Below are 144,179 nucleotides of genomic sequence, written 5' to 3' on the forward strand. Positions count from 1 at the left end.
ACCCGAGTTTGAGAATCCAGGCCCAACCCTAGAGGTTGAGAATTCAAGCCCAACATGTACAAAAAGCTAGGGTTTGGCCCACTTAAGTTGCACCCTTTTTTCCAACTGCCATGGTGTTGGTGGGCACATGGAATTTATGGTTGAATGCATCCTTTCTCTCCAAACTTTGTATATTTGTATAGAATACACCATAGATTTTGTTCAATTTAATTAATTAGAATAGTGAATTGGGTTAGAAACTAGAATGATTGGCCTGGGAACTGAACTTTGCTTACTAGGGGATGTTTGGAACTGTGGCCGTTTTTCAAAAAAATGGTGCCATGTCGGATCCACATAGGCGTTTCAACAAATGCCCATGTATCTCATTGTTTGGTTAAGCCGATTATTAAAAAATTGGGACCTCACCAACGGTGAGCCGTTTCCCCCAACGGTTGACTGATATGTATCCTATGTGGTGCTTACCTGTCAGCACATACATGAAAAACGGTGATGAAAATCACCTTACCAAATAGCATAGTGTTGCTCACTGCCTATGTGGCAGAAGCGTTTTTTTGTGAAAAACGGATCTTGAAAACATAGACGTTTTTTCTTGAAAATCGGTTCCAAAAAATGCCCACATTTCCAAACACCATATAAGTTAAGTTAGAAGACAAATGCATCCGTTCATCACTTCATCTATGTCCTTCAATTTCTCCATTTGTACGAATCTTCTTGTAGAAAAACGAAGATATCGTCCTTTTTAAGGACAAAAGGATATCATACTTGATACAGTTACGAACTCTAAGGCATTGTGCCATTGGAACTATTGATTCAATTGTGCAGGTTATAGAGTCTTAATTCCTCTAAAATATTCAATCCTCCACCCAAAGCTGTGTTCTTGGACAGTTGGACCCAGACGGCCGGCCAGACCGACTGTTTGGTCTGACTGGTTGTTCTGCGACCATCGAGACTTATAAACCCGCGGCCGGAAGGAAGAAGAATCACTAATTACTAATAATAAGCAAGGTTCACAATTTTGATACGGGCTTTTGAGGTTTAGATCAATTTCAGGGGATAAGCAGGTCTAAAACAGCTGACCTTTATTAATTACTTTTTGGAAAAAAAAAAGACTAAAAAAAGGAACACATGTAATTAAAACATCAGATGGTCATTATCAATATATTGGAGTGTATGGATATTTTAAACCTTAATAGCAAATATAAGAGAGGGATCCATACCCTTTTCATGATTTGAGCTTCTCAAATTGATTGTCTGGTCTATTGTTTGATACGGATTCTAACGACAATTGACAGGTGATGAGTGGATGGGGGTTAGTTAATTATCTTTTGGGCATTCCTTCGCTCTTCCACCCAACAAGTTTCAGCAATGATCCTATCTCTGCAATTTGTTACACTTAAAATTGAACTTCTCTTTTGCTTTCTTTTTGTTTAGTTGAAAATTAATTCTCAAGAAATTCAAATGTTCTGTTTCTTGGTTAATACATACAAGTACAAACCTCTAAGGGGCTGAGATTGGTGAACCTAGCTGGATTATTTCAATCCAACCCTCATGAGGGTGAATTATTGATGATTCTACCACTAATATAGCTTAAAATCAATACACAAGTTAAACACTTGAAATTTTCAAATACCAAGTTTTTCTTTCTTCATTGTTCATTCCAGCAAACCCTAAGCTTTTGCTATTGCAACTCTCAAATAAGAGACAAGGTTTTCTTTTCTTTTGTAATACATCTCAATTCTCAAGGACTAAGATTAATGGACCCATCTGCCCCCACCCCTCATTTGTCAGAAAAGCCATGTCTGCATCTGCATGGAAGAGGACGTACGTCTTTGTGCAGCCTCACTTCCCCACAAACACAAACACAAACCCAAGAAAGTAACACATTGTACTACACATGTACTGCAATTACATGGTGGAACAAAAATCTTTTTGTACTAGAAAATTAACGATCAAATTAATATATATATATATATATATATATATATTAATCTTCCCTTGTCAAATTTCATTAATTAATCACCATCAAACAAATGGTGACGCTGTTTATTACATGGAATATTGGAAGTAACATCAATAAATATCTTCCAAAGAGATTAAGCTTTGATCATCTGATCAAAGTTCAATTTACTACTACTATACAGTAACATGTTTAACGTATGCAGCATTATAAATGGACTAATTAAATGAGTATACACCAGAGCTTTTCATTTGGTTGAGGTTTAATTTCATCACATTTACATGGTATAACAATTGCTGCTATTAGCAGCTCTAATGGTGATGGCCTTCACCGGCGGTGCAGCAACCCGAGAAAGGTCCACGCTTTCCCACCGGCGCTGAGCCGACGGTCGTGGAAGGTTCTCCGGGACGACTATCTCCAAAGAATTCACTCGCCACGGCGGGCACATCCTTCTGTCGCTCCATCTCACCACACCCCGCTTAGCTGCTTTTGCCACGGCGGCCTGCTGCAAGTCCTCGGCCTTGGCCTTGCAGCACTCACCGTCACCGCCCAAGTGTCCCATCTCGCAGCTTACCATGATGCAAGCCATAGCCAGAACACATTGCTTTCTCCATGATCCCTCCTTCGTCGGCCTGCTTAGGTTGAGAAAATTAAACAAAAAGAAGAGAATCAGAAACCCAACGGAAATTAGTCTCTCTCCCCTCTTACCAACGAAATCAAAGATGATGTAAAACAAGACCCATGTTGGCATAATTAAAAGAACACCCACCAAATTCTACCCTTGATTTCTATGAAAAAAAATTGTCGCATACCATGAAATATGATTAGATTTGGAGGGGTGCAACGCCGGAGCTGAGGGAGTGGCCGGAGGAGGCTTGCTGCCTGGAGTGATCGGAGGGGAGAAGTTGAGAAAGCAAGTGCTAGAAACTGCCATCTCCTTCTTCTTCTGTTCGTTATGCTTCAAAATCGTCAGGGTATAAATAGTGTCAAGAGGGGAAAGAATCAACTATCAAGGCAGGAAAGTTGAGTGAATTGCCTAGAGAGAGAGAGAGAGTAATAAAATCTTGAAAAGGGGAAGTGAATGGTCATCTCACGGTATTGAGACAAGGACCTCGACGGCCCATTGCGTGACCAACACGTGGGCTGGGCCCTACAATCAATTTTGCACTTTTATTGCTTGCCGTCTAACAATATACTTCTCCTGTACAACACGATACAAATACAAGTCACGAGAGAGAAGAGACAGTTTGGACTTTGGACTTTGGAGAGGTCAAGAAAAGAAACCCAATAGCCTACGGCCAGCCGGCCCAGCCCTTTTGCTTTTGGGTTGACCCCTTCATAGTTCATACTGCAGTTTATTTTGACCCAATAAGCCCATTCCGTCGTTCTTCCTGTCCTGCTCTTTTTCTTGGGTCTGGGGGTCATCTAATTTCTGAATTGATTCGGTTCATCTTTGAACCTTCTCAGTTGCATAGTTGCGCATATGCCAGAAAAAAATATGGGCCTGGTTCGGACTCAGATCCAGTCCATTGAAACCTTTAAGAGGTTCACACGCCAACTACTAGTACATACAAGACTACAAGTTGAGGTCTTGGCCGGTGGTCCAGGTCTTGGTTGAGTTGAGGTAGCCCATAAGCTATACCAACCAAGGAACATCCAAAATGCATGCATAATCCAGCCTATGGACCTGGAGCCTGGAGCCTGGAGGCTGAGCTGGAGCAAATTGGGGAAAGGTTAGTAGTAGTCACCCACCTCAGTGGGTCCAGTGAATGTGATTTTTGGCCCAACATCTTACATCTCATGGGCCAGCATCGTGCAGATATTTCAGATCTCTAACTTAGAGCCCACCACGGCACCACTCAGATTCAACATCGGTCTAGCCTGACTCTGCATTCACTTGCCTACTTTGGACCCAGGGTGAGAATCTCTCAGAAACCAATTGCAAATTGGTTTTACTTCTAGAGAAAACTGTTTTTAATTGCGACTCAGAAAGGTCACTGGGTCACCAGTTCAATCATCCGGTCTGGTTCGAGTCTTAGAACACTGATTTTTCTTTTTCTTTTATTTATTTATTTATTTATTTTGTTCAGACTTCAGAGAGAGATTTGGGGGGGGGGGAGACATTCACTCCAACTCTTAAAACAACTCTGATCTGATAACCCATTACTAATCCTAATGAAACTAAGCAAGCCAAAGACAAATCCAAGATAAACCCCCAAAATAAAAACATTTTAATTTTGTTCTGCAGATACAACACCATTTTCTCATGCTGTTGTGTGGGTTGAAATTATCTTTTCTGAGAAAATATTATTTAGAAACGTTGTTGTTAGGTAGGATGTTTCCTAGAGCAACAACAATACTTTTTGTTTGGTACCAGTGCTCTATATTTGTTTTCAGCACTGTACTCATTATAGGAAGTCTGCTTCACTGCCACATTACGTTCTTATTGGCAGCAATGGGCTCCAATCTGAAGAAACATAAAATTCGGCGTTGCTTCAAACCACGCTTTCTCGATTTTCAAGACATAACTTGAATCACCGTTTTTTATGGAAAAATAGTTCCAAACATATTGACATTTCCTGGAGCACCGTTTTTTTTTTTATATGACACTAACGTATCACCATTTTCTGGAGCAACGGCATCGTGCCAAACAGACGCCAGATCTAGGTTTTGTTGAAAAATCTAAATATCCTCTAAGTAAAACTCTTCAAACTATTATTCCTAAGACACTAATAAACCAGCTAATAACGATCAAAAGATCCAAATTGACTAAAATTATAATAATCAAAATTATTACATTGCACTGGTTTAAGAATGGAAAAGTAATTACAAGAATGCAAATGCAATTATAAAACCAATAAAGTTTTTTTTTTTTTTTTTCAAAACAAAAAAAGATTGTAAAGTAATTTGATTTCTTCTTACATAGTTTCCTATACTTTTTCCACATTTGCATCAGACATACCCCTAGTCATTTTATATTCACAATACAGTTAATACATGTACAAACTCAAAGAAAACATCAATGCTAACTTCTACACAGTTTTGTCATTTTGGCTCAGTTTGAAAGGAGTATAAATGCAAATTTGTAAAGTAATGTAAAATCTTGTATTTTGTATGTATTTATATTTCTTCCAAACTGAGCCATGAAAGGAATATAAATATAAATTTGTAGAATACAAAATCTTGAATTTTGTATTATTTTATATATATTTGTACTGAGCCTTTGGAAAAATTCCATGTGGAATTCAAAGGGAAGTATAATTTTTGAAAATCACAGTTCTATTGCAAACCGCAGAGAAGGTTGAATTGAATCATGAATCACATAGTTAAATTATAAGACTATTTCTGACTTTCTGAAAAAATTCAAGAAATTAAAAAGCATATATACCGGAAATTTACGTATATAAATAAATGTGATTTTACCCCATTTACAACTCATAGGTACCAATATAACCCACATACAATGCTTATTTAACCTGCATTTGATGGAAAATAAACGCAATAAGATTTTAAAAGGGTCTGAAATAATCTAAATAAATCTTAGTCAAATTTCTGAAACAAGATTCCCTTGAAGGAAATTAAAACAAACAAAGGAATGATAAAGTAGAAATCTAGGACTAAAATTGAATTGATTCATATTGCACAAATCGTATAAATCATAGATTGAATCAAATCATAATATTCAAATAGTAATTGAATCCAAAACAAATAGAAAATCAAAAGAAAACGGATGCGCCACAAAGGGATCCAGAATCCAAAACAAATAGAAAATCGTTGTGCTGCTCATTCCACAAAATCAATTAAAATCATCCAGTTATCTAGCAATCACAACCAAAAATCCCCATTAAACCAAATAAAAAAAAAAAAAAAATCAACCAAACACCAAGATTCCCAATGAAGATCTGAAACGCATTACAGTGAAGAACCAAAGGAGTGAAATAAGAACACTAAAATCTTCTAAATCATCTAAACATGAGAAATAAACAATTACTACTCTGACCAATCGTACAACAATGTGATGGTGACAAGGGAAGCAACAATGTGACGGATGAAGTTCAGCTTGTTAGTGATAAGGAGAGAGGTTCAGTTGAAGCAACAGCAGCAGCGATGAGTTCACAGTGATCGGAGGGTGGTGGGTTTCTCTGTAAGCCTGTATGGTCTTTTCCTGTTTCCTCTAAAAGAATGAAAATTCGAATAATCTTTTTTCTCCCTTCAAGTTCAACAGCCATTGATTTGGCGCGCTTTTTGGCAGTTTTTGCGGCGAATATCGAGGGTAATTTATCCAACGTTGAAAGGACCCAACTGTATCTCGCACATTGACTCGAACTCTCGACGTCTCGAACACCGACTCTCTCTCTGCCTGAAAAGATGGAGAAGCAATGGGCTTATTTCTGCTGTGCCCCCCGGAAACCCTCAAAGCTGTTCTGCAAATCTTTGCTTACGGGCACACAGTATGCAGCAATAATAACACCAAACACAAGAGTTTCCCTTGGTTGTTCTTAAAGCCATGGAACAACGAAACCCCTAGGGCAGAGAATGCAAATGGTGGACAGCGATGGAGGGAAGTAAAGGTGGGGAGCATAATGGCAGCTCGAGTGAGAGTCGGCCTCCGAATCCTCTTGCTGGAGCATATTCTCAGTGTATCAGCAGTAACCGTGTTGCATTATCCTGTAAAAACTAAAAAGTCACTTGTTCGTCATCCATCTCTTGTAAGTCCCTTGCAAAGTTTCTCTTTTAATAATTTGATGAACTAGATTAGCTCTTTTCCTTTGTTGTTCTCATTTTATCAACTTCCACATTTTAGCATGAAATCCTAGATGTTTTCAAGGTTCTCAGTTCCTGCTTGCACTGCGTATGGTTATGTGGTAGTTATTTGATTTCAGAAGCCTTAAGAGGTTCTTTATGATTGCCAATCATAAGTCATAACATGGAGTTTGGACAACAAAACTGTAGCTGGGTTCTTCCAATTTTTTTCTTGCAATAGTGATTCCATCTCACAACTCAATTCTGATTGGACTATCTTTTGCAAAGGAACAACGGGATTTCTTTGTGGATCCTTGCATTTCTTAATAAGTTTCTGACATCTCCAAATCATCTAACATCTAAATTTTTCCTATTGAAATCTATTTCATGAAAAATTTAACCTGGTTCCTTTCAGGTGGATCAAAAAGACTAGTAATTTCTTGTTGATTGGATTATTAGTTATGAAGCACAAGTTGCTAGGTCTCTCATTTTGTCTACTTGAAGTGAAGATTTTACAGCAGAGACCTATAGGAATAGGAGAAAGAGGAGTGGAGAGGTGTTGGGTTCATTGTGGATTCTTGTTTAGGATCGGAAAGGAATTCAACTAAAGTAGCATTTGGGGGCTAAAGTGTGTAGTTCCAATGAAGCCTTGGGGTCATCACTTCCCCCTGTTTTGAAGAGGGGAGATTGATTTCCTTAGGATTTTGAAATGTAATATATTGGAGCTATGAGTTATGAAAGGATGTCAATTAAAAAAGCTGGAACACAACACATACAAGGTCCACTGGGAGCAAAAAATTGAGAATAAAGAGAGGGTCATCTTCTAGTAGTAGAGGAAGAGGAAGGCGGAGTAGGGGATAGAAATGATATTGCTAGGCGGATTCTGTGTGTGTGAGAGGGTGGATATGTGTTCAAGGATCTGAGAGTGAGATATTGATTGAGAGCGCAAGATGAGGGTGATCTTGCAAAGCTGAGCAAACCTCTCATAAGGATCTTGCCTTACAAATGAGTATCGCAGAGAGTCGGTCTTGCAAAGTTAAATAAGAGTCTTTCGAGGCTTGCAGTATCCTGCCAATGGGAGAGAAAAATGATCTTGTTAAACAACCATAAAAAAAACCATGATCTTGCTAAACCAAGTGAGATCCAATAACAACAAAGCAAAGGATCTTGCGGATTGAGATTAATACGATCTCGCTAAGCCTAGCTAGATCCAAAGTCAAGGAGTAAGTGATCTCGTTAAGAGGAGGAGTCTTGCCATAGCTCATGTTAAAGGGGTCTCATGTGAGACCCATATTGAGGAATCAGTGTTTAAGAGCACGCTTGGAGTGAAATGCGTGACTGTGTCAAGGAAACCATGATCGGTTGTACCTGGCGTCAATAAGGACACACATCATTCCCCAAGTGACTCCCAAGAACATGGTCTAACGACCTCATGGTCCCTGGGACACATGTCTACCAGGAAGAAAAAGATGGGATCTGCTCACCGCACGTTTGTGATGTGGGCAATGGTTAGCAAACTGACATGTGGAGGGAATGAGCAACAAGTGTGGACCGAATTCCATGCAATTGAATCATTATCTCATGCAACAGAAGCATTACGTGTTTAGCTCTCGTTACTTGTTTGTTTAGATTAAATTATTATTTTGTGATTATCCTTGTTAGTTATTGTCCCTGTTTTATCAGTTGTAACCCATCAATAAATTGCATGAGAAAATAAAATGATTTTATCGATTGAATCAATTAAACTTTGAACCACTGGAGGTTAGAGATCCCTCAAAGAATCTCAATTTTTAGTCTCTCTCTTCTCTGGTTTATTCACCATAGGTAAGACCAAGGATCAGGTGCCCATACCGAATGGTATCAAAGCCTATAATATGCCTCCCAGTTGCAATCGTGCGGCGCAGTTGGTGATGTCAGTATTGTAGTGTTCGGCCGGGATTAGGTGGACTAGTGCAAAGTCAGCCTGTGTGGGCACCAGGAACTGTGGAGCATGGTGGGATGTTATGATTCTTTTGTCCCATATTAGTACTTTAATAGTATGGGATGCTAATGTGAGGCATCCCACATCTATACTATGGGATGCTGTTGTGAGATATATATATATATATATATATATATATATATATGTGCTTGGGTTCCCTCCCTCTAATAGTTAGCTTTTAGAGGTGAGTTATCCTAAGGCACATAACAGTTCCTTAAAGAAAGGAAAGTTCTGGAATATTTGAAGCCATGCACATTGCATGGTTCCCCTGTTCTATAAATAGGGGGTGTGATCCTTGGTGAGTGGATCCTTTCTTCAGCCATTTATCACCCTTAATCCCTTCTGTTACTAAGCTTTTCCACAACCTTCTGCCCTTAGCTCTCTTCATCCCTAGGCATTCTTGATCCCAACTCCAGAACCTACAGACCATCCTCATCTAGTCGGCTTACATTGTGAATGGGATGTCTGCTTCTACTGTTTTGAGGGTTTTGGGTGATTGTTGATTTTGTTGTTGTCTCTTTTCTTTTTTCCTAGGTTTTGCTTTGCTGATTTACCACTGTAGGTAGGCTAGGAGGGAATTTTTGTAGATTTGTGTATGGGCACACCGCAAAGAGCTGGGGATGCATAGGGTGTGGCCTTTCTTCTTTCACTCTTTGTTTTCTTCGAGTTTTATTTTATTTTATTTTCTACTTGGACTGCAAAGCCTGCATACATCTTGTATGCCTTTCCTTTCAATGAATTTAATTGTTTGTATAAAATGTCCTATCTTGTTGTGCGACCAGAATATCGATCATGCGTGGGTTTTGATTGATCAAAGCTCTTTTCATATCATATCTTTTCGGCATCATTGATTTTTCCATTAATATATTATACTTTTCGAAATTCAAGAAAATTCGTTTTTCCAATTTGTTAAAAACAAAACAATTTCTAACTCTATTGAGATAAATGTACCATGTGATCCAAGTGGGATCAACCGATCTACAAATTAAACTCTAAATAAAAAAGTTTAAAATAAATAAAATAAAAATTATGAATATGGTAAAAACTGAACAAAATTGTTAAGAGTTTTTTAATCCAAGCACTTATAAGTCATTAAATTTCAATAGTTAAGTTGTGTATGATAATAAGAATATTCACTTAAAAATTATAAATTATTTTTATATTGAAAACAGACTTGAATGTGTACAAATCAAGTGGAAGGATTTTATTCGATGTAAAATAGAAAATAAAATGGAACTTAAAAACATAGGATTCATATTAAAACAAATATCCATATAATAAAGAAATAAATATGTAAATTGGGTATGAAAGAAATAAACTTTATTCTAAAATGCACAAAACTTGAAAAACAATACAAAAGAAACCAAAGAGAATAAGAAAATATTTATAGTGGTCATAAAAGAAGAATTATGTGTCCTAGCAGGGTGATATGAACTGTTCGATTGGTTGGTGACCGAGAAATAAACCCAAGAGTTATGGAGCTTGTCCCTCTTTTTGCTTTTTCATCTTGTTGAAGGATGGGTTGGCCATACAACCTGTACTTTATTCCCGGAAAATACGGTAAAGAAAAAAGAAAAGAAAAGAAAAAACAGTTGTTTGATTTGTTACATGTATAGATGAGCCTTGCTGACAAAGGGATTAGACCTATTCGTGTGGGCTGGGCTAGGGCTCGGCTTTTGTCAAATTTTGAATGGGTCTGGCTCGAGTTCAATACAGTGTAAGTCAGGCCCAAAGCCCGACCTATGAACAAGTCTAAAAGGGATGTATAAGGTAGAATAATTCTTCTAAAGAATGTAATAACTTGTGATTCTTTTACTGCCAGACATATGGTCTGGGTCTATATCCCTTGTTTCTGTTGCAACTTAAATGGTGTTTGGTTCCATTAATTCTCCAAAGCTCCTTTGAACTCAATGGTAATTATTAAAACATTTCTAGGTTTATTATTAATTTCTAAAATGTTCCTAAGTTTTTTCAAATTCATAAAACCCTAGGATTCCATAATCCCATTTTTAAAATATCCCAAATTCCCATAATTTCATTTTAAAATTCTCTCAAATTTTCATAATCTCATTTCTAAAATTCCCTAAATTTTGATATATTTTTAGCTGGCTGCTTTAGGGCAGTGAAAATTTGGGCATTCCTTGTTTCCAATGGGGAATGGGTGTCCCACCTCTAACCCGCCCCATTTTCATTTCTACATTGCTATCAAAAAATCGGTGCTAGCTCAATGCCAATGTCAAAATGACATTTCCCCAATGATAAGGCATTCTTTTACTATTTGGCTTATGTGGCACCTAGCTGTCATAAAATTAGAATAAACGTTTTATTCTGATTTTCAAAAAAAATTATATAAAACTTTATTTTTTTGCTTTTCTATAAAGAGAAAATTCTCGATAGGTACCTGTACTTTATGCCAAGTGCCAATTTACTAACTAAACTTTAAAATGAAATGCAATAATATAATACCCGGACTTTCATAATCTGATACCTATACTTAATGGACCATCAGTTATGTATATCACTTAATCTCATGTACGATTTAAGATTTTTTAAAATGCCAAAATTACCCTTAAAAAATATACTGTTCATCATCTTCTTTTTCAAGAAAATGAAATAGAATCCAAGAGGCTCGCCGTTGGATGCGGCATATCTTCATCCAGTCTTCTCCTGCTTCTTTCTTACAACGTTCTTCTAGTAGATGACAATGATAAATCTCCAACTTCTGTAGCGATGTGAGACGTTGCAACTCGACAGGAATGGACATAATAAAGTAGCAAAAACGGATCCCCAAGGTTTGAAGTGCCGTTAAATTTTCCAGATCACTGGGGAGTGACTCAAAAAGTGAAGACCATATAGTCGATACCTTTATTTTGTTATTTGACGGTAATGATCTTGAAAAACCACCTACGTCACCTTCTAACTCCAACTCTTCAAGCTGTTGTAGAAGACATGGCAATGGCGAAAATGGCGTCCAAGTCAACTGAGGACAGTTCTTGATGTACAGTGTTCTTAGTGCTTCAGCCGAGAAAAACAGAGGGGGCAGCTCTTTTAACTTGGGGGCATTTGTCAAGCCGCAACTAAGTCGGGCATTCCCATCTCCATCTCTCTCTGTATTTCTCTCTCTTGGGGCTCTGTTCATCACTGCTACTAATGTTGGGTGAAGAGACGGGCTTTGCGATGAATGTTGGCTCGTTGTCTCCGGGCATGAGGACGACAACCCTATACTCGGTGTCGGGCGGTGGGCTGGTGGGCTTTGTTGTTTTCTCCTCAGTTTCATCTCCATTCCGTCGGCCAACACCGCCGTTGCTGCATCGGCTGCCTTCCTCCACTGCTCTGTCTGCACCCTCAACTTCTTCTGGTGTTTCTAAATCACAACGGAGATGTACCTACTGATCCACATGTTCCACTTCCCGCTTCAGGTCTGATAGTGTTCCCAGTCCTCTGCCGCATTAAAGTTGTTCAACGATGCTAGACAGGTGGTGGTCAAAACAGATGAAGGTAGCCTAAAGTGGTCAGGTCATCTGGTGTTTCTTCAGAGCGGATTCCTCCTCCATAACTAGACAGGTGGTGGTCAAAACAGATGAAGGTAGCCTAAAGTGGTCAGGTCATCTGGTGTTTCTTCAGAGCGGATTCCTCCTCCATAACTAGAAAAAGAAGCAGGCTTCACCGCTGCTCCTTCACCTTCTTTTTCAAGAGCTCGTTCTCTTCCCGAACCATGTCCAATTGCTTCTCTTTCTCTGTCAACTTCTCTTTAAGCAAGTTGATCTCGTCAATCATCACAGTCGAGTTATCCAATGTTGATTTTCTCATTGGGTTCATAGGTTTCCCCTGGAGGAGGAGAAGAGGTATGGTAGTGAGAATATTCTATCCCCCGAATCCGGTGGCAGTAGATGCAGGCAGATGAGTTTCATGGTTTCGTTCTTATAGAGGAGGAGGAGTTTCACGGTGGCATAGCGGCCACGTTGGGGCGGTGTTCAACGAAGGAGACGATAAACAGTGACGGTGAACAGTAAAAATTAAATAAAATTTAAGGGACATTTGTGTCTTTTTCATGATACTTAACGGTAAATTTACGCCAGATACTAAATTGTCCTAAAATGAAAGTTTGAGTACAAAATTGGCACTTGGCCTAAAGTACAGAATACCTATCAAGAATTTTCCCTTTTATAAATGGCAATGAAAGTAAACAGCCCCTTAACCATCTGAATTTAAGTTCTGTTCCCGGATTAGCTTGGATCACTTTGGGATTAGACCTGTAGCCATGTGCCCATGATAGAGCTACAACATTGTATAGCAGCCTGCCTAATAGCCTATACAACTTATTTTAATTTCTAATGGGTGTGGGGGAGGGGTCAGGGGTAAACTGCACCCTATGATTGACATGTGGGCTGTGCTTATTGTGTTGGGCCTGGTTGGTCCACTAGCAAAAAGCCGAACCTCTTTAATTTGTCTGTCTGAAACAGGTCTAAGAAGTCAGGGCCATTTGATTGATGATGATCCTCCAGTTGTTCACTTGTTTGATTGATAAAGATGATCTTCCATTCCATTCCTCTGCTTCAAAAAGATGGCCCATTCACTGGACGGCCCATTACTATTTCAATGAGCTGGGGGCCTTGCCATGCCAGATTGTGCTGATTGATGAACAAAAAAAGGCTGAGTTGGTCATAATCAGGGGACAAAACCACTTTTGCGTTGAACCAAAAAGCAAAAAAATAACCACTTTTGCATTTATTATTATATAAACCATGTGATATAATTAAGTGGCTAGGCCACGTAATATCAGGATTATCTGGCTTCCTCGCTTTAATGCTGCACCTGCACGGCTCCACCCCACGAGGAGGGCCGTTGCGGCTTGGTAGGCCCCACCTTTCCCATTATCTGGTGCTGCAGTGCTGCGTCTTATATTATTATAATACGGCTTGCCATGGGGTTTTAGTTTTACACTTTTGCCCCAATCCAACCCGACCCGAACCATTTAAGCTCAGTTGCCTTGTCGCTAAAAGGATGAATCGGATTCTGTGTGGCTCTTCTCTGTCTTGTTCTTTTCTTCTCTTTAAAGCAACAACGTAACTTTGCCATCGATGCAAACCCAACCATGATTTGCGAAATGGGGTCCCACCACCTTGTCAGTCAACGATACAACTCCGACGAGCGATCTCAGCCATCCATCCACCGTAGGTTAGATGGGGATTACTCATGCCTTCACATGATTGCTGCTGGGAGGGTAATAAAGCAAGCAAGAGTGCAAGAGGGATTTGCGGCTTGCGGGGACACAGTCACACAGGACAGAGGACACGGCTGAGCTGAGCGATGTTTGTGCAATTGTGCGATTAAATAAGAACACAATCAAACCGGCGAAATGCATCGATATCATTGCTGCCATTTGGCATCGCATCATTACCCGATACCGATACTGTACCGGCCGCTACAATCTCATCTCAACGTAACCCAATTAAACGACCAAGATGAGGACACGTGTAAGATTAAGACATTTGATTGATACAGATACACCGTGGAATTTCAATCCTGAATGGGTCAACTGTGTTAATTACTCTCTTAGCACTAATCTGTACCGACGTACCGTTCGCTTTGCTGGGGTCCACACGGCACTGTTTCAATCTGTTATCTTCTGATGTGGATAATTATAAAACAAATACCAGTTCAATTCAATCACTGAGACCAAAGAAACTGGACTCCAGACTCCAGAGAGAGAGAGAGTAGTATTACTGTTTACGTCTTTTCTTTTTCTCTAATCTCTGTTTTCATGGCTTCTCGTTTCTTTTTGATTATTCTACCAGTGAAACGTTTCTACTGCCAGTGCCAGTGAGGCAGCACGACCCCTTCCCGTTTCCAGCTTTTCGCTTTTTTTCGACCTCGTGACACCTATCACTCTACTATTGCTTTCTCTCTCTCTCTCTGTTTCTCTGTCTCTCGCCTCTTTTCTCTTTCTCCGTTCCAGGCTTCCAGTAAAGCAGCTTCTCTCTCCTTCACATGGCTCGTCGCCGGGATGCCGCTCTGCATCGAACCCAGAACCGCCGTCACGAGCCGCCCCTGCAAGTCATCTAATACAAACAAAATCCTGTGCATCTCTCGCCGGAGACGCCTCCAATGGCATTGTTATCGGATTCTTGTTTCTTTGTCTTTTTCATCTCGTTACTGCTCTTGGGTCGTCGAGTCCATCCCGAGCCGACACAGGACAAGCAAGCGCTCTTAGATTTCATCTCCCTAACCCCTCACGCGAATCGCCCTCAATGGAATTCCTCCGCCTCCGCCTGCTCTTGGGTCGGAGTTGAATGCGACGCCAACCAGTCGCATGTCGTCGTCCTCCGTCTCCCCGGTGTCGGTCTTGTGGGTCCGGTCCCGCCCAACACCCTCGGCCGTCTCTCCCAACTACGCGTTCTTAGTCTCCGGTCCAACCGTCTCTCAGGTGAGATCCCTGCTGATTTCTCTCAGCTGAAGCTTTTGCACAATCTGTATCTCCAGCACAATCTCTTCTCCGGTGAGTTCCCTTCAAGTTTGACTCAGCTGACTCGGCTGACACGTTTGGACCTCTCCTTCAATAACTTCACCGGGAAGATACCGTTTTCTATCAACAATCTTACGCGTTTGACCGGACTGTTCCTCGAGAACAACAACTTCTCCGGCAGTCTCCCCAGCATTAATCCCGCCGGTTTAGTCAACTTCAATGTGTCTAATAACAATCTCAATGGTTCCATCCCCGATACCCTAGCGAAATTCCAGCCGGATTCGTTCTCCGGCAATCCAAACCTATGTGGCGGACCGTTGAGCCCCTGCAACCCATTCTTCGTCTCCCCGGCTCCGTCGCCGACATCAAACGTCTCAGTAGTAGGAAAGCGGTCTAAGAAGCTCTCTACAGGGGCAATTGTCGCGATTGCTGTTGGGGCGGGCATAATTCTCCTTCTTTTGCTTCTGCTTCTTTTACTCTGTTTGCGGAAGCGGCAGCGGAAAGAAAACACCGCGAAGCCTCCAAAGGCGGCACCTCGATCGGTGGTTACAGAAGCGGGCACTTCGTCATCGAAGGACGACGTCGCTGGTGGGCCAGCGGAAGCCGAGAGGAACAAGTTGGTGTTTTTCGAGGGTGGGACTTACAATTTCGACTTGGAGGATCTGTTGAGAGCTTCGGCCGAGGTTTTGGGGAAAGGTAGCTTCGGTACTTCGTACAAGGCGATACTGGAAGAAGGGACGACAGTGGTGGTGAAGAGACTGAAAGATGTAGCAGTGGCGAAGAAGGAATTCGAGATGCAGATGGAGGTATTGGGGAAGATTAAGCACGAAAAAGTGGTTCCTCTCAGGGCTTTCTACTACTCCAAGGATGAGAAGCTACTCGTCTACGATTTCATGCCCTCTGGAAGCTTATCTGCTCTTCTACACGGTATCATTTCAACTCTGATTTTCTCTTCTCTCTCATTCAACAGTAGAAACCTTGAGCTGTTACAGTCATGGAAATTGTTTTTTTTTCCTTAATTTTTCTTTTAAATATTACCAAATATATCAACAAAATCAAAATGCAGCAGACTGGGAATGTGGGTAGTTTAGTATTCCGGAACGGTTCGTTTTTGTCCACCGAGTCACCGACCGACATCCCCTTGGTTCTGTGTTGTATTTTTTTTTAGTTTTCGAAAAATTCCAGAGAATATGAAATGACCGGAAGATTTGGTAAACGGTGATGTTACAGGGAGCAGAGGTTCGGGCCGTACGCCATTGGACTGGGACAACCGGATAAAAATAGCTTTAAGTGCCGGGAGAGGCCTAGCCCACCTACACGTGTCGGAGAAGATCGTGCATGGCAACATCAAGGCGTCCAACATTCTTCTCCGGTCCGACCTGGAAGCATGTCTCGCCGATTTCGGACTGAACCCTTTGTTCGGCTCAGCCGTGCCTCCGAACCGGGTGGCGGGCTACCGTGCGCCGGAAGTGGTAGAAACCAGGAGGGTGACGTTTAAGTCGGACGTGTACAGCTTCGGCGTGCTGTTGCTGGAGCTGCTGACGGGCAAAGCGCCAAATCTGGCGTCGTTGGGAGAGGAAGGGATTGATTTGCCGAGGTGGGTCCAGTCGGTGGTGAGGGAAGAATGGACGGCTGAGGTGTTCGATGTGGAGCTGATGAGATACCATAACATCGAGGAAGAGATGGTGCAGCTTCTCCAGATAGCTATGGCGTGTGTGTCGATAGTACCGGCTGAGAGGCCTCCCATCGAGCAAGTGGTGCGGATGATAGAGGATATGAATCGGACGGAGACTGATGATGGCCTGCGACAGTCGTCTGATGACCCCTCGAAAGGATCAGACGGTCACACGCCTCCCCGGGAGTCACGGACGACGCCTCCAGCCACACCTTAGAAGTTGAAAAAAAAACATGGTAAAAAAATGAAATTGGGTTTTAATTGTTTCTAATTTGTGGGTAAGTTGAGATTATTTTTTTTTACTTTTTATTTATTTGTTTTTTTTTTCAATTTGTGATTTTTATAGAGTTTGAATTGTTTGGGGGGAGTGGGGCGTTCCATTTGATGGGTTCAGTTTGTTTTATATTAAAGATTTTTTTTTTGTTGAGTCTTTGGTCTTTAATTCCTTTTAACAGTCGAGTGCATGCCACGTGGCGAAGTTGGTAACTACGAAGTTGATAAGCTGGCAAATTTATATGTTATAATTTGAGAGAAGGAGATTTTTGAGGATCCAAGTTGGACAGTCTGGGCTGTCAGCAGGGGAACGGGATCTGCTCCTCACGCATGACACGTTAGTTTACATTTTACACAGTTTTTGTGGGAGTGGCGTGTGAGGAGGGAGTTAATGGGAGACAGCTTGGCTCTCTCAGCTTTCGCTTTGAATTCTTTCTTTCTTTTTTTCCTTTGCTGACACCCAAAATGTTACAGGCTCTGCTCTTGAGTTTTGACTGACAGATTGACAGATTTGTCAGCCACGCCAAGCCAAGCCAAGCCAAGTCAAGTCGCCAAACAGCCTCTAGTGTGGGACCCACCCACCAGTTCCTGCCGGGCCCACCACCCACCTTTTCTTGAGTTTTGAGCACGAGACGATTAGACGAACTGCTATTCACTCTTCAGTGTTCAGTGTTCAGTCTTCATTTCATGATTAAACCGAGGAGCGTGATCTTATTGTGTCTGTTGTTTGTTCGGGCATAAAGCCCCACAAAACGCGTCACTGCGAGGCCTGGGCCCATTTAACTTGCCTTGTTTCATGCGATTAGGACCCTGGGCTGACGTAAATTGCTATGTTTCATGCGATTAGGACCCAGTCCAAGGTCGTCTTATTTTGGAGGGTAGTGACTCAGTTAAGGTTAAGGGCCTCAACTTCTTTTTTTCAATTACTCTTCACCAAAATATATATATATTTTTTCAAGTACAACAACCAAGTACATTGAACAACATCCAAGCCCCTTTAACCCACGTTAGTGTGAATGGTAAAATTATCAAATTGTCCATGGTCCGTAAGGTCAGTCTAGTAGAACTGAAAAAGCCCGTTGTGGGTAGATTTGGAATTTTGAAATGTTTCAGGATACATACATGATATCATGCGAATCGGGTAAGAGAGGGAATATACTTACGGTTGGACTTAAGTGTTGATTTTTGTTTGAAAGTTTTGCAGGCCCTTAAGTGTCATTACACTAAAATACAAGATGCCTTACCTATAATTTTCCCAAAACAAAATTGTATCATCATTCAATTAAGGTCTCCAATTTGGAGGCAAGGATTGAGACTGCAAGATGATGACTTTGCCAAATGTCAGTGTTCCGCACACTGAATTTTAAAAGGGCCGCAAATGGAAATTCAATAATCTGAATCCGAATCCAAATTCGATCACATTAGGGAGAAAGAATGTGTTGAGGAAAAAGTTTTAACAAATATTGTAAAATTTCTGAATAACTTTTTTATTTAAAAAAAAAAAAAAAGAACTTCTGTTTCTCTTATTTTCTGTCAAACCAAATACAGCCTTATGTTGATTATTCATGATATATTATATCAAACACATTTCATTTCTAGTTCATTCTGTCAACAGGTTGGATCAGGATTCAAGCCAATTTGGGTCAAAGACCAATAACCAACCCAATTATTAATCAGGACTATTGGGTGTGCCCAATAACACCCCACTTTACAACTCTACTCCCAACTTCTAATTTCAAAACAAACATGCTCATTTATTGAATTGGCACAACCAAAATCGATCCCAACCCAATTAGAATCAGGAGAAATTATGTAGAACTAGACCCCATATGATAGGATTGGTTCAGTCTGACCCATTGCTGCCCTTACTTCTAGTATGTTAACAAATTAAACTTCAATCCCTAGATTTTGGTCAAACAAGATGTGGTTAGAATCAAATTTCAGTGAAATGGTTAGGGCTGCAAATGGCATCTGATTGTCCAAATTCCATTAAGGGTGATTTGAATTCAATCTGTCCATAATTGGATCGAATATGGATCCACCCTATGTGATCTATATGCTCATATATACTTAAAACTTGTATATTATCTATTAGTATAGTTGGTTAGAATGATGTGCTTTTACTAAATTATCATAGGTTCAACTTTTAAGCAAATAATTTTCAATTCATTTTGTTCATGAAGAAGAAGTCAAAGTCATTTCTAGTTCATTTTAACAAAATATATAACATTTTGATAATTCTTTGTTTAATTTATTATATTATTTTTATCCAATTGCAATTCAAATATAAATGAACCAAATTTAGATCTACCTATATCCAATTTAATTCAATCTGTGTGCAGCCTAAAAATGGTGTATGTTGATGCTTTTAGGATTTTCCTATGGAAACCTTGTTGAGTGGCATGTGCAAAATGCACAAGCAAGAGGACAGATAGAGGAAGAGATGAAGAGAGTGCCAAGAGAGGAAAATAAATAGAGAGACAAAATTAAACGGATTAGGTTTTTCGTATGATGACATGGACATGAAGCCAAGGCAAGTATCGGCATTATATAGTAAAGATGATTCGAAATTCCTCCTCATTGCTTGTGGGAACCTTCAATGAAGGATTGGGTCAGATGTGAGGAGCAGGTGCCGAGTAAGCTCAAGTTAAGAGTGTTTTTTGTTCTTTCTTCTTTTGGCTCCTACGTTTGGATGTTTTCTCTTCTCATGTTATGTTTGTTTCTACTTTGTTTTCTCAAAAATTATCAAAAAAGAAGATGGCTAGAATTAATTTCTGATCTTTGAAAAGCAAATTAATTCTAAAAATGTTTATTATATTTATAATTATACCCTTTATTAAAATACTAGTGTAAGAGCATATATTATGTAAATGCATTAACATTAACTATATATGATATATGGTGTTTGAATTTAACTTTCATGATTTGCACAAATGCCAAGGTAAGTATCCGTCTTTATATAGTATTAGATTATATATATGTATATATATATATATATATATATATTCATAATACATTATATATTTGTATAATATAATAATACAAACATAAGTGTCTATGTGTGTGTTATGTGAAACTCTATGGTCAATCACTATGTTGTCAAAGGGCAATATTATTCAAATAACCTCTTGGAGCTGTTTGATACATGGCTAATTTACTTTTAAGAGCCTGTTTGAGAGGGATGAGCTGAAGAGTTGGCTAAGCTGCTTTGCTTTTACACCAAACAAAGCTTATAGACCCATGAAGCAAGCAAAAAAAAATAAAAAAAAGAGCAAGAATCCAGAAGCTTTCAACCTTTCAACCTCTCAAACAGACAATAAAACACAAATTGCAGCCATTCAATTAGAATCTAAGTACTTTTTGTGCATGGATGTTCATGTACAAGCAATTCTGACCATATGCTTAGAAAAGAGAAATATAACCAATTTCAAGAAAATCTTTATTGGGTTTCCATTCATATTACGAAAGAAAAAGTAAAATAAAATAAAATATAAGTTTATTGGGTTTCTAGTTCAAACACAGAAAATAAGTTGGTATAATACTCTCATATGGGTTTTGTAATTCAGACCCACATGTTTTCTTTTCAAAAAGTGCTCTCACTTTTTTTGGACCATGGCCCATCCAAAACACACCCATCAGCAGAGACCACCACCAAAAATTTAAACATCTGCAAAAGAACATTTTCAGAATGTTTAACCAAACAACTATCTGATCTCTGAAGAACAAAATCTGCAGAGGTCAGAGGTCTAGTCTGTGTTTGTTTATTATCCAAATAGAAATAAAACTTTTCCAACTGAAATATTTCAGTTATTATTTATATCAATTTTGCAGTGAAAACTTTGTTTTTCACCCCTAATTTGTTTTGGTGTATTCACTCTAACAGAACAAGTTTACACTCATTTTACATTGAAGCAAATTGAGAAGAAAAAAAAAAGAAAAAAGAAAAAACAATTTGGTGGAAAGTGGAAACCCCCCTCCTCATATGGGGGGCATAACAAGATGAGATGGCTGTATGATTGCAAGAGGTGATTAGCTGGAGGCAATTTTTGCATTCTCCTAAAGTGGGATTTGAGAATTATAGAATCAAAGGGCCCCAACTTAGGGGGAGTGGGAGGGATTCACATTATAATTTTCTCCTTTGCCTTTTGCCCTAATAGATTCCCTTCATTGAATCCTCACTCAAAGCCAAATGGATTTCACCCAAATTCAATTATAAAGTTGGATTGATTAGACTAGCATTATTTATGGGGCTGTAATTAAAATGGAAAGGAATCAAATTGGGTTGGGTCATAGTTCAACCCGATTATAAATAGATACATTTGAAGGATCACCCCATCACATTTTTCTTAATCGGACCATATCCAATCCGGGTCATGATCCGACCCTGGTGACAACCCAATTTCAATTTGTTCTGTGATTACTGTAAGAAGCAATTGATGATGCCGATATCCCAGTAAAACCGTCCCCACTACAATTATTTCCACAAAGAGGGAACAATCCTCTGTGTTCTCTTCTCCATTTATAGTTATTGCTTATTTTGATTTGACGTAAAACCGTTTTCTATCACTATATTCCTCGTCTCTACTCTCTACTTGCCCCTTCTTACATCCTACATGCTACGAAATTCTCTATAGTTCTACTCGTTACTCTGGGCCAATCATGTTATGCCACATCATCTCACAGGTCAAGCTGATGTGCTGTGTCAAGATTGGCCCAGTATCCTCCAGTTCCAGCAGAGGATTAGACTGCTGTCTATATTCATGCATCTAAAATCCTGAAATTACTCCCTACTAAAGAATCCTTTTTGCCGAAATCTCTTTTAGCCCCTGTTTGGGAATGTTTATTGGATAATTAATTGCTTATAAGTGTTTGGTGAAAAGTGCTTCTTTCAGATGAGGTGTTATAGGTACTTTGAAAATTACATGATGGGCCAAGATGGGTCCAAAACAAAATAATAACTTTAAAAGAAAAAAGTCCGTATTTTGAACTTATTCAAAACATGTTTATTTCCGGAGGAAAAGTGTTTATTTCCCAAATGCATATAAGTGCTTATTGGTATAATTCTGGCCTAAAACAGTAAAACAGTGATTTTTCCAATGAATGCTTAAAAATAAGCACTCCTAAATGGGGTTTGACTCGGTGTTCCCATGCCACTACATGAACGTGGCCAGCAATCCAAACTCTGCAATCCACACCTTTATTAATTCGGGATCTCTATTTCCCCTCTTTTGGGTTGAAAAGGACATGACAGCGTGTTTTAGGGGTAGCATGGATGCAGAAACTGAGAGCAATGAGAAAAAGCAAAGGTGGTAGGTAAGGCTTTTGAAGCTGAACCTTCATCGGTCTCTGAGAACTTTGGGAAATTTATGGATGAAAAACCCATCTTCATGTTCATTAAATTGACATTGTTTTCTAAGCCACTGATTCAATGAGCTTTTTCTGAACCAGTTGATTGATGGGCCCACTCTAATATCCCTGCATTGACAAACGTATTGAATAAGAAGCGGAAAGAAATTTCAAATTTAAAGTGATTGATTTGGACATTGTGATGAGAAAGCTAAGGATATCAAATTGCCCCTGTTTGGGCAGTTAACATGAAATATTTTCTGGAGCACCAATCACAGGTTTTTGAATGATCAAATGGAACCCTTTTGTTCTCTCGTTTTAAGCCAAAGTGATAATTCCCTTTCAAGGTTTTCTTAGGTGGGACCCATCCAATGATGTGTCGTGATGTTCTGAATATTTGCCACCTGGTAAGTTATGAGATCCGAGGCTGTGACTATCGGTCCTGTTTCTCTGAGCTGAGCCCGTCCCTTTCTGTTTTGTTTCTTCTAATCATTTCTATATGCTATTAAGGAGTTGTTGGTGAGCTTAGGTATATAGATGCCCACTGCATTATAGGGAATGAAAGCTTCTACTTGAGAACGTCCAATTTGATATGAGAAAGAAGAGTAAATTTCAATCTAGCACGCAAGGAATTACTCCTTTCTCAAACCAAGACAAAACAGGAAAGAAAGAAATGAGGCAAATAGAGGAGTTCTGGTGAGTGAGTACAGAGACAGATAACCTTTGAGTAGAGCTCAAGAAAAGTAGTTCTGGCCCTTTCCTTCAATGTTCAGACTGCAAGCAAGGCTTCTGAGGTTTCAAATCTAATGGTAATCAACCACGCAAGCCCTATGGGTTATACAGTTACATCCATGAATTAGAATTTCGTTATGCCTCATACCTCTTGTTTTTTCTTTCTTTTTTTTCTTTTTAATTTTATAGGTATCATACACTAATGCAGATATAAGTGTATCGTACCAATATTTTAATCCTTAGTTATATGGGTTAAAATATAAAAGTAGGACTTAATAAGAAACATTGAAATTACTCAAAGATTTAGGATCTGATATTTGATAATATTTTCATAAAGCTCGTGTTTGTAGATGTCCATTTGATTTGTTTTGGTTGGAGGCAAGATGCCCATTTGTGGAATATAACTTATTCGAAGAGAAGACAATGATAAATAAAGAATTCATTGCGGTGGTGGATGAAAAGGATAGTGAAAGAGAAGACAATGGCGAGAATCCACAACCAAAAGTTATAGCCAAAGACATGTCTACTGTAGTCCAAATAGTCAGACAAAGAGAAGAAAGGATTAGTAGTTACAATTCCTGGTACTCTTACCCTTCTCAGAAATTTATGAAGTGCAATAATGCACGAGATAGCTCAACAGAATCAAATATCACTACTTCAAAAGGTTAAAAACTTTCAATTTCATAGATTAAGTTGAGATAAAGCCCTGAAAGTTTATTCATTGGTAAGCCAAGTTGAAATGTATTTGTTTGGTGGTTAGATTGAAATGAGGATAGTTTCAATAAGAACAATCATGCTCACACTTCAGATCATCATATCCACCTTCCGATGGAAGCAATAAGATGATTCAACAATTTCACTACAACAAATTTGATTTTTTCTCAAAAATACTGCTGACGTAGGTTACGGCGTTATGCTATGATCAGTAGTTTTTACTGCCGTTAGGGAAAGCTATACCTATGGCCAAGTTACCCACCAGTGCCACCACTATAAGTAGATTCATGAGCACCAGATCGAATTTATGAAATATCATCATCCATGATCATGAGAGTTTGGCACAAGTTTTACCACTGACTGTCAATCTTACACAACCCTTTTCTTTTATCTAGGCTTGAGAGCAGCTGTGTAAGACAAGCTCGGCATGGACGGAATTGATTTATGAAATGGATTTTAGGCCTTGTTCTCTTTTCGGTAAGTTACTTACCCGGATAAGTGCATTTATCCACTTTTTTGGTGAGGTATACTTACCCATAATCAATTTCCCATTTTCCCTCCACATGATTATGATAAGTTTTGGTTGATCTGATGCCCGACATATGAATTTTGGCCATCTGCTTCAGCTTCTTTAAATAGCTTATCCCGAGTGCTTCAAAGCAGTTGAACCAGCTTAGCTAGATCTTCAGCTTAGCCCTCCCAAACGGGTCCTAAATCAACTTATTCAATCTATAGGCCCAGCTAAATAACATGACCTGACATTAGTATAACAAATTACATAGGGGTTTAAATTTGGGTACAGATAAATATTTATGAATTTTTCCTTTTCCTAATCTCAGAGCTTCAAATTGCACTTTATATCACAATGTGCAACCAAGTGTAGCACAAGGACAACGTTATGAAGTACAAATTACAACTTAAAGAGCAATTTTTTTTTTTTTGCAACTATTACGCCATCAGCAACTTTTTCATAGCACAAGGTGAAAGATTTGATGCAGAGTATTCATCCTTCAAAGGTCTCAAGCGCTTTATTTTAACCCAAGCCCAACTCAGATTCACTTCTTCCAATATGAACCACATTTATATCCATTTTTAAGTAGCCAAAGAGGTATAGAATCATTTATATGTGTTTTTAATTTTATTTTTTTCTTCTTTCATTTAATTTTCTATTGCTCTGACATTGATAATACAATATTATTGCTGAATTCTTCTCCAATTGAGATCCCCTCATAAAAGAACTGCATCAGTACAAATAACGGGACACAAAATGAAAGATAATGGGTAAGAATAGTTACTGAGTATGATCTGCAAACTAAACTAAATTTGATCTGCAATTTCTTATGTGGTTTCTCCTTTGGAGTCTAAATACAATAGGGAAGCACCCAATCAGTCAGCACCAATCTTTTTATCTTTTCTCAAATTTAAAGGCTTTTATAGAAAATGCAAAAACAAACACAAAAACCACATTAAACCCAATCATCATAATAGAAACAACCCACAAGTAGTCATGTCTGAACCCAAAATAATCCTTCACAAATTCAGCCACAGTCCCACCGGAGTCGAGCACAGACTGTACATCTCCATACTGTGAAGCAACTAGTCCATACAAAGTCCATGCAACTGGGCACACCCAAGCATACCATCTCAACCACATTGGAAGCCTCTGCAATCATTTAACTTTTTTAAGTCTATGCCCTCTTTTGAGGAAGTTAAAAGTTATATTGAGCTAGAAATTAAAAGAAAAATTACCGTCAAGGGTACTAGAAAGCCTGAAAAGAGACTCCACACTGAATAAAATGATGTGGATAGTACAGCGGCAATGTTTTGATTTGGGGTCATGGCTACTGCCATCATTCCATAAAATGTGAAGTAAAGAAATGTGAAGAACATGAAGAACATATATTGGACAAACTTTGTCAATGTCCATTCAAATCCAATCATGGAATACACTATAAGCCCATATATTAGAGTCTGAATGAAGACGTATGGCATCTCAACAGCAACCTGAAAATGTAACGAAGTAAAGTGAGGAGAATTTAATAAGAAAACTGACAAGCACTAATAAAATTTAGCAACGAAGTTTCAGTACTGGAATGCAAGGCAGCTACCACCTCTAAAAGATCAATCAGTTTGATTACTGTTGTGCTAAGTCCAATATAATTCAGAAGGTGGCTATGAATAATTGGATTAACTCCAATCTTATTGTCAAAAACCATACCAATTAGAAAGAGTTGACATGGTGTACAATACTATATAATATGACTACCTGTGCAAACGCATAAGGCAAAGCTGAGTACATTCCCGTAGCCCTTTCTCTGTAGAATACTGCTCTCTCAACTGCTACTACAGGCTGCACAGATGAAGCATTTTGTGTCCCTATGAAGAGAATCCCGATATACATGGAAGCTATTGCATTAAAGAGATCCTTGTGCCTACTCCTGAAAATTCAGCATCTTATTTATTTTCATGCTTGCTTAAATTTAGAAACAATAAAATCAAAAACTAATTATAGACCACATTAGGTAGACACTGTCATGAACTTGCACCTTTTTGAGCCAAGATCCCAGAAGGTTATCCCAGACATGAGGGCTATTACAGTTGTGAAGAGAAATCGTGTAGCAGTATATGATGGATTGCGCCAGTATGACAAGTGTTGTCTCCATAGGCAAGCCATGCATTGTTTGAGGAAGGACTGTGCATAATGTGTATGGAAGTGATAATCTTGTAAACTAGAAGGATTTGAATTCAGCTCCCTGATCAAAGTTTTGTTTCTCCTGTAATGAATCCATTAAATGTAAATCAGTAGAAATAGAGAATGATTTGTGAGTTATATGAACATGCAATAATAAGTTAACCAACCGATATAGATCTGAGTTCTTATATATATTGGCAAAGTTAATGCCTAGGACCTCTTCTTGTGCTCCGGTAGTCACCTCCAACATCCATGTTGCAGGATTATAGTCATCTTTTATTGAACTTACGCCATTGATTCCCTTCATAAAATTAGAATCAATTCTGATAGTAAGTAACATTTAGGAGAAGAAGGACCCAAGAAGATCATAAGTCATTTGTACTCACCTCAAAGTACTTGATCATATCAAAAGAATGACGCCCCAATGGGCCAACATATATTTCTTCTCCTTGGTTCAATAGAAAGAGCTGTAAAATAACATGAGAATACCAAAATGTCATGCAGAGAAAAGAATTGATAGAATTTGTTAGTTGTTTCATTTCAATTTCCATCTTACCTCATCAAAAGATTCAAATATATCAATGCTTGGCTGGTGAATTGTGCACACTACTGTTCTTCCAGTTTCTGCAGTGTTCTTTACAGTTCTCATAACAATTGCTGCTGCCCTGGCATCAAGCCCAGAAGTTGGCTCATCCATAAATATAATTGAAGGGTTTGCTACAAGCTCAACTGCTATGGTTAACCTCTTCCGCTGATCAATCATGAGTCCATTTAGATTAGGTAACCCAACCAATGCTTCACGCAGTGGTGTCAGCTCCACGAGTTCCATGACAGCCTCAATGAACAACTGCAATTGTTTATTTTAATTGGTTGTTTATGCCTAGAAAGATTTATATCCTATAACAAGATCATAGGTGAGACCACTAACCTTTCTCATTTGAGAATCAACTTCAGAAGGTAACCGAAGCCATGCTGAGTAGAGAAGTGATTCATAGACTGTGACATAAGGAGAGTGAATGTCATTCTGTTCACAGTAACCAGATACTCGGGCAAATGTTTCCTGCTTCTTTGGGTAGCCTGATATGGTAATTTTTCCTTCTATATATCCAGTAGTTTTCCTTCCAGCCAATACATCCATCAGAGTGGTCTTACCAGCACCGCTGACACCCATTACTGCTGTAAGGATTCCTGGCCTGAAAGCTCCACTTACACCATTTAGAATAACTAGGTGATTCCTTAATACACCCCGACCTTTCATTTCCTGTAAAGTTTGAGTTTCCTAAGAGTTTACTTACATTATTGAAATAAATTTGCTGATCTGAGCTCTGTATAACCATCTAGTTGAGGATAGAAATTACCTGTGGCATGTCTATGGAATATGTTATATTTTCAAAGGTGATGGAAAGAGATGGAAATGGGAGAAGCATTCCCTTATTCCGCTGATTATCAACAGGTACAACTTCTGTCCTCCCATGCTTGCATGTCAATGACCCCATTTCTGTCTCTATGCATAATCCCTTTAGATCACAATTATATGTAACAAGAAGAAAATAGAAAGGTCAAGAAGCTTACTGTTTGATTCCCCATGACTATTGATTCTTACTTCTTTCTCTAGTTGTTCATCCTCAGTCTCACCAGTTCTGTTAGCATGCTTCTCCTTCAAAGCTTCTTCAGATAAGACTGCTTGAGCTTTCTTAGGTTCTGCAAGAATTCAATCCAACAACAATAGAAATTCAGTTTACACAAAAGGAGTACAGTATTAGAACTATAGATATGAAAATACTTACGATTAAGATAAGAAAGAGACACAGTATAAAGCCCAGTGAAGAAGCATATGTAGCCAATCAATGCACCCACACCGATCCAATACCAATTTGGATTAGTAAACAACCCATTATTCCTCAATACTGAGACACCTAACGCCTCCACTGATCCAGAAAGAACCTACATACAAGTTCAAATTCAATTTTGAGAGATGATTGTAGTGCCAAGGTAATGAAACTACTTGTCAAGTTGTGCAGGACTAGGATGAATTATCCTGCTTGTATTCACTATATATTGCAATTTTCCAATTCAAGTTGTAGATGACTAGGATGAATTGTTGCTAGTAATGTTCATTACTCTCCCAATTCAATCCACCAACATAATGAGTCATCAGTCATAGGTAATAATAGAAGTTGACTGGTATCCAATTAAAAATATTAATTTGGACTAGTAAATTTGAGTGATTTAAATCTTAATATTAAACACATTACAATTGGTCACACAGTCTTACATGTTTCCATCTCTCCCCAAGGAACTCATTTGTTGCAATTGCATTCTGTGCATACATTATAGGAGAGGCCCAATAAGCCCAATTCCAACATTTATTTAGTGCCTCTGCAATCCAGAAAAAAAAAAGTGATTGTTAGAATCATTAAAAAGTTGGGTTTCAATAGTGTGAATTTGAAGTAAGGATTTTAGTTTGGGATCTACAAGGCACTTTAACATCTATAGTGGTTCATACGTCGTGACAAGGGAAATCCACCAAGCACAATAAGCAAAAGCACCAGGAAACCACCAGATGTGTTTGCGATAATCATATTTCTGCTCAATGCAGCAATGGACTGGAAAAGCCCACAAGACATGTAGCTAGTCATCAAGAGTAGAAGATATTGTTTGAACACCCTGCAGCATGTCGACTTATAAATTATTATAAATATGACAAGAAAAAGGAAGCTGAGAAGGTTAATGGACTAAAGATCAACCTCCCTGAATTTGGGTCAAATCCCATTGCATGGTACGTAATTGCAACCCATAAAGCAGCTTCCAAAGCTGAAATTGGAATCTTGAGGAGATATGTAGGTAGTGAGTATGCCCATGAGGGATAGAAAAGCAGGTCTCTGTGCTTGTAGAAGATGGGAAGCTTAATTATGGTCATTGGAAGCTCAAAGAATCCATTGAACAAAATTGTAGTGAGTCCAAAATGGAGAGCACCTAGGTGAATCCATCCATTTTCTACTTGATGGTTCATCTTTCCATGAGGGAAGACACACATTGTGATTACAGCAACCATTACAATCTGAAATAAGAAACAGTAATTATGAAATTAGTTGTAAATATGGTCAATTCAACTCAACAGAGCCTTACCCCAACTATTTGGGGTCAGAATCCAAAAGAAAAGAAGAGAAAATCCAATATCACTCACCTGAACAACTTTAAAAGTATACACAAATGAGTTCCTCTTCATCAGTAGAAGTTCTCTTGAAACGCAAGCCTTGAGAAGTTCCTTCTTTTCAATTCCATATTTGGAGTTTGATAGAGCTGAAGGATGGCTCTTCAACCTGTCAAATGGGGTGGAGAGTTCACGCCCTAGTTTGCGTCCAACATGAAATGTCTGAAACGCCTCGGAAAATTCCTTGATGGAAATGTAACTATATGGCTTTTCTTTGTTCACCCAGTACTGCTCCTGATCCTTTCTTGATGTGACCTGTTAAATTTTGAACATTTCAGACCTCAAGGCTTGAAACGAAGTCTGGTTTTCTGTAACTTGGAAGAAGAAATTAGATGTACGTGGGATGATTTACTTCTTGTAAGTAATCTGCAACGCTTTTCCTCTGGGGACATTTGAAACCCATAGACTCAAAAAATTCAAGCACAGATTCACGAGGGCCATGGTACACAATCTGTCCCTCTGATATAAGAAGAACATCGTCGAAGAGATTATAAGTCTCTGGGGAGGGCTGGAGGAGAGAGATGACAGCAGTCCTGTTGAGAACATGAACAAATTGCCTGATTGAGTTTACAATCTGAAAAGTTGTGCAACTGTCCAGACCAGTGGATATGTTGTCCATGAAGAAGACTTTTGAAGGTCCCACAAGCAATTCACCTTCATCGATTGAAACACATCTGTGTGAGTGACTGGAATATCAATGAACTAACAGAAACTACACAGATTCTCATTCTTTGTCATCTTTTAGTTATGTTCATGGTTACATGGATGGACATGAATGTGAACATGTCTGGTCTGCCAATCTTAAGTTCTTAAGTAGAAAGCAGAGACTCATGGACGCTAAGGCTATGTTTGGTTTGAAGGAAAATGTAGGAAAAGAAAGAAAAAGATAGGGAAACATATACAAATAGGTAGGGAAATCTATACAAGGTTTGTATAGATTTTCCTAACTTTCCCTTCCTTTCCCTATTTTTTTATTACAACCAAATACAACCTAAAGGTAAAGGTACAATTTAGGCAAGCCCAACGTTTAGCTAGATAGGCCTAACCCACGTTTTTGCTCGGGCTGGGCTTTGATTTTCCGGTCCTCGGATTGGGATTGGGCCCAAAAACTGTCCTTTCATTTTTTTTTTTTACTTAGGCCCAGGTATAGCCTTTAGGTAACCCAAGCCCGCCTTTAGTTTTATGGATTTGCTAAAACCTATCTTATAATTTGCATTTTATTAAAATATCCCCCATTCTTGCATTAGAATAAATTAATCAAAAGAAAATGACAGTTTGATTTTAATGTCCATTCGAATAAATTAATCAAAAGAAAATGACAGTTTGATTTTAATGTCCATTCGAATAAATTAATCAAAACAAAATAATAATAATAATAAAATCATATTTACCCTTAATAAAACATGAGCAACCACTTTATTTGACCTTATTTGATTAAATTTGTTTTCTGTACGAAGAAGTGATAGGGGTGTTGTTGGAATAAACAATCATAGGCCCATGCCCTTGAACAAATTTCATTCAGCTTAGGTGTTCATGTTACTATTTTGAGATGATAGTTCACGGAACTTTTTAGTACATTGGACCTAACTGGCCCATTTAAGCCCAATTGATCGACCCGAGCCCGGACCAGGCCCAAGCCCAACTCCATTATGCCACATTTATTTCAGTTCAAACTGAACCTAGGTTGGAAAGATTGGACTTAGCCCCAATATTTAGGGTTGGGCCAAGGGTAATTACATTTTCCTACCTGTGGTAACACGCTTCCTCTGCCCTCCAGAAATGCCTCTTGTCATTTCGTTTCCTACCATGATATCAGCACAAACATCCAGACCTAAAATCTGAACATTGTGACAGAGAGAGATGGTTATTAACTGCAATCTTTCTAACTTCACTGTTTAAGTACTGTTACAAAAGTTTGCAGATGTACCTTGAGAATGTAATCTGTAATTAAACTTCCTTTCTCCCTTTCCAACAAAGCTGCCTGCATCTGAATCATTAGATTGTGCTCTTTCTGACATAAAATGGTATCAACATGACTGATTGAGAGGAGAGCTAGCTGGTTCTAAGTTCTAACTATAACTATGGAAGATAAGGTTCTTACTTTCAATAATACATCAATATCAGGATCTGGCTTAATATTAGCCTCCTTCTCTCGTTTCAAAAGCTCCATGAAAACGTCTAGATATGAAGTAGGCCCAAAATAGAAGCAAAAACGAGGATTAATTCAAACCTTCAACTGAATTAATTCTCTCTATTTCTCACAATAGATCATGTTTTGCTTACCATAAACAGAACTGACACCCTGACATTTTGCTGAAAAGGCGAGGGTTTCTCTTACAGTCATTTCGCCAATGTGGAGATCATACTGACTGATATAAGCAGAGGTTCTCTGAGGGACAAACTCATGCATTTCATGGCCGTTGTATGTTACTGACCCAGAAACCTGATGCCATAAAGATAGAGTACGAACACATATTGGTTTTTGAAAATGAAAGGAAATAGTTCTAAAAACCTAAACTTCACAAAAAACGACAAGCTGAAGGATGGTGAAGGTGGTGAAACAATTGCAATTTCCTTGCCTTTAGATCTGTATCAAGCTTTCCTGCCAAAGCTAACAGTATTGTGGTCTTTCCAGAACCTGGGGGCCCTAAAAGCAGAGTCATTCTACAAAATACTGAGTTAGTTTAAGTTAAACTTATATATGAAAACTAATGAATCCCAAACCCATATGAAAACTTATATATGAAAACTAAAAGCTATCCTTCTTCCTCTTACCTGCCAGGCTTGATAATTCCATTGGCATCGTGAAGGATAGAGAGTGGTCTCTTTCTACTGGGAAGAACATGGAGAGAGTTCAGTAAACCCTGTCAAATTCAAAAAAATTACTTAGAATGTCAATATAATTCATTTTATAGAGAGAGAGAGAGAGAGAATTTGGTTTATCTCTCTGTTAATTTGGAGAAATGGTACCTCTAGCACATTAAAGAAGAAGTTGGGGAGTGTGGGTAAAGCTCTTTTACCCACATAGACTTCTGCCTCGACATTCAGATGTTCAAATCGTACTTCAACTGTTGGTATATCAAGTCCAACTCTGTTTGTGCAATAAACACAAACACCCAAGTTCAACTTCAATAGTTCATCATCAGTTCATATATTAAATGTAAGCATATAAAGTGAAACTTAAAAAGAAAGCAAGACAAACCTCTCAAGTCGGTTCTTCAACTTAAGCAATAACCTCTCATTATCCTTCGCAGCAACCTTAATCAATTTGTCCAAGAAATCCTTCTTCTGTTGAGACTCAAGACTGCGAAGTTGGGTTTCCTTGTAATCCTCTGCAAGTACAACCCCACTCAGTATTCCTTCACCGACTGGATTATTAGTTGGGAGTCTCTCAGAAGAAGACCATCTGAGATCTTGGCCATCTCCTCCAACTGCAGTGCAACTACGTAAGCTTATTGCGGCTCTACGATTATCTCCAGGTTCCATTGAAATAGCTTAAAATTAAACAATGAAAACAGAACTCAACAGAGACTAGAATTGATCTTCTGGTTTCAGTTCAGGCCGGAGAAGACCAGAATATATGTGAAAAGAATTCGAGATAGCAGTAGAAGCAGCTGGCTCCAGATATATAAAGGAAGTGTGGGAAGGAGAGTCCGAATCTTCGAACACTCACATGCACAAGCATGAAGATATCAACTTTCGTTGACGTTTGAGACTTTGTCGTTTCGAGTGGTGATGACAGTAGCTGAGGGCTGAGGCTGAGGCTGCAAGTGCAACCCGATTGGGCAGGCTTACAATGCGTAGAAGGCTATAAGCCATGAGCCCACGTCTCCATCTCTCTGTGTCGTTTTCGGCAGATCATTGAAATCAGCAACAGACCTGAAAAGAGATCATCAGCTCGATACAAGTAATGTAACGACGACTGTTGCTCCAAGAAAATTATACTGCGACGGTGATCGCAGCAGATACGAGCTCATACGGTTGGAGGCGGGATTCTCAAGCTCTGTAGTCTGAAGATAATGCTCAGATGGTCAAAGCTTCATCTCACGATTCTCACTGTGCTAATCAACTTTTGCGCTTGCGGTGCTCCTCTTTGGTGGGCTCCTTCGTATGGGACGTGGGCTCATCCATGGGCCATCATGACAGGCACCCATTAATTTACGGAAAAATGCGGACAGACCAACCGTAAATTCTGATTTACACTGCAGACCTACAACAAATTTCGAGCTGGCACTTACCCCCAACTGGGCCTGACGCAATTTAAGGGCGGGTAGTTAGTTGTTGGGCCTGATAATTAGAGATGGCAATGTCGGGGGATCCGTCTTCACCTTAAAATCCTATAGGGTTTGGAACAGATTTTAATTTTGACTTTAGGGTATTCGATACTCGATACCTGATATCTGATTTTATTTATAAGGGGCACTCGTTCCCGATACCTGATTAATTGATTATAAAACCCAATTATATATAATTATAAGAAATAAAATATGTTTTAAGGTATAATATAATGTAATATAATATATAGTATAAAATAATTTATTATAAATAAATATATTAAGAGAAATTAATTAAGTAGAAGCCAGGACAAAGGAGTCCTATGGGCTATGACATTCCTAATTGGTTAATTTGCAAGTTTGGGGCATTTGGTTAGGTTCAAGTTCAATCCAAGCAATACTTTTAGGTGAGTTACTTGTTTATGAAATTTAAATTTTTATTAGTTAGTTTCAAAATTTTATTTTCATAACTATTATTACATTTAAATGGATTTTAAATTAATATAATTAGGATTTATCATTTAAGATTACAAAATACAAATGGAATCTATTTATGTAAAGTCAAATTAAGAATCAATTGGTTTGGGCAAGTTTAAGTCCAATCCAAGCAATATTTCGTGGTGAAATATTTGTCTATGAATTTTAAATTTTTATCAATTAATTTTAGAAATTTATCGATGTAATTATTTTTAAATTCAAATGGACTTTAAATTAATGTTATTGGGATTTGGGATTGCAGATGCTATCTATTTGTCTGAATTTAGATCTAGACTTAAATGGTTTAAGTAAATTCAAGTCCAATCTAAGCATTACTTTTAGGTGACATACTTGTCAATGATTTTTAAATATTTATGTTATTTTTAAAATTCTATTATTGTAACTGAGATTGCAAATGGTATCTATTTGTCAAAATTCAAATCCAAAGTTCCAAACTCAATTTGAAATGATAATCTTATTGTAAAATATCTATATATGTAGGCTCTTCTTCAACCGTTGATTTAATGTTTATCTCCTCTGCTGAGGATGATGTTCCAGTGGAGGATTAGAAGGCAACAAGAGTTCTTGAAATAACAATTCTCTTATGTCACTTAGTTTTGTTTATTTTTTGACTTATACTATTTTGTTTGGTTCTTTTATATGGAAGCATTCTATGTAATGTTGTTTTTTGTTAGATGTTATTTGTTGATAATAAACTTTGAACAATTTTTTTTATACTTAATATTGAACTTGAAGAAAAGATTAACTTGATCATATGATAATCGGGTGGGATGGTTTTAGGAAATTGAGAGGAAAAGTTAAACGGGTTTGAAATCAAGGGTACCTAGGTGGATTTGGGAATGAGTAGGGCAATATGCACACTTAACCCCCCTCCCCCCTTGTATTATGGGGTCAGTGATAAATACCCTCTTAACTTACATTTGTGACAAAGACCCCTTTGAACTTTCACTTTGCGATAAATACCCCCTCTCTATTATAATTGGGTGGGACAGTTTTTGTTTAATTATTTTTTCTAAATTCCCAAGTTACTCTTTCTTATATATTTGATTATGATATGGTTGGTTTCTAAATATAACATTGAAGTGCCCTCAGATTCTCCAAATAGATTCTTGGTAGATTTTGGGTGGATTCAATATTCAAATGAAATGGTAGAGGTTTCTTTCTAATGAATATAAATTTATAGTTTCATTTGGTTTTTCTTGATTTATTAGGGAAAGGAGTGGATAATTTTTGTATTTTAAGATGAGAGACATTCATGTTAGTGAAATGAATCAAAAATTTAAAAAAGGATAAATTTCTTAAACTACCCTTTATGGTTTAGCTAATTGACCAAATGTACCCTTACTGTTTGAAAATTGACTAATGCTATCTTTACTATTTCTAATAATTGACTAATACTTCCCTTACTGTTAATATTCCTTCAAAAACCATTCAAATGTGTATCACCTGACCGTTAAACTTCCAAAAATACCCAACTTACCCTTATTATAACTTCCAACAGTCTCCCACCGAGTATCTCATTGTCCCCTCTGGCACCAACACTGGCATCTTCAAAACAGTGTCTCCGACACCGGTATCATGCCAGAGACGCTCTCTCTTCTTGGAAAAACAAAGACTCCTAACCCTCTTCTTCTTTCTTCTCTTTCTCTCTTCTTCTTCTTTCTCTCTTTCCCCTCATCATCGGTGATTTCTCACCATTTTCTTGGAAGTGTTTTGCCATCGCCACTGTATCATGAGTTCTCAAAGCCCACCACTCAGTCCTAGTAAAACCCACTATGGCGCTGCCTAGTCCTAATAATTTTCTCAAACCGAGCCCAGGCAATGAAATAGCTATTAGCTAAGGAGTGAGTGCCAGTATCGAAACCAGCAGTCGCAACTCTTTGGACCCTTCTAACCATCTGATTCCGCTGCTCCATCTCTCTCCAGGCGATGAAGCAGCTATCGACTAAGGAGCAGGTGCCACTACCGAAACCAGCAATCACAAGGTCTTTTGGGCTCCTACAAATTCCGGCGAGGTGGTGTTCCTATTTCCGGCGAAGTGGTGTTCCATGAGTTCTGATGCCGCTGCTGGGGGATCTGATGAAAGGATTGCTTCTAAAGGTTAAAGGTGGATAAGGGCAAGAAAGCTTTCTGCTCGACTTTAGCTCCAACTAGTCAACAACGGGACCGAGCTGCATTTTGTAGATGACAGATAGGCGAACCGACCCTCGATGTTTTTACATTCCATCCCTCTGCTCGCCACCTGATCAATGAACCTCAGCCGTTCATTTGCAAGGCTGGCAACTGTGGGGGCTGAATTCTTCGTCTTTAAATCTCCATCGTTGCAGAGAGAGAGAGAACACTCTAAATCTCCATCTCGACCTCCGAAGTATGCACTGTTTCAAACACAATATTAGGCTTTTTCTACTAAAATGATTCTTGTTATTTTAGTTGGTTTCGTTTGGAGAAAATAGAGGTATTTTTCATCAATTATGATTTAAAAGAAAAGGACTAGGAAAAAAAATAATATAGTTCAGGTGGGCATTTTGGAATTTTATGCTCATTGGACTTAACGCCCAAGGGGTATTAGTTACAAAACAAAAGTTTAGGGAGGTTTTGTTGCAAATTTAGGGGGTATTCATCATTGACCTCATAGTACAAGGGGGTCTTTGTAATTTACACTTAATTTTAAACTATACACGATAATGAATTATGAATTTAGATTTGATCCTCACAGCAACCTCACATAACTTTTTAGTCATGCCAGAATATCTCCTGTACTTGTACATTGTCATTCATGGTGAGAGGTTCCCAATGCATGGCTGCAATGCATTGTCAGGTTGGTTTGAGGAGAAAATCCAATTTCCACATAAACAACTATACAATGTAATATCACCCCTTAGGCTGCATTTGGAAGCGTTGCAAATGGAATGTAAATCCCGGTTCAGGGTAAATTTGCACTCTGGTTCACTTTTGCATGTGTTTGGCAACATTACATTTATGCATTGACAAATGACAAATCAAATCATATTTACATTAATAATAAGATGTAAAAGTACATCAATAAAAAAGAAGTAAATTTGCATTCAAGTGGGCTTTTGATTATTAAAAAAAAAAACATATGCTTTATTGAAATTCATGTTTGCATCCATTACAGCTAAAATTCTGTTTGGTAAAAAGATAAATTTGTCATTACAAAACTAACAAACTTTACAATTTATATGAACCATTTTACACTACATATTTGCTTTGTTTCCAAACGCAACCTTAGGTGCATTTTAAATTCATGCACACTGTGCAATTGAATGTTCATACTTGTAGAGTGTAGGGATTTTGCTTTTAGGAGATCCCACTTGAGATCTGCTGCGAACACAAACATGTGAACCAAGTTACAAACCAATCACTAGTGAACATGCTTAGTGTTCAGTACACATGGGCCCATCACCTACAAAGGCCCATCCTACTTTCTTGAACTCTACATCTATACCTCTATATTAGGGGTGGCAAACAACGCACCCATATTGACCCACTAACTCATTAGCCATGCCACCCATGTTAGTGGGTCAGAATGGGTCACAACCCACTCCGACCCTGACCCACCCTAACCTACACATTTGACCCTCTGATTCAAAGTAAACCTTTTTTTTTTATTTTTTATTATAATTGAATAAAAACAGAGACCCATATATTTCAACTCAAAAGCGTAAAAATTTCATTCAAATTTTCAAATAAAAAAATAAAAACATTAAACATTAAAACACAAAATTGGTAAAGAAATATACATTCTGTGTAAAACATCAGAAATTGCAAAAAAAAAAAAAGAAATAACAAAAAATTAAATAAAAGTATAAAAGAGAAATTGTAAAAAATATATAAAGTTTTACAAATATATAGATAAATTTACAAGAATTTGCAGGAAAAATCAGAATGCAAAAAATACAAAAATTAAAGAAAATGGAAATTGCATAAAAAACAAGAAAAATATAAAAATTGTAGAAAATGCATTAAATGATAAAAATTACAGAAAACACATAAAATTATAAAAAAAATAAAAACATATATTTCAGCCAAAATAAAAAAATGCATAAAATACATAAAATACATAAAATTCAAAAATTATATATTTCAGCTAATGCCAAGAATTACAGAAAATAAAGTAAAAATCGTAGAAATGCATTAAATGATAAAAATGCATAAAACACATAAAATGGTAAATAATTTGAAAAAAAAATATTTCAGTCAAAAATAAGGAATGGAAAATTTTGGGGAAATGTTTAAATACAAAAATTAATAGAATATTGTAGAAAATTCTAGAAAATGCAAAAAAATGCAAAATTACAGAAAAATGAAAAATACAGAATTTTTTGCACGAAAGATTATAGAAAAATGTAGAAAATCCAAAATTGGGAGGAGTAAAAAATTTGGAGCTTGACCTCTTCTGACATAAAGAACAATACGTTGGAGGACAACGGCGATGACGACATAATAGTTGTGGACTGAACTATAAAAACCCCATGATTTTTCAACTTGGAAATATGCAACTTGTTACTGGTAGTAGACAGTAAGGTTCAAAGTATCAGGCAGACAGGCAGTATCAATAGATTTTTTAGTTTTTTTTTTTTCAAATTCGGCTCAGAGGGGCCAATTTAAGGTCCGTCCACTCCTTGAACCGGTCAAAGCCCCAATATACTCTCTATAAGGACATATCAAGAAACTCCGGATACGATACGTATCAATCGATATAGACTGATACGTATCGATATTTTGAACCTTAATAGACAGTGGTGGCTGCTGCGAACTTGATTTGCAACTTGTTAGTGATAGTCGACATTAACAGCCATCAGCAACTTGGCTTGCAACTTGTTAGTGGCAGTCGACATTTACAGAGGTAGAGAGGGTGGAGGCGGAGAGGTTGAGGTAGAGAGTTGCTCGATTCTCTCATTTTCAAATCCTAATCCAACCCTTGGATACCCATCTTGATCCACTATATACTCAAATGGGTGGGCATAGGTGGGTTTAACGTGGATGGATTGGATAGATCAAATGGGTTAGAGTCAAAATTGCCAGTCTTATCTATATATTATTAGTTTCCAAGACGATGGCTCAATTGGTACCTTAGTTGGTTTGTTCCGGTAGAGGCAAGGATTTGATTCCTGCACCCATCGGGGCCGGGGGTTCTTACTTCTTAGTGCATGTCGTGCTGTGCTATTGTAATGGAGTTCAGATCTGCGGGACAGTGTAACTCATTGTAATGGCCCCTATGAGGATTCGTGTGTAACCAAAATATCAAAAAACACTTTTTCAAATCGGACCAGAGTGGACTGTCAGACTGGAAAACTGGGACTGGTCATTTGACTGGTTCTATTTTCCTCCAAAATCGTTGATTTTGGTCAGCAAATTACTGAATCAATCGGTTAATCGTTCGAACGGTTTTGACTATTTTCTAATTTTTTAAATTTTTTTATTTATTTTTATCAGAACAGACCGGACATTCGGATCAAACGATGAGACCGTTCGAACCGATAACCAGACCCTTGATCGGTTCATTTTTAAAAACCATGCCAAAAAATATAGTGGGTAAGTAGCCAATCAGGTGGGTTTTTTTATTATCAAAACTCACCAAATTCAGGAGGGATTTAAACTGAATCATGAATGAAATTGTTGGTATTTGATAATTAAAACCAAAAAATTAATAAAAATTTATGAGATAGAGAAAATCATAAATTTCCTTTTTTCTAATGATACATTTATTCCATGTGTATGACCTGCCATAACTCATAAATGGAACGGTAAGGTCCACTTCGGTGACGGCTGTGGCTACAATCTTTTGGGTACATGTCATTCAACTCCAACCGTTTGCATGGTTCCATAACCAATTGTTTTTGTTTTTTTCTGAATTCTTCTACAACACTCCAATTACTCTGTAAATTCATGGGCCTCCTTGGATAAAAAAAAAAATCATGGACCCTCATTTTTTTATACCATAAAATAAAAAGGGAAAATTCCATATTAGTATCTTATACTTTGGGTATAGTGTTATTTTGGTCCCTAAACTTTAAAATATAATACATGTCATTAACTAGCCCGTTAACGAACTGTTTAATGCTATTTGAAAAGACTCAAATACCCTTCAAATGTCATATAATTCTCTTTATCAACCATCCAAACGTTGACAAAAAATGAACAATCCCAAATCCTGCCTCTTCTGTTCAAGAAAACTAGGGTCACCAGAATGCCCAATAAAATGTAACCCCAACTTTATTGAATAGAAGAGGCGAGGATTTGAAACTGTTCATTTTTTATCAACATGTGAATGATTGATAAAGAAAATTAGATGACACTCAAAGGGCATTTGTGTCTTTTCAAGTGTCACTTAATGGCTGGTCAATGGTTTGATTAAAAACAGGTACTGAATTGACACGTTTTGAAAGTTCGAGTGTTAAATTGTTGCGTCTTAAAGTTCGAGGGTCAAAGTAGCATTAGACCCAAAGTACAGGGTACTAATCGGGAATTTTCCCAAAGTACAGGTCGAAAAGTCTGATCTCACTTCCATTAACCCTCCACATTTATTGTTTTCTTTGCATTTATTTGTCCACATTAATTAATTAGTTAGTAGTTGATAAGGTCATTGTTGATTATAATTGAGACTTGGGATCAGATCCTGTCTTTACCAAGGTTGGGGATGGATTATCCAGCAATGTATAACTCCGTGGATCAAAGAGAGAGATTCCATTTATAACAGTACTTGGATGATGTTGTTGTCACCAATTTACTCAGAAATCAAATTTACAACCCCCTCCTAGTCTATTAGTAACCCCCTATAAACCACATCCTACCCATAAATTCGGCATCAATCCACAGGCAGGATTCCAGTCCATCCCCAAGAATCCTAGTTCCACCTAGGGGTGGACTGAACAGTAAAAACCCCTTATTTTTAATGCCAGATCAAATCAATCGGTCATTTTTTCAGTTTCAACCTTTCACTTTGGGCTGAAGAGAATCCTTGTTATTGGATTAAGATTAATATAGGCCTTCCTTAAATAAACGTTTTTTTTTTATATTTTGAGCTTTGGGTTAAATATAACTATGCACAAATCCTAAGAAATGTATCTTCATCTTCTTCATCTTCATAGAAGAAATCATAAAATTATATCGAATGTTTAATCTCCATCATCTAATATATGACAGGTTTCTAATAGTAAAGCATCAATCTAAATGATTGTTCACTCTCCACATTCCATCTATTAATTATATTACATTTGGGCTACAAACTAGTGACTACAATTCAACACCTAGTGAATGACTTGCCATATTTATGAGTCTATACACTATCATAAATTTTGATAAATTCCATCTGATCGGATAACACGTTTATGATACCAGTTGACTGTTCATAAATTTTTGTTGATCCTTGTAAATGAATATGATTAGTTGTGCAAGGTCTTTTTGACTAATTGGTAATGTCTTTGGCTGGTTGTAACAAAAATATGGTATCAAACCCCTTGTTGGTGTGTTAGGTGGTTTGTTCCAACGTTGTCGTGGAATCAAGTCATGCAACCAGCACTTTGGGAAAAAGGGGGTCAAGGGAAAGTTATTAATGGTGTATAGCACCTAATATATAAAAAAAAACCTACATGCACTAAGATTGGGGGTTTATGGGTTTGGGGGATAGGATACCCCTAGGTTGTGCAGATCCATTGATAGTGGTGAGCAAAAAAAATGAAAAACCGAACTGATCGGTTTGGTGTTTTTAAAAAATTAAAGGTAACGGTTTGATTTCGGTTAACCATTATAGAAAACTAGTAGTTAATCGGACCGACCGATATACATATATTTCTATATATTATATATTTTTATATATTATAAATTAATAAATATGCATTATATATAAATATATATTTATAATTTTTTATTATATATTTATATATTGTAAAAATAAAAAAAAAAACAGAAAAACTAACGATTAGTTGAATTGGTCAACCGGTTAACCAATTGGATTCGATTTGATTTCGGTTACTAGTTTTTTAAAAACCAATAGTACCGGTTCGGTTAACGGAACCATGAGCATCCATTGGACCAAAAAAGGGGTGTTTATTATAGATTTATCCACTTCATAAATTTGTATAGGTTTGTACAATTAAAAACAATGACAAGTAAGGGAATCTATCACAATTCAAAGGAGGGATACAATAAAATAGGTGGGGGTTTAGGGCTGTCAATGGGCTGGGTTGGACTTGACGGACCCAAACCGATTGGGTCAGTTCTGGTTCAAGAACCAGAATTGATATATTATTTCCTTGATTCTTATCGGTTTCACCTAGTCCCGAACCGACTCAGACCCGATCCAAGTTATATATTAATATATATTAATTTGTTTAATAGATATACATATATAAATATATATGTATGTATGTATATTTAATATATATTAAATGTATAATATATTAAACAAATTAATATTATATACATATATTTTTAGTAGGTTTATTAAAACCGAGTCCATTGGGTCAGACCCGACTACTTGGTTTTTAGTCTAAAATTATAGACCCTATTGGGTTCGGTCCGGTTTCAACTCCTTGGTGTTTCTTATCGGGTTAGTTCCGGTTCTATTTGGACCCAACCTACACCCAACCCAACTTGTTTACAGCCCTATGGGGTTTATAACTGTTTGGTCCACTTGCGTGAATGCTATTGCCACCCGTCTGTTCGGTGGGTATATTTTCATTCAAGTAATCACAACTATCCACTCATGCATAAATTCGATCACCATCCAAATTTTCAATGAAGGTTTACCCAAATGAAATCAATTGTTCTGTTTTTTTTTTTCTTTTTCAGTTTCAAGTTTGAGGAGAACAATTCAGCTACCATAGATTTAATCAAATTGAATTACGCAGCTGAAAGTTCAAAAGCGCCTCTAATTTGAAAATATTATTGTCACCATCATGCTAGCTACACCCTTTAGTGTTTCATGATTCACAAATTAGTGGGATATTTTAGAGGGTATGAGATTAAAGTATTGGTATCGGGTATTGTATCGGATTGTTCAAATATAGATACATAGATACACTTTGAAAATGTATAGATATGAAGGAAAAAAAATGTAGACGCTTAGATATGTTGGGAAATACATATGAGTTCCATATATATTTAAGGTTAAAATAGTCATAATAAATTTATAAGTGCATAGAAAATGCATATTCTAATGATCTTTGTGAAGAAATATATTATAATTAATATAATGGAATGCATAGAAATCATACAATTTTACTATTAATGCATCAATCAAGGGTCATAGAACATATTATATATATTTGTACAAATTAATACATGCACAGAGATATTATTTTTTTATTTTCTACTGAAGTTCAAGGCATAAAACAAATGCAACTAGTATATGTGAATATTATATTTTTATTTTCTATTTTACTATTTTTCGTTTTTAACATTAACAAAAATCAACTAAAAAGTAATTCTCAAATGTTTGGTAAACAATATTTTTTTATTTGTCAACAAAAATGTTATTATAAAATGTAATTTAAATATCAATTAATAATTAAAAAAATATAAAATCTTATCTTAAATATATCAAATATAAAGTAAAATTTCTAAGAGACATATCATATGCAAATTCATAATTTTTAATTACTAAAGTAATTAATCCATTATTAATATTTTTATTTCTATAAGTCTTATGAAATAAAAAATCATTTTTGATATAAAAGTAGACTAGTGGATTTGACAAATTCAATTTATATTATATCCTTGAGTATTTTGTAAGTAATGTTTTTAATTTTGTAAATAATAAATATGCTTTATTTAATGAAAATTAAAATAATAATTAATAATTTATAAAAAAATTTAAGATACATGTCATGTTCAAATTTATAAATTTTAAGTACTATAGTAATTATTCTATTATTACTATTTTTATTTGTATAAATTACTTGAAATTAAAAACCAGTTGTTGATATAAATGTGAATTTGAGAAATTATTTATTCCATTAGTTTATAAAATATTGTTTTTTAATCTTTAGTTGGAATTGCTGAACATAAATTTATGTTATTTGTTTGGATTATATGTGGACATTAGAATTGATAAAAAATGTTTTATTTTATTTATTATTATAAGATGAAGGTTGACTTAGTAACTCAAGGGCGCATTTAAAGCTTAGGTGTTGGGAGTTCAGCTTCTGTCAAGGCAACTCAGTGCTCGCACCGTTCGAGCAACCCCTTATAACCTTGCATTGGGAATATCTCCCCTGAAATAAATCACATAATTACAGAGATATTCCCAATGTAAGGATGTAAAGCTTGTTTGAATGGGCTTTGCCCTGACCCAAGCGGGACTCAGGTGTTGGGTGAATTTGGGTTCAAATCACACCAACTACATTTTTCAAATGTAGATGCGCAAGTGAAATGTGTATCATGTGTTTGTATCAGCCAATATTAGCACATATTGACCAATACAATAAAATACGGGCCAATACAGATATGTATCACTCCGTTATGTACAATTCAAGAGATACGGGCTATTGGATTGAGTGGCCTATGGCCCTTGTTGATCTAGCCTTGGTGTATTAGACAAACCTTGGCCACTGGATATAGCCACACACCAATGGACTAATTGCTTACACTTTGTGTACAATGTGATCCACATTATCACTTCTTTTCATCTTATTATATTGTATTTTATTTTCATATAAATAAAATATTTTGCAAACAAGGTTTTTACACTTTTTCACATGTTTCGGCCAAATAAACTCAACCTCTATGAATTAGTAGTAAAAGACTTGGCAAGAGTGATTGAGAAAAGTAAGGCTTTAAGCCCCACTCTATGAGACACTAGTCTCATCCTAATTGGAGCTCAACTAAAAGTGATTACCTATATTCAAGAAGATTCCTAACATACAAATCCTTTTTATAACTATAAATAAGAAGATAGAATTGATGAACATGTACAAGTGAATTGCATTTATTAAGCTCTTGCAAATCTATTATATTGGTGTTCCTTAGGCTGTTGAATGATCGAGCTGATGGGTATCCTATTCCTAACCTTTCATCATCATCATCATCATCAGTTCTATCTTACAAAATGTTTTCAGTGGTATAATAGCCGGATTAACTGGTGGATTACCGTAACTGAAGCGAAGATCTCATATTTGTTTTGATTGATTGCTCTGTCACAAGTATATCTGGTTTTCCCACAAAAACAGAAAGGAGGATATTTGCTTTCACAAATATACATATAACGTGTTGAGAGCTGAAGTTTTTATTTTATTTTATTTCGTTGATGTTTTCGTGCTAGGCCTTTTTGGGGAACTGTGCTACCATTAATCACACTGATTTTATGAGAACACGTGCATGCAAATGGTAATTTTCATTCAATTTTTCACAAACACACATTGAATGAGTTGAGGTCTGAGCTTCTGGGTTTTGTTTTGAAAATCGAAGCTCAAATGTTACCACATAAGGTCTGAGTTTTTTGTTTCATTAGTGCTTGTTATTTGATTGATTAAACTAATTTCTTTTTGAGAATTGTGCTGTTCCTTGTTTTTTTTTCCTAATAGTAATCACACTGATTCACGAAAACTTGTTAATCAAGATTTTTTCTGGATCCGATTAATAAATCCTGTTATCACATAAATTCTTCTAAGCACGTGTAACGTGTTACTATTATTGTTGTTTTTTTCTGTTAATTTCATAAGTGTTTACATGTTCCTTATTTTTGTTAAATCCTGAATTATTGGTATATATTAGTTGGGCTTATTGCCTTTGTTTCTTTTTTTTAATTACAAGGTATAAAGGGTGTTAGCATCATTTGTCTTTTTAAACAAAGCTAAGTCCCTCTAATTTTTTATTTACTTAATTTTAATTATTAATGGTTCTTTTTTATGCTGTTATTGAACTGAACAAAACTGAAAAATTGAAGGGAACGAATTTTTCTATGTGGAATAGGATTGTTAGAATCCTTGAGAGAGAACGTAGAACATATTTTAACTACTGATATTCTTGAAATTCCTAAAAATGATGATGCTGATTTTGTTGATAGTAATTATGTTAAATTTCTTAAAGAAAACAAAATTGCTAGATCTATTATGCTTACATTAATGGAATCTGATATTGAGTTGATTTTTGAAGAATACAAGTATACTAAAACTATGTTCAATGTTATTATCGAAATTTATGGAAAAGTTATTGAAGCTTATGTGCAATTATTGATCGAGAAATACTATGCATGTAAAATGAAAGAAACAGATTATGTAGAAGATCATATTAATAGCATGAATGTGATAATTAAAGATCTTGCTGCATTTAGAAATTCCATTCCTGAAAAAATACAAATCTTTATTATATTGCATACCTTACCTAATTCATGGGAACCTATAGTTATTACCCTGAACTTCTTTATAATTGATTTGAACTTAAAAAGTCTCACTACACTATTAGCATTAAAAACAAAAAGAAATCAGATCAAGCTATGATGGCTAACATTGCTACTTCCACTAAGACAGATAATAACCCAATAGGAATAGGAAAGTATAAAGGAAAATTTAAGGAGAAAAACAAGTGACATAAAAAAATTCAATTTTTAGAAAAGCTTCAAAAAGTAAGTAACTTGTTACAATTGTGGAAAGCTTGGAAATTGTACAAAACCTATTAAAAAAGGAACCAAATTATCCAAAGAAATGATGTCATCTACTCAAAAAAGTATGAGGAAATGAAAAATAAACAATATGCAACAAAACATTATAAATGGACTTACAATAGCGAAATAGAGTTAATGGGCTTTTGTGATTCTGATTTTGCAGGAGACTGTGATAAAAGAAACTTAACAACTGACTATATTTTTCTTCTTGGTGGAGGAGCAGTTTCTTAGGGAAATAAGAAGCAAGGGTGTGTGGCTAGACACACCATGGAAGCTGAATTCATAGCTTGTAGCACTACTGTTACTGAAGCTGTATAGTTAAGAAGATTCTTGGAAGACTTAAAGTTAGAAAGTATGCCAAGCAAGTTAATCACCATCAGAAATAATAACTAAGCTGCAATACAAACTACCAAAAAATGGTGAAGTTAGTCCCAAAGGGAAACATATGAAATTACAATACTATTACATCTTTGATGTGCATTAGAAAAATGAAATACATATTGAATATGTGCTTACTAAAGGAATGATTGCTGACCCTTTGGCAAAACCATGCATTGTTGGTGATTTTAAGAGGCACGTATATGGTCAATGGGTCTAAGAAGCAATCAATAAAAGTATCTCATCTCAGGCCAATACGGCTAAGTGGGAGATGTTGGACTGAGTGGTATATGGCCCTCGTTGATCTAGCCTTGGTGTATTGGACAAACCGTTGCCATTGGATATAGCCACACACCAATGGACTAATTGCTTACACTTTGTGTATAATATGACACACAATATCACTTCTTTTCATCTTATTATATTGTATTTTATTTTCATATAAATAAAATGATTTGCAAACAAGTTATTTATACTCTTTCACATGTACACATATGTTGGGCCAAGTTAATCCAACATCTATGAACGTTAAGAATAGAAGACTTGGCAAAAGTGGTTGAGAAAAGTAAGGCTTTAAACCCCACTCTATGATACACAAGTCTCGTCCTGATTGAAGCCCAATTAAAAATGAGGATAAGTGGCAAGTTTAGAAGCAAAAGTGGTTACCTGTATTCAAGGAGGTTCCCAACATACAAATCCTTTTTACAATTATAAATAAGAAGGTAGATTTGAGGAACATGTACAAGTGAATTGCATTTATTAAGCTCTTGCAAACTCATTATATTGGTGTTCTTTCGGGCTGTTGAATGGTTCAGGGTCTTGTATCTTGAACCGACGGGTGTCATAATCTTAACTCTCCATAATCATCAACTCTATCTTGCAGAGTGTTTTCATGGAGACTGAAGCTGCTCCTCACACCTAGCGCCTCACATGCACATCCTACCATGCATTGGCCCATACTTATTAATTATTATTCAGGGGAGATATTCTCAATATACGGTGGATGTGCATGTGAGGTGCACATTTGTGAGGAACAGATCCTGCCTCGTTTTCATGAGCCTCATTGTAGCATTTCCCTGCATCCCCTTTATTAATACCGATATAATATGCCCTATATCAAAATGTATTATATCAACATTTAAATCCTTAGATATAATGGTATATATGGGCAATAGTGCGGCTTGGGTTAAGCTAAGTTGGGCTATTGGTATTAGAGGCCTAAAGGCCCTAAACCCAAGCCCTTTCCAAGTTGGGGTGAATTTAATGTTTTCAGCTCGAGACTTTATATATTATAATCTACATTATGAATTTAATTATATTTTTTAACTATTAGTTTTTCTTTATCTATAGAGCTTGTTTCGGATTCATTCAGTGATTGATCTGAGTTGAGTGAGCCACTTTTAAAAAGCTACTTACGGCCTTACGGGTTAACGTAGAGAAAGTTGATGTTTGGGTTCATATATAAGCCTATTTTCGTCTCTCCGTTTATTTTACGAGATGGCAATATATGGCATGGAGCTTCACCTTTACGGCTTTCTAGGTTTCATGGCTCATGCAGCTTCAGCAGAAGCTGCTATCTGAAAGCCCTCTCAAACGAGCATATTTTCAACCTATACAGTATACAGAGTACTGGCTTTTTTTCTGCTAAGGCTGTGTTTGGTTGCATTGCAAATAAATTTACACCGATGCAAAAACATAGCAGTGCAAATGATTTGAGTAAAAATTCTGTTCTATTTTTGTTTTAAATTTTATTAATTTATTTTGTTTGACTGTAATATAAATGAAGTAAATTAAGATACAAAGTAGAATAAAGTAAAACCTAAAATAAAATTAAACAAAAATTTATATAATTTTTATTTGCACTCCCATGCATTTGTACTGATATAAATAAAATTGCACACTGCAACCAAACGCAACCTAAATGTCAAATAAAGCTTACAAACCATTTCATCCCTGAACTTCGTTGGAAACGAGCCTTCTTACATAACTACCTTCACTCTGACAGTACCATTGTTTTTGATTCAAAAGAGTTGTTTGTTTCGTGTTATGTCATGTTTGTACTTTCAGTTGATTTGCATTTATTAACATTCACTGTTTGGGGTTTGGCAACTTCTGTGCTTGACACGTTATCTCCATTCAATTTTTTATTTGTCTTTTATCCCATAGTAACGGATCATGATTGTCAAATTCATAGTTAAATTTGAGGGCAATTTACTTATACCATCCTTGGGGCTTTGTTCAAATGCTAAAACCTCCCCATGTTAGGAATTATGCTAAGGCCCAAGCCTAGACTGAGCCCGGGCCTAACTTGCATTGAAATTTGATGTATTTAGGTTGGGTTTAGATATAGGTCGGGCTTGGGTTATTCAAACAGCCCATTCTGAAATTTGACATACATGTGTGTACCACATGTATTGTCGGGTCAGGTTTGGGTCTAATCCAAGAAATAAAAAAGCCCGGCAACTTGGGCCCAAAACCATCCCGAAGACAAAAAAAATCCAAACCAATCCTGTGTAAAATTGAACGTTCGATTAGTCTGACTCGGTTTGGTTCCACCCAAGTTGTACCCTAAATATTTCATCCCTCTATTGACAGGCCATCAAATTTAATGATGGAAAAGTGTTCACATGACACATATTTTTTAGAAGTTACATTTTATCCTTCACCATTTGTTGAAAGGACAAAATGATGTAGGTTAGAATAATGAAAGGTTGAAATAGGTTCAAGAAAAAGAAAATAAAACAAAAACTTGAAAAAGGTAAAACTGTAATTAGGCCATGTTTGGGAGTGCTTAAATTAAAAATAAGTGCTTATTCGAATAGGCACTTATTTACATTTGGCACCCAATTTTTTCAAGTGCTTATTTTTAAAATAAACACTTATTTTATATTGGGCGTCTGGTAGTCTTTTTCTCTAATAAGCACTTAAATAAGCATTTGTGACTATTTTGTCCTTCATCTTCTTTCAAATTTTCAAAATATACCCCAAGGTTTTTAAAATCGACTTAGACAACAAACCGGTCAGGGGTCTGGTTCTTAGGTTGAATGGTTTGGCCATTTGAACCGAATGGATGGCTCGTTCTAACAAAAAATAAAAATAAAAAACAATCAAAATCGTTGAACGGTTCAACCGCTCGAGTCAGCAGTTTGCTGACCAAATCAACGTTTTTTTGGCAAAAGTCCGATTTGGGAGAAAACTGGAACCAGTCTTTCCGATCTGACCGTCCAGTTTGATCCAGTTTTGAAAACCATGATATACCATTTGAAAGCACTTTTATTAAATTACTTTTATAAAAACACTTTTATGAAATTATTTTTAAAAAATACTTTTATGAAAACACTTTTATAAAGTACTTTCATAAAAGCACTTTACAAAAATACTTTATAAAAGTACTTTTATAAAACAACTTTTACGAAAGTACTTTTATAAAATTCAACTAGGGATAGTTTTATAAGTGGCATTTTAAAATTCAATTAGGGATAATTTTGGAAGAAAAAATTAAATAAGTGCTTATTGTATAAACACTTATAAAAAGTTGGAAATTTGGGAAGTAAGCCCTTATTTTTAAAATAAACACTTATTTCAGGCTTATTTCCCAAATACTAATAAGCGCTTAATGGTCTGAATAAGCACTCCCAAACATGGCCTTAGTGTTCATGTATAGTATAATGTTATTTTCCAATTTGAAAATATACATTTTAGAGGCAAAAATGATATTTTATTATTTAGAGCATTTTGATAAAATACTCGTGTCTGTCTTGATTCTATCCCTTCCATTAACAAATCCCTGTAGTTTTGTGGCAAAAGGGGTATAAGTTAATAGTTAAATCTGAGGTCAGGTCTTAGTATTTAACCAAAATCCCGGAGGAGGCATAATTAAATAGTTTATCCTAAATTTTATCCTTGTTGCAGAGTAGTTAATGAATCCAACTACTAAAAAATTTAGCATTCATGCCTTTAATCCTTGCATTGGATTTGATCATGGGTCGGATTCAGATCTTCACTGCAACAATTAGAGCCTTAAGAGGTAATCATAGTTGTACTATTTAATTTATGATAGTGAATAGGGCCTTTCCCGTAGAAGTACATTATTTTTTTTTCCTTGTTTATATCTTGTATTGTGGTTTTATATGTTTCTTCTTGTCTGATTGTTGTTATTAGAGGATAAAAACCTATTCAGGGCCTTCACCTAATAGTTTAATCTTTTAGGTTGAACAGTTCCTTGAGATGATATTAGAGCCAGTTTGACCAAGTGGTAGTGTCCGATTCTCACCCTTTCCCTATTATAATTAATTAAATTTCAGCACAAGGTATGGGTGGGCACGTGCTTGTTCACGCTTCAAGCCCAATAAGCTTTTGTGTGAAAGGGCGTGTTAGAGAATAAAAACCTATTCATGGCCCTCATCTAACTGCATAAGCTTTTAGGTTGAATGGTTCCTTGATGGTTTAATCTATTTTTTCTTTTGGTACATTGCGCACATGGCTAAAAAATGAAATTCCACACAGTAAAAGCATAAAGCACTAAAACTGAATAGATGATATAACCATGGGGTTCTCCTACTCTGATATTTTTATGGAAAGAACTAAATATGGCATTAAAGATGGATAATTGCAATAAAATGAATTATATGAAAGTTTCTTGAATTTTTAGATCTGCTACCAAAGTGGATACGCGACATATAGAAAAACTTGAAGAATTTCTTTTTTTTTTTTCTACTTTGCTGTTAATCAACCATGAAACAGAATACACAATGTACCTAAGATTGACAAACCAATGAATTAAAATAAAACATTAACCCCAACAAGTTCCACAGATATTTCCTTATGTACAACCTGAATCCCTCCAAAAGATGTATACCGAGAATGGGATTGTCAACAACTTTGTCATCATCATCCAATTTTTATCCTGGTTCTACTAGCTGCAATATCTTTCTTATCTCCTCTGGAAGTTGAATGCTCTTATTGAAAAGGCAAAGATGAATACAAAGAGCACTGTGAAGCCAACAATTACAGCAGCAACCACACCCAGAAAGTCATGTTTGAATCCAAAATATTCTCTAAGATAAGATTCGACTGTTTCCCCTGTATCAAGTCTGTCTTCTATATCTCCAAACTGTGAAACAGATAATCCATACAAGGTCCAAGCAACAGGACAAGCCCAATAGTACCATCTCCACCAGACAGGAATCCTCTGGAATCAACCATAAAAGCTTTAGATGTTAGTACCACTACCTTTTAAAGAAAGTTGACATTGTAGGAGCACATAGGGGATCTTTGAAACTTACTGTTCGTGGGACTATAAATCCTGAGAAGAGGTTCCATATTAAATAGAAAGCAGAGGAAACTATGGCAGCAATATTGTGATTTGGAGTGACAGCCACAGCCATCATCCCATAGAATGTGAAGTATAACAATGTGAAGTACATGAAAAATATATGCCAAAAGAACTTTGCAGCTGTCCATTCAAATCCAATCATGGCATAAACTATGACCCCATATACTGAGGCTTGCACAAAGATATGTGGAAGCTCAATCATCACCTGTGAGTAACCGAAAGAAATTCAGTAAGAACATAAAGATGAATAGATTAATTTCCTATTAGAAAACCTGGGCATTTGCTTTGTTTAATATCTCAAGGAAAGATATACAAAGTACCTGTGCATAGGCATATGGTAAAGCCGAATACATTCCAGCTGCTTTCTCTCTGTAAAAGACTGTCCGTTCTACCGCCACAACAGGCTGAACAGCTGAGGAATTTTGGACCCCAAGGAAAAGAACAGCAGCATACATAGAACCTATTGCATTAATAAGATCCTGTTTCCTTCCTCTGAAATTTCCAATTTTGAGATCAAGTTAAACCAACTAAAGAGGATAAATAATAAAGATCATGGAGCTCTCTAGTTTCTTCTAACATGAATTACCTCTTGGAACCAAGATCCCAAAATATTGTCCCAAACATAAGGGCTATGAATGTTGTGAATAGAAATCTCACTGCAGTGTACGATGGGTTGCGCCAATATGACAAGTGTTGTTTCCATAGGCAAGCCATGCATTGGGTGATAAAAGGCTGTGAATACTTTGTAGGGAAGTAAAGGTCTTTAGAACCGGGAGAAGGAGTGCTTAGTTCTTCAATTAAAGATTTGTTCCTCCTGAGACAATGATAAAATATCAATAATAACTACAACAACAAAGCTATCACTGTCTTAGGAAGGAGCATGCTTGTACAAATTAACATACCTATAAAGTTCAGACCTCTTGTACACCTCAGTAAAATCTACCCCTAGAATTTCTTCTTGTGCTGTTGTAGTCACCTCCAACATCCATGTTGCTGGATTATAACCATCTTTTATTTTGCTTACTCCCTCAATTCCCTTGGTCAATACAGCCATTTTCATCAGTATTTATACAGTATAAATTTGATGTTCTAAAGAGAACAATTTCCATTTCACAGTTGAATGTTTGTTAGTCCTCACCTCAAAATACTTGATCAGATGGCAAGAATGATGCCCTAATGGACCCACATAGATTTCCTGTCCTCCTCGCTTCATTAGAAATAACTGTAATCCCATATTAATGGACTTCAGTATCTCGCATAAAAGAAATATCCCACAACAGATTGCTAATTATTTGATCTATAACATTTATTACCTCATCAAATGCTTCAAATATGTCAATACTTGGCTGGTGAATGGTACACACAACTGTTCTTCCTGTGTCCACAGTGTTCCTCACTGTTCTCATCACAATTGCAGCAGCCCTGGCATCAAGTCCTGAAGTTGGCTCATCCATGAATATTATAGAAGGGTTTGCGACAAGCTCAACTGCAATGGTCAATCTTTTGCGTTGTTCGGTTGAGAGACCATTTACACCAGGCAGTCCAACTAGTGCCTCCCTCAAAGAGTTCAGCTCCACAAGCTCCATGACCTCCTCAACGAACATCTGCACGCATTAGTTGTTAGTTTTTCGCCAATCTGTATAACATTATAACTAGATAAAACAACAGAAAAAACAGATCAAAACATCAAACCAATCAACTAACCTACCTTTCTTGTTGAAGAATCAACGTCGGGAGGTAATCGGAGCCAAGCAGAATATAGAAGGGACTCATACACTGTAACATAGGGAGAGTGGATATCGTTCTGCTCACAATATCCTGATATTCGGGCAAATGTCTCCTGCTTCTTGGGGTAACCAGATATGGTGATGTTTCCTTCTATATATCCACCTGTTTTTCTTCCAGCCAATACATCCATTAAGGTGGTCTTACCAGCACCACTGACACCCATTAATGCTGTTAAGACTCCTGGCCTAAAAGCTCCACTCACACCCTTTAAAAGTTCTAACCGGTCTTCAGTAACACCTTGATTTTTCATTTCCTGCAAATTCAGTTTGAAGAATAGGTTATTAGCCATGACTGATGGGATGTTGAAGAAATGAACTCTATTTCACAGGCTAATTTACCACTTATTTTTTGTGAAACTTAAGGAGTACCTGTGGCATATCTACAGAGTATCTAATTTCATCAAATGTGATGGAAAGAGGTTGAAATGGAAGAACCATGCCCCGTCTAGTATTCTCATTAACTTCATCAATGGTTTCTGCCCTTACAGATGAAAACCCAGATGAGACACTTCTTCTAATTTCATCTTGTCTTTCTGCAATCATATCAATCAATTTAATCCATTTTATAAAGTATGACTTTTCAAAACATAATAAAATATGGAGATTTCAATCACCTCCAGATGTGGTACGACCAGTGGAACTCATTCCTTGAGAGGAAGAGCCTTCTACTTCTCTAGTTCTGCTTGTGTCTTTGTTGCTCAGAGTCTCTTCAGATATAACTGCTTGAGGCTTCTCAAATGCTGCAGGAACATTATCCACGTATTAGAACTTGATACCCAACATCTGAAAATTTAGAAATGTAGAGACGATACTCACGATTGAGATAAGTTAGAGCCACAGTAAAAAGGAAATTGAACAGAAAGATGTATCCAATCATTGCCCCTACTCCAATCCAATACCAACGTGCCTCTGCAAAGAATCCACGGGACTTGATCGCGGATACTCCAAGTGTTTCTGTTTTATTAAGAGGTACCTACAATAACATAGTTTATTTACTTTAGTTGATTTTAAATGGGATATTCTCTTCTTTTTAGTTTTTTTCCCCAATCCAAAGACTTACATGTCTCCAACTCTTCCCGAGAAACTCATTTACTGCTAATGCATTTTGTCCATACATCAGAGGTGACACCCAATAACCCCATATCCACCATTTCTTTACATTCTCTGTGGAAATCACAAAGTTATTTTTGCAATAAATAAACATGCCAATACGATAACATTGCAAAGAGGAATGATGAATAAGCTCAATTTAAGTGCAAAAGCATGCTTTGTAGTTTATTTTGAATATACCTCGTGACAAAATAAAGCCACCCAAAACCAGAACTGCAAGCAATGAAAATGACCCAAATGTGTTTGCAACAATCATATTCCTTCCTACTGATCCAATGAATCGGAACAGTGCAGAAGCCACCTGATTGACAAGTAGGAGTAAAAAATACTGTCTAAACAACCTGCAGCAATAAAATTTCCTGGGGTTATTACCTGAAATTGGCAAACATGAAATCTAAATATGAGCAGGTGGTAGATCGAGTAACTACAATTTAATTTATCCAGTATTTACCTCTCAACGTTTGGATCAAAACCAATGACATAATAAGTAATGAATACCCAAACTGCAACTTCCATAAATGAAATTGGTATTTTAAGGATCCATGTGGGGAGAGAATATGCCCATGCAGGAAAGAAGAGGAGATCCCTTTGCTTGTAAAAGACTGGAAGCTTTTGGATTGTCATGGCCATCTCTGAGAATCCATTGAACATAATCATGATAAGAGTGAAAAACAGAGCGCCCATAAAAATCCCAGCATCAGTGTCGTCTCGTCGGTGCATCTTGGTACGTAGGAAGATTGTCATTGTGATCAAAGCTACAATTGTAAGCTGGAAGCAGGAAGAGAAGAATTAGAATCATTAAGTTGGCTTCAACAAAAACACTTCAATAAAATGCTCATACTTGTGTCATCTTGAAGATGTAAACAAATGAGTTTCTCTTCATCAGCAAGAATTCTCTTGAGCTGCAAGCTTTCAACAGTTCCTTTTTGCTAACACCATACTTCTTAGTTGATAAAGCAGCTGGGTGGCTCTTGGTCTTGTCAAAAGGGGTTGCAAGCTCTTCTTCTAGTTTCTTGCCAACGTGGAATGAGTGGAATGCCTCTGCAAATTCCTTGGCGGAAACAAAACTATATGGTACATCTTTCCGTGCCCAGTACTGTTTCTGATCTTTTTTTGATGTCACCTGTCATACCCAGGAAGAACTCAGCTTTCACAACGATCAAATGGATGAGGGAAGAAAAGAGAAAAAGGAGCCTAGATTCAGGGCCTTGCTTACCTCTTGCAGGAAATCAGCAACCCCTTTTCTCTCAGGACATTTGAAGCCCATAGATTCAAAGAACTCAAGCACATTTTCACGGGGCCCCTGATAAACGATCTCCCCATCTGAGAGGAGAATGATGTCATCAAAAAGATCATAGGTCTCTGGTGCAGGCTGGAGGAGGGAGATAACAGCAGTCCCATTGAGGATGTGAATGGACTGCCTCAGTGAATTCACAATCTGAAAAGTTGTGGAGCTGTCCAAACCCGTAGATATTTCATCCATGAACAATGCTTTTGCTGGTCCAACCAGCATCTCCCCTGTAACATATCAGACAAGAGTTTCAAAATGAACAAGACAAATAGATTCTGAGGGAAAAAAGTGATCTGTTAGTTTCTATAGAAATTCATCTGAGTTGTAACACAAAGTAGTGAATTCAAATGAAAATTACAAATGGAAAATGATTCTTTTCTTGGTTATAAAATAAATTGGCATACCAGTTGTCACACGCTTCCTTTGTCCTCCTGAGATACCCCTCAACATTTCATCACCTACCATGGTATCAGCACAGATGTCCAATCCCAAAATCTGATAATTTTAAATGGAATAAAGAGGAAACTTGTTAGATTGTCGTCCTCTGGTGCTTCTTAAATGTTCTCTATAATTATATTATGGATTTTATGTAGAGGGTTGATACCTTTAGAATATAATCTGTAACTACACTGGCCTCCTGCCCTTCTAGTGAGGATGCCTGCAAGTGTGTGCAAACAGAGGAATTCAACCGCCATGGAATTAAATTTCAGGAACTAAGATTCTTTTCTTATAAGCAGAAAATTTGGTAAACAAAGTAAGGGGATAAAAGAGATGGAATTAAACAAAGGGCACAGCCCACTGGATCTAAAACCCTTTCCAGCTCCAAAACACCAAAATTTTGTTTCCCAGGATGGATAAACTACATGTTATCTTGTCTAAAAACCATCCATATCTCTTGAAAGGTCTCCATTGCAAAAGAGTTTCATTTTCTTACCTTCATGTAAACATCTATATCAGGATCAGGTTTGATATTTGCTGCCTTTTCTCTTCTTGCCAACTCCACCAACATCTCTGCAGATTGTGGAAAGGGATAAAAAAGAGATTTAATCTGCGAAGCTCCTCTGACTAAATTAAGTAATTGTACAAAGAAATATCATCTATGACTTACCATAACCTGTGCCAACGCCCTGACACCTAGCAGAGAAAGCCAATGTCTCTCTCACAGTCATTTCTCCAATATGAAGATCATGTTGACTGATATAGGCTGATGTCCTCTGTGGAACAAACTCATCCAGTCCATGGCCATTGTAAGTTACTCTCCCAGAAACCTGATGGTTTGGAAAACAAAAATATGAACATCCATGTTTAGATAAGAAGATGAATGAAAATTTTCCAAAGGACAATTTTTTAATTTATTAAAGAAATTATCCAAAATCTAGATATATCAACACTCCAAGCATGAAACATACACATTCGACATCACCTTGATTTTCCAAGAACATTAATGGTAACAACAAGAAATGGATTGAAAAGCCCCTACCTTTAGATCTGGATCAAGCTTTCCAGCCAAAGCCAAGAGCAAGGTGGTCTTTCCTGAGCTTGGGGGACCTAAGAGCAAGGCCATTCTGCAAGATTGAAGAAGTAAAATAAGAATGATATGAAGATTCTATATTAGAATGTGTGAAAACAAAATCAACTAAAGTTCAGTTCAAAATTTAAACGTTGATCTTCCCACCTAGAAGGCTTGATAATTCCGCTGACATCTTGAAGGATCGAAAATGGTTTCTTTCTACTTGGAAGAAGGTGGAGATGATTCAACAACCCCTTTGAAAAAAGGATAAATTACAAAGTAAGCAAGACATGTAAACAGGATTCAAGACACAGTTTCGTAAAATATGCATAATGGTGTATATCTTCAGTACTGATGTAAAAATGATCTATATCTGCAGTAGCTTACCTCTACTATATTAACAGAGAAGTTGAGGATTGTAGGTAGAGCTCTGCTTCCTACATAAGCATCTGCATTAATGCTAAGATGCTCGAAACGGACTTCGATGGTAGGAATATCAATTCCAACTCTATATAAAACCAGTAAACAGAGTAAACCCAAAACAGAGATATTAGGATAAAACAAAGTTCATAAAAAATACAGACAAGAACCTCAAAAGTCTGATAAATTTAGAAGAATATAAAACATATAAGTTTGTTATTTTTCTTTCCAACAATAATAAAGTGTTTCCAACCTATCAATCCGGTTCTTGAGCTTCGAGAGAAACTTCTCATTATCCTCCTCCGCAACTCGTACCAGTCTATCCAGTAAATCCTTCTTCTCTTGAATTCCAAGACTTCCAATATCAATCTCACTGAGCTCACTTCCTGCACCAATGAGGATACCTTTCCTCAAACGATTATAAGTGGGCAATTTCTCAAGAGCAGCCCATTTCAAGGCTTCTTCATCATCTTCTTCTCGAGAAGATCTCGAGAAAACCTCAACTGCACTGTTCCTCCAGACGGAACTGTTTCTGCGTAAACTGCTGACCTTATAAAGATCAGCACTCTCCATTGAACCACACCAAACAGCAGGACCCACAGATGCCCTGTGAACCCAACAAGAAACCCAGAAACTTTCTTCAAGATTCAGGCATGCAAAGCTGGTTTACATAATCCTAGAGCTGCAGCAACCAAAATCAGAGATGGGGTTCGGCCACCTCGCTATGTTGTTAATATGAAGGAGGATGGCAAGGAATCAGCCATGGCGACACCCAGACTTATATAGTGAGAAAATATGGGTTAGGCGGCTGTTGAAGTTCAATTTCCAAATCAAACGTGACTTAATTTATCGTTTGAAAAAAAAAAAATCCTTCATTCATCAAAATGGCGGGAGAATTTACCAGAGCCCAGATGACAGGCTCTACACCCTTGAATTTTCTTGCTTCTATTCCTTCCATATTAGCACCGTTAATATTTTCCACAACCCCGCCGCCGCCAGGACAAAGAAAATTAACGAACAGTTTGTTTCGTGTTAGGTTGATACTGAGCACCATCGTTTTACGCTACTCCCTGTCATCTCAACCATCCGAAACATGCCCCCGGATTGAGCGGCCAGAAGCCCAGTTGTGATGAAAGCTTGGACAGCTTAAACGCTAGGGATCACCTAATAATGATGCGCTAGAGTTCGCCTTATTATATCCATTAACGGACAAATGAATTTCTTAAATCATAAATTCATAATCATAGACCCTTCTTTTTATACCCAAATTACCCTTCTGCTATAATTCAAAAGAATAGACGGAATCGTGGAAATTACGTGCCTTATTTTGGCAAGTCTTTTCCAAAAGATCTGTAACAAGATACGACAGTTAAAAGACAAATAGATATTGGAAGATCAAAGACTATTTGATTGAATTGGCAAGTCTTGTGTGTGGACCAAGGAACCTCGTGAGATCTATATACATTTTTTAAAGTAGACCAGACATACCATTAGTGGACATGTATGTGGGGTTCACATACATTTTTCAAGGTGGACCCCACATACATTTTACATGGTAGGCCCCACATACCATTGGTGAACATGCATGTGGGTCCATGTGTGGACATGTATATGGAACCCACATACATGTTTCAAGGTGGGTCCCACATACCATTGGTGGACATATATGTGGGGCCTACACATTTTTCAAGGTGAACCCCACATACCATTGGTGGACATGTATGTAGGATCCATCTATCGACATGTATGTGAGGCTAAATGCATTTTTCAAGGTGGGCTCCACATAATACCTAATGTGGTTCCCACATATATTTCCAAGGTGGGCCTTACATACTATTGGTAGGTCCCACTTACACATTCAAATAGTTTTTTCTCAAAAGATGACCCATTTTCTCCCAAACATGTGCATCATGCCACACGTTCGAAAAAGACGAGGAGTGCTAAAAGATTATAAAAGCTTCATTTGAAGCTTCTTGAAAAAGCCTAAATTCGGCATAGGCTAGAGTTTTTTTTTCATCTTTTTATTACCAAACGAAAAAAGTCCATAATTCAGACTTCCGAGCTTCTAAACAGCCCGAAACCCACACAAAAAGACTTGCCAAACACGGCTATATCAAGCTGCCTTTCCAAGAAGCAGCTTGATAGTTGATATGATCCAATTAAGATAATCCAAATTTGTTCGGTTTATAATTGTATCAAATATAAACTTGGGTAGGGTTTAGGAATTAATATGAGACCGAAATCTAACCCGAATATGATGTGATTTGCAGCAATCAAAGATAGCTAGGAATAGCGAAAGGGGCGGGTGGGTTCACGGTGGAAATCATATTCATCGTTTCTAACCTTGACTTTGAAACAAATCTTGTCTCCTAGTGGGGAAATCAGAGTTATGAGGTGGAGTGCAGTACAAAAATCCCTAAAATTAATACCTTTTATTATCAAGGACTTGAATTCCCAAAATTTTTACAAGGTTTTTAAAATTGAGTCGGACAATGAACTGGTTAGGGGTTTGGTTTCTGGGTGAAATGGTTCAATCATTTAAATCGAATGGATGGCCCGTTTTGACAAAAGAATAAAAAATGACCAAAACTACTGAACGGTTTGACTGTCCGGGTCAACGGTTTGCTGACCAAATCAACGTTTTTTGGGTAAAATGGTGATTGGGTCCCAGTTTTTCCAGTCCAGTTTTGAAAATCATGAATTTTTGAATTAAAATTATTATTTTTTAAATATATTTACTTAAAATATTGGATTTTTTTAAATATAAAACCATTTTGATATAAATAATAAAAATAATATATATATATATATATATATATATAATCAGGTTGGGATGGGGCGGGGAATTCACTCTCCATCCCTGGTTGGGCATCACTATCAATTCCCATCTATGCTGACATGTAAAAAGACCATTCAATCTATGTTGACATGGCATAGATTTGAATTTGACAGCTGGCCATTTATGCTGACATGGCATAATAACCAGAAGCTCTTAGAAAAATCTCCCCATGGTTTCCGAACTGTTGTTGACCCAAGCAGTTGAACCATTCAATCTGGTATATTTGCTTGCATGAGCCTCTAAAAATCTCTCTTTTGCACTTAACTATGATTTCCTAAAAAAACTATTGACTTACTCAACAAAATGTTGAGCTAGACGGTTAAACCACTAAAATGTTCGACCCAGAAAATAGTTTTTGGATCAATTTTATCTTTTAATTATTTTTTTTTATTTTTAATATTTAACATTATAATGGACTGATCTGTTCAGACTGGATATATTAACTAACCATTGATCCAAAACGGCCAAAACAGTTTTATTTTTGGATCAATTTTTAAAACCTTAATTTCGAATTTGAAACTGAGGGAAACCCAAACACACGCACACACTCTCCCTCTTGGACCCGAATTCTCTCTACACCGACCTTCCCTCCTTCCCTCCCGCTGGTTCATTTTGGACCTTCGGACTTTCGGAGACTCGACCGTGGTTGCTTTGTCCATGGTTTTACAAAATCCCGGATATTAACGTTTAAAATTGGATCTAAGCCGACTCAATCCGATCCGTTTCCACTTTTCAGTCATGGTGGTGATTTGTCTTGAGTGACGTAGTCTTGACTCTTGAGCTTTGCATCTCCAGCTTCCAGTCAAACCATCTACCATTTATTTGTCGTTGTATGATTTGAAAAAAAAAGTTACCAACGCTCTACGTCTTCCCAATTAATTGGATGGATGTTAATGGGTTACGACCCGTGAAGATGACCCGCTTCTGTCCATAATAAAAGGTCACATTCGAGTGTTGAAAAGTCTATTTCTAGACTTGAGTCGGAAGGAACGAATCGGGTCCATGATGACTCCATGTCCATGTTAAACGGACGTGATTTATTATTCAAAAGTCAAAAAGGCCAAACAGGCAAGTAATATTATTTATGACCCGGCCAATCTGGGTCTTAGGTTGAATAATCAACCTAAGAAATGCTGAACTTCTATGGTTTGAACAATTGAAGTAAGCAAACAGGCAAGAGTTTGAACAATTGAACTTCTAGATGACAGCAGCTAAGAGATGATCTCTGCTGTCCCAATTACATTCTGCCACCTCTATGGTTGAAGTTTACTTTTGACTTTTTTTAAGAATCCCAATTTCCTCCTCTTACAGCATTTATAACCATAAATTTGGAATATCTCCCATGAATGGAAACATATAACTATAAAAGATGTTCTTAATACTGTTTGGTAAAAAAAAAAAAAAAGAAAGAAATTGGGATTTGGAACATCTCTTCGAAAATGGCAGCATAGCATACAAGTAAAAAGACATTTCCCGTGTGTGGTTGTCTTATCCTGTAGGGTTTTGAGTGGGAGATACGAACTATTGCAAATGACAAAAAATGTGGCTCGTACCTGCTTGAGGAATGCAGCCAATGAATTGCCTTTCACATGTTAATTTTAAGATTTATAGGGCTTATAATTTAGGCTTTAATGTTTAAGGGCCACGGTTTAGATCAATGTTTTAAAAATCGATTTGGAGGTTGAATTGTTTTTTCTTTCAAATCGAATGGGTCAATGGTTGAACTGGATAAATTGAATGATTTTTTATTAAGTCAATGAGTTTTGACCACTGATGGGTTTTGATTGAACTGGACCTAGAATCCTGACTGGGTGATAGTTCGAACGGTTCAACTGGCCCGATCAATGACAGACTGAAAACACTAGTTTAGATATAAAAAAAGAAAAGAGGTGGTTTGGATGCATTTGTCCAATCATGAAAGGAGGGAGATAAAGCTCTGCATAAAGATCATACACATTGAGCCATGTATATATATATATATATATATATATATATATATATATAATATTAGTGCTTAGAGAAAACTTTGGTCGTTCATGTTCCATGGCCTATGCTGCCCAATCCAAGTCATTAGTTAGTTCATACAGCTATGCCTCCAACATTGCCACTGTTTCATCAAGTTCATCTATGTATACTATACTAGCAAGTAAACCTATGCATGCTTGAATAAAAATTTGATTAGGTTTGGATCCGCAAATTTCAGTTTTACATTAGTTTGGGTCCAGGTCTAGGTTATGTCTTAGGTTTGGGTTGGCTCTTAACTTGACCCAATCTATATAATTTATTTATATTTAAGAGGAAAGAAGAGATTTAATGGGGGACAGAAAAATGTTACAAACATTTATTTCGGGTGGAGAGGAGTTTTAAGAATTTGTTTTCTTTTTTGTTAAAAATATAAGAATAATCTTATTAGAGAGAGAGAGAGCGCAAATGATGGATTTTATTTAGGAATGGCAATGAGCTGGAGTGGGGTCAGGTTTTATATATCCTATCCCGACCCCAAACACATATACCCCACCCCACACCTTCCCTTACCTTGTGGGGAACAGGGATCCTTGAATTTTCCCTGCTCTGCCCTGACCCTTAGGCTGCATTTGGAAATGATGCAAAAAAGTGTGAATGCAAATATGTAAAGTGTAAAATGTCTCATACAAATTGCAAAATTGGGTTAATTTTGCATTTATTGATGTACTTTTATATCTTCTTATCAATGTAAATTTGCATTGGTCTGTCATTTGTCAATAATAAATATAATGCTGTCAAATACAGGCAAAAGTGAACCTAAGTGCAAATTTACCCTAAACCAGGATTTATACTCCATTTGCATCGTTTCCAAATGCAGCCTTACTGGCTAGCATGGTTTCATTCACATTTGGGTTAGGCTTGACTCCATGTTTTTTTTTTGAAATTCTTCTAAATTGTTAATATCTTTTATGTTTTAATTTTTAAAGGGTATGCCAGTGATTTGATTCATCAATTAACAAATAGCTTTTGACATGTCCATTCTCAAAAAATAATATGTGAATGTGCATGTACTTATGATTGTATGTATGTTAGGCCTCTAATCAGATTGGGTTCATCTAAATTCCATTATCCCAGTTTGATTTGATAAGGAAGTAATGGCATCCGAATCCAATCAGATGCATGAACAGTGCATCCAAGTTTGATTCCAATTGGATTTTTTGGATTTTGGATTTCATCTAACTCCAATGGACTTACTCTAGGCCCAAAATAAAGTTGTCTTGTTCAAAAGCCCAACCATGTACTAAATACACTAAAGATTTTAAAATTTTATTCAAAAGAATACTTAAAACTTCAATGAAAATGAACAAAGGCTTTAATATATTATACTATATATAATATATTAATAAATAATTATACATTGGAGTCGGATTTTTATTGGATCCAATGGGGATATATCCGAATCCAATCAAATTCTACTTGCCCTATCCGAGTCTGGTCCAAAATTGTATATGGCTAGTACAAATCCAAAATAATTGAATCAGATGTCAGATCGGACTGCCATCCCTAATTTTATTGGAGAAAATTAAGACATGAAAGGGTTTTGTTGTGATTTCTTATATTTTTAATAATTAATTTAGAAAAAGATAATCGCATTTATGAGAAATGAGAGGAGGATGTCTATGTGAACTCTGTAGTGAGAGGACCCTTAAAGGATGGATTCAAGCTAGGTTCTATATTTAAGGTTGGGTTGCCTCTTAACCTTGATTTAAACCTATCTAATTAATACTCCTTTATTAAGCGAGTCAAAATGGGTCATTTAAGAGGGAAAGATGGATTTAACAAGGGATGGGGATGTTACAAACATTAACCGTTGGGGGAGGGGAGTTTTAAGAACAATTTTATTAAAGAGTAGCAATGGATTTTATTAGAGAAAATTAAGATTTAAGAAATTTTTTATTGTGATTCTTATATTTTTTATAATTTAGTTTAAAATTAAATAACCACATATGGGAAAAATGAGAGAAGTAGAAGATGCATGTGAGCTCAGTGGTGAGAGGTCCCCCAACTCCCCTCTTTCCTCTTCCTAATACAGATATGAATAATGCTAACATTTGCTTGGTTTTGGTGCAAGTCATAAAAGTTAAATTAGAGTATCATATTAGATAAGGTTGATACTTAGCCCCCCTTAATTTTTCAATAAGTCATTTACCCATGTTCTTTTGATCATGAATTTTACCCAATTAAATTAAAAAATGACCATTTTTACCCATAAGGCTTAGTTTGGGAAGAGTACAAATACAAATATATATCATGCAAAAGCTTTTATTTTGTACTATAAATATTTGTATTTGCACTCTTTCCAAACTGAGCCTTCATTATTAGAAGGGCAATTTTGTTGCTGATATTTTTTGAAAACTCCCCCCTCTCTACCCCGGAAATGGGACCATGTAGAATAGTTGGCCAACTTTCTCCCTCTATTTACCAAAAAGCAATGAAGCTAAGGGGAGAACCTTGTGGATGGCTAAGGAGACAACCACCATATTTTTTTCAATAGTTCTAGAAGCTTGTACATATGAACTAACGTGTTGGTCAGACGGTCGGACCGTTCAGCCTGGAAATTGTCTAGGAAATTGGTTATGTTTCACCCCTGAATAGTTCTTCTGCCAAAAAACATTGACTTGGTTAACGATCCGCTGACCTAGGTGATCAAACCATTGACACATTCAACCTAAACAACGGTTTTTGAAGTATTTTTGTTTCTCACCAATAAATTCTACAAAGTAAATCTACATATGATATTTTTAATAACACATAACCTATGCCAAATCCAAGTCAAAAAATAATTAAACAAACCATCATTTTGTCTAAGTGGTGAGTAAATAGATCAACCATGGATGTTAAATGGGTCAACTAATGTTCTCATAGTTAAATAATAAAAATTCAAAATTAAATATAAATATAAATATTAAAAAAGTTATAAAAAATGTGAAAAAAATTAGGCACTTATCTAATAGTATTTATTTATCATATCAAACAACATCAATCATGCTAAATAAAAGTATTTTTATTCGATGAAAATGAAATACAATATTTAAAACTAACCCAAAAAGTGAAACCATTTTCCTCTTCAAGTAGTGGGCCAATGATTCAACCTTTTAGGTCAGATGGATCAATCCACAATATCATAAATAAATAATAAAAAATTAAAAAAAATTATTAATGATAGGAATAGAATAAAAATTAAACTAACTTAGAAGGAAAACTAGTTTTGCATCTAATTAATGGTCAATGGCCCATAGGGATGCAAATTAGGTGAGCTTAACTCAAACTCGAATAGACCTAGCTCATAATTTTAGACAAGCTAGGTCCACATAGTCATGACACGTTTAGAGGCAAATCAAAGTCAAGAAAAGACATTGCATGCTTCTATTGTAAGAAATATGACCATTACAAAAGTGAGTGTCAAAAAATCAAGAGATAGTATACGAAAGAGAAGAAAGAAAGTGAAAGAATGAAGAAAAATATACCACTACAATTTTAAGTGGAGATATCATTGTTCTTATAAGTTGTGAAGAATCTTGCATCAATTCGGCATGTCATGACCCAAAATGGATTGTTGATATAAGTATTTTTAATCATACCTCACAAGTAATATTTTACTTCTTACAATACAAGTCATTTTGGTATTGTGAGAATGGAAAACAATGGAACTTCCAAAATAATGGAACTTGTAGATCTTTGAATTTGTTTTCAATTTGGAAGTTAGATAAAAAAAGGTTTCAATAAACAATTTGATAATGAAAAATGGAGAATATTCAAGGGGCCTCTTGTGATAGCAAAAGGCAAGAGGTACTACACTCTTTACCCACGAGCAAAAAGGGAATGGAAATTCTTGCTAGGAAAAATCTCTCAAATGGCATGAAAGGCACAAAATTTAATACATATATTCATTGTTTAGTTGATAAATGAAATAGAGTTTCGTTTCAAAGTTCTCATAAAAGAAAGCATGTTTTAGAATTGATTCATTTTGATGTTTGTGGTGTTTTTTACTTTGTTACTTTCATAGATGATATTAGTAGAAAAGTGTAGACTTATGCTTTAAAATCTAAAGATCAAGTGATCAATGTCTTTAAAGATTTTCATTCTATAGTTGAAAGAAAGACACGTTGACCTCTCAAGTGTATCTATATTGAATCTATTGAAAATGGTAGTGAATATAAAAGTCCATTTCAGAATTATTGTAAGAATCATGGTATTGGTATGAACATCAATCCTTAAGACCCACACCAAAATGGTGTATTTGAGAGAATGAACTGCACTATCTTAGAGAGAATCATGTTGTCGTAAGCAAAGTTGTTAAGATTTTATTGGGGAGAAGTTGTGCATATAATAGCGCACTTGATTAATTTGTTTCTTATAATTCACTTGAATGATGATGTTATTGAAAGATAGAAAGAGTATGGACTAAAAGAAACATTTCTTATGATCATATCAAGGTGTTTTGTTGTAGAGCCTTTGTGCATATACCCAATGATGGACAATCCAAATTTGATGATAAAACTAAGCAATGTATTTTCTTGTGCTATACAGATTATAAACATGGTTATGGGATCCAGTGGTTAGGAAGATCATTAGAAGAAGAGATATGGTTTTTGATGAAGGAAGATTTGGCCCGACCTCGTAATCACTCAACACGTGGCAAAGGCGAACAACTCGGCACAACAGCGCGCCCAAGGCGCGAGCATCGAAGGGAGGAACCAACAGTCTGAACTCCCTATTAGGAGCCCGAACTCCCTACAAGGAGCTCGAACTCTCCTTAGGCCCCGAGCCTCACACAAGGCAATGACCCGAATTGGCCCGCCTCATGGCAGTTCGGGACACTCTCCTATCCGAACTCAAGACCACCTTGCTCACCACTCCAACACTTCGCCTCCAGGACGCCGAACTGAACAAACGTGCCATACCTGACACTGAGGTCCGTATCCAAGGGCGGCGCACCTGACTGACTTGGGATCTGACGCTTGACAGCCGCACTTCAACGGCCACCTGCCACCGCCACTTGCCACCATCATCGCCAATCGCAGAGACGGCTCCGACAAAGAGAGCTGTGGCGGTTCTGTCCAGCAGAGGGGATGACACCCGAACTGGTAGGGGCCCAGAGGTAATCATACCCAATCTGATAGAAGCTTAGAAGTGAGTGCACGAGGTGGTTATAAAAGGCTCCCTTCCCCCCAAGAACAAGGTATGTGAACTTTGCGCCATCTGGTTTTATCTTGCCTTTGAGAGAATTCTAACTTGAGCTTCAGAGCATTCATACCGGGTTCCCCCCTGGAGCTTCCTCATCTTCTCCATTTCAGGCTCCCTGTGGCTTCGCTCAGAGGCAAAGTCGTTGACAGCTAGGACCAGCCGGATTGCGCACCATCAATTGGCGTTGTCTGTGGGAATCGCTTCTAAAAGCCTCCCTCTAAACTCTCGTAACCTCTTTTCTCCAAAAACCCCAACACTCATGGCTTCTTCCAGCAACGCCGGACGTGGCATGGAGACAAACACCACCGGGGAACAACTTCAAGTCCTCGTGGTGTGCGTCGGACAGTTCACCATCCCCCTTTCGGTGGATGGGATCCCTATCTTGAATGCGCCAAAAGTAGTGGCGCCCATAAACCTTCCTGCCATGAGCATCCCCTTTCCTCTCCCTATCGAAACAACCTTTACTGAACCAACTACTGTCCCCCTGGCAACCAACCAGAACCAGTTGGACGACCTGATGCAATGCATGCGGGCAATGCAAGCCCAAATGCAACAATTCCAGCAACATCAACTCCAACAGCACAAAGTACTGCACAACATCTCCCAGTATCATTATCAGCAGCAGTTCCCCCAACTGCCTATGAACCAACCGCTACTTCCACCTCGGCACCCTGCTCCGAAGCCGGTTAAGGCCTCCCTTCAGGGTGGACGCCCCCACCAGGGAAAAGCCTCCCGACCCCAGAACCCCCCTAACAGCCAGGCCTCATCCCCAGGCCAAAGGGAAAGAAAAATCACCCCCGCCTCGCAGCTCGTAGGCGGGTCAGGAACCTCGCCCGCAAGGTCAGTACCTCGGCGGTCCAGGCCCGAGTTCCCGCTCACAGAGAACCGATTCAGTGCCCTGGCAGCAGACTACCAACGTTCCGGGCCCATCGAGCTCGGCAACACAAAGGCCAGCAATGCCAGTACCAGGCCCACTCAACAACGAAGGCGCCGGCGAAGTCGCCGAACTACCACCTATGTCTTGCCCGAACTCAGAGGTAAGGAAGAGACGAGCTCGGACGAGGTAAAAGCTGCCCTGATTCTCTCAGTTCCTTCCCCCCTCGCATCAGAACTCCTGGCAGTCCCCATGCCCAGAGACTTCAAGCTCCCACCATTGGACAAGTATGACGGGTCCTTTGACCCCAACGACCACGTCGATGCTTTCCAGTCCCAAATGCACATCGCTAGGGCCAGTGAATCATGCATGTGCGTGGCCTTCACCACCACCTTCAGGGGGGTGGCCCGCACATGGTACAGGAACCTAGCCCCAGGGTCAATAAGAAGTTGGACCCAGTTCGTGCAGGTCTTCACCGCACACTTTGTTACCAGCAAGCAGTGCCCCAGAACTGAGGAAAGCATCTTCGGAGTAGTCAAGAGAGAAGGAAAATCCATCCGGGGCTACATCAAGCGGTTCAATGAAGCGTGCTTGCAGATACCACGATTAGACCCCGCAGTTCAGCTCGCGGCGGCCAAGAGAGGAATCTCAACGAGAGAAATAAAAATCTGTACTGTAGTTTTCATAGAGATCACGGTCATAGTACCGAACAGTGTAATAATCTCCGGGACGAGATAGAGGGACTCATCCGTCGCGGATACTTGAGAAATTTTGTACAGCATAATAATAATAATAACAATAAGGCAGGTCGGCAAGGGGAGCACGGAAAGGACGCCCCCGAATCCAGTAGCAGACCAGCCGAAGCGTTGCAACAACAGTCTCTGAAAGAGAGGCCAGTTCGGGGAACCATCCATGTGATAGTGGGAGGTTCGGTGGTAGCAGGGTGTACTTCGGCAGCAGCCCGAATGCTAGTTCACGAGGCAGCCCGATAAGAACAGAACCCTCCAAAGAGGTCGAAGACAAAAGAACCGATCTTCTTCACAAAAGACGATGCGCGAGGTGTCCACTACCCCCACGATGATGCGCTTGTCATAAAACTAAGGATCAGCGACTTCGAAGTCAGGCGCGTACTTGTGGATTCGGGTAGTTCGGCGGACATCCTCTTCAAGTCAGCATTTGACCAGCTACAGTTGCGGAGAAGCGAGCCGAAGCCCGCAACTGTAGTGGTCGCAACCCTCTCCCCATACAATGCCATAATAGGGTGACCAATTACGCATATCCTGCAGGCAGTGGTCTCCACATACTATTTGGCAATGAAGTTCCCTACAGACTTCGGTGTGGGGGTAGCGCGGGGCGACCAGCTTGAGTCCCGCAAGTGTTATGTTGCTGCCCTGAAGGGAAAAACCAAGGCGGCCGACGACCTTGAACTGGAGCAGCCTACGGAGCAAGGCGAGGAACGAGCTTCACCCACAGAGGAAACGGTCGTAGTCCCGACTTCGGCTATAGACCCAACTCACACACTACAGATCGGTGCTTCTGTCAAGGAACCACTACGAACCGAACTGGTGAGTTTTTTACTTCAAAATTTAGATATTTTTGCCTGGTCCGCGGCCGACATGCCCGGTATTGACCCCAGCCTTATAACTCACAAACTTAATACTGACCCTGTAGTCAGACCCGTTAGACAAAAGAAATGCAACTTAGCCCCAGAACGCTGGAGGGCGGTCGATGAGGAGGTCGAAAAGCTCATCGCAGCAGGCTTTATAAGGGAAGTTCATTACCCGAGCTGGGTAGCCAACCCAGTGCTGGTGAAAAAGGCAAACGGCAAGTGGCGCATGTGCGTCGACTACACCGACCTGAACTGAGCTTGCCCGAAGGATTGCTACCCCCTCCCCAGAATTGACTGTCTTGTAGACGCGACCTCGGGACATGAGTTGCTAAGCTTCCTGGACACCTACTCGGGCTACAACCAAATCAGGATGGACCAGACCGATGAGGAAAAAACCAGCTTCATAACCGAGTTCGGCCTGTACTGCTACAAAGTCATGCCCTTCGGATTAAAAAATGCCGGGGCAACCTTCTAAAGACTTGTAAATAGGCTGTTTCGGCCCTTAATTGGCACGAAAATAGAATGTTATGTAGACGACATGGTCGTCAAGACGCAGTTTTCACAAGAATTAATACAAGACTTAGATTCTGTCTTCCAAATCCTACGTCAATTTAGCATGAAACTGAATCCTAACAAATGTGTCTTCGGTGTCACCTCGAGCAAGTTCCTAGGGTACATTGTCAACCAACGCGGTATTGAGGCCAACCCGAACAAGATAAAGGCCATCCTAGATATGAGACCACCCCGGAAAGTAAAAGAAGTTCAGAGGCTAAACGGCCGTATAGCCGCTCTGAGCCGCTTCATGTCCAAGTCAACAGACCGCTGCCTGCCTTTCTTCAAAGCAATCAAAGGCAAAGGGTTCGAGTGGACCCGAGACTGCTAGCTCGCGTTCGACGAGCTAAAAAGCTACCTCGCTAGTGTGCCAACTTAGCCCGACCCGAGGAGGGCGAGGTCTTGGAACTGTACCTCTCGGCAAGCGATGAGGTGGTCAGTTCGGTACCAATAAAAGAAGTAGATCGGGTCCAGCGACCCATCTATTATGTTAGTGAAATCTTGCAGGGAGCAGAGACAAGGTACCCACGGATAGAAAAGCTAGCATACGCACTGGTGATAGCAGCCCAGAAACTCTGCCCATACTTCCAGGCTCACATTGTCATCATCTTGACTGACAAACCTTTGAGGCAAGTTTTACTCAAGCCCGAGGTTTCCGGTTGACTGACGAAATGGGCCATCGAACTCAGCGAATACGACCTCCAGTACAAGCCACGAACTGCTATTAAGGCCCAAGCCTTAGCAGATTTTGTCGCCGAGTGCACGTTTAGCCTCGAAGCCCCTGGGCCGGCCGAGCCCGAGATCCCCAATTCGGGCGAGCCCGAAGCTCCCAAGCCAATAGAGTCTGAACCCCGTGAAGTAATAACCAGTGTGGCATCTCTCCTGGTTAGGCCAAACGCGAACTGGGATGAGGAGCCCTGGATCCTTCACGTAAATGGCTCCTCGAACCAGCAGGGTAGCGGGGCTGAAATAGTGCTACGCGGCCCGAGTGACACGAAATTGGAATACGCACTACGCTTTGAGTTCGCGGCATCCAACAATGAGGCGGAGTACGAGGCACTGATAGCCGAGCTGAACCTAGCGCACAAGGTAAGAGCAGAACACGTAGTTAACTGTAGTGATTCCCAACTCGTGGTCAACCAGGTTACGGGCGAATACGAAGCACGCGAGCTCACTATGATTGCATACTTGGCAAAAGTAAAGGAGGCTCTGCTCAACTTCCAGTCACACTTCATCAGGCAAATCCCGAGGTCAGAGAACACTAAGGCCGACGCCCTGTTCCGGTTAGCCAGCACGAGTCACAACACCATAGAGGACTTACCTCGGCCTAGCATTCTCAGTGGGGCTGAGGAGGTCGCTCCCGTCCTTGAAGTAGAGCCGAGCTGGATCGACCCACTCACGAGCTTCTTGCTAGACGGAACCCTCCCTGCGGACCGCAATGCAGCCAAGAGGGTGCAGCGCCAGACAGCCAAATACGTCATAATAGACGAACGGTTGTACCGACGGTCCTACACGCTCCCCTACCTGCATTGCTTGCGACCTACCGAAGCCGAGCTCGTACTCCGCGACACTCATGAAGGCCTGTGCGGCGGACACCTGGGGGGCAGAGCCCTCGCCCAAAAGACACTTCGACAAGGATACTACTGGCCAACGATGAAGGCAAAGGCTGTCGAACTCGTCAGAAAATGTGACAAGTGTTAGAAGCATGCCAATATCCACCATCAGCCTGCTGCCGACCTCAAGTACCTCACCAGTCCATGGCCCTTTGTACAATGGGGCATCGACCTCCTGGGGCCATTCCCGCCAGCAACAGGTGGGAGAAAGTTCCTAGTGGTGGCAGTAGATTACTTTACAAAGTGGATAGAAGTTGAACCTCTGGCAACAGTCACAGCCCGAAACATACATAACTTCTTTTGGAAGAACATAGTATGTCGCTTCGGGCTACCTCGGGTACTGATCTCCGACAACGACAAACAGTTCGAGGATATCAAGTTCCAAGAATGGTGCCAAGATATGGGAATTCGTCAGAACTTCACATCGGTCGCACACCCGCAGGCAAACGGTCAGACAGAAGTAATGAACAGAGCCATCCTCTGCGGACTGAAAGCACGACTAGACCGAGCTAAAGGATTGTGGGCGGACGAGCTACCAAGTGTTCTATGGGCTCACCGAACTACGGAGAAAACCGCCATAGGAGAGACCCCCTTTAACCTCACCTATGGCATCGAAGCGGTAATCCCGTCGGAAATCGAAATACCTACACTGCGACTAGAAGCATATGACAATCATACAATCGGAGACGAGTTACGCACCAACCTCGACCTACTGGATGAGGTAAGAGACCTCGCGCACATCCGAACAGCGGCCTACCAGCAAAAAGTAGCTCGGTACTACAACGCCAGAGTAAAGAAGCAGAGCTTCCGCATCGGCGACCTGGTTTTCCATAAGATCATGGTACCCGAACCCGGCATGGGTAAACTCGGACCAAATTGGGAAGGACCCTACAGAATAAAGAAAGCACTCGGGGGGGCATACGAGCTTGAAACCTTAGAGGGTAAGCAAGTACCCCGAGCATGGAACATCGTCAACTTAAGGCGATACTACCTATAGATCACCAAGCGAAGTGGATAAAATCGCCACCAAAGCCTAAGGGCTAGGATGCCGAGCTAACGAAGGAACCTCGGCATAGGCAAGCAAAGAGCCAAAGGCGAAACAGAGACAACGAACTAATAGGGATATCGGCGTCTCAGAGAACACCAAAACAGGCCGCGCGAGTGCGGTAACCCGGGCAGGAAACAGACCGGACGTATGGTCAGTTCGGCAAATACGTTCAGTTCGGGAGAAAGAACAACCAACACTTAGCGAAAAGAAAAGTCATTCCATTTCAAAATAAGGGAGTACATTTCAGAAAAAAAAATTTACAGGCCCGAAGCTACTTTCTTCATTATCGGAAGGCACTTCAACGACACCCGAAGGCCCTGCCTCGCCCTTAGAATCTGGCTCACCGTCAGCAGCATTGGCCATCTCCGGAGTTATGCGCAAAGTGGATATGGCACTGATATCAAGCTTGGGGTACGTATTCCGGATCATCCACCGGCTTAGCTTGAAACCCCTTCGGTACGAGTCCACCATCAGGTCATCAAAGCTCGGCGAGGCGATGTACTCATCGACGGCCTTCTTCTTGGCATCTTCAATACCTTGAGAGAAGATCTGCGTCCTCTCCCTAATGTCCTCCTGAAGATACTCGACTTGATGCTGCAAATCCAGCCTCAAGTCCACCATATGCTTCACTACGACTCCCATGGCCTCGGCATCTCTCTGAGACCTCGCCTGCCTGGTCTGTGCAACGCGAGCAGCCGCCTCAGCAGCTCGGGAAGTCGTCTCGACAGCACGAAGAGCCTCTTCGGCAGCTCGTGCCTGCCTCGAGCTCCTTTCCACCTGGTCCGCCAAGGCATGGATAGAAGAGTTCACCTACCAAAAAGAAAGAACAAGTGATCAAAAGAACGACAACAAGAAGATAAAAGCAAAAGAGCTCGATAAAAAGTCTGACTACCACCATGGCATGAGTAACAGCACGACAGGCCACCTAGTGCAGAGGGAGATCAGTCCACGCCGCGACCTCCTCAGGAAAAATGGCCTCCTTACTCTTCTGAAGAGCGTCGGTCGGCGACAGCACACTCCTGAATTCCCCTGGGGCCCCCGAGCCCGAGGGCCCAACTTGCGTATGAGCAAACCCAGAGTAAGCAGGAGCACCAAAGTAGGTAGGAGCCCCTGTGTAAGTAGTCTCAGCATACGGGCCCCCTGCCGCTTCTTGCATCGGAGGAGCCATCTCGGGCTCCCTGGGCGGATCCTCTGGCGGGTAGTCTGGTACCTCAAGCTCCGCATCCCGGGGCAGCTCGGTGCGAGTTCGCTTGGTGACTCGCTTCCTCCTCTTCATGCCTTGAAACAAGTGCCCACCACGAGTCCTTCCTGAGTCCATCACACCTGCAAAAAAGAGTTTGGCATCAGAAGAAAGCAAGAGACAGAGCAAAATAGAACCTCTAAGTAAGGAACCTACCCGAACTCAGGTCGGCCGCAATGAGCTTGGCCTCCGTCAGATACTATTGGCACTTTAGTCCAAGCCGTGCCCATTGTCGGAGGCCCTTCGCCGTCTCTTTGTCAAGCGTAACACCGGAGTCAGGGGCAGCCATCCCCCACCCAGTCTGAAACGGCCACCCCAACACACTTCGCACCCCAAAGTAGTCCCGCTTCCACGTTGGGACCTTATTACGAAGTTCATGTAAAATCTTAAAACCCGGGTGAGGAGACATGTAGTACGCCCGCCTACGCCCGGGGAGGAGACCTGCCTGCTTCTTAAGCATTAAGATGGAAGAGAAGATCTCCAACTCTAAGGGAAAGCCCTATTCGCAAAATAGGGAGATTGTCCCCACCAAATTACGAATGGAGTTCGGGTGAACCGGCCGACCGTAACGCCGAAGTGATTCAAGACCTTGACAAGGAGGGGATGAAAAGAAAATCGCAGCCCCGCAGCGAGCTGCTCCCGGAATATCACGATCTCATCAGGACCGTGTTCCCAAGGAAAGCTACCCGAAGATATGAAATAAGCGTACTCCCAGGCAAATTGTAATAGGTAATAAGGGATTGGAGCCCCTCAGGCGTCATGGTCGAGGGGCCAAACTTGTCTAACGTCCGATCCCGACAAGAGGTGGACGCCAAAGTACCCGAGGTGACTTGACCTACGGGTTCGAACTCTTCCTCAAGCTCTACCTCCGGCTCGCTAGAACTATCAGGGGATGCAACTCGGTTCGTGGAACCTGCACCTGACCCACTTGAAGAATCGTCTGAGCTATCCGAGCTAGACATTGAGGAGAGAAGGTGGATTCCAGGAAGGTACTCACCCGGAAAAAAGCTTGAACGAGACTACGGGAACTTGAATGAGCAAAAACCTTGAACGCGAACTGAAAGCTTGGACGCGAGCTCAAGAGGCAGCGCAGAAGTGACAAAGCGACTGGGGTCCCCCACTATTTATACCCACAGTGACCGAGAAGCAACAACGCAGATCAAAGCCGATCCAATGGCCCGCAGTCGCACTGACCGCACGTCCTCTGAGACCGAGACGTGATTGGCACACGTCTTTCTGAAACTGACATGCGCCGGTGCACATCTTTTTGAAACAGACAGAACGCCAACGCACGTCTCCTCACATTAAAGGCGACAACGACAGGTTTTCAAATTTGAAAAGACGCCTGCTGTCACGTCTCCCAGCGGCGCGCTTTTTGAATTTTTGAAATAAAAGAGCGCGTTGCCACGTCTGTCAGCATTTGTAGGCAGGTCGGCGCGTTTCCCGCGCTATCAGTCAACCAAGATTCGAAGTACGGGACAAATCCACTGCCAGCTCGCGAACTCCTCGCGCCAGGGCAAGACCCTTAGCACGAGGAGTGGGGGGCAATTGATGAAGGAAGATTTGACCCAACCTCGTAATCACTCAACATGTGGCAAAGGCGAACAGCTCGGCACAACAGTGCACCCAAGGCACGAGCACCGAAGGGAGGAACCAGCAGTCCGAACTCCCTACTAGGAGGCCGAACTCCCTACTAGGAGCCCGAACTCCCTACAAGGAGCCCGAACTCTCCCTTAGGCCCCAAGCCTCACACAAGGCAATGACCCGAACTGGCCCACCTCATGGCAGTTCGGGACACTCCCCTATCCGAACTCAAGACCACCTCGCTCACCACTCTAGCACTTCGCCTCTAGGACGCCGAGCTGAACAAACGTACCATACCTGACACTGAGGTCCGTATCCAAGGGCGGCGCACCTGACTGACTTGGGATCTGACGCTTGACAGCTGCACTTCAACGGCCACCTGCCACCGTCATTGCCAATCACAGAGACGGCTCCAACAAAGAGAGCTGTGGCGGTTCTGTCCAGCAGAGGGGATGACACCCGAACTGGCAGGGGCCCAGAGGTAATCATACCCGACCTGACAGAAGCTTAGAAGTGAGTGCACGAGGTGGTTATAAAAGGCTCCTTACCCCCCAAGAACAAGGTATGTGAACTTTGCGCCATCTGGTTTTATCTTGCCTTTGAGAGAATTCTAACTTGAGCTTCGGAGCATTCATACCGGGTTCCCCCCCGGAGCTTCCTCATCTTCTCCGTTTCAGGCTCCCTGTGGCTCCGCTCAGAGGCAAGGTCGTTGACAGATAGGACCAACCAGATTGCGCACCATCAATTTTCTTGAAAACCAAACAATTAAAGATTTTGAGAAATTTGAGAAGCCTCAAGTAGATGATTGTGAACTTGTAGATTTGGATCTAATTTCTCCTCGCTTGGTGCATAGAAATGATGGGGGAGATGTGCAATAGGAATATATAAATTTAGAGAATGATTAGCATTCTTAATGAAGATGCCAGTGATGATAAACAAGGGAGTAGCTACTTAAGAGCCACTAGTTTCATTAAGAAGATTAACTAGCAAACACCAACTGTTAAGAAAATACCCACCAAATGAGTATATAATGCTTTCAAATGTAGGTGAACCTAAAAGCTACCAAGAAGCCCAAGAAAGTGAACACAAGAAAGAATTATTCAAGGCTATGCAAGAGTAGATGTATTCGTTGCATAAGAATCATACATGTGATTTGGTAGAAGAACTATACAAGGGTAAGAAGGTACTCAAGAACAAATGGGTGTGCATGTTAAAGCGTGAAGAAAAGAGCTCAAAACCAAGGTGTAAGGCAAAATTGGTTGTAAAAGGATTTGGATAGAAAATGGGTGTTGCTTTTAATGAAATCTTTCCTTCTATAATAAAAATGTTATCAATACGTGCTGCACTGGATTTGATTATATGCATGGATTTGGACGTTGAATAATTAGATGTCAAGACAACTTTTCTCCATGGTGATTTGGAAGAAGAGATCTACATGGAACAAAAGGCTTAGTAATCAAAGTGTTTGATTACTATAAATATATTGTTTGCAAGTTAAGGAATAGTTTGTATAGATTGAAACAAGCTCCAAGGCAAGGATGTCAAAAATTTGAATCATTCATGATAGAACATGGGTATGGAAAAACAACTTTAGATCATTGTGTTTTCACTAAGTGTTTTGTTAGTGAAGATTTTATCATTCTTCTACTTTATATGGATGACATGTTGATTGTTAGGTAAAATAAGACAAAAATTGAAAGGTTAAAGTAGTTAAGAAAAATTTTCTCCATGAAGGACTTAGATCCAGTTCAACAAATTTTCCGTATGAAGATCTCATGTGATAGAAAATTTACGAAGTTTTGATTGTCATGAGAAATCTATATTGAAAAGGTTCTTGGGGGATTTTATATGGACATGGCAAAACCAGTTAGTACTCCATTGGCAAGTCACTTCAAATTGTTTAGTGATCAAAGTCCAAAGAGTGAGAAAAAAAAGGAGAAATGAAGAACATTCCCCATGCCCATGCCATAAGAAGTTTTATATATGCTATGGTTTTTATTAGTTTGGATATAACAAATTATTAACACTTGATTTTTGCTCGGTTCATCGCTTGAACCTCCAAATTGCCTCAAATACCTGATCAGACCCTTCCAATCTCTCCGAAACATCCAACAACCCAAAAATCTCAACTTTCAGCCCCAAAGCCCCTAAATCCACCATTAAACCATCCGATACTAATCCGATGACCCCGATCAACCCCCACCTACACTTCAATCCTCTAATCAAAGGCCACCATTAGACTCAAGACTTTCCAAAATACTTACCTAGCAAATATCAACCCAAAGTTTCTCCTTTTATACTTTCATCAAATGAAGATTTCATTTTAACCCCCATCGTTAGCTTAAAACACCCATAACCTACATCCACTAGATCCAAACACATCTAAACCAATCAGACCTTCCCAACCATCTCGGAATGCCAAAAAACCCCTACATATGAATTTTTAACCCAAAATACCTCCATTTACACCTTCATCGTATCAAGATTCTATTTCAAGGCTCCAGATTGATCGGATTTCAAATCCCCTGATTCGGGCCTAGTTGAACCAATCTGACCTTACCAGTCACCTTAAACCGCCTAGAAACTTCACCCTATGAAATTTCAACCATCTTTGTTTGCCCCTTCATCATACCAAGCTTATATTTTGGATCCCCTTATTGACTAAATTAAGGCTTTTCTAGATCTGCCTGATCCGAGCTCATTCGACTCAATCTGAGCCCATCAATCAATTCAGACTACCCAAAAACCCAACCTACCAAATTTTAGTAAAAAATCCCCCAATTTACCCACTCATCCAAAAAAGATTCCATTTTGGCCAATTTCGCTAGCGATGCATACGAAACCCTTCTTCAATGACCAAACCCATTTCAACCCTCCACATTTTGACCCCAACCCCGTCATTGAACCAGAACCCTGGTTTGACCCCCTGAACCCGGTTTTACCTAGTCTTTCAAAAATTGCCAAAACCTACCCTTGGGTTTTCTAAAAATTTTGAAACTACCATTATACCCTAATACTTAAACAGGCCTATTTTTCATTCGAAAGGGAGAATCCACTGTTCATCCTCTTCTCCACTCGAACCGAAACCAGGCGGCGACAAAGAGCTCCCCACTTCCGATCTCCCTCTCTCTTACTCCCTTTCTTTCTATTCTTCTTTTTTTTTTTATCTTGAAATTTTTACAATTCACTGCCACTGTTCATCGTCTCCTTCGTTGAACAGCGGTGGCACTCCTCTTCTCCCAGCAATACTCTTCTAATCCCTTCATCCCTCATCGTTTTCCTGCTTTCTTCTATCGAGCAAGAATCAAGAACTCCATTTTAATTTGCTAATTCGAACCCGAATTCACTGATCACCTTCTTCGATTTGACACAGCGGCGGCAGCTAACACTCAATCAGCTCGCAGCGGTGAAACCCAACTACTGTTTTTAACTACATTCTGGTGGCTCCTGATCATTTATTGGGGGTAAATATTCATAGAAAATGCTTTATCGGTCACCCCTGTCATCGTTGACTCCTCAAACACATCAGAAGCCATTATCCGAAGACAAAAAGTCGAAACAGAGCTAATAGAATCGGTTCTTGCCACATCGTCTGAGTTCAGGTTAGGACATAACCCAGATGCATCTTAATTCATCCTGCAACTATTTTTTTTGGTTCCCGTTATACTAGTTTCTCCTGCTTCTTTATGTTTTGATTTTCCTTTTTTTTTTCCATTGTCATTCTCTGTTTTTCTTGGGTATCTCGGCCACGAGAGATGTCGTTGAATCTCTGTAGTGTCGATCTCTGTAAACCTTGTGGTCAATAACGAATGCATTGACGAAAAAGGTTATCATATGTCCTTTTTTATCGGTTGATAATGCTCAATTTCTTTTTTTATTCTTCAGTTAGGAAAAAACTGCTTTCATGTCTCATGTTCGTAGGTTTTTGTCCTTTGCTATTTAATTGCTTTTTTCTTCTCAATTGTTTAGTTTATTTTATTTTATTTTTTTTTCTCTTAATGCCTCAAATCGATCGAGTGAGTTGATTCATTTTGGAACTTTCGGTAGAGCCGTAGTGGATGAATTCTTATATATTTTATTAATCCTGGCCGGAGAAGACTATCATGGGGATTTTCCTCAATCGATTAGCACTCAGCTCCTGTAGCTAAGAACAAGATGTAAGAAAAAAAATAATAATATAAGAAAACAGAAAATAAGGAAACGAGGACATGGATGAGATATTAGAGATGAGAAATCTCTGTTTGCAGATCCAGGGTCAGAACGGAAGGGGTGGTTAGCCAAAAAAAAAAGACCCAAAAAAAGAATAATAAATAAGCAAATAAAAATAAAAAATGGATACAAAGAAATAGAATAATAAATAAATTGAGAAAAAGTGAAATGGGGGAAATTAGTTCAACAGGCTCGAACATCTTTAGGTGACAAGGGGAAATAATTTTTTGAAAGCAAAGCAATTATAAAAAAATGGAATGAAAAAATATATATAACAATAAAAAATAATAAAATAAATATGAAAATGAAAAATAATAAAAATTATAAAAGATTCAAAAAATAAAAAATATAAAAAAATAATTAAAAATAATAATTTCATAAAATAAATTTGTAAATAGGATTCCATAAGGAAAATATAAAACTGAATAATTGCTAAGATTAAACATAAACAAATACATAAATAAAATATTAAAAACAAAGAAAATAAGAAAAAAGAAAAATACAAAAAAATAAAAAACACAATAAATGAAATAATAAAAGAAAGGTAATACAATAGTTTCCCTTGTTTGTTGGTTTGTTTTAGCGTTTTGTTCTCATTATTGTTTGTCTTTATGCTTGTTTGGGATTTCCATGTGGGCCCCACCTATTGGACCTGGGAGAGGGGTGCCTAACCCTTTCCCTCTCCCATCTGAGTCTTTCCCGAACTGGTTAGTTGGTGCCCTGGGCTTTGGAGTTACTATAGAACAAAATGGTTTTAAAAATCACTCTCAGAGGTTCCATCACCTCCATTTCCATAAGTGATGGGTGGTGACTCCATTTTCAGCCCAAGTGAGCCATTTTTTGACACTCATAGAGTGACGACTCTACTGGGGCCCACATAGGGTACCCAAGTTGTTTACTTCTTTCTTAATAAAATTAGCCTTGTTGTGCTAGTATTTTGTTTTGATATTGCATTTTGATCACTTTTATCTTGTCTTGTTGAAAATAATATAGCTTTTTCATTTCTTTGTTTTTCTATTTTGCTAACATGCATGGCTTTAGGTTAGATATTTTTGGATTGACATTTTAGTTTAGGAATTTTTGTTTGCATCTTCTAATTTGAACATTTTCGTTTCCCCATTTGCATTTATTGGGTTGTTTAGAGTTGTGGGTTTTTTTGGATAATTTCTAGAATGGATGCATGCTTATTTCCCTCATACAATAGTTGTTAGTTTGTTTCTTTTCCTTTCTCCTTTGTATTTCCCCCTTTACTTCTAATAATGGTTTCTTGGAAGAGATCTTGCATAGTAGAATAAATTAGAAAGAGCAAAATAAAGGATTGGGATATTGGTACTTCAAGCATTTCTTTCATGTGAATCAAATCTCACAACCCATCCAAGGGGGCTTCCTTGCACATGCTCTTAGGATATCATGAAAAATTGCAATGTATGAACTAGGAAGTGCTGAAATGCATCTTGAAGACTCCATTTCAGTTTGGTATTCTTGGATTTCTTTATTTAATGCTTATTGGGGGCTATCAAAGGGGTAAATTTCTTTCTCACATTTCATTTTCTTTGTATGCTACAAATTGATAACATGTGAGATTCTCCAAGTTTTGATTTGGCATGAAATGGTTAAGATTTTGGGTGGGTTTACATTCATGAAAGCATGACATGTTGGAAGGATAGTGGAACATTTATTTGTATGATCAAATTCAGATTGTCTGTTGCCTTTGAATCTAGCATGTGATGAGTTAGGATGTTTTGAGCAATGTGTTTATGCTGAAGTGAAATGTCACTTGTTTTCATATGGTTTATGAACTCAACACATAATGGATTTGATGATTTTTTATAAGCATGTCATTGATGAAATTTCTGGACATTGGGTTACTTTTGTTCTTCATATGATGGATTTGATGATTTTTCTTAAGCATGTCATTACTGAAACTTTGGGTTGTCTTGGGTTGTTTTTCTTCTTAACATGTGAGTTTGATGGTTGTTTTTTCCTTTAGAAGCATGTCATTGCTGAAATTTAGGGACTTGGGTTGTTTTCGTTATTAATATGTGGATTTGTTGGTTTTTAGAAGCATGCAATTACTGAAGTTTTTGGGCCTTGGATTGTTTTTAGAATCATATTCATTACTGAAATTTTTGGGTTTTGTTTTTTTTTTTTTTTTTTTTTTTGTTTGAAACATGTGGAAAATGTTGATTTTAAAAGCTTTCTCATTGCTGAATTTTCTAGGGTTTGGAGGTTTCTTTGGCCCCAATATGTGAAGAATGTTGTTTTTAAAAGCCTTTTCTTTGCTGAAAGTTCCAAGTTTTAGATTCTTTTTTATTCTAACATTTGAATAATGCATGATTTTGGAAGCATCCCCTATGCTGAAAATGAAAGTGCTACATGGTTTTTGAATGCATGGTGTGGGGGGATAGTTGACATGCTGAAATGAGGTGCTTCATGATGAGTAGGGACCCAGTTATGATAAACATGATGCTTCTTTGATCAAATGACAATGTTGAAAGGCTGATGTTCATGATAATAGATGATGAAAATATTGTCTTGGAAAGTCATCTATGCTGAAATGTGACTTCTCAAATCTTAAAATCCAAAAAAGATAATAAATAAATGATAAGAATAATAATAAATAAAAATCAAAAATCAAAAAAATCGAAAGAAGATAAAAAGAATGAATGGTAAAAAAAGAAAAAGAAGAAGGAGAAATAAGAAGTGAGATAAAGTTAAAAGTATATATGAGATGTGGGACCCACATAGTGTGACAACATTAAAAGATTAAAATCTCAAAAAAAGTAAAAAAATAAAAAACAAATAAAAAAATAAATCAAATATATATAATAAAAAAATAAAAAGTTAAGTAAATAAATAAATAAAATGATAATAAAAATAGTAAATACATGAAGATTAAAAAACGAAAACAAAAAAAATACAATAATAAATTATAAAATAAAAATAAAAATAAATAAATAAATAAAATCAAATAAAAGTGAAATAAAAAATGGGAGAAAAAGAAAGGATAAGGATAAAAGAGAGGAAATAGGAGAATAAGAGAGGCTCCCCATAATATAACAAACAACAATAATGTTCAAACAAGTTGGAACAAATATCAAGAGAAAATCCCATTCAAGAAATTGAAAGTAAAAACAAATAATAAAAAGTAAAAAGAAGAAGAGTAAAATATAACTAATGAAAAAATATAATAATAAAAAATAAAAAAAAGAAAAGTAAAAGAATAACAAAGAAAGGTAATATAAATGGGTCAAACAAAACAATAAAATGCTCTTTTGTATGCTTTGGTGAAACATGTGTGCTAGTTGTTAATGATTGACTGCATTCTTTCTTAAAGTCAAATTGAAAAGAATAATCTGAGTTTTTCTTTTAAACTTGTGGTAATCCAAATAAACTACTCATTGTAATTGTTTTAATTTGCATCAAGTCTTTTCCTTAGTTTGGTGTCTTTTGAAAGTATTTCCATTTTTTTCTATGCTTTTCATGATAGGATGAGTAATTTAATTTGGATCAAGTCTTTTCCTACTTATTTGCATCGTACTGCATTATACATCCCTTCAACCTAGTTGGTTATAGAGGCACTGACAGCCATTTTCAGCCATAGAACAATCCAGAGTCGCTTTCCTAAAATTGCCTCCCCTTACCACCTCTTGTTAATCCATTTCCTTTCTAGTGCAATTAGGACCTAATAAATAAACATCAATCACACTCAACTCCTTATTTCACCTTTTTTTATCACCGCCCCTTGGATTCAATAATTAGATAGCCAATTCATAATAGCCTACATTCTTCATAGGTGGCCAATCCATCCCTAGATTCATGCATATTTTTTTATTTGTTCGGGTTTTTACCCCATCTAATTTTGAACTAGGGATATGCCCAGTCTTTATCGTTGTTTTCTCGATGTTTTGTCAGTATTGCATGGTTTTCACATACATTTAGCATTTTGCATACCCTACCTTAGTTGCCTCAGGTAAACCCCCACTACATAGCCCTTGGCAATTTTCTCATTCTCTTTGGTTGTCCAAATAATTTAATAAAATAAAAAATAAATAAAACAAATATTACATTAATAAAAGAAATTAAAAAGAAAAAAATAATAAAAAAAGAGAGAAAAGGAAAACTACCAATCACTTTTCTGAACCATAGAAGTTTCTTCAGGACCATGGCATCTAGTTCCAAGAAGGTTAAGACATCGGACTCGGAGAATATCATGTTGTCGAAATCAGAGAATCCTAAAGAACTCTATGCTAAGACTGAAGGTCATCATCAACCTTTAACAAACACTGTAGGGCCACTGAGCATAATACCCATTTGGGAGGATGTAGTCAAATTGAAGAAATATTTAGAAGAGTTGAAGCACATTCAGCCCCCTCTTGCACTAGATTTCAGTGAGTTGTGCATGTACTCGGGGTTAGAATTGCCAAAAGGTGTTAAAATTCTAGAGTTTATGAAATATAACGGGAAAGGTTGTCCTAGAGTGCATCTGAGTACATACTGTAGAGAAACGTTTCAGCTTGGAGCAAATGAGAAGATCCATGTTTAGCTTTTTTAGAGATGTTTGGAGGGTGAAACATTAGCGTGGTTCGCATAACTTGAAATAGATAAGAAGAAGACTTGGAATCAGGTGGCCACAACTTTTTTTTAGAGTGGTTTGATAATGGCATAGCTTTGGCTCCAACAAGAGAGATGATAGAAGGCATGCAAAAGTCGCCCAAAGAAAGTTTTACTAAACACGCATACCAATGGAGATCCGTTGCTGCTTAGTTGAAGACTCTCATCCCTTTGGAAGAAATGATTGAGTTGTTTCTAAACACCCTAGAGCCACCTTTCTCAACGTTCATGAAGTATCGGGATTTCAAGGATTTTAAGGGCATAGTCACTGTTGGTAAGAGAATTAAGCATGACTTTTAATCAGGAAGCCGTGGTCCAATGCACAACCCGATAGAAGTAAATGAAGTACAAGCTGCTTATCAACAAGTTAGACCTTCGAGTCATAAGCGCCCTGCTTCTCCCTCCCAACCTGATAGAAGGGTTAAGAGAAAGCTTACTCCGCTCCCAATGCACAACTGATACAAGAAGGACATTTGGTTCCACTTTATCCAAAATCAGCTCCAAATCCGCTCCCTCGAGAGTTCGAATCAAATGCATTATGCAATTATTATCAGATGCTAGGACATCCTACCAACCAGCTTGTTCCTCTCCAACTTGCAGTACACAATCTTATCGGCGATGGAATCCTTCAGCCTTAGCGGCATATCGCAAGTTTGATCCTTTTAATTTTGTATTCCTGGCTTTGCATTAAACATTGTAAATAGGGTACATTTCTTAAACTACCCTTATGGTTTAGCTAATTGACTAAGTGTACCCTTACTGTTTGAAAATTGACTAATGCTACCTCTACTGTTTCTAACAATTGTCTAAACATTACCAGGGTCACAAACATGGACAAAAAAATGTAAAATGACCATTTTACCCTTAAATTCAATTGGATGGAGCCACTGGAGAGATTGATGGCAGCGGAGATCTGAGAGAAAAAATGATCATCTTGTATTGTTTCTAATCTGAACCTAGATCAGAGATAATCCCGATAAGAGCGATCGAAGAGATCGATGGTAGTAGAGATCTAAGAGAAAAAACTACTTGTTTCTGATCTGAAACCCAGATTAGAAATGATCATTTTGTATTGTTTAGATTTCAGATGCATGTTGTCCGGTGAGGGAGGTTCGATCCAAATCGCCGCTGCTAAGAGTTGCAACGACAATGGTGGGGGAGGAAAAACAAGGGAGGTGAGGTTGAAGAAGAAGGGAGAGAGAGAGAGAGAGAGTTCTTTTGTTGTCTTTTCTTTCTTCATCTTAGTAGTCAATACAACCTCCTCATCTTTTCTTTCACCATAGAAGGAGAAAAATAGAAAATGCAAAACTTTGAAGAATCGCCTCTTGCTAGAAAAATGGATTCCGACTCTGATGATGATGCCCAGTTTGAAAAATTTTTGCAGGTGTATCCGTGCATGCTAATCTCTCGTACCTTCTCCATTTTCAATTTCTCTCAGAAGTCTTTTTCTTTTATTTGCTTTGAAAATTTTCTGCAGGCCTCCTCATCTTATCTCAAATGAAGGATTCCTGATTCGGTCTCTGCATCAGCCATCAGTATATCTCAATTAGCAGCCTCTTCTCTCTCTGTTAGCCATCAAAATCCAGATTTTCTCCTCCGAGCGATTACACTTACACTGCCCTAGGTAAGAGAGAGAAAAATAGAGAAAAGGTAAAAGAGAAGAGACTAGAGGTTTGAGGAGGAAGGGGTTATCGGTTAGAGGAAGGGGATGAGGGAGGGGGTAATATTGGGTTTTAAAATGATTTTAAATATTATGTGGACTTACGTGTATCTGGGTTTTGACGGAATACTAATGGATGTTAACGGTAAGGATAGAGTTAGTCAATTGTCAGAAACAATAGGGGTAGCATCAGTCAATTTTCAAATAGTAAGGGTACACTTAGTCAATTAGCTAAACCATAAGGGTAGTTTAAGAAATTTACCCTTGTAAATAACCCAAACTATGCTCAGTCTGATCCCTCGCGAAGGGTATTTAGGCAAACTGAGCAGTGGTGCTTGGGTTTAACGTGGATAATAAAATAAAAATGAAAGTTTCATAATCTAATCTTTTAGGTCTAAAATTCTTCATACTTTCTAAACAACCCTAGATTGCTTCCTTCATAGGTCTTACCCTACCACAACCATGTCATTCATAGCATGTTTTCTTGGATTTCATTCAATCCACCAATGGCACACACACATATACATGTTTTCCCTTCATATTGTTTTATGCATGTGGTATCTATTTCTTTGAGGTTTGATACTCCTTAGGATGAAAATAAAAAAGGGGAATGTAAGAAAGGAAAGAATCGAATGAGGTTAAGTTGAAGGTTCTGGACATGCTGCCAATGCTCTCTAATGAAAATAGTAGAAGTGACATAATTCTTTGGTCTGGCGTCTTGTTCAAAAAAATGTCCTGCTTATGATCAATTTGTAACTCGCCAAGAGTTTGAGGAGCTCAAGCAAAGAATGGTTGCCTTGGATTCCAAGATGGATTGGTTAATATCTCAAGTTGGGGTAAACCCACTTCACATACTTTCATTAGACGCACCTTTGTCCCTATCAGCCCTCACAACATCTGCACCTGCTCCCATCGTCTTTAGACCACCACATCAATCGGTATCCCCATTCCACTAACCACCAATTCACAGATGCTCATCTGGTGCACTTGCTAAGTAACCTCTTGTCATTTCGACCCCACCCTAAATATTTCAATCTACGCATCATCTTCCTAGTCGGCATCATACGCATTATCCTCTGCTCTAGCCTAAATGTCTCAAAATAGCCAACCATCATAGAAAAAGAAGAAAAGGGTCCTCACTCATTTACCATGCTCTCATGCTCAACTGCTACCCTTCCTTATTTCAAAGGGATACCTTTTGCCATTGAAATGGAAATCACCCTAGAATCAAAGCCGAAGAAGTACAATGAAGATGCATTTTGTGCTTATCACTAGGGGCCTGGGTATACAACCGATCATTGCTGGCCATTGAAATTTGCTATTCAAAATCTCATCAACAGGGGTGTATTCGATCCCACCAGGAAAATTCCAGATATGGCACCACCGGTAACTAAGATGTTGATTCACTAGAAGATCTCATCGCCTTTGTTTTTGCTGTATTAGGACTGCTCTTCAGTTATTCCTTTGTCTTGCTTTTACCATTTTGTAGTTTGGAAGCAAATATGGTCATTGGAGGACTTATCTTTTGAATTAATGAAAGTTTTACTTAGCTATTTCATTTTATTGTTCTGCCTTTTGTGCTTCCAATAAAACAAAAAAGTTTTAATAAGAAGGGGACCCCCCAAATTTGGAAAGAGATAAAGCCGCCACTTACCTTGAGAGGAATGCATGAGTAGGCTTCAAGGACATAATTTTGTGAAAAATGATTGTTAATTGAAGGTTTATCGACAGAAATGTCTAAGGAGAGGGGGGTAATCCTATCAGTTCAAAATAGCAATATCCATTTCCAACCATATCGACAAATAAATCCATCATTGATAGCTCAAACTGGGGCAATCATAAGGTTGAAGCCATTGCGATGGGGTATGCACTCCTTTTGATCTGTTTCTTGAGCCAGCATAGAATGCAGGCATCGTATTTACTTAGTGCTTTGTTGATGAATCTAGGAAAGGACTGAAGGCTATTATTGACCGTTTATTCCCTAGATGTCCCGATCATTGATAATATTGCTAGTTAGCTTGTTGAACTGATTTCATTGGATTTTCTTCTTTGTTAAACCAAGCAAATTCCCAAGATGCTTCTTTCTAGAGGACTAGAAAAAAATTAAAAAGAAAAGGAAAAAAGGGGGAAAAAAGAATCACTCTCATTTGGGTAACCTCAAAATTTCCAACTACGAAATTTGTCAAATAGCATAAATACCCTTGAGTTGGTTAAACTCAAATTGTGCTTGGCATGTAGTTCTTTCCTATAGGTTATGCATTTAATGAAGAAATGACGGAAGGTACTTTTTTGGCTAATTGCTTTATCCCTTTTCGTCAAACCCTCTTTATTATTCATTTCACTAGTTATTCCTTTAAACCTTTGTAGGAACCACTCCTTCAAATAAACCCTCCTCGAAGGCGAACGCCATATGTTTAATTGTGTCTGAATTTCAAAAAGTTTTATCTTTTGTAAAGAAAAAAAAAGGAAAAAAAAGAAGAAGAAAATCTAGGGCAAGTGTGCACAATTAAAAAAAAGGAGAGAAGTAAAAAAAAAGGAAAAAAGGAGGCCTTAAGGAAAAACTAGGGCAACCAATTGTTACAAAGAATAAAAGGAAGAACAAGAAAAAAACCTGGGGCAGATTTTATGATCAAATCGATGAGATATTGTTCCATAGTGACATTCGTTCTTAAAACCTGGGGCAGATTTTATGATCAAATCGATGAGATATTGTTCCATAGTGACATTCGTTCTTAGTTTTTATTTTAACCTTACTCATTTACATTTTGTCCTATAATAAAGTCCTTCTTGATCTCCTGGGTGCATAACACATAGTATTGAAAGACATGAAGAATACAAGAACATAATTTTGAATAAAGCCCTAAATATGCATTTAAGCATATGATATCCATTACAGTTTAAGTTTCTTAAGCCTTTTATCCCTTGTTTTAAAACCCTTATCCTAGGTCGTGTTTTGTCCTAGTTGAAAGTCCTTGATCCTTGAGAAGTTGGTAATTGGAACTAGACAGACCTGAATGGATTGGCAAAAAAAAAAAAAAAAGGAAAAGAGAGAAAAAAAGGAAAGAAGAAATCAAGCCTGATTATTCTTTAAATCTAGGGACGAAATCGTAAAAAAAGAAAAGAGAAAATCTTCTTGTTAAAAGCACAATGCATCAGGGAATTGGATATCAAAGACAATGAAGTGACCAATTATTGGGAGCATGACAAAATTATCTCTTAATCCAATTTGAGCAAATCTATCTTCGTCCATCATTCGAGCGTGCCATCAACACCCGCTTCGTTAAATCATCAACTTTTTAGTGCAAAATTGAGCAGTCATCCTCTTCGTGAGTGATCCTTCTTAATTCATCCGAACTGAGGTAGCCCCCTTTCAATGAGTGTTTCTTGATGTAAATTTTTTATCAACAATTATTGCATATCCAATGTTTATGTCTTCGAGATTTGAAATATGTTGACCATTATTTTCCGAGAAGGAAGTGACTATTTGTATCTCTTTTCTAAGTCTAGTAAAAATCACCAATGGAATTTTATCTTTGAACATCCATTGTTTTAAATCATATGAATATGACATTTTGCAATTGTGTTTTTCTTTATTAATTGATCAATTAAAATTTTCATTTGAAAATCATTCATTATATGATAAATTGTATTTTTTTTCAATTAATCATATCATGCTTTTTAAAATCATCTAGCTTCTAGATAGTCATATTATTTTCCGCCTTATTGCATAGAAATCATTGTTTGATCATAATAATCATATTTGTTTCAATGTCCGTTACGGCATTAAAGTCCTTCATGGCACCAAAGCCCCTTGTGATAGAATATCAATATTTTGTGGATAATTGTATCACAGCATAACGCATCCTAAATATAGAAATCATCACTGTTTCAGTTAAAGATCATTATCTCATCAAATTTTAGTCGAAACCATTCATGTGAGTCAAATCTGTTTCAAAGTCCCCTATAGCATTATAGGCCCTTGAGGTAGCAAAGTCTGTTACGACACTAAAGTCCCTCGCGAAAAAATATCAATGTTTCTTTGGTAATTGCATCATAGCATAACATTTGCTTTGCGGCATAATGCATCATAGATGTAGAAATCAATATTTCAGTTAAAGATCATCACTTTTTCGTCAAGTTTCAATTTAAAATCATTCATATGGATTAAATCTCATCAAAGTCCGTTACGACATTAAAGTTTCTTGTGGCGCCAAAGTCCCTTGTGGCTAAGATTTCAATATTTTATTGCTTATTTCCTAGTATATCATGGAATCTTATTTGCATTGCGGTATAGTGCATATCAAATATAGAAATCACTTGTTTAGTAAAAAAGTGAAAAACCATCATTAATTGCTCACTTGAATTATATCTATCTCAAAGTCTATCATGACATCAAAGTCCCTTGTCACATTAAAGTCCTTCATGGCACTAATGTCCATTGTGGATAAAATATCAATGTTTTGTTGATAGTTGCTTCATGGTATAACATAATTCTTATTGATTATCGATTTGCTTCATAATATAGCATCACTATTTAGTTAAAAAGCATTCATCTTAATTAAATTTGTTTCAAAATCTCTTATGACATCAAAATCCGTTACGTCAGTAAAGTCCTTCATGACATCAATGTTCCTTGTGGCTTTAAAGTTCATTATAGTACAAGTCCTTCATGGCGCTAAAGTACCTCATAGCTAAAATATTAGTGTTTTATTGATAATTGCTTTGTGGCATAACATGGTTATTGTTGGTTTTCTTAATAACATAATGCCATTGTTTAGTTAAAAACCATTCATCTTAATTAAATTTGTTTTAAAATCCCTTGTGGCATCAAATTCCGCTACGATACTAAAGTTTTTTATGGCACCAAAATTCCTTGTGGCATTAAAGTCCGTTACAATATAACTCATTCATGGCACAAAAGTCCCTCATGGCTAAAATATCATTGTTTTGTTGATAATTGTTTCATGACATAACATGGTTCTTGTTAATTTGCTTAATAACATAACATCATTATTTGATAATTGCTTCATGGCATGTCATGGTTCTTATTGATTTGCTTTATAATATAAGCATCACTGTTTAGTTAAAAAATCATTAATCTTAATTAAATTTGTTTCAAAACCCCTTGTGGCATCAAAGTCCGTTACGGCAGTAAAGTCCTTCATGGCATCAAAGTCCCTTATGGCATTAAAGTTCGTTGCAATAACAAAGTCCCCCGTAGCATTAAAGTCTCTTGTGGTGAAAAAATTAGCATCGTTTTGCATAATGGCATAATGTAATCTTTGTGTTTTCCCGGCTTACAATGGATTGTTATTTGTGTTGCGACATAACATACATTTTTTTTATTGCTAGTGTCTTTATTTCAAATTGCAGCATAACATATCGTGATAAATATAAAAAATGAGAGCTTTGTAGTAGGTCCTTCACCACCTTCTAAACGTGTGGCAGGAAGTCTAGAAGCATTACAACCATCTACCATGCTATGAGTGTTGAATTTGTGAATTCCCCACCATGAAAGGATGCCTCTCAATTGACAAAAGAGTAGTTATGCTATATCAACCACAAGTCTTATGTCAAGTTTTCAAAATGTTTTCTAAAGGTTATTTGTATGTGTTTTTTGTGCTTTGTGATAAGCTTAAGTATTCTATTCTTGAATTATTTTCAATGTTGTGTTTTGCTTGGCTTTTAATGCCTTCCTTCTAGAGGTTCTTGATACTTAGAAGAGGCCACTTTGCCAAGAATAAAATGGCCTGAATACGATGAATCAATGTTGTATGGGAACTCCTCTTCTTCGCGTCTCCATTCATTTTAACCTTCATTCCTTACTTTGCCCCTCTTCCAAGCCGACCCTTCGTAAAAATCTCTATATGCTTCCTTTTGGTCTTTGTTGTTTTATAGTTTTATACCTCACAATAAAGAGGGGCAACAGTCAGCACCCGATTTTTGCTCGATCCATCGCTTGAACCTCCAAATTGCCCCAAATACTCGGTTAGACCCTTCCAATCTCTCTGAAACACCCAAAAATCTTAACTTTCATCTCCAAAGCCCCTAAACCCACCGTCAAACCCAACCGATGGCCCTGATCAACCCCCATCTACACTTCAATCCTTCGATCGGATGCCACCATTAGACTCAAGAACTTCCAAAATACCTACCAAGCAAATATCAACCCAAAATTCATCTGTTTACCCTTTCATCAAATGAAGATTCCATTTTAATCACATCGTTAGCTTAAAACACCCATAACCCATATCCACTTGATCCAAACACATCCAAACCAATCAGACCTTCCCAATCATCTTGGAATGCCAAAAAACCCCTACATATGAATTTTTAACCCAAAATACCTTCATTTACACCTTTGTTGTATCAAGATTTCATTTAAAGGCTCCAAATTGACTGAATTTCAAATCCGCCTGATTTGGGCCTAGTTGAACCAATCTGACCTTACTAATCACCTTATACCTCCTAGAAACCTTACCCTATGAAATTTCAACCAAAACATCCTTTGTTTGCCCCTTCATCTTATCAAAATTATATTTTGGACCCTTAAATTGATTGAATCAAGCCCTTTCTAGATCTACCTGATCCGAACTCATTTGACCCAATCTGACCCCGCAAATCAACTCAGACTACCTCAAAACCCTACCATGTCAAATTTTAGTAAAAAATCTCTAATTTACCCACTTATCCAAAAAAGATTCTATTTTGGCCTATCTTGTTGGCCCGTACATACGAAACCCTTCTCAATGATCAAATCCATTTCAACCCTCCACATCGTCATTGAACCAAAACCTCAGTTTTACCTAGTTTTTCAAAAATTGCCAAAAATCACTCTTGGATTTTCCAAAAATTACAAAATTACCATTATACCCCAATACTTAAAAAGACCTATTTTTTCATTTGAAAGTGAGAATCCACTATTCATCCTCTTCTCCACTCAAACCGAAACCAGGCGGCAACAAAGAGCTACCCACTTCCAATCTCCCTTTCTTTCTATTCTTCTTCTTCTCCTTCTTGTCCTTCTTCTAATCTCGAGTTTTCCACTGTTCATTGTCTCCTTCGTTGAACAACGGCGACACTCCTTCTCTTCTCCCAGCAATACTCCTCCTGATCCCTTCATCCCTCATCGTTTTCCCGCTTTCTTCCATCGAGCAAGAATTAGAAACTCCATTTTAATTTGTGAATTCGAACCCAAATTCATTGATCACCTTCTTCGGTTCGACACGGCGGCGACGTTTAACAATCAATCAGCTCGCAGCGGCGAAATCCAACTACTTTTTTTGGCTACATTCTAGTGGCTCTTGATCATTTCTTGGGGGTGAATCTTCATACAAAATGCCTCATCGGTCTCCCCTGCCACCGTCGACTCCTCAAATACATCGGAAGCCATTATCTGAAGACAAAAAAATCAAAACAGAGCTAATAGAATCGTCTCTTGCCGTTTTGTCTGAGTTCAGGTTAGGACATAACCCAGATGCATTTTACTTCAACCTGCAACTTTTTTTTTGGTTCCCGTTATATTAGTTTCTCTTGATTCTTTATGTTTTGATTTTCCTTTTTTCTTTTCATTGTCATTCTCTAATTTTCTTGGGTATGGCATTCGGGTATCGACCATGAGAGATGTCAGTGAATCTCTATAGAGTCGATCTCTGTAAACCTTGTGGTCAATAACGAATGTAGTGACGAGAAGGGTCACCATATGTCCTTGTTTGTCGGTTGGTAATGCTCAATTTTTTTTTTTTTTTTTTATTCTTCAGTTAGGAAAAAACCACTTTCATGTCTCATGTTCTCAGGTTTTTGTCCTTTCCTATTCGATTGCTTTTTTCTTTAATTCTTTTAGGTGAATTACAAAAGACCCTCCTGTACTATCAGGTCAGTGACAAAGTCCTGTCTTTTTGCAACAAAAACCCTCTGAGACAAAGACCCCTTTTGTTAATATTTTGTCGATTAACTTCGAAAAAATTTTCATCCGATTATGAAACTACCTTTTTATACCGTTCATTGTCTTCTCCATTGAAGTTAAGAGTCCGGCTTCCGTTGAAGTTAAGAGTCCGGCTTCAGTCCAGGCAGCTTCAGTTAGGGTACTGTGAGCAATAGGATAATAACACACCATGTGTTATTAAAACGTGTGAAGCAACGAAGGCGAAAGCTTAAATCATAAAACATTTGCAGAAAAATAATAGGAAAAAATAAAGAAACTTTGACTCACCATAGCGTGAAAACAAGCTCCGTAATCGTACGAAGCAACGAAGACATGATCGGACCCACTGTTTCGATTTCAGAACGGCATTTCAGAAGAGATGAGCTGCACCGCTGAAGATGGAAGAGGCCGCGCGTGACCGATCAACGGGAATCCATTAACGGTACTGAAGTTACAAGATACATAAACTAGAACGAAGAAGAAATCGGCTTTCCATGCATTGAGTGTCCGTACATCACTATCCAGCAATGCTTTGTGTATCGCCACCTCCGCTGCAAAGAGATGGTTGCTGCATCTCTCGTTCGATATCCAATCTGTGTTGTATCTTGAAGGGAGCTCATAGATATAAACCTTCAAATCGTTGAATAATCCTACAGAAAATAAAAAAAAAATAAATAAATATGAGTTTAAGTAACCAAAGCAAAGAAACAGAACAAAATACTCCAACCTCGAGATAGGTGTATCTCATTCGTTCTAGGTTGTTGCAAAACAGTCGTATTGCTCTCACAAGGCTCGAGAGACAAAGGTGTCTTTTGAAACAGAGGGTGGTTTTAGGAAGCGAGGTGGTCTTGCTGGAGCTACTGATGAGGTAAGAGTTGAAGAAATCAAGGGACAAAGGAACCTAGAGAACCCATCTGAAATATCCATACCAGAAGCTCTTATGTGCTTGTTCAAGAGCCTCATCTTGACAAAGAACCCCTTGCTCTAGGTGGTTCTTTTGAGGAGAGATGAGTTCAGTTGTTGAGATGGGGCTTTCGTTTTTAGTTGGAGATGAAGTGAGGATGAAGACAGACATGGAAGGGATGGGTTGGTGGTGGTTCGTTTTTACATCATTTTTTTAACAGACGAAATCGTTCTTTTTATTTTCTTTTTTTCCTGTCAATGCTCTTCTTGCGAAAAAAACAAAGAGAGAGGAATCCGGCTTCAGTTATGAGGAAAATATTAAAGGCCATAATCATGGTATGATATGTGAAGTGAAACTTAAAAAGAAGAAAAACAATAGGTTAAATAGATTTTAAGAGAAAAAGTAAAATGAAAAAAAAAATATTAATGGGGTATTTTAATAATTTAACCCTTTCCTTTTCGTCATGACTTAACTGCCATGGCCGTTCAAGGAGTCTGTTAAAAAAAAAAAAAAGTACAGAGGGGATTTTGTCACTGACCCATATTATAAGGGGGGGTCTTTGTCATTTACCATTTTTTTCTCTTAATGCCTCAAATCGATCGAGTGAGTTGATTCATTTTGAAACTTTTGGTTGAGTCGTAGTGTATGAATTCATATATATATATTTTGTTAATCCTGGCCGGAGAAGACTATCATGGGGATTTTCCTCAATTGATGAGCACTCAGCTCCTACAGCTAAAAACAAAAAGTAAGAAAAAAATAATAATATAAGAAAACAAAAAAAAATAAGGAAACGAGGACATGAATGACAATCTCTGTTTGCACTTTGCAGATCCAATGTCAGAACGGAAGGGGTGGTTAGCCAAAAAAAAACCCAAAAAAAGAATAATAAATAAACAAATAAAATAAAAAATGGATACAAAAAATAGAATAATAAATAAATTGAGAAGAAGTGAAATGGGGGGAAATCAGTTCAACAGGCTTGAACAGTAATTTTTTTGAAAGCAAAACAATTATAAAAAAATGGAATGAAAAAATATATAACAATAAAAATATAAGAAAATGAAAAATAATAAAAAATATAAAAGATTAAAAAAATAAAAAATAATAATTTCATAAAATAAATTTGTAAATAGGATTCCATAAGGAAAATATAAAACTGAATAATTTTTAAGATTAAAAAATACACAGAGACATAAATAAAATATTAAAAAACAAAGAAAATACGAAAATACAAAAATATAAAAAAAATAAAACACAGTAAATGAGATAATAAAAAAAGGTAATACAATAGTTTCCCTTATTTGTTGGTCTGTTTTAGCGTTTTGTTCTCATTATTGTTTGTCTTTATGCTTGTTTGGGATTTTTCATGTGGGCCCCACCTATTGGACCTGGGAGAGGGTGCCTAACCCCTTCCCTCTCCCGTACGAGTCTTTCTTGAACTGGTTAGCCAGTGCCTCAGGCTTTGGAGTCACTATTGAACAAAACGGTTTTAAAAATTACTCTTGGAGGTCCCATTACCTCCATATATATAACTGATGGGTGGTGACTCCATTTCCAGTCAAAGTGAACCATTTTTCGTCACTCACACATATGCACTTGGTATGGTTAATAGATTTCTTGCCAATTCAAGTAAAGAGCACTGATTAGTATGAGCTCGTATTTTGGTGGTGGTAAACCTATATGCTTGAAAGGTTTATAGATGCTGATCACATTGACTCCAGAAAGTTTACATCATGCTACTTATTTACTTTCATTTGGAGAGTAGTGTCATGGCAATCCAAGTTGCAAAAATGTATAGCTTTGTCAACTATAGAAACCAAGCATATATCTGTTATAGAGGCTTGTAAGAAGATATGGATGAAGAGGTTCTTCAATGAACCCGATTTGGAGCAAGAAAGATTCACACTTTATTGTGATTGTCAAAGTATCATCCACTTGTGCAAGAATCTAAGTTTTCATTCTAAATCCAAATATATTGATATGATGTATCATTTGACTCAAAATGCTTTTGAAGAAAAAGAAGCACAACTTGAAAATGATGACCAATAAGGGCTTACCAAAAGAGTTCAAATGTTGATGAAGTATTGCAGGTTTGGACATTGTGCAACCTTTCTCATAATTTAGGAGGGGAGAGATGGTTAGGGTTGCATCGTTATGAGGTGGGACCCACTAATAAAGAAAAGGCAAAATGTTTTATATTGTCTTGTCTTGCAACTTGCAAGCCAAGAAAACAAAGTGATTTATTCCCAACGTGGAGAGCATAGTTGAAGAGAGAAGGCCCATACCAAATTAAGAACCCACATGGTCCCGTACAACAATTCCAGCCCCGGCGGCCCGACCCTCATAGCAGAAATATCACCATCAAAATTTACTTTAAGCAAATTGACCGGAGGCCACAGCCAAGAAATCTCCTGGGTATTTCCATCACTACCTTGCTGCCGGCCTTCCAAATAAGCCATATAACTACAGAACAACGAGCCAATGTTGAAAGAAACTGAATAGAAATGGGGTCATCCATTTGAATTAATTGAACCCAGAAGCACCAACTACTTCACAAGCTCTCAATCAAGATGGGCCTCAACGTGAAACTCTCTGCCAACAACATTTCAACAGTAAGGGGTCGTTTGATAACGGCTCAAGTTGGTGATATGAAAGACTTAATTGTTTTTTCTTTTAGTTGTTAAAATAATTAAATAACAAAATTTTCAAGAAATATATATATATATATATATAAAAATTCAAAAATTAAAATAATACAAAAAACTGGTAACCCATTGAAAAGGCCGGACGGGTCGGTTCAACTGTCTTGGTCAATGGGTCACAGACCAAGTCCACGGATTTTTGTAACATATGTAGCTGGTTAGAGGTTAACCCAAACCAGAATTGTGACCGGGTCACCGATCCAACTGGATGAGTCAGCGATGGGTTGAAACATATGTAGCTGGTTAGAGGTTAACCCAAACCAGAATTGTGACCGGGTCACCGATCCAACTGGATGAGTCAGCGATGGATTGAAATGAAACTGGAATTAACTGGTGTTAACAAGTTTCTTTATTGTATAAACAAATAAAGGTGAACCATCTCTTAGAAGCTGTTTTTTCTTTTCTTTAATTTTTTTCTTCTTGACATGGGTTAATCTATTTGGTGGGAATGATTCATTGGGGAGTCTTGATCTCCCAAGTTATTAAAAGGGCACTTACACAACATATCCTGCTAGCTATATAGCTAAAACATGAGCTTGGATCTACCAATCTACCACAGTGGAACACTGAGCGTAGCTTCCTCTGGTGCTTGAAAACCAGATCAAAGATGAAATTGATGCAAGGGTTCACCGTCACCCCCAGTTATTGTGATAGAACCTTATTATAAGATGATCACTAGAGAAGATGCTTGGTATTTATTGCAACCCAACTACTATTCAGAATGCTAATTAAAAAAAAAGATGTCTTTAGTTCGCCTAATATTGGATACATAGGGTATACATACTAAGAAAAGAAAATGCGTGTAATTCTAACAGCTGATTACTCACTTCAATCCTGTTTGTTTCCTCTAACTGTTATTGTAAAACCTCCTATCTTGTTTGGAAATTAAATGCTCTAATTGAAAAGGCAAAGATGAAACCAAAGAGCACAGTAAATCCAACGATCACAACAGCAACAACTCCAATAAAATCATGTCTGAATCCAAAATAACTCCTCAAGAATTCTTCCACTGTCTCTCCTGATTCAAGCTTCTCTTGTACATCTCCAAACTGTGATACAACCAGTCCGTACAAGGTCCAGGAAAATGGGTTTGCCCAATAGTACCATCTCCACCATATAGGAATCCTCTGCAGACAACCAACAACAAAAAATAAAAGAATTAGTCTTTGTTGCCTCAATGCTGTGGCATAAATAAGATTGATCAGAACATACTGTTCGTGGAACTATAAATCCAGAGAAGATGTTCCATATGGATTGGAATGCTGTGCAAACTATTGCAGCAATGTTATGGTTGGGAGTCACGGCCACTGTCATCATCCCATAAAAGGTGAAGTATAACAATGTCACGTACATGAAGAAGAGATACCAAAAGAATTTGTCCACTGTCCATTCAAAGCCAATCATGGAATACACTATAACTCCATATATTAAAGTCTGCAAGAAGATATGTGGAACCTCTACCATAACCTGAACTACAAACCAGGATATTTTGTGAGAAATACAAAAACAACTGTGTTTTCATTTAGGAAATCTTCCTAGTTAATCTCTCAATAAAGTCAAAGATATTACCTGTCCAAATGCATATGGCAAAGCTGAATACATTCCAGCCGCTCGCTCTCTGTAAAAAACTGTTCGTTCAATTGCCACAATTGGTTGCACAGATGTGCAATTTTGTACCCCGAGGAACAAAGCAGCAGAATACATAGACCCCATTGCATTAAAAAGATCTTGTTGTTTCTTCCTGCATTTTTTCAATATTGAAATTAAATTCAGAAGGGATATGGGAATAAAGAGTGTAAGTTTGGGGGTTTCTACAATTTTCCTGAATGACAATTACCTTCTGGATCCAAGATCCCAGAATATAGTCCCATACATAAGAGCTATAAAGGTTGTGAAAAGCAGCCTTACAGCTGTGTATGGTGGGTTTCTCCAATATGAATAATATTGTTTCCACAGACAAGCCACGGATTGGGTGAAGAATGACTGTGAGTATCGAGTAGGGAAGTAAAGATCTCTTGAACCAGGAGAAGGTGTATTTAGTTCATTGATCAGTGCTTTGTTTCTCCTGAAGCATCCACCATGGACTAGTATGATTTAGAATACAGAAATACTTCAAGTGTAAAATAAGGAATGAGGGACAGATAATTAAGAAACGAACCAACCTATAAAGTTCAGAGTTTTTGTATATATCAGTGAAATTGACCCCTAGAGCTGCTTCCTGTTCTGTGGTAGTCACCTCCAGCATCCATGTTGCTGGATTATAGCCTTCTTTTATTTTATTGACTCCTGGGATACCCTTGATACAAGAAAAAAATTGTATGATGTAAGACCGGAAATTCTATGTAGAATAATTACCTACCTACAGCCTTCTTTCTGCTTGTCTCACCTCAAAATATTTGATTAGATGACAAGAATGGCGTCCCAATTGTCCCATATATATTTCTTCTCCTCCTTGCTTCAATAGAAGAAGCTGTTTTTCCAACATTAAAGGCTTTAATTTGTAAATATTAGTTAAATCATTAATAGCCTGATGATTCTTGAATACTAAACATGTATCACCTCATCAAAGGCATCAAAGATGTCAATGCTTGGCTGGTGGATTGTGCAGACTACTGTTCGTCCTGTGTCCACTGTGTTCCTTACTGTTCTCATCACTATAGCTGCCGCCCTTGCATCAAGTCCAGAGGTTGGCTCATCCATGAATATTATAGATGGATTTGCGACGAGCTCAACTGCTATTGTTAGCCTCTTGCGCTGCTCGATTGAGAGACCGTTCACACCAGGCAAGCCAACCAGAGCTTCCCTTAGCGAGGTCAACTCCACAAGCTCCATTACTTCTTCAATAAACATCTAGTTTCATCAGTTAGTTTTACCAATCAGTAAAATCCCAAGTAGGCCTGAACAAACAAACATAAGAGAAGGATTAAGATTTCAAATCCACCAACCTCTCTGGTGGCAGACTTGACCTCAGAAGGTAATCGAAGCCAAGCAGAAAAGAGTAGGGCCTCATAGACTGTAACATGAGGAGAGTGGATGTCATCCTGCTCACAGTATCCAGATATACGGGCAAATGTTTCCTGCTTCTTTGGGTATCCTGATATAGTGATGCATCCCTCAATATATCCACCGGTTTTCCTCCCAGCCAAGACATCCATTAGAGTGGTCTTACCAGCACCACTGATACCCATAAGAGCTGTAAGGACTCCTGGCCTGAAAGCTCCACTCACTCCCTTAAGAAGCTCTAGGCGATCTTCTGGAACACCTTGTGCTTTGAGTTCCTGTGTTTACAGATTTCACAAGTAATCATTGGTATGATCAAATAAACTATATAAAAAGAAAAAACCCTTCCTTCTCATAAACAAAGTTGCCTCTTTTATCATGTTCTCAAATACCTGTGGCATGTCAACAGAATATCTAATTTCATCAAAGATGATGGAAAGAGGTTGAAACGGAAGAACCATTCCCCGTTTTCTGTTCTGATTGCTATTGACAGCATCTGTCCTTCCGGGTGAAATGCTAGATGGCATACTTCTCATTTCATTACCTTCCTCTGCATCTTTGTAAAACCAGTAAATTCAGACCCACAAAGTAGAGCATAGATAGAAAATCAAGAAGTTCAAACACCTGTAGATGAGGTCTGACCAGCAGAGTTCTTTCCTCTTGATGATAGCTTGATAAATTCTCCGGTTCTGTTAGTCCATTTCTCATTCAAGCTCTCCTCAGATATAATTGGCTGAGGTTTTCCAAATGCTGCAGTGATTTGATTCAATTTTTAGCACAATATGTATTATTATTGAAAACAAAACAAGGCAGCAATAGCATACTCACGATTAAGATAAGAGAGAGCCAAAGTGAAGAGAAAATTGAATAGGAACATGTATCCCACCAATACCCCCACTCCAAGCCAATACCAGTATGCCTTAGGGAAGATGCCACGAGACTTCAAGACCATCACTCCTAGTGGCTCTGTAGAATTGGGAGGAACCTGTAGCAATGAAATAAAATTTATACCATAGCTAACCTCAGAGAAGGGTTCTCTTCCTTTTTTTTTTTTTGATTTGTTTTCTTTTTCATGTCATTTCCAAAGAAACCTACTTACATGGCTCCAACTGTTCCCAAGGAACTCATTCACTGCTATTGCATTTTGCCCATACATCAGAGGTGATGTCCAATAACCCCATATCCACCATTTCTTCACATCCTCTGTAGAAAAGATTAGGAAAGAATTGAACCTCAGACCCCGAAGAGAGAATGATGAAATTTATCTATTTGAATTAATGTTGTACCTCGTGATAGGATAAATCCACCCAAAACCATAAGTACAAGTAATGAGAAGGCCCCAAATGTGTTTGCAACAATCATGTTTCTTCCCACTGCCCCAATAAATCGGAAAAGTCCAGAAGCCATCTGGTTAACACAAAGCAGTAGAAGGTACTGTTTGAAAAACCTGCAATAGAAACATTCTTCTGAAGTAATGAACTGTAAAAGACAAAGTAAAAGGCGGCTTTGATGAAAGACACCATAATATGTTTTCAATAGTCTTTACCTTCCCGCATTTGGATCAAAGCCTATGACATAATAAGTCATGAACACCCAAACTGCAACTTCAATAAACGTGTATGGGATCTTGAGGATCCATGTGGGCAGTGCATATGCCCATGAAGGGTAGAAGAGAAGGTCTCTTTGCTTGTAAAACACAGGAAGCTTAACTATTGTCAAGGTAAGCTCTGAGTATCCGTTAAACATAATCATCAGGAGAGTGAAAAAGAGTGCACCAACGTAAATCCCACCATCAATTACTGAATCTCGGTGCATCTTAACACGTAGGAACATTGTCATTGTAATGAATCCCATAATTGTCAGCTGAAACAAGAGGTTAAAAAAAAATTAAATCACAAAAATGAACTAGGCATTCTTAATCAATAGTTCCTAAATCCCATTACCCACTTGTGTCATCTTGAAAATGTAGACGAAGGAGTTCCTCTTCATTAGCAAGAGCTCTCTTGAGATGCAAGCTTTCAATAGTTCCTTCTTGCTAACACCATACTTCTTAGTTGTTAAAGCAGCTGGGTGGCTCTTGGTTTTTTCAAATGGGTTAGCAAGTTCATCTCCTAATTTCAAGCCAACATGGAATGACTGGAATGCCTCTGCAAATTCCTTGACAGGGATGAACCTATAAGGCTCATCTTTACGTGCCCAGTACTGTTCCTGATCCTTCCATGATGTTACCTATCAAATGCAAGCTGTTGTCAGTCCTGGCTTTACTATGGGATGCAGTGGGAGAAGAAACATATGGGATTAAAGAAATGGATTTTGAAGCTATACTGACTTCTTGCAAGAAGTCTGCGACTCCTTTCCTCTCAGGACATTTGAAACCCATTGATTCAAAGAATTCCAGCACATTTTCACAGGGGCCCTGGTACACAATCTGCCCTTCCGAAAGGAGAATAATGTCGTCAAAGAGTTCATAAGCCTCTGGTGCTGGCTGAAGGAGAGAGATTAGAGCAGTCCCATTGAGAATATGGACAGATTGCCTGAGTGAATTCAAAATCTGGAAAGTTGTCGAGCTGTCCAAACCAGTTGATATTTCATCCATGAATAATGCCCTTGCTGGTCCAACTAGCATCTCCCCTATCCATATTAATTGAGAACTTCAATTGGATTAACTCAATTCAAATTCACATGAAAAATGAAAATGGAAAATAATGAACTGGAATGTCCTGCCTGTTGTAACACGTTTCTTTTGTCCTCCAGAGATACCTCTGAACATTTCATCTCCCACAAGGGTATCAGCACAAATCTCAAGTCCCAAAATCTGCAATTTTGAGAGGAATAGGACAGAAGATATTCAATCTCATCTTCTATTCTAGGAACCTTGTTATCCATCACTGGTTTCATTTATACCTTTAGTATATAATCCGTGACTACATTGGCTTCCTGTCCTTCTAGTGCAGCTGCCTGCAAGAGTACCCAAAAAAAAAGTCTCAACTTCAAGGAATAAATGCAGAAAACCTGTTTTGCCTCTGAATCAAAAGCAGCTGCAATCTACATAAAAACCTGTTTTGCTGTCAAACTATCAAGTTTTTCTCTTAAGGATAGACCCCATGACAAACCATCTGAGGGTGCCTGGTTCAAAGTAGCTTCTTTCTTACCTTCATGAATATATCAATGTCAGGATCAGGTTTAATGTTTGCCTCCTTTTCTCTTCTCGAAAGCTCTACCAACATTTCTGAGGATTTATCCAAAAATTAATTAAGGTATTATGGAAGTTCATGGATTGAATTCTCTAAGACAAAACTATTCAACTTACCATATCCGGTTCCAACACCCTGGCATCTTGCAGAAAAAGCCAAGGTTTCTCTCACTGTCATTTCCCCTATATGAAGATCATATTGACTGATGTAGGCTGCTGTCCTCTGTGGGACAAATTCATCCATTTCATGCCCGTTGTAAGTTACTCTCCCTGAAAACTGTAATAAGTAACTTGATTCAAATTTGAGCCAATTGATGAAAACCTTTCACTTTAAAAAGAACCAAAATAAATTTTTAAACCAATGGACTTAACAGGCAAAATTCTACATAGCATGCCACAAGGAGTGAATTCTTCCTTACTTTAAGATCAGGACCAAGCTTTCCTGCCAGGGCCAAAAGCAATGTAGTCTTTCCTGAGCCTGGGGGACCTAAAAGGAGTGTCATTCTGTAATATTCACAGCAAGAAATGAGGAGTGAATACCATAAGGAGTCTAATTAGCTAAATACAACCCAGCTTTAATGTGATCATATTGAAACTGTGCTCTTCTTCTTACCTGCAGGGTTTGATTATTCCGCTAACATCATGAAGGATGGATAGGGGTTTCTTTCTACTTGGAAGAATATGGAGATAGTTCAAGAATTCCTGTGGTTTGAAGGAGATATTACTGTGCAAATATTGTGGCGTGGATACAAAGATTACAGGCCAGAAGAGACTATACATGAATACATGGTGATCAAAATATTGAAAGCAGTTAACTCACCTCAAGCATGTTAACAGAGAAGTTGAAGATTGTTGGCAAAGCTCTGCTTCCAACATAAGTTTCTGCATCAACATTTAAATGCTCAAACCGGACTTCGATTTTGGGAATATCAAGTCCAACTCTGAGCACAACCCAGATTCAGAGAAAGTAACTCGGTAAGTATATTCAAGGGAAAAAAAAATTCAGTTCAGAAAGAAAAGGGAAAGGAAAAGAAGAAAAAAGAAGAATCTCTAATACCTATCAATCCGGTTTTTGAGCTTCAACAAAAACTTCTCATTATCCTCCTCTGCAACTCTCAACAACCTCTCTAATAGAATCTTCTTCTCCTGTAAGCCGAGACTCTCAATATCAACTTGTTTGGTCTCACCCCCAACTCCAGACAGTAGACCTTTCCTTATACGGTTATAAGTGGGCAGTTTCTGAAGAGCAGCCCACTTCAAAGCTTCTTCGTCATCATCATGGCGGGACGACCTCTGGAAGACGTCGTCGATTATACTGTTCCTCCAAATAGAAGAACTATCAATACGTAAATTACTACCAACTCTGTTACAATCACTACTTTCCATTACGCCACCCAAAACTACCCAACTTCCTGAAACCCACCAGGAACCCAATAGAACCCAGAAATATAAATGCTGAAATCTTGAAGTTCTAAGAGTTTGTCCACGTGAGGGAGATCTTTTTTTCAGATGAAACGAAAAAAAAAAAAAAAAGAAGCAAACATAAATCAAGTGGGAGTGTGGGACTCAACAGCTAGTATGCAGAACACTGTTCATTCTGTAACACTGTATGTTCCGGGATGGGCTGGTGACACAACCTCTTTGGCATGCGTGCCACCTTATGACACCTGGTCCCACTGGGTCCCACGAACTTAGAAGATGAGGTTGCTTCCGTCATTCCGTGGCATAAACTCTTGTAGAGTCTAGAGTGTTTTTCGCATACTAGTATATGACATATATGAATTCCATGCAAGACTTCTGTGTCGATAGTTGGAAATGGAATTGACCTGCCACCAAATTCTGTTGGATTGTTTTGTTTGGGTAATTGAACCAGGAAAGGAAAACCCAGGAACCAGTGTATTATTGTTTGAAAATGTGAACCCACAACCCTTCTGATGTTTTCATTATCATCAACAAGACAACATGCATGTATTATTGGAAGGAGAGGAGGATGAATTGCACTCAAAGATGGCAAAAAATTCTTTGCCAACCTCTGAGTCTGATTCAAATACAGGTGAGACTACAGATTTTTTTTTGGAAACTTCCTCTGTCAAACGGTTTAAAGTTGAATACAGATGAAGTTTCTTGAATGATATATGGAAAAGCTGGTTATGGTGCGGTGCTGAGGGATCATGCATCATGGCCGGCTCTGTCATAGCTGCTTCATTTGGACCATCTCTATATATGTCGTTGTGCTAGCAAGTCGATCAATTGAATGCTTCTTTTGGTTTTGTAAATAGATGTGCTAACAGCTAGGGTTGCTCATTATTGCCTAGCGAATTAAGAAGGGTCTCTAGCTAACAGAGTCTGGTGTCTATGCCCCCATGATATCTCTGTGTAGATCATGGATGCTGCATGCAGTGACTTAATTAGAACTTGATCTCTGGTTCTGTTATGCTATTATAATTAGGTGTTTACCAAAAAAACAAAGAATAAGGAGATCTGAGGAAAATGAATTGCATTAAGATCATTGGTTTAACTTGATTAGGATCTTGGGGATTAAGTAAATAGAGATCACTTTTCAGGGATTCTCATTTCTGTTTGCATTTCCACAAGATGATCCCAACACCAAAAACAGAAGGAAAAAGGAGAAAAAAAGGTTTAGTCCACATGGTCCTAGACTCCTTAGCTGTGAGGTTTCTGATGAGAGTGCTGTAGAAGGTTTTTTTTGGTAATCATTTTAGAAGGGTTAATCAAATTTCTTTAATGCTTTTATTGAATTATCTAAAACCTCCTTGACTTCATTAATATTTCTTAATACATATTGCACTATTCAGGCATTTTAGTACATCCAAAATAGTGAAATACCCTTTAAATAACAGATTTTCTATAAATGAACAAAATGCCACTAACCTACGTATAAGAGATCAATTGAAATGGCAAATTTTATGCGCATGACGATGGCATATCAGTGTCAGGTATTGGTGCATCAAACATGACCAATGTTCAGATATCTTTGCAACTACTAGATAAATCAAATTAAAAATTGGGTCTGGACATATACCAATAAACAGACAAATCAATGTGCTTCACTGCTTCCATATTATTATTATAATATGTGAGTGCGATTTTGGATAACACAATGTTCAATCAGGAATACTTTCTCAAGCTTGGGAGACTATCTTCTTCTTGAATCCCCTTTCTACAACAACAAACTCTTCAATTTTTTGCTCCTTGAACTTCCCTTAGTAGTGGGTTTCTTAATACCTAAAAATAACAATTAAAATGAAGCTCCTGCAGCCAATCATAATCCAATAGGATACGAGTTGAGTAGGACTAGCTTGTTCAAATAAGTTATAAATATATAAGAAATATAAACTTGCATAGGAGTCTAAAACATATACATATCATACAACAATTTTATTAATAATACGTCAACCAATGTTTTCAGCTTCTTATTTTTATTGTTTTGTTTTTTTAAGAAAAAAGAGAAAGGAATTTATTGATAAAAAAACCAAGGGGGACATGAACCTTACCCCTTAAAACTAGTACAAAAGAATAGAAAACTTGTATAAAATAAACAAAGAAATGTAAATTTAACAAACATATAAAGGATAATAGCCTTTATTTGGCCTTGAAGATTTAGGCACTGGAGCTAGAGGCTTGTTTAGATCTTGATCCTTTTTGGATTCACAACCCATCTTCTTCCTTTGGACAATATGAAACTTTGATCAACACTATTATCCTCTGCTTCACACTTGTCAGGTCCCTCAACATTCCCAATACCTGAATCCCCATATATATATATATATGAGAACTATTATTCTCATTCATCACTAGATTGGGATTAGAATCTATCAAAATAACGCTCGTACCTAAGGGCATCATTAGTCTTCTCTTTTTTAAAACTTGTTGTTTATCCTTGTTTTATCTACAATCCTGCATGCAGTGGTATGCCCAACCTTGTAGCATTTTAATTTTCACAGTATGGTGGTAGGGCTTCATAGACTATCTACTACTGAAAATTAAACCATCTTTTTTCAGAGCCAATCCAAACTCTACCAGAGTGATGGGACTTTAGAAGATCAAGTTCAATACAAACCCTAGCCTGCATAGACTGAGAAAGAGTAATGGTAGTAGCTTGATCAAACTTGAGGATTGGACCAACCATCTAAGTAATCAATCCCTCCACATAAAAAATTCATAGGAAAATATGGAAAACTAATCCAAACTGGAAATATAGATGATTCTTATCTTGAAGGCTTCTCTCAACCAAATTAAGCTTGAGAAAGTCTTCCTCCTCCACAAAAAACGAATCAAGTTGTGCTTGGTGTCCAACATTAATTGTGACCCAAATCTTATTCTTTAGTAGAATTGAAGGATTTGCAAATAAAATCCTACATCAATTAATTCTAGCAATAAGGGTCAGCCATTGTCCCAATTCCTCTTCTAGGAAATTAAAACGACAACAAGTTCTCTCTGCTTGAGTGTTGCATTAACAACAAGAACATGGAGAGAAGGTTTTTCTAGAGGGATGAGCTTTGAAAGTATGGAGGCAAAAGTGGTTTAATTTCTGTGCCGGATGATCCTCATTGGGATTCTCCTTCACATTAAATTGTTATCATATCAATCCCCATTGGGATTCTCCTTCCCATTAAATTGCTTTCATATCAATGGATTTGATACATCATTGATAAATCCATCTTACATTTCTTCCTTACTATGAAAAACATTTAGAATATATAAAATAAATAAAGGGCTGCCGAGTGCACGAGGCTCCCGCCAATGTAGGGTTTGGGGAGGGATAGATGAGTGCAGCCTTAGCCCTGCACTTTTGTGTTTTCAAATTAGAATATATAAAATAAATTATCTTTTATTTTTCAAAATTTCCCTAATAACTAAGAAAAAAAATCATTTTTGGCACAAGTTTTCATTAGACTAATGAGTATAAAAGATCATTGACAGATACGTTTATAATTCTTTCCTGCAATGAAAATCATTTAAAACATATAAAAATCATTTATAATTTTTTAATAATTTTCCATAAGTTGTTGGGACACCCTATAGAAATTGTCAAAAAATTCAAAAATAAATCAGCATTTTTCCATATGCATGACTACGGTATAAATTGTATTGTTTTCATCAGGTTCCACATATCCACACCATTGGATACCTATATGATGACACTCCCCATATCAGGTGATGGTGTGGATATTTTAAACCTTGAACAAAACATGTGCATTGCATGGGTACTGACTAATAAATGAATAAATACAAGGAAAAAAATGGTAGTGTGTTTTGGTTAAGTTTTCAATCACCCAGCTTTAGCAACTGGAAGACAAGTGGAACCATGATTTAGGTTTTAAAGTTCTCTCTCTCTCTCACTACTCAAAGAAGCTTCTTAATGTTTGAATAAAGCTCTAGGTAGAAGTCTAGAAGACCCATTAATTAATTAAAGCTTGCTTTTGGAGGAAAAGAAAGAAGATTTATCTCAAGAAAGGGTTTTTGAAATATTTAAAAAAGTCATATGACGTCACATCTCACATGCAACCGAAAGTGAACGATAACTAATCGAGGGGTAGTATAGGTTTTAAAACTTTAAGGGTATTTAAGTAATTGTCCATACTTCAGGATGGGGTGCTCTGCTCGCCTTTCATCAACAGCAGAAAGCCCTAGTTTCCTACTTCCTAGTTAGTAAAAGAAAAATAAACACTCCCATTCCCCATCCTCTGTCTCAGACAAGAACCATTAATATAACCATTACAGTACGTATTAAATGCAATAATGCACATATTAATTTCTTTTTTTTTTTGAGGGCCCACTACCATATTACTTATTTTATGTACAATGCACATCCCAAATCCAAATGTGCATGATAGTCTCTCTCTCTCTCTATTGGGATTTGGGAAGGAAGAGTTGATGATGTATTGCAGTGTTTGAGCTGCACGCTTTCATTTTAAAATTTTAAACTAATGGAAGAATTGTTGAACTAGGAAAAAGGTTCTTAAGCTTCTAGAAGGATTGTTGATCAATAAAAATGTTCTAGGACTAGGAGGACTCAACCAAGTATGGAAAAAACGGTGCTTCTACAAGGAAGACAACCCTCCTCTACGTCTTCTTCAACTAGCTCCTAGCTGCTAGCCCCTCCTTTTTCTTGGCAATTAGACACCGTTTAATAACAGCTGAAGCGGCTGAATAATGAATCATTGCTTTGTCTTTTAGTGAATGTGTTGTCGACTCTCAGTTGTTTAACATCTGAAGCTGAAATGTGTTGTTTACTCAATCTTCCAATATTTTATTGTTTTTTTCTGTTAAAAACCGTTATTCAATTCTGTCATTCAGCTTAATTTGCAGTGAAAAAATTCAGTTATTTCAGCCAATGACCCAGTAATTGAGATGATTACTTGATATCACTCAAAAAAAGTAGGCGTCAGTAGACGGCTCAACCTCTTGGCTGGGTTTTAGAACATTGGGTTGAATGGAAAACTTAAGGCGCTTGGACAGAATTCTTTTCATGGGGGACTATGGAACGTGCTCAGTAATGTAATCCCAGTAGAGACATAAATGAAAATTTGTTTGCTTACATTTACAATACTATCTCTTGACTCACACATCTCTCTCTCTCTCTCTCTCTCTCTCTCTCTTTCTCTAGACCTCCTTCCAATAAACCAGGACTTTATTGGAATCTCGTCATGTCCTTACCAAGCTTGGATCAATAGCAGAAATCAATCACTTCATTCCTGTTTTGCTCCTCTTGACTCATGTAAAACCTCCTATCTTTTTTGGAAGTTAAATGCTCTAATTGAAAAGGCAAAGATGAAACCAAAGAGCACAGTAAATCCAACGACCACAACAGCAACAACTCCAATAAAATCATGTCTGAATCCAAAATAACTCCTCAAAAATTCTTCCACCGTCTCCCCTGAATCAAGCTTTTCTTCTACATCTCCGAACTGCGATGCAACCAGTCCATACAAGGTCCAGGAGACTGGGCACACCCAATAGTACCATCTCCACCATATAGGAATCCTCTGCAGTCCAACAGAAAAGAATTAGTCTTTGTTACCTCAATGGTGTGGCATAAATAAGATTAATCAGAACGTACTGGTCGTGGAACTATAAATCCAGAGAAAAGGTTCCATATGGCATAGAATGCTGTGGCAATTATTGCAGCAATGTTATGGTTGGGAGTCACGGCCACTGTCATCATCCCATAACAGGTGAAGTATAACAATGTCATGTACATGAAGAAGAGATGCCAAAAGAATTTGGCCACTGTCCATTCAAAACCAATCATGGAATACACTATAACTCCATATATTAAAGTCTGCAAGAAGATATATGGAACCTCTATCATAACCTGCACAACAAACAAGGATATTCTGTGATAAATACAAAGACAACTATGTTTTCATTTGAGAAATCTTTATTGTTAATCTCTCGATAAAAAAAAAAAAAGAAAAGAAAAGTAATTACTTGTCCGAAAGCGTATGGCAAAGCTGAATACATTCCAGCGGCTCTCTCTCTGTAAAAAACTGTTCGTTCAATGGCCACAACTGGTTGCACAGATGAGGCATTTTGTATCCCAAGGAACAAAACAGCAGCATACATAGACCCCATTGCATTAAAAAGATCTTGTTGTTTGCTCCTGCATTTTTCAACATTCAAAATAAATTCAGAAGGGATATGGAGATGAGAATGTAAGATTGGAGTTTTGGTTTATTTTCTACATTTTCCTTAAAAGAGAATTACCTTCTGGATCCAAGATCCCAGAATATAGTCCCAAACATAAGAGCTGTAAAGGTTGTGAAAAGCAGCCTTACAGCAGTGTATGGTGGGTTCCTCCAATATGAATAATGTTGTTTCCACAGACAAGCCATGCATTGGGTGAAGAAAGACTGTGAGTATCGAGTTGGGAAGTAAAGATCACTTGAACCAGGAGCAGGTGTATTTAGTTCATTGATCAGTGCTTTATTTCTCCTGAAGTATTCTCCATGGATTAGTAAGAATTAATAAGTGCAGCAATGATTTAAGTGTCAAATCAGGCATGAGGGTTAGATAATTTATAAGTGAACAAACCTATAAAGTTCAGAGCTTTTGTATACATCAGTGAAGTTGACCCCTAGAACTGTTTCCTGTGCTCTGGAAGTCACCTCCAGCATCCACGTTGCTGGATTATAGCCATCGTTTATTTTACCGACTCCTTGGATACCCTTGATGAAACAAGATTATATGGTGTAAGACTGGAAATTCTCTATGGAAAATTTATCTATCTACAGCCTTCTTTCTGCTTAATGTCTCACCTCAAAATATTTGATTAGATGACAAGAATGGCGTCCCAATGGTCCCACATATATTTCTTCTCCTCCTTGCTTCAACAGAAGTAGCTGTTTTTTCCAAACATTGAAGGCATTTATTTATAAATATTGGTTAACTCATGTATAGCCTACTGATTTTTTTTTTTTTTTTTTTGAATTAAACATGTATCACCTCATCAAAGGCATCAAATATATCAATGCTTGGCTGGTGGATTGTGCACACTACTGTTCGTCCTGTATCCACTGTATTCCTCACTGTTCTCATCACTATGGCTGCTGCCCTTGCATCAAGCCCAGAGGTTGGCTCATCCATGAATATTATAGATGGATTTGCAACGAGCTCAACTGCTATTGTTAGCCTCTTGCGCTGCTCTGTCGAGAGACCATTCACACTAGGCAAGCCAACCAGAGCTTCTCTTAGTGAGGTCAGCTCCACAAGCTCCATGACTTCCTCAACAAACATCTAGTTTCATCAATTAGATCTACCAATTATTAAAACCCCAAGTAGGCCTGAACAAACAAACATAAGACAAGGATTAATATTTCAAATTCACCAACCTCTCTGGTGGCAGACTTGACCTCAAGGGGTAATCGAAGCCAAGCAGAATAAAGAAGGGCCTCATAGACTGTAACATGAGGAGAGTGGATGTCATTCTGTTCACAGTATCCAGATATACGAGCAAATGTTTCCTGCTTCTTTGGGTATCCTGATATAGTGATGCATCCATCAATGTATCCACAGGTTTTCCTCCCAGCCAAGACATCCATCAGAGTGGTCTTACCAGCACCACTGACACCCATAAGAGCTGTAAGGACTCCTGGCCTGAAAGATCCACTCACTCCCTTAAGAAGCTCTAGCTGATCTTCTGGAACACCTTGTGCTTTGAGTTCCTGGGTGTACAGAATTATCAAGTAATCGTTGGTATTGTCAAATAAACTAGAAAGAAAGAACCCTTCCTGTTCATAAGGCTTGATTTGGAAAGAGTACAAATACAAATATGTACAATGCAAATACAAAGTTTAGAAATGCAATTTACAAGGTTTTGTACTGTACATATTTGTATTTGCTTTCTTCCCAAACTGAGCCTAAACAAAGTTGCCTCTGTTTTGAAGTCCTCAAATACCTGTGGCATGTCAACAGAATATCTAATTTCATCAAAGGTGATGGAAAGAGGTTGAAATGGAAGAACCATTCCCCGTTTTCTGTTCTGATTGCCATTGATAGTTTCTGTACTTGCAGGTGAAATGCCAGACGACATACTTCTCATTTCATTTCCTTCCTCTGCATCTTTATAAAATCAATAAGTTCAGACCAACAAAGTAGAAGGTATATAGAAAATCAGTAGGCTCAATCACCTGTAGATGAGGTCTGACAAACAGAGCTCTTTTCTCTGGATGATAGCTTAATAAATTCTCCGGTTCTGTTAGCCCATTTCTCATTCAAGCTTTCCTCAGATACAACTGGCTGAGGTTTTCCAAATGCTGCAATGATTTGATCCAATTATTAGCACAAGATGTATAAACATTGAAAATAAAACAATGCAACAATAGCATACTCACGATTAAGATAAGAGAGAGCCAAAGTGAAAAGAACATTGAATAGGAACATGTATCCCACCAATGCCCCCACTCCAAGCCAATACCAGTATGCTTTAGGGAAGATCCCACGAGACTTCAAGACAGTCACTCCTAGTGGCTCTGTAGAATTGGGAGGAACCTATAGCATTTATATAGAATTCATACCATAGCTAATGTCAGAGAAGGCTTCTTTTCCTTATTTTTAATTTATTTTTCTTTTTCATTTCAATTCAAGAGCAACCCACTTACATGGCTCCAGCTATTCCCAAGGAACTCATTCACTGCTATTGCATTTTGCCCATACATCATAGGGGAGATCCAATAACCCCATTTCCACCATTTCTTTACATCCTCTGCACCAAAGAATCTTAGACTATAATTGAACCTAAGAAAGTAATCCAGAAGAGAGCATAACAAAATTTCTCTATTTGAATTATCTTGTACCTCGTGATACGACAAATCCTCCCATAACCAGAATTGCAAGTAATGAGAAGGACCCAAATGTGTTTGCAACAATCATGTCCCTTCCCACTGCCCCAATAAATCGGAAAAGCCCAGAAGCCATCTGGTTAACACCAAGCAGTAGAAGATACTGTTTGAAAAGCCTGCAACAGAAACGTTCTTGGAGTTATTTTCTGATGTAATGAACAATGGTAGGTAAAGTAAAAGATGACCTTGATGAAAGGCACCATAATGTGTTTTCAATATTCTTTACCTTCCTACATTTGGATCAAAGCCTATGACGTAATAAGTCATGAACACCCAAACTGCAACTTCAAAAAACGTGTATGGGATCTTCAGGATCCATGTGGGCAGTGAATATGCCCAAGAAGGGTAGAAGAGAAGGTCTCTTTGCTTGTAAAATACAGGAAGCTTCAATATTGTCAAGGCAAGCTCTGAGTATCCGTTAAACATAATCATCATGAGAGTGAAGAAGAGTGCACCTATGTAAATCCCACCATCAATTACTGAATCTCGGTGCATCTTAATCCGTAGGAATAGTGTCATTGCAATGAATCCGAGAATTGTAAGCTGAAACCACAGATTAAAACAATGAAATCACAAATATGAGCTAGGCATTCTCAACCAAAAGTTCCTAAATCCTATTACCCACTTGTGTCATCTTGAAAATGTAGACAAAGTAATTCCTCTTCATTAGCAAGAGCTCTCTTGAGATGCAAGCTTTCAATAGTTCCTTCTTGCTAACACCGTACTTCTTAGTTGTTAAAGAAGCTGGGTGGCTCTTGGTTTTGTCAAATGGATTAGCAAGCTCATCCCCTAATTTTAAGCCAACGTGGAATGACTGGAATGCCTCTGCAAATTCTTTGACAGGGATGAACCTATAAGGCTCATCTTTGCGTGCCCAATACTGTTCCTGATCCTTCCATGATGTTACCTATCAAATGCTTGCTGATGTCAGTCCTGGCTTTTCTAAAGAATGCAATGGGAGAAGAAACATACGGGAGAAAGGTGATGGATTTTGAAGCTATACTGACTTCTTGCAGGAAGTCTGCAACTCCTTTCCTCTCAGGACATTTGAAGCCCATTGATTCAAAGAATTCCAGCACATTTTCACGGGGGCCCTGGTACACAATCTGTCCATCCGAAAGGAGAATAATGTCGTCGAAGAGTTCATAAGTCTCTGGTGCTGGCTGAAGGAGAGAGATTAGAGCAGTCCCATTAAGAATATGGATAGATTGCCTGAGTGAATTCAAAATCTGGAAAGTTGTTGAACTATCCAATCCAGTTGATATTTCATCCATGAACAATGCCCTTGCTGGCCCAACTAGCATCTCCCCTATCCATATTAATTGAGAACTTCAATTGGATTAACTCAAATCAAATTTACATGAAGAATGAAAAATGAAAAGAAATGAAAAACAAAAGGACTGTCTGGAATGTCCTACCTGTTGTAACACGCTTCTTTTGTCCGCCAGAGATTCCTCTAAACATTTCATCTCCCACAAGGGTATCAGCACAAATCTCGAGTCCCAAAATCTGCCATTTTAAGAGGGTTACGAAGGAAGATATTCAGTGTCATCTTCTATTCATGGAACCTTGTTATCCATGGATGGTTTCGTTGATACCTTTAGTATATAATCCGTGACCACACTGGCCTCCTGTCCTTCTAGTGCAGCCGCCTGCGAAAGTAACCAAAAAAGTCTCCACTTCAGGGACATCTAAGTGTAGAAACTAGTGTGCTCCTATTTCATATATTAGATTCAAGCAATTAGTTGGTCACTAATCAAAAGCAGCTCCAGTGTGTGTCAAACTATCAATTCTTGATTTCTTTGTCTTAAACATAGACCCCATGAGGCCATGACAAACCATCTCAAGGTACCTGTTTCCAAGTAGCTTCTCTTACCTTCATGTAAATATCAATGTCAGGATCAGGTTTAATATTTGTTTCCTTTTCTCTTCGTGAAAGCTCTGCCAACATTTCTGCAGATTTATCGAAAAGTTAAATCTCAGGCGCCTTGGAAATCCTTGGGCTGAATTATATAAGCCAAAACAATTCAGCTTACCATAACCGGTTCCAACCCCCTGACATCTTGCAGAAAAAGCCAAGGTTTCTCTCACAGTCATTTCCCCTATATGAAGATCATATTGACTGATGTAGGCCGCTGTCCTCTGTGGGACAAATTCATTCATTTTGTGCCCGTTGTAAGTTACTCTCCCCGAAAACTGTAATCTCAGAAGTAGAGAACCCAAATCAGTTTTTAAACCAGTAGAGTAGATGTTTGACCAAATAAATAAAGAAAAACAGCCAAGATTCAACAAAGCATGCCACAAGGAGTGATTCTTCCTTACTTTAACATCTGAACCAAGCTTTCCCGCCAGGGCCAAAAGCAATGTAGTCTTTCCTGAGCCCGGGGGGCCTAAAAGGAGCGTCATTCTGTAATTTTCACAGCAAGAAATGAGACATGAGTATCATAAGGAGTCTAATTAACTAAACAGAACCAAAGTTCAAACCAATCAAGACTCCTTACCTGCAGGGCTTGATTATTCCGCTAACATCATGAAGGATTGATAGTGGTTTCTTTCTACTTGGAAGAATATGGAGATAGTTCAAGAATTCCTGTGGTTTTATTTTTGAAGGTGACATTACCATGCAAGTATATACACAACAATACATGGTGATCAACATATTGAATGCAGTTACCCACCTCAAACATATTAACAGAGTAGTTGAAGATTGTTGGCAAAGCTCTGCTACCCACATAAGCTTCTGCATCAACATTTAAATGCTCAAAGCGGACTTCGATTTTGGGAATATCAAGTCCAACTCTGAACATAAACCAAGAAGCAGAGGAAGTAACTGGGTAAGTGTATACGAAGGACCCAGTTGGCCAACAAAGGAAAAGGAAAAGAAAAAGAAGAAGAGTCTGTAATACCTATCAATCCTGTTCTTGAGCTTCAACAAGAAATTCTCGTTATCCTCGTCTGCAATTTTCAACAACCTTTCCAATAAAACTTTCTTCTCTTGTAAACTTAGACTCTCAATATCAATTTCTTTGGTCTCACCCCCTACTCCTGACAATAGACCTTTCCTTATACGGTTATAAGTGGGCAGTTTCTCAAGAGCAGCCCATTTCAAAGCTTCTTCGTCATCTTCATGCCGAGACGATCTCTGAAACACGTCGTCGACTATACTGTTCCTCCGTATAGAAGAACTATCTATACGTAAACTACTACCGACTCTGTAAAGCTCACCACTCTCCATTCCGCTACCCAAAACTGCCCAATTCCGTGAAACCCACCAAGATGGCAAGATCCCGATAAAACCCAGAAATACAAATGTTGAAATCTTGAATTTCTGAGAGTTGAAACAACTCAAACTCAGAGAAGGAAAACAGTCATAGATGAATTGTCTGTTAGACGACAGGGAGTTAGAAAGCTATCAATGAATGCATGTGTATATATAGAAATGTCTTTAGACCACTGAGAATTGAGATATTAAAAATTCGGTAAGATGCCCACGTTAATGTCCAATTTGCGGACTTCATTGGCTTAAAAAAAATCAGTTTTGCAGTTGTTTTGTAATAAAATAATAATACGTCCTTGTACTGAAAATCAAAATAAATTTATTTTTTCTAAGACTTTTGTACTTAAAATTGGTAATAAAATTTGGGGTTATAGTTGATAAGGGCAACTTTGAGTCCTAATATCAATAAAAATAGTTTTTCTAATATAATTTTTAAAATAGGTTAACTTTTTTAAAAATATATCAAATAAGGGCAAAAATATTATTCATCTTATTTTCCCTCCAAACCATCTCTCTCAAAATTAATAAATATTGATCATAGATCTCTACTCTGTTTTTCACCCTTGTAAAAAGAAATATTGAACATCCATAAGTTTTGATTCACACTTTCACATGCCTCGTATGCCATACTGGTCCCCCTGATTGGAAAACTCGAACTAACAGCATGCCCATCTTCAACACCTCCTTCAAACAACCAGTTATACACGTCCCAGGACACCTGAATCGGGACCCCATCAACTTCAATCCTCTCATTTTCCCTGAAGTTCCATTTGAATTGCTTAATCTGCAATACCCTTTTCCGATCGACACTTAAACAAAGCCTGGGTTCATCGTCACTCACGTTGCAATCAATCGAGATGTCTCTGGTCTTGCCGGAGGTGGGCGGAGGCAGCGGTAATGGTGCTGGTGGATGGTGGTCATTGAGGTTTGAGGGGCTGGGGCGGAAGCAAGATGGGAAAGAGCTAGAGTAATCAGATTTATTCGATGGTTTGGAGGAGGAAGAAGATAATCAGTGTTTTTGCCTTTATTTGATATATTTTTAAAAAGTTAACCTATTTTAAAAATTATATTAAAATGACTATTTTTATTGATATTAGGGCCCAAAAGTTGCCCTTATCAGCTATAACCCCATAAGATTTAGGGAAAATTCCCGATCAGTACCCTATACTTTGGCTCGAGTGACAATTTGGTCCCCAAACTTTAAAATGTGACAATCCAGTACTAAAACTTTCAAAATGCGACAATCTAGTACCTGAACTTTCAAAAGGTGACAATCCAGTACCAATTGCTAACTAGTCTGTTAATCAGCCATTAAATGACATTTGAAAAGTCAAAATGCCCTAAGAATGCCATCTAATTCTTTTTACCAACCATCCAAATGTTGACAAAAAACTGAATAGTCCCAAATCCTAGCCTCTTTTATTCAAAAAAGTTGGTGATTGTTTAGAAAAATCTAGAATTTGGGAATGTTCATTTTATTGTCAATGTTTGGATGGTTGATAAAGAGAATTAGATGGCATTCGTAGGGCATTTTTGACTTTTCAAAGGTCACTTAACAACTGATTAACAAACTAGTTAACGGCAAGTACTGGATTGTCACTTTTGAAAGTTTGGGGATCAAATTGTCACTCGAGCCAAAGTACAGGGTACTGATCAGGAATTTTCCCTAAAATTTACTTCTTGATAAGTTGGTAAAAAAAAGGGTAAATTTCTTAAACTACACCTACTGTTTAGCTAATTGACTAAGTGTACCCTTATTGTTTGAAAATTGACTAACACTACCCCTACTGTTTCTAACAATTGACTAATACTTTCCTTACCATTAGCTCTCGTTAATAGAAAGATGAAAAGGACTATTTTACCCCTACTATTTCTGAGAACCAACGAATGAACCGCCACACCCTTCATCCTCTTTCTTCTTCAACAACGGAGTGCTCTGTTGAAAAAGCAGAGAATGAGTGAACTGAATAGGGGCAGCGGCGGCAACCCCTTTTGAACCCATCTCTCTTTCTCTATCTTCTTCTTCTGGATGACGGCAACGACAGCGACAACCCCCTATGAAACCCCTCTCTCTTTCTCTCTCTTCTTCCTTTGGGCGACGGCGATGGTAGTGGCAACCCCTTGTGAAACCCCTCTCTCTTTCTCTCTCTCTTCTTCCTCTAGGCGACGGCGATGGCAGCGGCAACCCCCTGTGAAACCCCTCTCTCTTTCTCTCTCTCTTCTTCCTCTAGGCAACGGTGATGGCAGCGGCAACCCCCTTTGAAACCCCTCTCTCTTTCTCTCTCTTCTTCCTTTGGGTAGCGGCACTCCATGTTCAGATCCGCCGCTGTAATGAATTGCATTGATTGCAGCAGTGGCGGCGATGACCCTTCTTCGAACAAAAACAGAGGTGAACCAGCGGTGATGAGCGGCAGTGAACCAGCGGGACCCCTCTGCCCATTCTCTCCCATTTCTCTCTCTCTCTCTCTCTGTCCATTCCTCTTTTTCCTCTTCTTCAGATCCCAATAAATCATCCGAAATATCGTCGATCTTTGCTCAAACCAGAAATAGCAATGGCAATTTTCTCTCTGATCTCTCTTCTTTTGTTACACTTCCTCTTCTTTTTTTTCTTCTCATTCTTCTCTCCTCTACGTCCTCTCTCTCATTTTACTGTTGCATCATCACCGTCGCCGCTGCAACTCATCTGAACACAGGGGAGCATACGAGAAGAGCAGTTTTCATTAGGACATTGAGACCAAAGACAAGGGTAGCGACTGGCAGAGCATGCACATGATAATGATAAGAGTGGTTTTCAGTTGGACACTAAGACCAAAGACGAGCAGTGACTGTTGAGCAGAATGTTGAGCAATTGTAGTACAAATCCGCACTGTTCATCTTTTTAATATGACGAAAACAGGGGCGGCGATTGCAAGTTCTCTCTCTGATCTCTTCTCTCTATTCTCTCTCTTCCTCTCTTTCTCTCATTTCACGTCTTTTTCTTCTTCCAGAGAAAGAAGGGGAGAGAGAGACTAGAGGTGGAGGGGGAGGTTTGAGAGAGAACTAGAGGCGGAAGGGGTGGTCTAAGAATAGAGAGAGAGAGAGGGGTTCATGGGATGAGGGTAATATTGGGTTTTGAAAAAATTTTATAAGTCACGTAGGGTTACATGTGCAGAGATCATAACGGAGCATTAACGAATGTTAACGACATGGGTATAATTAGTCAATTGTCAAAAACAGTAAGGGTAGTGTCAGTCAATTTTCAAACAGTAAAAATACACTTAGTCAATTAACTAAACCATAAATGTAGTTTAAGAAATTTACCTTAAAAAAATTAGTTAAAAACAAAAATAATCTTTTTACACCCAAAGTTGATAAAAAATATAGACTGCATGAATCTAAGCACAGCAAGGCTTCAAGTTGAAACGCACAAAAATGCATCGAACTCCACTACTTTTGCTTCTCAAAATTAATAATCGATTCATGAAGGATCTTTTAATTTTTCTAGTGGGATTCCAACATTTAATACTTAATTTATTCTTGGAGTAACTTTTAGCTTTCCTTTTATCCACGTGAGGGGGGTTTTGCGGATGAAAACAAAAAGCAACAGAAATCAAGTTGAACCCAACTGCCACAAGTAATTAATAACTCCATGCAATTCTTTGCGTTGAATTATTTAGGCTAGCTTATTTGGGTTATTGGGTAACTTAATGAGGAACGGAAAAGACTTCGATTAAAACCCCATGCTCAGATATTCGGATCGGTCATCAACCCAAAAAAATAAAAGGGAAAGGTTAAACGGGTCAGAGGATCAATTTGGGTCGAAACGGATGTAGAACCGTAATGATGCAATATATATAAATTAAATATATTATATTTAGATTATAATATATTTAAAATATATAATTATATTTTATTATAACAAATACTTTTTATTTTAGTTTCAATTTTGTATATTAAAAATTAAGATTTAAGGAAAAAAAAAACATTTTTTGGTAAAAACAGTGGAACAAGGCACCTTCGACACCTTGGGAACATGTAAAAGTTTGCAGTTTTGTGCTAAAAATTTTTCAAAACTAGATTCACCGATTTTCTTGTTTGATCAATCAGGTTGGCGGTTTTGGCCGATTTTTTACCCAATCTGGTTTTGGGGGTATAACCAAACCGGCCAGAGGTCAGTCACGGTTCAACCAGTCCAACCAGTCACTCCGGTCCAGCTTTCTGTTAAAACCGTCTTAAGTATTATGTGTTTGTTTGGTTTATAGGAATAGGGGTTTGGAATCAGAATCAGAATCGGCCGTTCCCCATTTGAAAGAATGGTTATTCTCCCCTCTCTCTCTCGGGAATGACATTCCATTCCAATCAAAAGGATACTAAAGTAGATTAAGATTTAAGAATGCTTTTCAAGGATTTCCATTCCTGTTTATGTTTCTAGAAAAAAACTAAAAAAAGAATTCCAACATGGAAAAAGGTTTATAAATCATATATAATTATGGTACTAAATATTGGATTTCTATGCATTATTGCATTTTAGTTCACATGGTCACAGCTGTAAGGTTTGCGACACCTAATTTTTTTTTAATAAAAAACCTCACACCATCTGGACTAAAATGCAATAATATATGCCTTGAATTATAACATTTATTTCGCATTATTTACTAAGCATGTCCAGTGCTTCTTGGTAAAAGGGACACCCCATTTATTTTATTAAAATGGGAAATTATCTAAAACCTAACTCACTTTATTGATAATGTCTGACTTCTTCAACATCGTTCAAAGTATCATACGTCTTTGTGTTTTAAATCATGTATTTTTTAAATTTCATTTATATATATATATATATATATATATCATTTAATAAATAATATAAATGAGTTCCTGAAAATATTTTTAAATAAGTAAATTGGAATCCTGTCGATATAACATGATATGCCCGATACGAGATGCATCGATCAATATTTTTAACCTTGGTTCTCAATATACAGCTGCAAGGGCTGTGAGGACCAATTTTGTCATTTGAAAATTACATTTATGTATGATATATAAAACGTTCTAATGGGTAGGGCTGTTCATAAGAAGGCCCAACCCAACCAACCCGAACCGACCCAACCCGAGTCGGCTGGGTTTTCATCAGCACTGGTCGGTTTTGGGTTGGGCAAAATCATAAGCCAATCCGAACCAAACCGAACCAATTAGTTTTCTAGTTCGGTAGTTCCTAGTTTCCTACTTAACTAGTCTTCTACTAGAACTAGAACAACCCTATCTTCTAGTTCTTACTTAACTAAATTGTATCTATCCTAATTTCTATAGTCTTTTACACTAAATAGGCAACCCATTAGGCAATTATAATTAGAATTAGGTGTCCTTCTAGTTCTAGGCTTCTCTATCATTTTTATACAGGAGCAAAACCGAAACCGACCCAAACCAACCCGTGAACAGCCCTACTAATGGGAGGTTCCTTTGCTTCTGAGGTAGATATTTTCAATCTAATGAGGGATAGGGTTTACACAATTTCCTTATTAAAAAACAAATTAAAGAATAATGGAGTACTCTAATCAACAGCAAAAAAAAACACCATTAAATATGAGAAAGGGATTATCTGAACTTCATAGTTGTATCGAGTTCAAATCTGCCTCCCACAGAACGCACCCCAATAACGTCCCACAGTACATCCCAACCATGTATTGGGAACGTCTCCTAATAACAAGCACAGGAGATGTTCTCAATGCATACTGAGATGTGCATGTGGGGCATTTTTGGGGCGCATTTTATGGAGAGCAGATGTAAACTCTGTTGTATGACAGTGCGACCAACCATTACGTGCCACACCAGTCATGAAGTGCATATGGCTCACAATTGTTCAATCTTTCATGCAAGGTTCAAAGTATTGACACGTATCGACCAATACGTATCGTTCCGAGACCCCTCCGATACACCCCTAAAGTGGATGTATTGGGGGTCTAACCAATTTAGGGTATAGAGGAGGTCTAAACCGGCTCTCCTGAACCAGTTGTAAAAATAAAAAATAAAAATAAAAACACCAAAAGCTGTATAGATTCGCCCAATACATCTATACGGCATATCAAACGTATCTATATTTTGAACCTTGCTTTGATGTGCATTTATTTTGGATTTGGAGCAAAATTATTGATCCCACAGCCTATAAAACAGCTATATCAGGTTCAATTAATCTGATCCCCTTAAATATCGAGAGGTCCAATTCCAATCAGTTCGAATAAATAAATAAAATAAAACACTCTCATTTCCCATCATCCGTCTGAACATATTAATGTTAATAATGTGATAGTCAAAGCCTCTCTCTCTCTCTTCGCAAGCTAACTTTTTTAAATTTTAAACTTCTAGAAGGATTGTTCATCAAGAAATTAAAAGGTTATGAGTCTTCTGCAAGGATTGCGGATCAAGAAATATATTCTAAGGAGTCAACCAAGTAATGAAAAAATGGTGCTTCTAGAAGGAAGACATTCCCTTCTACTCTAAGCTCTTAGTCTTCTTTTACTTTTTAAGTAATAATAATAATAATAATAAACATGTGGAACTGTAAACTCTCCATGATATGGCCAGTGAGCTAGCTTCATGTACATCTTATTGTGTCAATTGACTCAATTACTGGTTGTTGATACTCCTAGGGCTGCATTTCATGTTGCTTGATTTGAAAATTTTCAATTACATTTTATGCTTGCATTTATACCTATTGAAAATTTAGCAAATTCTCAACCCAACCCTAAATTGCACCCCTATTTCCCCAAAATAATCTAGAACCTGAATGTATAAATGGATCAGACATGAATCCACCTCTACAGAGTTCCACTATCCTTATCTACTTTCTTGAGTACAGGTCTGGACCTGGGTTTGGCTTGATCATGTAAATCCGACCCATTTAATGTCCCGAAAAATACCAACCTATTTCATGACTTAAGAGGTCCAAACTCAGCACATATACTGATGTGAGGCCTTTTATCAAGACGGCCATCCTAAGATTTCAATTCATGTTACTCACCTCTTTTTCTCCACTAATATGTTTGTACATGCTTTGAATATAACAAATTTTGTGATGATGATGATAATAGTATATAATATATTCTCAAAATTTTCAACAATTTTTTATATTTTTGTATCTATAAAAATTATTCTTATTTGCCACACTTATTATGCTTCATTAATATAGAGATATGCCCAAATTTTTCTACATAATTTATATATTTTTGTGTTTTTATCTTTTTCAAATTTTATTATTTAATTATAACTTCATGGGTTGACACATTTGACCTTAAATGTTAAATTGATCTACCGATCTACCACCAAATAGGAAAACAATTTCACTTTTGGGTTAGTTTTGAATTTTGTATTTTATTTATATCATCAATAAAGTTATAAACAATTATTGTTTATCGTGTCTAATTTTTAATATGTTTAATGTAAAATATTAGAGATATGTTCAAATGTTTTCTACATAGTTTTTATCTTTTTATTGTTTTTTGTATTTTTTTTATCTTTTTTTAATTTCTATTATTTAATTATGAAATCAATGGCTTACACATATGACTCGAAATCTTGAACCATTTGACTTGCCACCAGGAAAACAATTTCATATTTTGGTTAGTTTTAAATTTTATATTTTATTTCCAACATCAATAAAGCAATTATTATTTATCACACTTATTTTTCTTTAATATGATTAGTATATATAAAACACTGGAGATGTGCCCATTTTTTCTATAATTGTTATTTATTTATATGTTAAAAGTATTTATTTAATTATCACATCATGGATTACCCCACTTGACCCAAATGGTTGAATTGCTTATTCGCCACCATGATGAAAAACTGTTCCATTTTTGGATAAATTTTAAAAAACATGTATTTTATATTGTTAAAAGTATTGGATGTGGATTTACTTGATAGAATTTATTTGTTTTTATTTTGTAAAAATAATATCTTAAATATAGGATTCAATAAAAGAATAAGAGTTAATACCCTAAGATAAGATTTAATGAGAGGGAATTGAATGAGGAGAAATGTAGTAGTTCAAATTACATTTTGTGCCCTCACAATTAGAGAGGGACCAAATTCAAAAATAAGGGTATTCTAGTCAAGAGAAGGATTCAGTGAATGTTAATGGGAGTTAATACTTCAAATATGAGACTTAATGAGATAGATTTGAATGAGGAGAAAAGTGGTTATTCAAATTACATTTCCATCATAAAAATTAGACAAGAACCAAATTCAAAAATTGGGATAATTTAATCAAACAAAAGTTCAAACCATTATTCACATTTTAATAATAGTATAAATAAGCATGAAATGAAAAATGTAAAATGACATTTTTTCTATAGCTTGCTTTCCAATTATTGAACAAAAGTAATTTTGTCTTTTTATCAAAGAAGTAGTACTAAATGAAGATGTAAAATAACAATTTTGTCTTTGCTTGTTTTCCAATTCAAACTTTAGAGAGTGAGCATTTGTTATCTGATGAAAATTCCAGAAATCAGAACACCTATTCACACTTTTATAGATAGTATAGATTATGGATATGTTCACATCAAACTGGGTGTTTAGCATTGTAGCATTTTACAAGAGTTCTTGATTTATAACTGTTTAGTGTCACCTTTAAAAAAAAAACATAAAAAAAAAATGTATTTAAAAGAGATGTAGGCTAGTTAGCACTTAAAGTGTGCCATGCAATGCATGGGTTTAAATATAAGCTAGATTTTGGTTGGTAAATTTAGGATTTTGGCAACAATATGGGCTTAAGCTAAGGTCCATATTTAAAGTTGGGAAAAAGTTGTGTTTTGGTTGGCAAATTTTGGTTTTTGGTGTCAATTTGGCTTCAAGGCAAGGTCTATATAGAGTTGGGTAGAAGTTAGGTTTTGGTTGGCAAATTTTCAGTCCTTTTTATAGGCCCAGAATTGGAATTGGAATACCCTAGAAACGAAATCAGAATTGCCAATTCCCAATTCCCAAAGCCTATTTGATTCAGACAAGAACTGAATTCCAATTATTGTTGTTTGGTTCATTTGGAGTTGGAATTGGAATCAATCGATAATTTTCAATTGTGTATTAATTTATTTATATTTTTTATTATTGTTTTATTATTTGATTATTACTTTATTATTATTTTTTAGCACTTTATTATTGTTTTTTTAGTATTTAATAATCAACATCTTAGTATTTTATTATTAATTTATTAATATATAATTATTATTTTATTATCAATTTATTATGATATTAATAATTTATTATCTTATGAATGGTTTATTAGTATTTAATAACTAATATCTTAGTATTTATAATTAATTTGTGAATATTTTATTATTTAATTATTAATTTACTATTAACATTATTTTGTTGTTGTTGTTATTGTTGTTTGTTGTTGTTGTTGTTATTATTATTATTATTATTATTATTGATAAACTTTGAAATGGGAATCGAAATCCCATTCCAACCAAACAAATGGTTGGAATTGGAATGGGTCACTCTAATTCTGATTCCAAGCACCTATTCTAGGGAACCAAATGGACTCTTAGGTTTTTTACATCAAATTGGGTTTGAGACAAGGTTCATATTTTTGAGTTAGGCAAAAGTTAGGTTTTGGATGGAATATTTACGTTTTTATCATGAATTTTGGTTTAGGATAAGGTCCATATTTAGAGTTTGGTGCTGGTACAGGTTAGCAAAGACAGAAACCAATTGATGGTGGCTTAGGTGGTGTTCGGTAACATTGAATTGACCGCTGAACACTGAAAAATTTGCTTTTTAGTGTTCATTGATCATTCAGTTGTACCTCTTAACGAAGCCACTAAACACCAAAAAGTGCTCCTAATTTTTTAGATGCTAAGATACCTCTGAGCGGATTTGGAGGTAGCGCATGAAAACTAAATTCCAGTTCTACCCGTTTAAATTTTTTAAAAATCTAAAACTATCTCTTATCTTAATATTTATTTATTTTATATTATCCAAAATTATCCTTGTATCTTTTTTATCTTATTTTTATTATTCCTTATATTTATGATAATTTTTACTATTATATTTATAATGGTTTACTATTTTATCATTTTTACATTATTTTACTATTTGCAAATCTCTTTATTATATTTTATATTTTTTTATTATTAAATGATATTTTTATATATGTAATCTTTATTAACATTATTATTTTCTTCTTATACATTTTTATTACTTTTATAAGAAATTTTACTATTTTAACATTATTTTTTATTTTTTTATTAATATTATTTATTAATTTGTGTATCATATTTTTATTTTCTATTATTTTTGTACTATTTTTTATAATATTATTTTACTTTAACAGTTTTTGTTTACTTTAATTTAAATAATAACTTAAGGGGTAAATTTGTAAAGCACAACTTTTTTAGATGTCAAAGCATTCAGATTATCGAACTTTTTCATAGCTTTTTTAGAATGTCTACAAAAACAGGAAACTAAGGCCATGTTTGGATATACTTTTATAAAGTACTTGTGCACTTTTGAAAGTATAAAAGTACTAAAAACATGACATAGCGTTTGTATTGTGTACTTTATACTTTTTGTTTTCATACTTTTAAAAGTATCAAAAACCCCAAAAGCGCAAAGTCAGCTTTTTATACTCCATGCTTTTGGTGAAAATGTGCTTTGTTTTCGTGCGAACGGATGGTCACATGTGACCACCCTTTGATAAAACTCTTGACCCTACCTCCTCTTGCCACTACAAGAATCAGACTGCCATCACCGATCTCAAACCTCGAAACCACTGGAAACCATCACTAGAAGTACAAATGGATGTGCTTTTGCCATATAGAAAATGGTACTTTTGTTTTGGAATGCCTACTTTTCAAAATTTTTTATCCAAACGGTTTTCAAAGCAAAATTACCAAAATAAAAGTATTTTATGTACTTTATACTTTGATATTTTTAAAAGTACAAAAGTAGAAGTCTATCCAAACAACACCTAAATTTTCCACTGAATGCTTTCAGAGCTTTTTAGAGGTTATTTTGCTTTTCAGACTTGACTTCAGATTTACTGAACACCACCTTAGTTGGTAGGTTCATTAACGTCTTTAGTTAATTGTAGTAAAGACATGTAGTAGAGACCTAGGATCAAATCCTATTGCCACCAAGGTTAGGGAATAAGGGTTTGGGGGGATGCGCTACCCCTCCCCTATTTTGTAGCCTTATAAAGATAAAAAATGTGGTTATCATGAGATCAATAACAAGTTAAAAAACAATTTCAAAATTGAACTTAAGCACTTTCTTAGTACATTTTATTATTGAAGCAAAACAGTCCATAAAATAAAATATACATTAAATTAATAAAAAAAGAGAAAAGACTAATGACCCATGGAAAGGAGCAACTGTTTCATTAAACTTTTATAGAAGAAGAAGATCGGTTCACCCCATGTACTGAGTGGGGAAATTTGGATTTTAACATTAGTTTGGGTCTAAGCGAGGGTTCAAATTTAAAGTTGGCCCTTAACCTAACCCAATCCATCTGATTAACACCCATACTTTATTAGAGAAAACCAAAAGATCAAGAGATTTAAGAAGAAAAGAGAAATTTAACAAAGGGGAAATGAGAGAGAGAGAGAGAGAGAGAGAGAGAGAGAGAGAGAAAATGATCTTATTAGATAATAAATATGGATTTTATGATAGATAATGAAGACCCATGTGGATTTTTTGTTATATTTTTAATAATTTAATTTAAAAATAAATATGCACATGCGTAAGAAAGAGAAGATGAAAAAGTAAATGTGAGCTTTGTGGTGAGAAAGTACATAGATTTATATTACTTTAAAAAGGATGAGTAACCTCAAAAATATTTCTGAAATTTTATGAGGACAAAATTTATCACTCCATATTTAAATTTATTGCTAAAAAATGAGGGCAAATAAGGTAATTTGTTATTAATAGTTATTAATATCAAATGAGTTGAAAATAGGCAATTTTAAGATATTCAATTCCCTCTCATTAAATCCAACATTTAAGATATTAACTTGCATTCACCTTTATTTAATCATATATTTAAGGCATTTTTGTTTCTCCTCATCATTAAATTCTATTAATTAAATTCATACATAATAAACTAATAATTCCAATAACATAAAAACTTATACTTTTAAAATCTATCTGGAAAAAAAATAGTGTTTTCATCTAGGTGGTGGTAAGAAATTAAACCATTTTGGGTCAAATGTGTCAATCCATGTTGTCACAATTAAATAATAAAATTCAATATCAAATAAAATGCAAAAAAAAAATTGTAAACATTTTTAACATCATATATTCGACATATTAAACAATAATAAGTATGAAAAATAATAAACATTTTATTAATGATGCAAATGGAATGTAAAATTTAAAACCAATTGGAAATAAACTAATTTCCTATTCTCTCTAATTAAATCTCATATCTAAGGTATATTCTCTCATTAAATCCTATATTTAAGATGTATTTTTCTTATCACTAAATTCTACTAATTAAATCTACAATATTATTTTTAATAGCATAAAAATAAATATTTTAAAAAGTAATTTCAAAACAAAACCATTTCCCTCTCTTAGTGGTGGGTAAGCAATTCAAGTATTCAAATATTTGAGGTCAAGTGGGTTAATAAATAATGTCATAATTAAATATAAAATATATAAACTATATAATACAAAAAAAGAATTGGCATGTCTCTAATATTGCATATTCATTATACTAAACAACAATAATTATGAAATACAAGAAGTATTATTATTAATTAATGATGAAAGTGGAATGCCAAATTTAAAATCAACTTAGAAATAAAATGGTGTCATAGTCAAATAATAAAATTTTTAAAAATAGGAAATACAAAGAATCACTAAAATAAAAAATAGAGAAAATTTTGGGCACATATCTAATGTTGTATATTTATAAAAAATAAAATACCGCATACATATCTAATATTATGCATTCATTATATTGAACAAAAATAAGTATTATACATAAGAAATAATTTTAATAAATGATGGAAATGTAATACAAAACTTAATGTCAACCTAGAAATCAAACTATTTTTCTTTTTGGATGGTGGATTAGTGGTTTGGGTCAAATTGATTAATTGGTGATATGATAGTTAAATAATAAATCTTTAAAAAATAAAAAAATACAAGTAATCAAAATAATATATTAATTATGCCAAACAAAACTCAAGTGTGATAAGTAATTATTTATATAATACATATGTAATATATAATTTAAAACTAATAAGAAAGCAAAGCTATTTTATTATTTAGATGGTGGGTTAATGATCCAACTTATCAAAGAATCTCATGGTGTCATAATTGAATAATAAATATTAAAAAAAAGAACACAAAAAATGAAAAAATATAGAATTTTGTCAAAAACATTTGGGAACATTTCTAATGTTGTATATTCATCATATTAATTAAAAAATTGTTAAAATAAAAATTATTTTTATTTATGCCAGAAATGGATTACAAAAATTTAATAATAATAATAATAATAATTTTTTTTGTAATTTAAAATTTCCAAGTGCAAATGCACGTGCTTAATTACTAGTATCAAGAAAGAAATTAACTTTTTCAACTCTCAGTATGGGGCATTATCTTAGTAAATCAAATCACCAAGGCAACTCAATAATCATCAATTTTAACGATTGAAGAAACACATCTATTTCCAGAGCTAATCATTGCGACAATGGTTTTCTGAAAAACAATTGTCAAACATGATTAATTTAATGTTTTCGTTTTTTCTGATGTGGCAAACTTGTGAAATGGAACTCTTATGAAACACTCATGTGCCAAATCTCTACAAACACTATCTCAATACAGTTTCAATATACAATGGGATTTGCTCCTCACTAAGCACACCTCACAGTCCCATCCCACCGTGTATTGAAAACATCTCTCCATGAATAAAAGGTGTTCCCAATAATGTACGATTGGGATGTGTTGAAGAACAGATAGGGACTCTCCACTATAATCTGTATCGGCATATCTTACTATAAAACTAGCGGGGACCCGTGCAATGCATGGGATTTATTAAGCGAAAACTAAATAATAGAAAGGTCATTTACTAAAATACCCCTTATAGTTTCATGGATTTACTAAAATCTATCCTATAGTTAAAATTTCACTAAAACACCACTTATAATTTACGATGGATTTAATCAATCTTCCATTAAATGACAGTGTTGACCCTAATGTTCATTTAAATAAATTTAATCAAAAGAAATTAAAAATAAAAATACCATTTTTTTCCCTTTATAAGACACAGATAACCACTCTATTGGCTATATTTGGTTAATTATGTATTCTATACAAAAAAAAAAATTAAGGATATTTTTAGAATAAAAAATCATGGGCCTAATACCAAAACAAACACTCCTTAATGAAGGTTGATTAAGTAAATAAGTTGTAAAATATATGGGATGTTTTAATAAAATGAAAACTATAAGGTAGGTTTAAGTAAATACGTAAAATTGTAAGATGTTTTCTAGTAAATGACCCTAATAGAATCACATAAGAGTATACAATTGTTTTATATTTTCAACTTTTTAAATAATAAATAATTATTCATATTTTATATACTACTTTTAATAAATTTTTTATAATACAAAAATAACAATAATTAATTTTAGTTATGTTTATTCATCAAACTGATGAAACCGACCAACCCGATTAATTCGACCCGAGTTGGTTAATTTTCTAGTATTTTAGGTCGGTTTTGGTTAAAAAATTTCTCAATTCAACCAAGTTGGATCAATTTCACTTTTGGCCATTTGTAAACCAGCCAAAACCGAACAACCTAATCACGAATATATATTAACATTTTAAATATAATTTTTATTATGGAAAAGTAGAAAATTTCTCATATTTCTTAGTCTAAAATGTTTTATATCATAAATCTAATTTTTAATAATTGCACTACAATTTTTAAAATTAAATTATTTTTTTAGGTTTAAATCTTTTGAACCGACTGACCAAACCAAGAAACGGCCCAAACTGATACAATTTGATTGGGTCGATTTTCATAAAAGGTCAGTTAGTTTCAACTGACCAACTCCCCCAACTTGACCAGGTCAATTTGGTTGGCCAAATAGCCTACAACTGAACCGAACCAACTCATGAACATTTATAATTTCAACTAAATTAATATTCTTACCTCTAATAAATAACAATAGTTTAATTTTCAATAATTATTAAAAATTTATAACAAAAATACACAATTAGGGATAATTGGCACAACCTACAGATACTTTTTTTTTTTCTTTTTTTCTTTTTTTTTTTTTTCCAGTATACAAATGCTTGGGCATAGGTTTTGTGCCATCGTAAAGGTTGTGAAAATCGTGGGCAGGGCCTATGGTCAATACTATGGACTCACATCTGCTGCACACCCGAAGTTGATCCAAGTCAGGAGTAATCCCCATGAAATGCAAATTCGGATAAAGCCCCCCCTTTCGGTTAAGTTGAATAACGGAAAAAGTTAATTTACTAAAGTATCCATTTAAGAAACTTCAATAAAATGGAAATTGCAACAAAAAAAATTAAAAAACTTCTATGAAAACCTAGAATTGAAATAAACATAACATTCAATCATATCAACCAAACCGGTAACAAATAGAAAATAAAAAGGTTAGAAAATCATTGTAAAAGGGTAATTTAAAGATTTAAAGAAATTTAAACATTTATAAAAGAATCTTTTTCGAAATTAACTGATGAAATTCTAAAGAAAAGGATCTTTGTTAGAATCTAAAAGGTCAATAGGGTCTTTAATACAAATGGAAGTTCGGGGGATAATTGCCACTACCCCAAAGTACAGATAGTAATCTATGATTTATCCTTAAAAAAAATACATAATATCACATCAACAAAATTATTGTAAAAACACAGTGTTTACATTTTATTGGGGTCAAGATGTAAACTCTAATACTCTAGGCCTGAATATACCATAATAATTAATATTCAGTGGATTAAAGTTGAGCAAACACAAATGAAGAAAAGAAACCGGGTTGTATACAATCTTTTATACTGGCGTGTTGTAGACCCTGTATAGCGTGGATCGGGTCAAGTTGTGGCTGTTCATAAATAAATCCAAATCGATCAAATCAACCAATCTGGTTTGACCCAATTTGAGTTGGTCAGTTTTTCTTTATTATCGGTCGGTTTTAAGTTGTGAAGATAAGCAAATTGATAATTTGGTTCGGTTTCGGTTTTCATATGAAAATCGAAATCGAACCGAACCGAACCTAACCAAGTTATGTGAAAAATATATATTCTAAAAAAATATATGTTAAATATAGATATTTTAGTTTTAAATAATAAATATATATCTGAAAAAATATATATTCTGAAATATATCAGATATATATTTCCAAAATATATATTTCCAGAAATTAGAAAATATATATTTTGATATATTTGTACAAATGTTTTGGTTTTAAATATATATATTTCCAGAAAATATATTTTGAAATATTATATATAATATTAGCACTTTGACTTCATGTGCATTGTGCAAGCTTGGAGTTGGTTGAAACCCAAACTGACCCAAACCGACTCAAATCAACCAAGTCGGTTTTACTTAATAGAAGGCCGTTTTCGGTTTGATTTATAGGTAACCCGACCAAGTCGGGTCGGTTGAAAAAACACTAATAAACTGACCCAACCCGACCCATGAACAGCCCTACTTGCATGGACCTAACTCTACAGAGTTAGGATGGGGTGATGAGCCTTAATCGGGTTAGCTAGTAGATTTGGATTGTTTCAAGGACTAAATCATATTAAAGATGTGGCTTAATTAGTATTTGTGACTTTGCAGTGTTCCACTGACCTGAAGGATGCATAAACTGTTGGATTATGTATGAGGAGATATTCCTAATGCATGGAGATAGTATTTTGTGGGTAGACATGAGTGGAGTTCTTGTAGGTAAGAGTTCCATAATCATGTTTGAGGTTTTTTACAGCTGACTTCTATCAAATTGGGATTTGCTCCTCAAAACCACATCCCACTATGCATTAATTGTGACCAACTGACCATCTCCCATGAATAATAACTTACAAATACGAGAAATGTTCACAATGTGCAACTGAGACATGCTGTGAAGTGTGCGAGGAGCGCTTTGTAAGGAGTTAGCAGATCTGGACTGCTTCCATCGAGACCAGATCTGCTCCTCACACATGGTGCCTCACACTGACCTCAAAAGCACATCCCACTGTACATTAATTGGAGACATCTGTCGTATTTATGTATTATTATTTATGGGAGATGTTCCCAATGCACGATACGATATCCTATGAGACTCGCTATGTGAGGAGCAGATCCCAATTCGCTTCTATCGTCTTCTATCACGCCTCACACAGACTTATTGGCACGGTCCCAACAAGCCGCTGGCGCTGAAGACCATTTTAAGAAAAAGAAAAAGCTTATAATTTGTGCACTTAGTCATGTAACCAATCATGAGTGATACATGTTCAGATCTTTGCAACTATAAGGTAACTCGGTTTAATATTTGGGTTTGGGCAATACCAAATTACCAATAGACAGCCAAATCAGTGCTTCTTATTCTTATAATATATGAATTTGATTTGAATAAATCAATGATAAAAAACAAATCACCAAATGGTAATAGTTTAATTGTAGAAGGAAGAGAGAGAAGTGGTTAACATGTGAGGGGTATTTTTGTCAAATAAAAAAGTAAATGAAATGACATTAAGTGGGTTGGAGTCATTTTTGTCATTTGAAAATTACCTCTTTATGTTTCCCTTTGATTGTAATGCAAATTTCATTTGTAGTGGTGTAAATGCATAAGGCTGCATTTGGAAATAATGCAAATGGAGTGTAAATTCTGGTTCAGGGTAAATTTGCACTCTAATCCACTTTTGCCTCTGTTTAGCAACATTGCATTTATGTATTGATAAATGATAGAAAATATATTTTCTAATGCATATTTACATCGATACACTACAGGAAAAATCAGCTTTAGCAACAGACAAAGCCGTTCCAAAAAGATACAAAAAACCGTTGCTAAAGGCTATAGCAACGGTTTAGCCACGGTTTTTTGTCGGTGGCGGATATTGGCGTGGCTAAAACCTATAGCCACGGATATTGTACACCGTGGCTACAAATGTATGTAGAGCCACGGTTTTAACCATTAAATAAAAATTTTATTTCAACGGATTTATTTTATACCATTGCAACAAATTGCTATAGCAACGGTTTTAGCCATGGCTATAGAATATGGTCTATTGATGAATAAGTAGAAATAGCAACAGTTTTAGGTAAAACCGCCGCTACAAGTATTAGCTATTCTTTTGTATTGCTACGGTTTTTATATTAACGGTTGCTATAAAATTCTTATAGCAACGGTTAGGGTCAACAATTGATGTTGTAGAATGGTCGTTAGAAAATATAACCGTTCCTAAAATTGCTGTGTGGAACTTTTAGCATTTCTCATTTAAATTTTGAAGAAATACTATTACAAAAGAATTAATTTCACCTGTTCTTGTATGATAAAACCTGTATAAAATTACACAAAATATTTTTAGAAGTATTTGTTCAATATACACATTTAATAAAGTTTTTTTCATCACCAAAAAAGAAAATAGAATTAACAATGTTATCATCATTACATCTGAATAGTAGCTTATATGCACGTGCATCATACTCAAGACGTTTTCTTTGGATCATAACTTCAGTCTGTCAAGTTCAACAAAAATAAATACATAAGCATTGATGTAAATAATTAGCTATATAAATTAAATAATGTAAGATTTTTATATGCATTATACACTTACCATTGATTTAACCAATGTGATGTGAGATCCAAATGCATCTCCAAGAGTTACCCTAGAAAAAAAATCCAAGGGAATCAAAATCAAGATGGGGCAATAAAGAAAGCAATTCATGTTGGAGAAGACCCCCTACACATGTCGTAAAATCTTAACATTCTTCACCTTCTCAAGGGGGGCCCGCTAACCCCAAATAAACCCCCTTTAGAGGTTCACATGATAACAAATGTCTTATCATCGCTTTCAAATTTATTATTTATCACTACTCCAAATCCCTTTTTGGATGCAAAGCAACTAGAAAAGAAGATGAGAACCTTCCTATGGGCTGGTTGGAAAAATGATAATAAGTTTTCAAACCTTCCAACATTATATGCATGCATCAGGGTGTGCCTATCCTACTTTCAAGATATGCTCTGTTGCATCATATTTTCCTACCCTCTTGTACAGATTGTGGTAAGCATGACCCTAACATGAATAAGGAAATGGAGAAAGATGATGAACTAAATCCACCAAGACATGTGACCAATCACATGATGGTCACAGTAGAGGCAAAGAAGTCATTTTATTATTACCAAAAAGAAGTAGAAAAACGCAATTCAGAATTGGAATTGTGTAAAGAAGCAAGAGAGAAGGCTGGAAATTATCCATAAAATGATTGTTCTTCCTCGTGCAAGATTTACACTACATGACCATTGGAAAATTATCAGATTGATAAAGAAACATAGACATATCCAGTTTCAATGGATAGTGCAACAGATTGGTTCATGATCTCTGCTGATTCAGAAAACAAGTTTTTTTTAAACATCAATATGAAAACCATGAAAGAGCATTTTTATATTAACAAGGAAGTATCAAAATTATATAGCAATAGCAAAGAATTTTGGGGTAGGTAAGGGGAAGGTTAATCTAAATCATAACTGTCAAATCTGAACCCTTCTGTAAAGGATCCAAGAATTGTCATTTCTTTAAAGGTAAGGGGAAAGTTATTCTTTTCTATTCACTACTTTAACAAGTAAGCACACAGTACAGTGCAAGATCAACATAGTTAAGCCAAAAGTTTGACACATATGACCAATAGGGGTGTTACTATTTGAGATTGTTTTGATTTTCAGAGGCAAGCATCTCTCGATGTCCTCAGTTCAGGTGCAACCTGAACAATTGGGAGGTGGAGGCCTGTTCGTAGTTGTTGAGACTCCTATGTGGGGTTCATGTCCAACCTTCTATCCTTGACCATAGAACATGAATTGGTATCAGATCTGGTTGACATCTACTCAAGTGTTAGTTTCCTCTTTTGATGTTTGTTTTTTAGATAAGAACCAATAGAAACCAAATTCAAGACTGAACTTGCTTCTAGATGGGCCATGTTCCATGTGTCCCATTCATAGTTCATACAAGCCTTGGGTCCACCATGGCTATCTTATCTACAAATCTTCAACTTTTGACCAAATGGCCCAATAGTGCAATGGATCCCTTTTAGAATTAAAGGTTGTTCTATTTAGGGGTCCTAAATGTGTTCTTTCATCATAACCCAACACTACCATTAATGATTGTACCCTTCACCTTTCCCCACTAGTCTAATACTGGGGAGAGAGAGATTTATTGCAAAGATCACTGTCCATATGCAATTATAAAGCTCTGGACCATGCACTGTGAGTGAGATCAGAGTAAAATCTTGAGGGAAAACAATGGTGTGATTGCATAAGAGTAAAACCATATGAATTGATAATGGCATCACTAAACTATCATTTGGTCCCACCAAATGTTGAACCCTCAGCTCAAACAGATCAAGCAATTGAGTAAGAAGTGGTCCTTGTTATACATGAATTCCCTCCAAGTCCAAGTTGATGGATGGCAACACATTTTTGGGTAGGCGCATTCTTTTGAATCATATTCAATTTTAATGAATGTTTCATTGATGATTAGACATGTTCAAGGCCTGGGTTTATGCTGGGTTTGGGATGGGCTTTACCACTTAGTAACAAAAAATGCCCAAACCCGAGTTCATGAAACCTAGTATACATGATGCAATTATAGAGCTCTAGACCATGGACTGGGGTGAGATGGGAGTAAAATCTTGTGAGAAAACAATCGTGTGATTGCATCAAAGCAAAACCATATGAATTGACAATGGCATCATTGAATTATTTCAATCTAATAACACCCACATTCACTGCATATATTGTCATTTGGTTCCACCAAATACTGAACCCTCAACTCAACCAGATCCAACAATTGAGTAAGAAGTTATTGCTGCCCAATATACAATTATACACTTAAGTTAAAAAAAAATCATACACAAAATATGAAAGACAATAATAATTCAAGTTATTTTGAAAATAACATTTTTAGTGATCTATTGAACCACAACACTTAAAACATGTTTGGTTACAGTTTTTGGCACTAAGGAATGCATCCAATCAAAATCCATTGTGTTTTTGGCACTAAAGCCCCCCAAAGGATTGTCTGAAAACCACTGAAGTGCCTGAATTGAATGACTTGTGTTTGTGACTATTGTTTTTTAATGGATAAAATGGTCATATGATAAAATAACTCCCAATGAAGAGGGGTGCATCTCATATCAGGGTTTACAGACCAATAAATTTGCATTGAATGTGGGGTTAATGTAGTCCCTAATTTCCCTTTCACACAATTCCTACTTTATCTTTCACAAAGTCCCTTAAAAATTTGTCTATATAGTACACAACGTACCTTTAATGGTACTATAGATATAAATATAGTTTACATGAGATTGAAAGCCTAATTGCTAGCTTTCTTTTATAAGCTTTAGGTATAGCCCTAGCTCACTAGCTCTAGGGAAAAGTTAACAAAATCTGTTTTTTCTTCAACTTATATGATTTGGTTTTTATAAATAAAAAGGCTACTACCCCCTCCTTTGGATGCATTGTCAACATTACATGAGATTGAAGGCTTGGCTACTTGCTTTTCTTTTACCAGCTTTAGATATAGCCCTAGATCTAACCTCTAGGGAACCAACAAAACTGCTACTAGAAAAACTTTGTTGTTTATATAAAACAACATTGATTGTTTTAAGAAACTGTTGTGATTGACATCTCATAATGAGTGAGGGTAAAAAGGTATTTATATTCAAATATTTTTCTTAGTTGAAAAGACAAATTAGGACCTGAATTAGCTAAGGTGAACTCCCTATTATTGCCTTCACAATTTCCTTGTGACCTAACCTAAAATGTTAGGGGATGTAGGCCCCTGGTTAAACCAACAAGACTATGTCTTAGTCCAAGTTGTGAAGGACTTATCTTATTTGTACAAGCCTGATTTTACATGATTCTAGTATTAGAAAAGATAGCCAAAAATGAATAGACTAAACAAAAAAGTTGTCACTTACATCCTTCTCCAAAGGTATCTAAATTCACTGAATCCATGTAGAACACCTTGTGAATGTAAGTCCTACAATTTGACATCAATCAACATAAGTAAATAGTATTAAGAAAAGCAAGACAACCAGATGTTTCATCCATCTACCATTTTACAATAATTTTTATTTATTTAATTATTGTAAAACAATTGCAAGTCCAACAATACTTATGGAGAAGAGTATTGGACAGTCACGAAGCAACATATAAGAAAAAACAAGTGTAGCAAAAACACATGTACCAAGATGGATGAGACAGTGAGTGAAAAACTAGAAAGATAGGATTGGAGATGAAATCATTAGAAGGGATCTAAGAATAACTCAAATAGATGATAAAATGAGAAAATTGGACTAAGATGGTTTGATCACATGCATAGAAGACCGGCTCTCTCTACCAAATAAATAAATAAATAAAAATGACTAGCTCCAACAACTATTAGAAGTAATTTTTCTAAGCTGAAAAGAATAGAGGGATTAGGGACAGACCAAAAAGTACAATAATTAATTAAAGTAATAAGAACCTAAGAACTGATTTAAGCACTCATAAGTTAACAATTGATAACACACTAAGCAGAATAAATAGTGAAATTATATTCATAGCTATCTCCTTATGGTTGGGAGTTGGGTAAAGATGCATAGCACTAGGGTTTCGAAATTGATTATACTAGAATTCATAATTATATTCATATGCTTGTTTAATGATTCCTATTGCTTAGCCACATGGTTCCCCATCTTATACTACCTTCATCTAGGATATGAGCTACTTCTATTGTCTTGGAATCACAATATTTTACCTTATTACCACATAAAAGATCTTTTCCTATATCAAGTGCATACACATTTGGTGTGTGAAGAGTTTTCATAAAGCTTTACAAATTATAAAAATCTACTACTTGCAAATTACCATGAAATCCCAATAAATAGTAACATTACTAATAATAGAAGAACCACAAAAGTTAGCATATCTAATTGCATTTCTTAAGGATAAAACAATATCTTAATCATTTTTTATTGTTAAAGGCGACTACAGTAGAGCTAGATAAGAGACTTTTCTTTTAAAGAAGGCCAAACAAGGTTTACCCAAGGTTTAAAATATCGATACAATCCGATATGCCAGATGGGACGTATCGACCTGCAACAGAGCTCTCTATTTTTTTAGTTCTTTTTCTTTGAAACTAGTTCAGGGGGTTGGTTTAAGGTCGGTCTACCCCCTGAAATAGGTTGGACCCCGAAACACTAAGTGTAGGGGCATATCAAAGGGGCCCTGAAATGACGCGTATTAGCCAATACACCCCCTCCCCCCCCCCTCAATACGTGACAAAATTATAATCCTTGGGTTTACCATGATAGTTCTTTTTGAATAGGTTGGCTCTTGATGTTGAATATCTCCATATCTCCATACTAATCAAAAAAAAATCTCCATATATATCTCCATGCAACTAATTAAATGGTGCTACTATCTGTACCAAACTTCTAAAATCTATGATTATGAAAACAAAATTGTACCATGAACTAGATTACATGTTACATACAAAAACCAGATTTGTAGAATGTTAAGGACTTAAGTGTACAAGGGGATTAGTTATAGGGACAACTGACCAAAGTGTTCTGTTCATTTTTTTATTGGTTGTTCTCTTCACTATTATAGAGTTCAATGTTCATAATCCATATGAAGTTCATTTTTTTATTGGTTGTTCTCTTCACTATTATAGAGTTCAATGTTCATAATCCATATGAAGTTTGCCTTTTGTTCGATAAGAAAACATAAGAATTCTTCTTTCCCTTTTCTTAAAAAAAAATCTCAAATTTACCAAGCTTTTTATCCTATTTATTAGGCATAATTATGTTGAGCAACCAAATAAGAGATTTCCTACCTAAGCTTTAGGTCCTACTTATCATGAACTGGCTTGCAAACTAGTACAAAACATACTAGTTCATAGGCCTTATAGTACGATCGAGCAATTTAGGCTATCTAGTGTGTGCCTAACCTGCAAAACAAATTCTATAGTGTAAAGAACTAAGGACTAACATTATGTTTATGATGTGTTCTAAACAGTGTAAAGAATTAAGGAGTAAGAATTAGCAAGACCATTTAAAGCTTATCAGCTAATAGGTTTGGTAGTGAAGGCCTAGGCAGTCTAGCACTAACAAAACCCAAGACCTGGTCAGCTATCCAGTTTACCATTTCACTAATTCAACCACCAGGATTGACAATAGTGTACAGCCACTGATTGTAACTGTTAATGTGATATCAATGTAACTTGATGTATTAAAACTGGTTCACAAGAGTAATTTGATACCTAAGTATGTACCTAACAACAAAAGAAAAAACAAAAGATCATAGGAAAGAATATGTGCCTAACTCTAATTGTCATAAAAATGGGAGCGATGCCTCTAGACTTGCAACACAACAACAACAGAGTCAAAAGATTAAAATAAATGGAAACAATAGAACTATCTACCACTACATTAGAACATATAACCTAGTCATTTGAGACCGCTTGCATTTTTTCTCCTTTGTTTTTTCATAAGCTCCCATTTTCTAGACATGGTGGGACTGTGTCCCCCATCACTAGTACAC

General features: G+C 37.0%; 5 protein-coding genes and 1 long non-coding RNA gene across 12 annotated transcripts; 1 reads left to right on the plus strand and 5 right to left on the minus strand.

Annotated features, from left to right (window-relative positions):
* Nucleotides 1-14,334: 14,334 nt before the first annotated feature.
* Nucleotides 14,335-17,249, plus strand: LOC104595279 (putative inactive receptor kinase At2g26730). The gene is made up of 2 exons (XM_010255951.3): nt 14,335-16,074; nt 16,378-17,249. The coding sequence occupies exons 1-2, from the start codon at nt 14,790-14,792 to the stop codon at nt 17,037-17,039; spliced, it is 1,947 nt and encodes a 648-aa protein (XP_010254253.1). The 5' UTR covers nt 14,335-14,789; the 3' UTR covers nt 17,040-17,249.
* A 7,933-nt stretch (nt 17,250-25,182) lies between these two features.
* Nucleotides 25,183-33,733, minus strand: LOC104595280 (ABC transporter G family member 39-like). 3 transcript variants are annotated; one of them, XM_088899232.1, is made up of 24 exons: nt 32,996-33,733; nt 32,764-32,884; nt 32,569-32,657; nt 32,373-32,457; nt 32,077-32,236; nt 31,895-31,971; nt 31,721-31,804; nt 31,541-31,631; nt 30,146-30,447; nt 29,767-30,048; nt 29,327-29,640; nt 29,086-29,246; nt 28,855-28,958; nt 28,367-28,523; nt 28,152-28,280; nt 27,938-28,083; nt 27,508-27,840; nt 27,136-27,426; nt 26,966-27,046; nt 26,747-26,880; nt 26,434-26,661; nt 26,154-26,325; nt 25,637-25,891; nt 25,183-25,550 (listed from the first exon to the last, which is right to left on the minus strand). In XM_088899232.1, exons 1-24 carry the CDS (start codon nt 33,277-33,279, stop codon nt 25,293-25,295), a joined length of 4,338 nt encoding a protein of 1,445 aa, XP_088755358.1. In that variant the 5' UTR covers nt 33,280-33,733; the 3' UTR covers nt 25,183-25,292. The 3 variants fall into 3 exon arrangements, with proteins under 3 accessions (XP_088755358.1, XP_010254254.1, XP_019052894.2); XM_010255952.3 differs by having other exon boundaries at nt 31,721-31,774; nt 32,996-33,732; XM_019197349.2 differs by having other exon boundaries at nt 27,938-28,077; nt 31,721-31,774; nt 32,996-33,710.
* Nucleotides 33,734-52,250: 18,517 nt separating this feature from the next.
* LOC104595282 (pleiotropic drug resistance protein 1-like) lies at nt 52,251-59,771 on the minus strand. The gene is made up of 24 exons (XM_010255954.3): nt 59,275-59,771; nt 58,989-59,109; nt 58,767-58,855; nt 58,572-58,656; nt 58,200-58,359; nt 58,026-58,102; nt 57,696-57,749; nt 57,496-57,586; nt 57,017-57,318; nt 56,642-56,923; nt 56,252-56,568; nt 55,981-56,141; nt 55,751-55,854; nt 55,507-55,663; nt 55,305-55,430; nt 55,060-55,223; nt 54,612-54,944; nt 54,217-54,507; nt 54,042-54,125; nt 53,806-53,939; nt 53,490-53,717; nt 53,224-53,395; nt 52,854-53,108; nt 52,251-52,759 (listed from the first exon to the last, which is right to left on the minus strand). Exons 1-24 carry the CDS (start codon nt 59,592-59,594, stop codon nt 52,502-52,504), a joined length of 4,365 nt encoding a protein of 1,454 aa, XP_010254256.1. The 5' UTR covers nt 59,595-59,771; the 3' UTR covers nt 52,251-52,501.
* A 36,110-nt stretch (nt 59,772-95,881) lies between these two features.
* On the minus strand, nt 95,882-96,939 carry LOC148802000 (uncharacterized). Its single transcript, XR_016082587.1, has 3 exons — nt 96,727-96,939; nt 96,288-96,649; nt 95,882-96,162 (listed from the first exon to the last, which is right to left on the minus strand). It is a non-coding gene; the product is annotated as an uncharacterized LOC148802000 (long non-coding RNA).
* Nucleotides 96,940-100,284: 3,345 nt separating this feature from the next.
* On the minus strand, nt 100,285-107,357 carry LOC104595283 (pleiotropic drug resistance protein 1-like). Of its 4 annotated transcripts, none has more exons than XM_010255956.3 (24): nt 106,859-107,357; nt 106,622-106,742; nt 106,415-106,503; nt 106,221-106,305; nt 105,919-106,078; nt 105,761-105,837; nt 105,513-105,566; nt 105,333-105,423; nt 104,938-105,239; nt 104,556-104,837; nt 104,155-104,471; nt 103,895-104,055; nt 103,708-103,811; nt 103,437-103,593; nt 103,251-103,358; nt 103,001-103,158; nt 102,554-102,886; nt 102,168-102,458; nt 101,995-102,078; nt 101,771-101,904; nt 101,446-101,673; nt 101,178-101,349; nt 100,821-101,075; nt 100,285-100,735 (listed from the first exon to the last, which is right to left on the minus strand). In XM_010255956.3, the coding sequence occupies exons 1-24, from the start codon at nt 107,185-107,187 to the stop codon at nt 100,478-100,480; spliced, it is 4,350 nt and encodes a 1,449-aa protein (XP_010254258.1). In that variant the 5' UTR covers nt 107,188-107,357; the 3' UTR covers nt 100,285-100,477. The 4 variants fall into 4 exon arrangements, with proteins under 4 accessions (XP_010254258.1, XP_088754458.1, XP_088754457.1 ...); XM_088898332.1 differs by having other exon boundaries at nt 103,001-103,164; nt 106,859-107,312; XM_088898331.1 differs by having other exon boundaries at nt 103,233-103,358; nt 106,859-107,312.
* Nucleotides 107,358-112,312: 4,955 nt separating this feature from the next.
* Nucleotides 112,313-119,663, minus strand: LOC104595284 (pleiotropic drug resistance protein 1-like). Of its 2 annotated transcripts, none has more exons than XM_010255960.3 (24): nt 119,072-119,663; nt 118,844-118,964; nt 118,667-118,755; nt 118,488-118,572; nt 118,202-118,361; nt 118,042-118,118; nt 117,764-117,817; nt 117,584-117,674; nt 117,173-117,474; nt 116,791-117,072; nt 116,392-116,708; nt 116,121-116,281; nt 115,926-116,029; nt 115,659-115,815; nt 115,455-115,580; nt 115,223-115,380; nt 114,657-114,989; nt 114,271-114,561; nt 114,084-114,167; nt 113,860-113,993; nt 113,533-113,760; nt 113,257-113,428; nt 112,886-113,140; nt 112,313-112,811 (listed from the first exon to the last, which is right to left on the minus strand). In XM_010255960.3, exons 1-24 carry the CDS (start codon nt 119,398-119,400, stop codon nt 112,554-112,556), a joined length of 4,368 nt encoding a protein of 1,455 aa, XP_010254262.1. In that variant the 5' UTR covers nt 119,401-119,663; the 3' UTR covers nt 112,313-112,553. The 2 variants fall into 2 exon arrangements, with proteins under 2 accessions (XP_010254262.1, XP_010254261.1); XM_010255959.3 differs by having other exon boundaries at nt 115,223-115,386.
* Between the last annotated feature and the right edge of the window lie 24,516 nt (nt 119,664-144,179).

This window comes from Nelumbo nucifera, chromosome 2 (assembly GCF_055504915.1).
Source record: "Nelumbo nucifera cultivar China Antique chromosome 2, China Antique-T2T, whole genome shotgun sequence".
NCBI lineage: Eukaryota > Viridiplantae > Streptophyta > Magnoliopsida > Proteales > Nelumbonaceae > Nelumbo > Nelumbo nucifera.

What these genes read in the sequence shown, in the direction of transcription:
- LOC104595282 (XM_010255954.3), bottom strand. Translation starts at nt 59,594, where the DNA reads ATGGAGAGTGCTGATCTTTATAAGGTCAGCAGTTTACGCAGAAACAGT. An exon ending in TCGGGAAGAGTTGGAGACAT is followed by an intron (nt 55,664 to 55,750) that starts GTAAGTCTTTGG and finishes ATGTTATTGTAG; the next exon opens with GTACCTCTTAATAAAACAGA. An exon ending in TACCATATGCCTATGCACAG is followed by an intron (nt 53,109 to 53,223) that starts GTACTTTGTATA and finishes GGTTACTCACAG; the next exon opens with GTGATGATTGAGCTTCCACA.
- LOC104595279 (XM_010255951.3), top strand. Translation starts at nt 14,790, where the DNA reads ATGGCATTGTTATCGGATTCTTGTTTCTTTGTCTTTTTCATCTCGTTA. An exon ending in CTTATCTGCTCTTCTACACG is followed by an intron (nt 16,075 to 16,377) that starts GTATCATTTCAA and finishes GTGATGTTACAG; the next exon opens with GGAGCAGAGGTTCGGGCCGT.
- LOC104595283 (XM_088898330.1), bottom strand. Translation starts at nt 107,187, where the DNA reads ATGGAAAGTAGTGATTGTAACAGAGTTGGTAGTAATTTACGTATTGAT. An exon ending in CTCAAAAACCGGATTGATAG is followed by an intron (nt 106,743 to 106,858) that starts GTATTAGAGATT and finishes GGTTGTGCTCAG; the next exon opens with AGTTGGACTTGATATTCCCA. An exon ending in TCTCTGTTAACATGCTTGAG is followed by an intron (nt 106,504 to 106,621) that starts GTGAGTTAACTG and finishes TTCAAACCACAG; the next exon opens with GAATTCTTGAACTATCTCCA.
- LOC104595284 (XM_010255959.3), bottom strand. Translation starts at nt 119,400, where the DNA reads ATGGAGAGTGGTGAGCTTTACAGAGTCGGTAGTAGTTTACGTATAGAT. An exon ending in CTCAAGAACAGGATTGATAG is followed by an intron (nt 118,965 to 119,071) that starts GTATTACAGACT and finishes GTTTATGTTCAG; the next exon opens with AGTTGGACTTGATATTCCCA. An exon ending in TCAAGTCTGCCACCAGAGAG is followed by an intron (nt 114,562 to 114,656) that starts GTTGGTGAATTT and finishes TGATGAAACTAG; the next exon opens with ATGTTTGTTGAGGAAGTCAT.
- LOC104595280 (XM_088899232.1), bottom strand. Translation starts at nt 33,279, where the DNA reads ATGGAACCTGGAGATAATCGTAGAGCCGCAATAAGCTTACGTAGTTGC. An exon ending in GAGGAAGCGTGTTACCACAG is followed by an intron (nt 30,448 to 31,540) that starts GTAGGAAAATGT and finishes CAATCGATGAAG; the next exon opens with GTGAATTGCTTGTGGGACCT. An exon ending in TTGATTCTCAAATGAGAAAG is followed by an intron (nt 27,427 to 27,507) that starts GTTAGTGGTCTC and finishes AAACAATTGCAG; the next exon opens with TTGTTCATTGAGGCTGTCAT.